Here is a 144179-nt window from a genome sequence, read left to right on the forward strand (position 1 = left end):
CAGCTGTTAACCGACCAGTCACTCACAAGTTAAAACAAAATTGATCAAAACATCTTGTAGTGGGAGTGTGTTTAAGATACTACATTTATAAAGACACAAAATCCTGTATTGGAAGATAAAAGAAGACACAAAGGGAAGCTTGACTTTTTTGTTTTAATTTATTTTTAACTGTTTCCCAGAATCACTTTTGATGAAAACAGTAACTCACAATTATATCAAAGGGACTAGAATTTCACCCATTTTCCTGCTTCACTCCTGTTTATTTGATTAGTTAGAAAAATTGCTTCCAAAGAGTGAACAAAGTAATTCATAAACAGGAAAAAGTAGTCTGAAACTCTAATAATAACCAACTTATTTTTATTAGAGCAAATACAGTTGTGAAAACTGTACATTGTACATTTTGGGTCAAGAATTATAAAGAGAGAAACTCATAGATAAAGAGTTCATTCTTTGACAGCAAGAAACTTTAAATAGACAAAATGACATTTTTAAGTACATTGGCAGGCTGCATTGTGCTGTCCAAAATGTAGTGTACAGTATAACAACCAATTATAAATAGCCTTTCATGTAAAATACAACTGTGCACGTTTTAGAAAAATACCAACAATTTGTTTGAGCTTTGTTTTAAAAAAGCTTATAAATCATACATATTTATAAATGGTACTAACATGCTTACTTAAATTTATAAACATTTTTCATAAGCTTTGTTACCCATTATTTCCAGAGCATAAAGTATTTTAAATAAACATTTAATAGGAATTAAATATGTCAGTTACAAAATTACCTCTCCTCGTAAGGAGACAGGGGGTGATTTAACAGTGGGATGGAACATTTCATCCATTAATTCAAGGCTTACACAGTAACTTTTAAAATTTTGTTCTTATTTAAAAATTATTTTCCTAAATTTAAAACACAATTTAAACTTTGCTGTTTTATTTTCTTTAAAAATAAATATACACGTTTTATTTTCATTTGCTCTCTTTCTGCTTTCTTCTTTATCCACACTGGCCAAAACACAGGATTCTCAACACACTTCTGTAAAAAACACCACGGTGTTACTGCCCTGCTCGGAGCTGCTTCGCTGCACAACATTCAGTCCATACCTACGGTACTTTACTAGGCTGCATCAAAAAATAGCTAATGCATTTTGTAAGAATGTTGCCCATTAAACCATGCAAAAACTTAGAAAGTTTACAAACAGGTTCAAAAACTATACTGTATGAAAGATTCTCTAATAGAGATAAAATAAACTGTAATACAAGCCCTTTGCTTTTTGCAGCTTTAAATTAAAATGTTTGCTTGCCAAATGATCACACCACATATCTTCAATAAATAAGCATGCATTTCATTAATATAGGGTACAATAATTACAGTATAATGGCACATAAAAAGAAACGTGATCACGTCGTTTGAACAAAGGGCTATGAAACTACTTAAGACAAATGTTCCAAATGAAAAATTTTGAGGCTTTTTTAATGCTGAGGTAAAATTATAAATGGACTTTAAAGACACTGAAGGCATCAAATTGATAAACAATCACTTAACATTTTTAAATGCTCTACCTGAATGTATTCAACACAAATCTAGCACTTTTAAAGTTATTATTTATTATGAGCATTAGCTGTCATTGGCATTAATGTGCACCCAGACAAGACTTTATTTTAACTGCTGTCAAAATACCTCAGTGTTGCAACATAATAATTTAAATCACCAATTACCACAGCACCAAAATTAAGAAAAAAAGAAAGAAAAAGTCAACATGCAAACCCCATATCTCACTGTTCTTGGGTTATTTTGATATCCTATACCCTGTTTAGAATGTACTTCTACCAATGTAAGATTTCTTTTTTTATTATGAAAACTTTTGCTTGGTATTTGCATAAGTATTCAAGCATTTTAAGGAAGATAATAGTATCTTTAAATTTTGCAGTAATGGTGTATTATTTACTGAACCTTCATGCAAAACGACTCTTCAGGTTTAAGAGAATTAATTTAAGAATTTTTTTCCCTGGACTAGGAAAATATATTTGATTTTCAGCTTCGGCTGCTAGGCAGAACTGGTAGCTTTCTCCAGGTTGGACTAAACACTACTTATGGCTATACATCAAATTTCATAAACAACAAATGAACAGAATCATGCACAGGCAAATGAAATTCGATCTCCCAGAGCACTGCAGGAGATGTTAAAAGCAGCAGGTAATGGAATAAGACTGGTGACTGATGTTGCTAACTATTTCTTCTAATGAGATAGGAGTGAACGCTGGAATCACTTCCACAGCAACAGAATCCTCTGACCACATTCCTCTGGCAGTCGTTTTCCCATCTCCCCACTAAAAACATCAGACGGTAAAATAGTAAGGCAGCTGTTAACTTCCATCAACAAAAAGTGCAGCTCCGTACATTTCCACTTTAGTCACACTCTGCTGGAACAGATGGACAAGCCAACGCGCTTCACTGGCGGGGCTGCTTCAGCAGATTATTTTGTTTGTTTTCCAACATGGCTGCTTGCTTCAGCTTTCAGAGGACCCCAAAGCCACGAGCCACCAGCAGAGAAACTGATCTGGGCCCCTGGCTGAATTTTCCAAGTTTCATCTCTCTTGCGTCCCATCCTAATTCCAAGCCTCCTTCCCTGTGTCTGAGTATGACAGGTGCCATTTAAAAGGCTGATGACACAACTGCAGAGAACTGTGGGCTAACACCACTAGTTGTCATGACTTCACTGAAGGGTCAAAACAGTTACAATATTAAATAACTATGTTGAATCACATTCAGGCATAGCTAAAATTAAAGTGGGGAACGTTAAAAGTATGTGAAGAAATTAAATCTTTAGTTTTTAAGGTGGGGTGGATATGGTGATTTTATGTGAAAGTGAGACCTTCCTTACCTTTTCTAATTCCAATCAAGTTAGAAAATGGACAAAAAGAATGGCTAAACCAATATTCAACAGCATTACCAGGGCGATCATGACTGAGTTAGGGCCCTGAAAATAAAATGAAGATATTAGAATTAATGCAACCTCTCACACAGACACAGCAATGAACAAGACCCAACTTCACAATTTCTATAGGTTTTGATCTTGGTCTGAAGAAAACAACCCCTGCTGCTGAAACACAGCCACCACCCTTGATATTCGGTAAGATAAACATCACCTGTGTGAAAAAGAGCTGGATAAATACAGGTGAGAGCACATTACTGCTCTGTTCCTAATCACACTGAGATTAAACCACCTGACAAAACCTCATCAACAAATGAAAACAAACCCATAAACATAAAAAAATGTCAGCTTAAAATAGAGCAAAACAAAGATTGTGAACTATAGGAAAGCCAGAATGCTGCTCTTCATCCTTACAGAGGGTCCTTTTTTCAGTTCCCAACCCATTTCAAAACAGACATAACAAAGATGCTTTATAAAAAGAATACATTTCTTTGATAACCCAAGTAGAAAAGAAAATTTACTTACCATTTCACTAACAAACCTGTTTCCATTACAGATTAAAATGCATTTTGCAGCTGCAAAATTAAGCTTGTTTTGATTTACTCAGACACTTATCTTAAAGACTTATGGACTGAACAACTGAAAAGTCAAAGAATTCCTTCCATTCCTAGCTAGAGCTAAAATTAGTTAGAAAGTTTAAATCATTACACCATTTTAGTATTTCTGTATTTATTTAATTCTATAATTAAAAACCACAGAATGGTTTTTAATGATTTTTAGCAATTTTGAATATTTTTTATTTTTTAAATGGATACTTTCTAATCATCAACTTGAAAATATGTCCCAACAGATGAAAATACTCAATCCTCTTCTGCCCTTAACATATTTGGTGTATTACATCATGATTTTACAAAGATTTTAAAACTCTTTTATTTTACAGTTGCACTGTAAGCAGAAACTTTTTATTTTGACAATACTTTCCTAAATCACAAATCACAAAGCCCACTAGAAAATCTGTGCAGAAAACTATCTTGTGAGCTACACAAGAATCACTGGCTTGCAGAAGAAGGTATATATTGAATGAGAAATAATACAATGTTTTCACTTTTCATTTGAGGCATGCCTTGGAGAAGTTCATTATGCTTCATGACGACATAATGCTAACATCAACTATGTAATTTCTGGAATGCTAAGGTGTAAGAACTTACTATTAGTAATTTGCTGCAGCAGTGTAAGTGGGAAGCTAAAGAATAGTACTTGTGTCATTATTATATCATATGGTCTCCTGAAACAGTCTCATTGAACACCTTTAGTCAAAACACAGCTTTACACAGGGGTTTAGATGGCAGGCCAGATGTTGAGTAAGTCACAAAACATGTTGTGTCGGATACTGCTTAAATCCCCGGTGAGCCTAAACCTCATCAGCACCTCTATCCATAACAGCCATCAAGTTCCCTTTGCATCAACTCAGAGGTGTCTGTTCACATGCTGAGAAGCACATGTTCAAGTGCAAACAGTGATTGAGATTATCAGAATGCCAATTAAATTATGCCATAGGGGTAATGGGATTGGCAGTAGCACCCACATTTTGCTTAATGGCAGAATGTTTAAAATATTCACTAGGAAATTGAAGACCAGGTTTAATGACACCTTAGTCCAAGTGATTTTGAATAACAAGCTCCCACTTACCAGTGGTGTGTTTCAACCATCAGGTCACAGAACAGAAGTGGAACCATGTTCCTTCCTCCTTAGTGGAAGTGACTCACCATGTGCCAAAGCATACGAGACGCTCGGGGGCACAGAACAGGCGTAAAATAAAGCACAGCTCCAGACACCGTTACCACAGCACTGTGAGCAGCCTTGCTCTCTACAGAACTGTCATTTCATTACACTATTCATTTCCACTAAGATGTGGGTTCAACATCTTTCTGGTGTTAGGCACTGGAACAGGTTGCCCAGAGAAGCTGTGGTTGCCCCATGACTGGAAGTGCTGGACGGGGCTTTGAGCAACCTGGTCTAGTGGAAGGTGTCTCTGCCCATGGCACGGGGGTTGGAACCAGACAGTCTTTACGTGTCCCTTCCAAGCCAAACTCTATGGTTCCATAATCCTATGATTCTAATAGGGATTGTCCATGTGATTCAAATCAGGTCAATGGCTCCTTTGTAGCCTGGAATCCCACCTGAAGATTTTACAGTTATACTGCTCCAGGAACTGCAAGGAACTGTGAAGATCGTTGCCAAGTACCATTAAAATTTTTCAGGATTTGGCCATCTAGTAATTTGCATATTTGAAAATAATATCTATGAAAATCATATTGATTTTTTGCAACTGAAAAAAAAAATTGGAACCTATGGTGTCTTCAGAGGAGCCAAGCACTTGCTAATTACCTGAAATACATCATAGAACAGCATCCTGGTAGGTGCAAGACACATTTTTGCTGATTGCCAAATTGGCACTGCAGCTCTAATGGCAGCTCAGTATCATTAGTGCACAGTCTCAGGTAATTAAGCTTGTTGGAGGGGAAAGTGACTTTTCTTTTGATGCATCTGTCAGTTAGGTTAGGTGTAACAATCTCACCACAATAAAAGTAGAAAATTAGGCTGAAAACCTCAGGGGCTATGCTCTGAATCAAGAATCATCTACAAAACAGAAGCAAGTGACACCCTAAGAACAGGGCTGTTGAGTTCACATGAAAAATATGTTATCTCTTTATGATAATGAAATATCATAAAGATTATCTCTTCATACAAAGAAGTAAAGCTCATATTCTTTGGCCTGCTATGTGCATTATGTTTCACCTTCTGATAACCATACCTTTCAGCCCAAAACAGGATTCCCTGATACACTGAAACATGATCAAACAACATTTATGAAGCACACAGTTATTATGCAATGAACTACCACCTGTTTTGGAGACACCTTTGAAATAAGCATTTAATGCTTTAAGACAAATACTACAAGTAAGACTTTAGTGTCCCACAAGGGCTAAAAATAGCAAAAGCCAAAATTAGTTTGAACAGTCCTGGAGTGACTAGAACAGGTGCACTAAAGAAGCTGTAGTAGAAAACCTTCAGTCCTGCTTGAATATACCCTTTCAGCTTCTTGTAAGTTAGACATTTATATAGTTCAAAATACAACCATATGATTAGTTTTCATCTGGGGAAGAAAAAAAGTTTTTTTCCTAAAATGTAGTGCCAGAAAATAAAAGACTAGGCTTGTAATTCCACTGCATTAGAAATGTTCATTAAATTTAGCCTAAAGTTCTTGCTCAGAGTTTTTTTGTTTTTTTTTTTAGGATCAGGCAAATACTGATCTATTTTTCAAACGTCATGGTATTTACAGCCCTTAATAAATGAAGGTTAGGTGAACAAAAAGATGAGAATCGAACAAAAAGATGGGAGTAGAATCACTGGGTAACATTCAGGTAAAAACCAGGCTAAACACTGTGTGTTTAAAAATCTTTACTACCTGCCAAATGAAAAAAAAAATTACAGTTTAGTAAAACACTTGAGCCCAGGCTTGTTATTTGTCCTAGGCCAGCACATGGACATGTATCAGACACGATAAAAAGTGTATTCATGAATGTACACTACAATAGTGTTTTGTGAAATTCAATCGTATTTTTCAGTTAAATCCAAGAGAATCTCCAATCAGCTCATATTCACGGTGGGACAGCAGTGTATAAGCTGAAACTGGGGCTAGAGGCTGCTAATGACCAGTCAGAAACAACAGCACTGGTTTGTGGTCAAGGATGTCTGTGAACACTGTGCTAAATTTAAGGTAATGTGAAGGAGCCTCATTCTCAGTGAAAGAGGGGTGATTTATCTCTCAGAAATAATATACATCTCTCAGGTGACTTTGTCATAGTGCTTTTTGCAGGATTTCACCTCAATAAAACTGTGACTCTTATGAGTTCTGTAATAATTTAAAACTTTGATTTTTGAATATCAGGGAATAAGTAAACAGAGAAATACACTTAAATGTGTGGCATAAGAAGTATGTGCTGATATTTTTCAAGTATAATGCCAGAAATGGGGATATCTAGGGAATCAAGACTGTTCCTATAACTAACTTATTGCACAGATGATACTCAAAGGCATTCTTGAGGATGTAACATTCACAAAAAATATGAAACACGAATTTGGAAACTAAAACAAGCTGCTACAAGTTTTGCTGCAAATAAAGTAATTTAAAGTTCTTAATCCAAATGAAAGCTGATGTTTCATTCAGGTATGAGAAATGGCTTTGATTTAGACACAGAGAAGGAAGAACTGAAAATCTTCCCTTCTGTATCTGTGCTCTTAATGCATTATCACTGGAAACCTGGAAAAAGCACAGCACAATTTTATACAGCACTTTCAGATAATCTAACAAAAGTGCTCGATAAATGTTAATAGATTCATTTTTTTGCATTCCAAAACCACGTTTTATCATTCTCTTTTCATGAGAGTGAGACATCTTTTCTCTTTATATTCCTTAACAAATATATTTTAGAACTTTTATGAAGGATCTAAGGCAGACTTACTTTCAAAGCATAACAAAATCATGTGTCAGAATTACTAAAAAGCAATTGCAGTTTCTTACTGAAATAAAATAATTTCCCAATGCAACTCTAGAATTCTGAAGTCTCTCAACATTCAGAAGCATCTGGGATAAGGAGAAGTACATTAATTAGGAAGAGGGAAAAGGGATTTAAACTAGAAAAGATTAAGTTTAGATTAAATATTATGAAGAAACTCTTTACTTTGATGCTGGTGAAGCATTGGCGCAGGTTGCCCAGAGGAGCTCTGGATGCCTCATCCCCGAAAATATTCAAGACCAGGCTGGATGGGGCTCTGAACAACCTGGTGTAGTAGATGTGTCCCTGCCCATGGCAGAAGAGTTGTGAAGCTAGATGATCTTTCAAGGCCCCTTCCAACCCAAGCTATTCTATGAGTGCATGAGTCTGGCTTCTCCTCAGTAACTATGCTCTCTTAACTTAGTCACTGCTTTAGAGCTCAGCCCAGGAGCACTGCAGAACAGGCTACTGTTTTTCTGAAGCTGAAAGGTGATGCTGAAAATGAAAAGTCTCCAGCAAAGTTAAGAGTCATTCTGTACTGTTTCTCCCTCAGACTGCTGGGCCAGTAGGCCACTCTTTTTTGCTTTAATCAGTTTAGCATTTTTACTCTCGGCATTTTGAAGAAATAAGCATGTAGGAAATTTAGTCTGTAAGGGCAAATTTACAAACACATATAGAAGACTAGAATCTTTGAAAAACACCCACATACATCTACATACATCTTAAGATACTGTTACAGTAAAAATCAATTCCTAAAATCTACTTTCCTTCCATACTGGAATGCTAGCAATGAGAATAATGCAATTAGGATGCTACAAATGAAGTAGAATCACCTAGAGTGGAGTTCACAGATACAACTGCAGTATCAGTGAACAAACAGCAGCTAATGCACAATATCTCATCATTTTTACACCTTTTGTGATAACAGGCTGCAGGGTCATGGTCCTTATCCTGATTCTTCTAGAAGGTAAATAAACTGCTGTTCAGATAGCTTACTTGTTAAGATGAAGCCACCCTCAGCTCCAAAATATTATTTGGAATGAAGGAAAAATAAGGACTATTTCTAGTGACTTATTTTCACCAGAGCTAAAAAACAATTCCAATTCAGCTTAAAAATTGTACATGCTCACGCAACATTTACAAGCCTGTCAGCTTTGTGTTACCCTACATAGGAATAATATCTGTGAGATTTGAAAGGTTAAAGGGCTGATATCAGCTGTAATACAGATTTGCAGATTACAAAACCTCTGTGAACATTTACTTTGATCCGCACAACACAGAATAAAAGCTTCCAGCAGAACTAGAGAATATCATCTTGGCAAAATGCTCATTATCAAACTACTCAGTTCCAAAACCCTGGCATCTGACAACTGATGGCACATTTAATCAAGATCCTTAAAATCAACTTAAAACAAGACTTTTTTCTGAATCTTTAGCTGTTGGATCTTCTGACACATTTGCTTGTTAGCCTGGGAACCTGTTTTATAAAACACACAGAAAGTGATTTAGTACATTGGGGGTTTTTGTGCCTTGAATTTTTCGTTGTAAGATATGTTTTAATCATTCTTGCAGCTCTTTGTGTGACTTCCCCTCAAGGTTTTTTTTCATTTTAAATCCCTGATTTAAAGACACTATTTTATCCCAGAAGTGGTTGCACCTGTGCCAAAAGCAGATAGAACAGGCTCCCATGTACTCTTGCTTAATCTTTTCTGTTGATAAATCTAAGGATTATATTAGCATCTCTGAACATCAGCAGCAGACTGGGAGCTCATGTTCAGTTGCCTCTCTTGCTCCTGATCCACCAACCTTTTCTAGTTCTGATCCTGCAGTGCTCTAGAAATTGTCTTTCATATACAATATTATATTTTGCTGTGCTGCCATGGATAATTATACTTTCAGCCTTCTCAGCAGTTGACTTGCATGAGCTTGTATTTGCCTTCATTACAGACCACTCTCCTGGTCTCTGTGTCTTCTACAAACTTCATGGACAATATTCTCATGCCCTCTTGTATGTCACTTACAAGAATGTGATCAGACCAACAGAATTGATGTAAGAATGACCTCACCAGAATAATATCAAATAACTGATGGTTTTCTAATTACTTTTTGAGACCCATCAGTCAGTTTAAAAAAATTCTTTTAATGTGACATTTAGCCTTTGCATTAGTCTGTTTTCCTTGTCAGAATACATGACCATGTAAAAGCAAATCAAGTGACCTTCTTGATTGAGATGACGATTCTTCTGCCACACCTGAAGATGCCAAACTTGTTTGACAAGATCACTTCCAATTCATGTTGGTGGGAAATTACTCTCCCTCTTTATTATCTAGATTTACTATTAATGAAGTCTGATGTCAATTATTCAAGTGTTTTGCATGCAATGGGTACTAGGCTATCTGGATCTCTTTAAATGGGTCATTCTGTTTATCCCATCAATAATGACACACTGTTTGTTCTGTAGAGTACCACCAAAAATGACTCAAAGAAACAATGCTTATAAAAGAGAAACATTATAACTATTATCTAGAACTCTTCATTCACTAAAGGCTAACTTTAGTATGCAAAACTAATGATTTCCTGAGTTTCTCTTGGCCCAAAAATCACAGAAACATAATCAGAGATTCTGAATTTCATAGCCTGGCTTTTTCTTCTAACATGAAATAGAAATGCTATTAGTCATCACCCCTTTTCTGCCCAGCTATTGATAATTTTATTATTTTTGAATAATAATGAAATTAAGAGTCACACTGATCTGAAAGGGTATTTTAAAAACTGCTTATTCCAGACTGGAATATTTCTTCCTCACTCCAGGTGAAGTGTGTGTTAGCTAGCAGACTGTATCCAGATGAAGATTTGACAGTGCTTACTTAGATTGCAAAGCTCAGCACTTGGAGGCACAAGGGCAGTGAAAGTGAAAATGTTTCTTGTAGTACTTACCGAGCTGTTTCCTACTTCTTTCTCCATTGCTGAATGGGACTCATTATTAGCTGGGTTCTTTGGTGCAGCAAATTCTGGTTTCTTAATTTTTATGTCAGGCTTGTTTTCTTTGGCATCTGGCTTACCCCCAGATCTAGCAGGACTTGGCTTCTGAGAGGGTGGTATCCGTGCAAGGGTTGATGGTGAAGGGTTGGCATATTCATCTTCTTCCCTGAGCTCCTGTGGAAGCGCTGTTGGATTTGTTTTTACGTAATAGCCATGGTAGTGACCATGCAGCTCCCCATTCTCTGTGCTGCTGGCATTGTGCTGGGCTGAGAACTTTGGCTGGTGTTTCCCAGCTGCCTCCTCCTTCACTGGTGCTTTTGAATATAAAGGCTTGTTAGTCGTGGGTGTTATATTCTCAGTTGCTAAAAGCTTTTTTTCTTGACTGAGTCTTGCCCCAGAAGTGGAGCTTTGCCTTTTCGGTTGTTTTGAAGGAGAAGTCTCAGAAGAGAGAGGAGGACTATTTCTTGGGCTTGCTTCTGGGGTTCGAGGGGGTGTAGTACCTTTTCGATAAAAGTGAGGTGACTCTTTTGGGGAGGGTGGTTTCTCCTGACCTTTTTCTTCGGATTTTTCTTTTCCATCCATTCCTTCTTGAAATTTTTGTTTGATATAATCAGGGCCTGAAAAACAGTGTAACAGAAATACTAAGATCAAAACAAAGTTCACAGTGAAACTATTGCACTGGGATGTCAGACTGTACTGCCTTGCTAAAATGCAGGCAGGGGTATATGTTGCCAACAGTTCATTGACATCCACAGTGATTTACTCCAAATTGCTCAGGCACAGGAGCTATTGTAGTTTTTTGGTAATTGTTGGAACAACTTACTAACTTGGCTCAGTCACTCTACATCTTCAGCTTTTCAAAGGGCCATGGTATGTAAACTGCTCCTGAGTAAAGTCTGAGTGACTGTAGATTGTCTAACCTTACATCACCTACCATTCCTTTTCTGAGAGGCAAGTTTTGAGGTATGTTTTGCTTGATTACCCTCACTGATTTAACTTCTCATGATCAGAGCACCTGCTTGATATGTAGCTAACCATGAGAATGAAATGTCTCTTTTTTTTCTTGTAAGCTACAGGAAAAAGGGCTTCAATAGCTTTTTTCCCCCTTTGGATGAATGTCAGCTTGCCTTACGTACACATATAAGTGCCTTAAACTCTCACATGCTGGCTTTGTCTTCCAGAACCAGTCACTCCCACATGAAGACCCAGGTTAACCACTCTAGTCACTAACACAATTCCTGCTTAGAAGGCAGGAATACAAATTCTTTCACATTCACCAGGAAAATACAGAGCAGCAAGTGTGAAGAACATCCTCTCCCCAAATTCTAGCTAAACACCCACATGCACACTCACTACTAGGACTCACTTATCGAAGTGCATGTCTGTACAGCTGCTAACATAAACACAAACTGGCTGACATGCTCTGCTCCAAGTTTTGGTTCTCAGATTTAATTGTTTAATTGTAAGACCTCAGCAAACACTGCTGAAAAAACAAAATTGCTGTAAATCTGTATGCATTGTAGGCAATGTTTTCTGCTTTACTTCCTAGAGGTCACATTTCAGATTTCAGGATCAGTTTCCCTAAAAAGTCAGAAGTTGGGGAGCTCTGTGATCCAAGAACTGCTGACAATCTTCCTGCATTTTCAAAAATGGCTTCTGAAAAATACATTGCAACTTGTTTCTTCACTTCTATCTTTGCTAGCACCACAATTTTCCTTTGATTTCTTTACCCTTCTCTAAGTGAGCCTTATCTGTGCTTTAAATCATAGAGAAATTCTGTGCCCAGAGAAGAATGTCTGCACATTTTTCTGCTTCTGAGTTTAGAGGAGGCTCTAACTGTGCTAGGCAGATACAGTGTTTTTACAGATGCCAGAAGCATATGCATATCTACGCAGTGCGAGGATGAGAGGAAGGAAGAGCAGCATGAAGCTTTTGGAAGTTACTGAGTCATCTGGTAAGTAAGCATTGCTGAGATGAAGAATTACTCGGCATGCAAGGTCTTTTGAGCAGGAAACATTTTTGGCATATCTGAAAACCAGGGGTGGAAACAGGGAGCTGTTAAGAAAGAAGGCTAGACACAGACAAGCCGGGATTTGTTCTCAAATGACATTTGAGGAGGAAGTTTTGAGGAGTTAAGCCTGCACAGAGGGAGAGAACTAGAGGCTTGATTCACAGCTTTTTATAATCTTCCTGGTAAAAGGGAAAGCCAGCACAACACAAATTAAGAGTTTCCATATATGAAGTTACAGGTATGATCGCCATTCAGAAACTTCTCCATCGTGTCGGGGATTTCCTTCCATCTTTGCTGATATACATAAGGTAATGCTGAGGGGTTTAACATGCATAAACTTTATTTTTCATATCTTTTCACATTAGATATAATTAGGGGTGTAAAGAGAAAAGGATACCTAAAAGAGCTCTGACTAATCTTTAAGCCCAAGCCACGGAGCTGTCAAATTGCTATGATTATTCATTATGGACAGACCTATATTCACATTAGCTTGCTCTTTATGACTGCTGTGGCTAAAGCATCCAACTGGAACACTATCTCTTAAGTCCTACAATGCTACCTAAATTCTGAAAATTCACATACTGTGACAGCTCTGCACTGCCTCCTTTATGTAAAGATTTGACTTTTACTAATATGTCACAGCACTTGACAAACTGAAGACACTTTCATAAGGAAAACATCAGAAAATGACATCAGAAATTACTTCAGAAATGTCATTCCTCTCCACCCTTTCCTGCAACCAACTAAAAGCCTCCCAAAGTTGGCCAAAGAAAATCCCTCTCATCAAGAGACCTACAAACTATTGGAATTTTTGAAAACAGAAGGGAACCCATGGTCTCAGTTGCCCAAGTCTCACCAAGAGACCAGTGGAGTGAAGAGTAAAAAAGTTAAAAGCAAAACAAAAATATAATCTGGAGCTTCCCAAAGAAGTTAAGTTTTAACAGGCTAACAATGCCACACTTTCACTGGGTATTTGGAAATATTTGATGCTATGTGACACTGAGCTCCATCAGACAGTGCTGTATCCAAGTAACATCTGAGGGTGTCTTACCAGATGTTCAGCCATTGCCTTAGCACAGCACAGCAGCCCTCCCTCCCACCCCCATAACATCACACATGGATATTAGAGATACATCCCTTCCCTCCAGTCTTGTCAGGCAAGTCTTTCCAACACTGAAATTCTTGGCCCTTTGCTGAAGCTCCCTTTGGAGACTGTCCAAATTCTTTTTAAACATCTGTTCACTGTATCCAATACAACTGGATTGTGCACCTGTCCCAAGCACTGACTCCAAGCAGCAAGAACTCAGCTCCCACTCCTTCCAAGAACTAAGAGCTGCCAGGATTTAACTTGTCCCCTTTGTTAAAGACATGACTCTACAGACATGGGTAAGGGAGTCCTTCATCATAAGAGCAATCTACAGCACAAGTTTAAAGACCAAGGGCCACGAGTCACTTACATCCTTTCGGGTAACATTTCTTAGCTGGCTGATCTTAATGAGGTAGAGAATAGAATTTGAGGGTAAGGTGGCATTATCTGACCAGGAAATAAACATGGCACTCTGGTTCTTCAGTTTGCAGTTCAAGCAAGCAGTAGAACTAGATATGATACATCTGAATGCCTAAGGAGAACCTGGTCTGGAATGTAGAACCAAGAAGTGCTATCTAACCAAGGTAAGATGAACTTGTGTGTTTTCTCATGGTGACAGGCTGGCTGTGCTACCATTGGATCAAAATTGATGCACCTTTACTCCATCAAGGTCAGCCACAGGGTGGTTTTGGCTCACACACCTGTTGTGATGCCAGCAAGTGGATGGCACCACTGAAGTGTGAGTCAGGCAGTATTTGGGGAGAATAGCCTCTGAAGGCCAAAGGACTGTGTGGATGTGTGCACAGAGTCTCACACAGCCTGATGGTCAGCTTGAACAGCATTTCAGTGATGGCTTTGGGGTGAGGGAAGCTTTGCTTTGGTTGAAGATGCACTCATGGTTGCTCTAAATCCAGGATTTCTTGTGAATTTCTTATGTAATATGTCCTTCCTCCTGGAAGGGCTCCAGTAAGTGATGTGACAGCATGGCCAGCCCTGTAAATGAGAAGAGAAGGATGCCCTGGTTCTGCCACAGCATTTTTAAGGAGGTGACAGCCACATGCTTTCCCCCATGGCCTAGTGAGGCACACGCACTGGCAGCATAGGGCTGTGGCAGGATTGTGGCTCAAGGAGCATCTGAAAATGTCATCTTGCAGGACACTGTGAATGCAGCCACTGCTTCCCAAGAAGGCTGAGAAGAGACCTTGAGCCTCATCAGATCAGAATGAAATCTGAAGCTTGAGAGGGACGGTAGAACACATCTAGGATAGTGAGGGAAAAGGCATACATGAAATTGCATCAGTGATTTTTTAAATATCTTACCACTCTGACCAATTTAGGCAAAATAAGCATTTCATATTGCAATTTTTTTATCTACTAAAAGCAAAAGAAGACTGTAATGCCACTAATGCAGGCTCCAGAACATAATCTTTTAAGAATATAATACTTAAAGTACTACTGATGCTGAGTGATGTGATTCAATTTCAAGGTATGTTAGAAGTACTTATTAGATAAACATATGCTTATTTCTGGTACATGTTATGAGATGTAACCTATCTTTAGTGCCACATACAGAGTTAACAAATAGACAGGGTTTTAAAGAGTAATCCAAATAAGAAACAAAGCTGTAATTTCATCATTACGAGAAAATTCATGTTGTGCTTACAGATAAATTCCAAATGTGAAACATAGCTCACCTCCTAATTTTGTTCACATGTATGAACTGTTAATGGAAAGATGCTCAATTTTCACTATAATGTTTAACAACTGTCTGTGGGGTAATGGTGACACAATCAAAGTTACCTGCTCAACCAGAACACTGCAGTCTATATGCAAACTTTCCAAGATTGGAGGCCTCTTTTTACTGAACTACTCAACATTTGTACAAAAAAAGGAGAGAATTCCTGATCTGAAAAGTTCACAGCCTAGAAGTAAAAACTAAAGCTTATACCAATAGCCCATGTTAGTGAAGGGGAAGCTAACCCAAAAGGAAATAGTGACCCAGAGCATATGTTTCATCTGAATAACCTTTCTGAATTTAGTGCTCAGCTGTGAATAAAGTACCAACATGCTTAAAGTTTTTCTAAATCTTTGACAAAGTTAAAGGTGCTGAGAAAGCCTTTGTCAAAACTAGGAAAGGAGTGTAAGCCTCCTGAGTAATGAAAACTCCACAGAGCACTTTGGCCATAAGTTTGTGGCCTACCACAAATGTCTTCTTGCTGAAAAAGCTGAGAGCTGATCTACCAAATCAACATTCAAAGAGAGAAGGAAATAAAAAATGAAAAATAAGTTTCTTACTGCAGATTATACCCTAATGCAAATCCAGAGCATGAGATGGTTGAAGCAAAAGCTTAAGACTTTTGTATTTAAAGGAACTGTACCAAAAAAGGAAAGTGTATACTTTATGTTGGTACTGCAGGTTGATATATACTGTTCATGAAATAAGGCAGTGAAAACAATTTGGTTTATCTTCTGATGTTTTTGATGGTTTTCTCATATGTCACTGTCAGCAACAATAGGTACGCTCTCACAGTAAGACTGCTTTGCTATTCTGATGAACTTAATAAAATTGTGAAAAGCCAAGTGAAAAATCAGAGGATCGATTAATATAGGATCTTTCTTCCTTATGTTAGGCTTTCTAAGGATAGGACATCCAGTATAAAAGAATTCCTCAGGATGGTAAATGTAGGTGAAGAAATATAAATAATCAATTATCAATCTCTTAAAATAAATGATTCAGTGAGTCATTAAGGAAGTGCAAATAACTATATTCAGTAAATTTTAGAAAGATAGGGTTTATTATTATTTCTTTATTAGGGAGATATGAAAGGAGGGAGAAGAACTATAATTAATATCATTAGTACTTCCCCTGTTTTGTTCTTAATTTTCTGGTGGTTATACTGGTAACAGGGAACAAAAAAACACCCTCTTAAGCACTAGGCTGCTGGCTTGAATTCAGCCCCACTGAATAGAGGGCTGGACAATACCATATGCAAAATGTGTTGATGAACTCACTGCAGCAGAGATATGGTTATGTTTTTAGTAATGTTTGATAGACTGAACTGGGACTGAATAGGTCTGGAAATTAAAAATTATTGCCAGAGAAATAAAAGGATATAAGGCAAGGTGCTTAAAGAGCAATAGGGCTCTGAGAGAACAGTTCTGCTTGACTTAGGTATGAGAAGAACAGAACAGGACATTTCAGTCGAAAGGGACTTAGAACAATCATCTTGTCCATGTCACTGACTAATTCAGAGCTGAGCAAAAGTTAAAGCCTGTTACTAAGGGCATTGTCCAAATATCTCTAGAACACTGACAATCCTGAGCCATCAAACACCTCTCTAGAGCAGCCTGTTCCAGTCTTTGACCCCTCTCCTGGTAGAGAAAGTCTTCCTAATGGTATTTTAAGAGGTTCTCACTCAGGTTGTGTGCAGTGATGCAGTGATCCAGCAGTAGGGCATAGAATAGTGCAGCTCTACCATGGCTGGGTCAATGGGCAGCAACATGAGAACTGTCATACTCCTAGTGATGCATGGATAAGTTTTTTAAGAATTCCTTAATTAAAAAACACATAGGCAGGCCTGGCTGCCCTGTTTCAGCTGCATCTGAAGTTGATTTTGCCACCTGGAATAATGACTTTCTTTAACTGTACTTGAGAACGCTTTAGAGAATAAAAAACCACATTAGCTAAGGCTTAAAAATAAAGCATGTCACAAAAGAGAAAACAAATTGAAATGGAAGGGATTGTTGACACTGTCTTGAGAAATGCAGAAGAAACCCAAGTCTGGATGGCTGATTTAACTTTTGGCCTCTGATGGCAATGCATTTTGGTGAGGTATGACCAGCATTTCAAATGCTATTAAGCAGCTTCCCTAGCTAAGGGCAAATAAAAAAATCTTTCCTGGATCAATTTTAAAATTCCATTTGGCTGCCTTAAAAATATACCAGCACGGAAGTACCATGGTGGCCTAGGAAAGCAAACTACAATGCAAACAAGAGGGAGAGGAGTCCATTTTCTTTTCCCACAATCCAAAAAATACTCCAAAATATAATGTTTATTACTTAGAATCTTTCTTAATTCACTCTTAATTGAAAATCTTCATTTCCTACTCCTCCTTCTTTGAAGATATCTTCCCTTTGCTGAAGTTTTCTCTGGCTTACACTTTCAGGGTTTCTCATTCTGTTGGTAGCATTGCTGCTTCCTTAAGCAGTATTCCTGGTGGTCTTCCTCCTCATGCTGGACTGGAGGCAAGACTGCAGCTAGCACGTGCCAACACCTACTCACTAAATCCATGAGTACCATGGAGATTGATGCCTACATGCGTTTAGTTTATGGAACTGTTCTGATTTGATCTGGCAGCCTGCTGTCTTTGAAACCATGTACTACCAACATGACCAAAACATATGACAAACAGATCGAATATAAGATAGGATATAAGGTGATATTTTATTATTGCCGCAACCTGACAAAGCCACATCATCATCCAGCAATGTAAAAGTCAGAATATCTTCCCAAGGAGTCCTAGTCCACCTAGGGCTAACTTTAAATGCTAGCATCACTGAATACAAGCAGGCTTCAAAGCAAATGGAAATGCAACCTTCCCTTCTTGGTAAGTAAAGATAAGGACTTACAGAAAGTATTCACTGGTAGAAATTGCTTATTAAGTATCTTGTTCAGAAGAACCCAAACCACAAAATTCTTGCACATCAAGGTTGCTACTTTATACCTGCTCAGGGAACAGTTTTGTGCAGTACCCCAAACAATTTCTGCATAGTTTTGCTAGAATATGTATCTACCATATTTTAAATATCTGCCAATGTTTTATTTTCCTGACTGTGACATCAAGAAAATGACACAGCCTTTTCAAAACCCCCATCAAATGCTTCCTGACATGGACTAGACTGAGATCAAAAGCCTTGAGTTACTTATTTACTGGCCCCACGTACAGAGACACACACAGACTTTGGCCAAACTCAAGTTTTTCTGCCTCTGTGTTTACTCTGCTGTGATATTTACACAGCACAATACAGTTCTTGGTGTGACCTGACTACTTTACTGCCTGTGTCTCTGCATTTTGCACAGGTATTTGTTGAAAAGCATATGACACGATGTTATCTCACAATGCTTTTGGAAAGTATCACAGCCTCTACTCAAGCACACTTGAGCTGCCAGCAACAGCAATGGCAACAGAAAAGGAAAAGGGCTTCAGCCAGGCAATTCACATCATAGGTAACATCACAACCTTGTGAGTCTAGCAGTAGGATGATGAAACAGATATTAATGTAATTTCTACCAGTAGAAAAACCAGACTGCCTCTTCTCTCCATGTCAGTTCCTCCAAATCTGAAATTATTTTGAGTTACCCTACCATTAATACACCTGCATACAGAACCTAAATAGTGTTTTTGCAATTTGGACTTTTGTATTATCCGTTAACTAAAGAATCATTAAGGATAAAAGAATCCCTAAAAACAAGATTTTCTTCCTCTCAAGGTTTATAAATGCATCATTGAAGTGTAGACACATACACACTAATGAATTTCAAAAGCTGTCTCGAGTCAGCACCAAGAACAATTAATTTATTCTTATGTACCCAATCTCTGCTCCATTCCGCTAACTGCTTTAGCAGGTGATTGAAGTAGCTGTGGTATTTCCAAAACAGGGCAACATTTCCTAACTGTATCTGCATAGCAGTCTGTAAGCCTTTATACTTCTGGATTCAATACCATCAGGAAAATGGAACAAATTTATCTTACCTGGTAGAGGGCACTATGAGTGCTGCACAACTATCTCTCACCTCACTGGCACATCATCTTATGGACACAGAAACTGCCTGTGACCAGCAATCTTAATTATGGCTTGCTTTACTTACCCTGCATTTCTGTTGATGAATACTGACAGAACTTCAAAAAATATCTGTCAAGATTACATGGTGATGCATATGACTTCTGTATCTAGGACAGGCTTCATTTTTCCAGGGTAGATAATATGCAGACATTGTATTTAATGTGAATGATCCCAGCCAAATAACACATGCACTATAATCTACTTGAATGCTTCTAAGCCTGCAGGCTGCCTAACAGGCAATAACTGAGAAGGTAAATTTTTAGCTTTTTCACAGAAAACCTAGAGACTACTTTACTTCATCTGAACTTCACTGGGGCAGCTGTTAACTGCAAAAGTAGGTTTTTTTAAGCTCTTAAAGGATGGGCAGAAGTGAAAGGCTGTAATCCTATTCTCATTGCAAGTGCACATTCTCTGAGAAGATGAATTTTAAATATAGAGAGAGACTGTTAATGTGGCATAATAACTGTCTTTACTCAGTAGAATTCACACTTCTTTACATTTCTCCCAGCATGTCCAGATCTTTCTGACATGATGATCCCCAAAGTTCTGCACAGTATTTCAGACTCAGTGTCACTGGGATCATGCAGAGAAGGGACCATTCTCCATGACATGCTTCTGTATATACAGCCTGGAAGGGCATTAGCTACTTCTCTTATCACATTTCAAGTGCATGGCTATCATCCTGCTCCATGGGACTTTGGCAAGTGACCTTAACAGGAGCAGGTTCATGTCTGCTCTCCAACTGGCCAAGTCTGTATGCCGGCCTTAAGAACTGTTTTTCAGTAAATTCAAAAAACAAGTGAATTTTTTGCCAAAGCTCTTCTAATCTTTACCTCTTTTAAAATCCTTATTTCATAAAGACACAGTGCCTGTTTTTCTGCTGTTCTTCCACTATAGAAAAAAAGCAGAGCCTAGGATACGCACTCAGGGCTTGGGTTGCAGATGTCAACATTTCTTATGCCTGTGGAATATCTTCCAAAAAGGCTCAAAACCGGAAAGACAGTAAATACAGGTGTGTCAGCAAACAACCAACATTAATTTTGAATATACAGGCATAGATACAGATAGGTGAAATAACATGGAAAAACTAGACAGCTTCAGACTCCACTGATTCTACAGATCTAGAGATGCATTGCTATCTTAAAATAAAACTCCAGATATTTCTAAGGGATTCATGATTATATTATATGATGTCAGACTTAATTTTTTTAGAACTCTCCTTTATCACCTTGTATTTATAGAAAATACACTGGAAATTATGAACAGGAGTAAAATAAAGAGACTTGAAATTTACTGCTTTTGAAATATATGGCTTTATTAATTTTCTTGGAGGCTTGAGGGCTAATTCAGTATTTTTCAAAACCCGTACTCATTAAGCTGTACCACACTTCCAGCAAAATTAATTTCTTTTATCTAGCATTGAAATTAATTATAAAGTATAAGAGCCTGGAGTGACTGCTGCATTGCAAATGCCAGAACTGGAGAAATATAACAACCAATTTAATTCTGCTAAAACTAGGGTATGTGAGCTGCTTAGTCTTGCATCCAAATCTGGCTTCTTTCCAGTATGTTCTTATTCTTTTGTATTTTAGGAGAAACCCCACTCACCATGCCACTTACCATTCTGACCTCACACAGTGTCATTTCTTTCCTTTCCCATTAGTGCTCTAAGTTTTCAATTCTAAACTCTAAGTTTGCAGTTTCCATTTACTGCTCCTCTCCTCCAAATCTATCTCATACTCTTCAGTTTGGCAACTGCCTTTGGCAAAATACTTTCTGCTCTTTATCTGATACTTTTTGAGGAACCTCTGCGATTTTCTTAGCCACATTTCAGTATCAGTACTCTACTCTTACCCTCCTTTTACACAGGCAACCATTCTCCTCTTCTGGAACAAGTCTCGTCTGTTAACATCTGTGATTTATCCTTTTAATTCAGCCGTATTTTTCTTTCCTTTTCAAACCATACTTTCAAGGCAAAACCCTCCAATTATTCTGTTCTTGAACTCTCTACCTTTCCTTTACAATTTTCATTCTATTTAATTTCACCATACAAAAAATACCAATTCCATGCTGGCTGTGTTTCAGTTCCAGGTTTTACTCCTGCCCAGACAATAATCAGAATGAATCACTATTATTGAACTAATAGGCAGAAATCTTCATCTCCTCCAAATTCTCAACACGGTCTTCCACATCATACTGAACATTACTCTACATTATTCAGGTCTATATTATGAATTAGATTTTTCATTTTTGGGTATCTCCCTACAGTCCTCCAGGTACTCCTTACAGTAATTTTAAGGGAAAATTACTTGGAATAAAAAGGCATTTACATTACCCATCTATTTCTGTGGCCTTGACAAACACAGAATACAGCTGCAAAGATTATTTTTCTCTAATGGTCCGAATCACATGTTAAAAGTGTAACAGGAGAAACCTAACCTTTTAAACATAATTTAAATCTCCACTAGTATAATAAAATCCTTTCAAAATAGATCACCATACTCGACTGAAAATTAGCACTGTAAGTAAAGTTCTCAGTTCTTTGTTCACTGAATTTCAACATGGAACAAATATTTATGACATGGTTATAAATAGGATTTATAATGGAAATTTTGACACTGTGATAATACTCCCATGTGATAGACCCTACTTCATCTTGTCCTTGGCTGGACACCATGACAGACCAATATAGAAATTCACTGGAGCAGGCCAACAGTGTCCTGGAAGGAATGGTTCTTTTTCAGAGCAAATGAACAATTTTTAACAGGAGAAAGGAAGCACTGACCTCTTTCTCTCAGACTACACCTGTAATTAACACTCCCATAGTGCCAGATTAGATACTTACACCTAGACTAGAATTCAAAAAGTTAATTTGAGATAGTAACACAGCACTGAAGTTAGTCCAGGCTTCAACAAGTTTCACAGTCAGATCCTGCAGCCTTTACTAAGCAACCATGAATTTCATCTGGATACAAATTACCTAGCTCACTACTTATGCAAGTCTGTGAAAATGACAGTGATTGTAACAGCTTTATCTTTCTACAGGAAACCGGTTCTCTGTCATTAGTTTTAAAAGTTAATTTGCTCAAAACTAATAAGGCATATTTTTTCCTAAGCAAATAATTTGATTGTGTGACCCAAAAGTATCTTGGAGAGACTGAGAAAGCATCCTGAAGAATTAAGGCTATGCCTCTGCAAACTGTCTTTGCTTTGCCTTCTCCCAAGCAGGCTCTCCTGTCCAGATGCATTGCAGGAACACTGAGGAGTGGGTTGAGCCAGCAGGTGTGTCAGGCAGTGCAGCAGGATGGAGGCAGACTCCCAGCAAGCTGGATGGCCCTCACCCTGGGCAAGAGGAAAAATGTGGAAGGAAGGGTGGGGGCATCTGTACCCAGGGCTTGCTGAGACAGGTGATAAATCTGGAAGTCATGATGTGAAGACTGGTATGACATGACTTATAAAAGAAAGGGGAGAACAAGAACAAAGCTTGAAATTGGCACTTTTTCCTTTAATGCACCTTCTTTCTTTGATTTCTGGATACAACAGAAGTGTATTAGGATACATCTATAGGCTCTGCCTTCTCCAGAGTTCTGTGGAAAGAGGATAGAAGCAATAGATTGTAGAGAAAAAATGGCACAGCAAGAAACCCAGTAACAGATCTGTGAGGATGATGAAGTCATATGTAGAATAAATTCAGAAAATGAACAGACTATTGTATGACTAAGAATAATGAGAGAGCTTCCGTATGCTTTAAGGCACAAACTGATGGCATGGCTGGTAACTTTAATCAGGCAAAATGCTCATTGTAATTGGCTTTTAAAATAAAACTCTCTGGTCTGGCACACATGCATTTAGCCAGGACATTCCAGTTAATTAGCATCAGCCAGAAATCTCTCTTTCCTGTCCATATGGAGTTTGCGTTTTGAGAACTCGAGGAGGTGGTGATGGCAGAGAAGAGGAAGATGGGAAGGATGGTTTTTTTCCTTACACTACAGATATCTACCACTGGTCAAAAGAGAATGTAAACCACAGCTCCTCTTTAAGGCATTAGTGGTCATTACAAATTGCCTTGTAATAAACTTAAAATGCTTCTTTCTGAAACTAGTAATGTTCAGCATGTTAATACTGAAGCTTTAACAGTAGCCAAATCTTATAGTAAAATATACTAGTAAACCTTACCAAATTCTTACTCTTATAATTGGGAAATCTTTGTTCATATATTTCACCTAAAGAAATTCTGTCCATCTCTAAACTTGGACAGCTTTAATTTATAAACTGCTCCTTGATTTCTCTCATGCCTTGTTTAGGAGGTCAAAAGCTGGAAGAATTGTTTTGGTGATCCATGCATGTTCATCTGGCAGCTGGCTGGCCTGACAAATAATCTGCCAGAAAACAACTCAGACCTGAATTTTCAGACCTTAACTGCTCTGTGGTAAAGTGCCCAGACTGCTCTTACCCTGCAGCAAAGTAGTTGTACCCTTCTTTCATTTAATCAAATGTTATTCATTCAAACTGAATGAAAGAGCAGTATCCATTTGCTGCAGGGTATACATGCACACAGACAATTATGGCTTAGCTGTCTAATCTGTGCAAGTCCATACTTCAGTTTACCTCCTGATAGTGTGTTTACAAGACCACATCCTAAAGACAGTCTGGGAATTTAGAATCAATGTGTCAGTCAAAGCATCCACTAACCTTGTGCAAGACTAGAACAATACTCCCCCTTTTCACTGAGTATCAAAAACCTTTCTTTTCTGTTACACCTTTGATACAGTATTCCCATCAGTCATTTGTTCTTCTCTAGGTTCTACAAGAGACACAAAAAAGCATTTATTTTTTCTCTAAGTGAAGACAAATCTCAAACTGTCCCTGGATGACTCCCCTGAATGAGGCTATGACTCAGGTTTCATTTGTTTCCTGTCCTGGTGTGCTCTTTTTTGACACATCCACAAGTTTAGTGATGCCTGGAGGAAATAAACAGGGCAGAGCTGGGATTTCTCAGAATTTATTTCTTGATAAAAAGGCCAGTAAAGTATGGTCTCTAAAAAGAGTACAACATTTGTTAAATCTACACATCCTCCTAATTATTAATCACTAGCCAAATATCTGCTACAGCAAAAGTAGAAGCAGGGTCTTGCCTGAGAACAGCATGAACAAACTCAGGGAAAACAGTTCTCTGCAACCTTGTGAGTCCTTACACTATGGCTCTGGCCTTTTCAATCATACTTGGCTTTCCTTACATGCAAATACTCAGGCAATCAATCACTGGGAGAGCTGAATCTCAAGATTTCTGCCGTACCTCATTATTATTCTTACCTGCTGGATGCTACTTTACTTCCTACTGCTTTGTTCTCCTCTTAGTCTCCTTTTAAACTACACTACAAAGGTAGAGCCTCTTGGCAGCTTCTGAAGAATGCCTTAATGAACATAAAGGTGAAACATGAGAGAAAGGATTTGGGAAGTAAGAACTGCCATGGTACAATGGATGATGAATATTCACTGTAATTATAATTTGTGCTTAATACTAGGCTATATGCCCCAGAAAGATGCTTTTTAAGAACTTGAAATTTAAGAGCTTTATCAAAGGTTTTCAAATATTGAAATGGTTTTAGGCTACAAGTAATTAAGAGATCACTCATTAAGACAAAAAAGAATGGTTCTGTTATTTAGAGAAGTATTTGTATTTCACTTCTTTTTGTCTCTGTTTCAAGAGGCTTGTTGATATGCTACATACATTTACTGCTGACAGCATGCTTGCCTGCCATACTAAGCAGTTAAAGAAATAAGAGAAAAATTACACTTTCTCATCATAACCTATTTACAAGACTATTTGGTACAATGGAAAGGTTCACTTAACTATAGTTTCAGAGAATGAGACAGAACACTTACTGATACCTTTTAGCAGCACTTACAGATATTGTAAAAATAAAAAGCTCAAGCAGCAAAAGAAAACCAAGAAGTTGCTATTAGGAAACAATAAGTTACCTTCTTTTCATTCAAATACATGAAAAATGCTATTTGAAAAGCAGATATTTACTTCTGTTTGTGTGAGTGAATGTAAATACTTGGAAATATTTATCTATTTTATTACCATAAATGACAAAAGCTAATAGTAACACTGTCCAGTTACTCTTGGCATGACTCTTGGGAAATGCTTAAACAAACAAATATGTGTACAAGTGAGTGGGTTAACTGGTAATACACAGAAAAAGTGCATCTGAGAAAGGTATCCCATACACCAAGCCTGGAAAACATCTCAGGCACGGCAGTACTTGAAATCATCACAATGATTTTGTGAACCTGCAGGAGTTTATTTGGAATAACTGAGATTTAGTTAACACCTTGGTATTTAAAAGTTGTTTGCATAATGGGAGGAGATTTTTTTTTCAAATGTATAGAAATATGCAGTATTTAAATATCTTGGGAACAATTAGAGAATTCAAAATTTGGAGTCCAGAAAACATATTTATCTTTTGCTAGGAGCTAGCTAACCAAGAGAGATTTCCACACAGAGAACAGAGTAAGTAAACTTTGAGAAAGGCTTGGCTGTGTCATTGCACACATATCCAGCTTCACTTGAGGAAGAGATACAAACTCTCCTCTTTTGTAAATAGAATAAAAGTTTCAAATGAGAGGAAAATAAGATCCCACACCTTCTCTCCCATATCTCAGCTGATCTGTCAGCAATGCTACTTCAATTCCTGCGGCAGGGAGTAAAAAGACATTCTTGATCTGGGTGATTTCTTGGTGTCAAATTTCACGCTGTCAGATGCTGGCATTTTCACTTAAGTACTCTAGTAATTGCTTTATTTGAAGGGTTTGGCAGCTTTTTAGTAGTTTCTTTCCAAATGCTTCAATTATTTGTGTGGCTAAGGTTATAACTTAACTTACGAATGGCAAGATGGTCTGCTGCTGTAAACTGGGATTTCTTCAGCTGGTGGAGAATGAAATAATGAAATAATGAAAAATGAAAAAGACTTGACTATGATAGCAGTAAATATGGGCCAATAATATAAATGCACAAGAGAGGTAGTACTGAGGTCATTCCCAACAGTGAAAAGTACATATTTATACTGTTTTAAAGCCAGTAAAGCCTTACTACTGGAAATAGTTCTGCTGAGTTTTGCCAACAGTTCTGGACTGCCATGTTCAGAAAAGATGAATTTATATCAGGATGTGTACAAAGAAAGTCTGCAAGACTGGTAAAAGAAATGAAAATTCCAATCAGGTGAATAATCCTTGACTTAGGCACTAAATTAATACAAGAAGAGGTCCTCAATCCCCCAACCCCAAAACACATTCTCTCTCTACAACCAAATACTTAGGAATAAAGAAGAAATCAAGTATTCTCTAAGGTAACTGACAGTGAGGATTTAGTAACAAGCTATACATAGTGACCACTTGAACTAAAAATTGAAGTAAATAGGTGTGTTATCAGAAAATGTTGCAGAATGTTGTTCTTTGCATTTTTGGGTCATTACAGCCTGCATTCACTATATGGGTGCATTTAAGTAAGTTTGTGTCTGAAACAAGGATGAGCAGAAAATGACAGTAAGTGAAAATGAATCTCAGAGCTATAATCTCTATTAGCATGCGAGTACAGGCAGATCCTTGAGAAGTAATAACAAGATATGACTCAACTCAATTTGACAGGTGAAAGAAAGGGCAGACATGAAAAGACATTAAACTGGCAAATGGAGTTCCATTTTATCTATCCAATTTTAAGCTAAAGAGCAGTACACAGAAATATGAACCTCATGGAAAGACAGCAGAAAAACAATGCAAAATCAACTTTGCTTCTTCCTGCAGCAACTTTTCAAACCCTGTGAGAGATGGAAACAGGCTGCAATGTTGATGTAGGTGGGACAGACCTAATTCTATGCCATTGTGAATATAGAATTTATGTTCTACAGAGCACCCCAGGCATAACAGAGGAAGATTCTCTTGCAGGTTATGTATGTCTAATGGTAAAACGTTCTCCAAAATTTAGCCCTTAGCTAACCAAGACTGTCAGGAATTCTACTGGACAGTAAAAAACCTATAGATCTTCCCACTAATAAACATATTATAGAATTAATCCAAATTTCTGTTGATTTATGATTGCTGAAGTCTTTGATACTGTCCTGAATAAACTATTAATCTGAGGCAAAGTTATGTGCTTGATACTGACTTTTCAACACTCAACTGTTTTCATACAAAGAAAAAGTCACCAAATTATTACCAACTGAGAACAAAATCTCCTTGAACAATGTGCATTCCTCATGACATACACATGACTTAGTTCTGTATAAAAGACAACATTCAAGATGGAATCAACACTTTAACTTAACAGAATCTTTTCACTGTAATAAAACAAACAGCCCCGTAAAACCCCAATCCACAATTACCTGGTTGGTAGAAATTTGGTGAAAGTTCTCTGGCAACCGCTCTTGCAATATCACATTCCTGGCGAGCAGCCTGAGCAGCCTGATCCGCAGCATCCGCTTTAGCTCTTGCGTGTGCGGTTCTGTACAAAGCAGAAAAGAGTTTATGTGCAGAGGAACTTGCATCAGGTGCATCAAGCATGAGCGAGCAAAGGACCCCAGCCATCATACACTATCCTGTACAGGGCACTCTTAGACAAACTGTTGTGAGGAACTGCAAATCAGTGAAGTATTTCAGGATCAAATCACTATTCCTCTCAGCTCTTCAGTCCTGTTCAACCTTGGATCACATTTATTTGCAGGAACACAATTTACAGCCCAAGCTTGTAATTAAAATTCCTAAAGTGAGGGAAAGAATAGTGTCTGACAAAAACACAGGATTAGGGTTTATTTACATGCTACCAGAACGTGTACAGAAGTGCACAGAAGGTCAGACTGGCCACCAGACTGACTCCTAAATAGGATTCTGGGAGTTCAGGACACATGGTGCTCAAAGGAACTGAGGAAGGCTACTACTTCTACCACATTTCAAAGTTAATGTTGGGTCAGTGCTGGGTGCCATGTGGAAATTTCTGAAGGGAAAAATTCAAGTATATTAGCCCAAAATATAGGAAATGTCTTCCACAATCAGATCATGTTGGTAAGGAACAGCCTGGAAAATGTGTTTAACACTTCAATAGGCTTTTGTAGAAATGGGAACTTAACTGTCCTAATTTCTTGTAACTCTGAATTTCAAGTTCAAAAACAATCTGAAAAGGCAACTTTTCTGAAGTCAAGACAACAGTGTGGAATACTTTGGTAAAGTAATCTGCACTCTGCTGCCACTTTTTTCTTCTTGCTATTTCTCAAAAACCCTCATGAACAGCTTCTGCAAAGGCCTCTGGTTCCAGATTGCAAACTGATAGTTCTGTTACTGCAGGTTTGCATCACTGCATGTCCCATCTTCCCTCTCCACTTTATTTTCCAGTCATCTGTTTAAAAATTCCTGATGGTAGTGATCTCTCTGTGCCTCTACAGCATTAGCACATAGCCTAGAGCTATGAAATGGCTGGTTAGAACAGAGGGGAAGCTAAACATGGCAAACCAGCAGAATATTTTGAGACTCTAAAGATATTAATAACATTTTTAGACCAAATACATTAAATTTTGTGATCTCATGACTTTTCTCATAACATTCTAATAGAAAACTGACATAGAAGTAAGAAAAGAATTAGTTAACAGGACAACAATAGCATCAAATTTTATCCCATGTGCCTGGTAATAACAATGAGTAGCAATTAAATAAATGAAAATTTCTAACAACTTCACTGTAAAAATTCAGTTTTATTTTCAAGACATAAAGAAAGGTTCTATGTGTTTTAGATAAAAGAAGAATTAAACGTTAGCATTAACCAGAATGAGCATTGAGAGATTAAGAGTATGGCAGACTTTGCATTTCTAAAAGGATGTTAAATCCCATAGGGCACTAGTATAAACACAGACATAAAAAAACCACATAGACAGTTTCATCTGTGGTGCCCAGAGAAGATTTATTTAAGTTACATCCTCCCTAAAATGTGTGTGGGGATAAATGCTGAATGTTCTTTCAAAGCTTAGCTTGTAATAATTTACTGGATAAATATTAGCTTATGCTGCCTTCTTGAGGGTCCCCCTAGGTCTGTGAGAAAAAAAGATAATGAGCAAATGAATTGTAACACCTTTGCTTTGTACTCAGGATGGGGGAAAGAAACTGTTAATAAAAATAAACACACTGTGTAATACCATATGTGCTCTGTGCAGTTCATGAATGGGTGCATGGTATGTGCCTGCTTAGTAACAGTAATCAAACACGTTCTTTCTCTAGAATCATTATTTTCAATTAGATGAGCTATTCTTAGCTCCTGCATAATTATGTCTATGTAGCATAAACCTAATGAAGCAGTCCTAGCACTGGGACATTGTTTTGTGAGACAATAATGTAGTCTGCTCATAGATAAACTAGACACTGGTCATCTTTTTGTGATGAAAGAACAACCAGACTACTCCCATGAAAAAATAGCCTAATACTATTGGTACTGCTAAGACAGACATTTTAAAAGCTAATACACTAACCAACCAGCACCAATAAAACATACTGAAAGGATAATACATTTATTTATTGATGCCTATGAATTTTCTATATTATTATATACAAGAAGCAAAACAGACATTCTATTGAAAAGTACAGTATCAATTAGTTAAGGAATTGAGTGGTGACATGAGTACGAAGCCAGTGTAACTTTGTCACATGAAGCTGGGCAGAGCAGGTCACAACAGGAGGAAGCCAAAGGAACAGAAGGTAAATGAGCACAGCTTTCCTTGGCTGCCTGATCTCACACCTCTTTTTTCAGCTCACACCTCCTGCTGTTCTGCCCCTTTTGCGCTCGCAGTGAGGAGCTCCAGCAGAGCCGAAGGGAGCGAGCAGTGCCAAGGCGCGTCCCAGCAGCGACGCACGGAGCAGGCCTCAGGGCCGGGACCCGCACCGCAGGGCCAGGCACAAGGACACGGCTATGCTCCTGAGCAGGCCTTCGACAGCCACACCGGAGAGTGTGCACATGTCTGCGCTGAGACACTTCCCTGACAGCCTCCTCACCGCTGATGAGCGGCGACAAAAGTGACAAGCAAGGGGAAAGCGGCAGAGCTGATCCTCCTGCACAGAGGAGCAGCTCTGTGCCTGCCCTGAGCACAGGCTCTTCACTCCTGCAATTGTTTGCTATTTATCACCTTGGCATTTGGCTGCTTCTGTGGCTAAGTCTCCATTTGCAACTGCATACTTAGATAAAATTTAACTTCTTGCACACTTAATTCTAAGTGTCAGACTCAAATAATTTTTCTGCTGCTACTTATTTCCCAGTTTTTTTTTTTAATTTTTTTAAATTCTGTCTTCCACATTTGATCTGCCTGTATGTTTTCCAGATGACTTGCTTACAGTTACTACCGCTTGATACTACATTTTGTCTGTACTTGTTTTATTCTGCCTTGAACTGACCCACACACTGTCAGACTAGTATTATCAGAAACTATGGAGAAATATTTTAGTTTTGAATGACAACATTTGTAAAGGAGAACTATCCAAGCAGAAATAGAATCCATTTGCTCAATTTAGGCTTCCTACAGTTTTGGAAAAGTTCCTTTACCTTTCATTTTGGGGGTAAATAAGTTTTGTTTGCTATCAGCAATTTTTCATAGAAATTTAAGTCTATGATATATCACATCAAAATGACCCATAACTGAATGACCACCATCTACTTGAGAGCTGGTTTTTTTTTCCTCCAGGGAATTCTATGCCCTTTGCTATGACAAGAGATCTTTATGAGAACTCTTGAAAGCAAAACTCAAGAAAAAAAAAAAGGTCTCCTTTCCTATCCCCAGCCAAGAAAAAGACTGTGGTAGGTTTTTTCCAGGAAGGATTGATCTCATGTTTCAGCAGCAAAATAGAAATTATGCAGGAAAGAAGGCAGCAATTCACAGATTGCAAAACACTACAGAAAGACAAGTAACCTGCTTTGCAATGCTGCATTCTAATTTATAGCAAAGGACCTTTAACAATTTTTTTATTTCAAGTGAATGGGCGGCTCTTTGTAAAAAATTATTTCTCAGCACTCTAATACCTAATACACACTAGTAATACCTAATACACACTAGTAACTTTTGAATTACTGTGTGGGTATATTTGTATTTCTCCTGGAAAGAATCAGGACTATCATTAATATTCAACATGATGTGACAAACGCATGCTTGAAAGCTTTCAAATGAATACAAAATTAAAGTATTTACCAAAAAAAATTCATATTTAGAGGGACAATCTACCACTTCACTAATGAATGCACAGAGATGGTAAATTTAACAGAGACAGGGGCATCAAATTAAGTTGTATCTGTGGCAGGAATCAAACTGTACTTACATTAAAAAGGAATTTGTAGCTATAGCTCATGGGGAGTCCTGGTACCTCATGGTAGCATGTGGAGTCCCTGTAGATACCCGGTAGATACCAATATATCTGATACCTGGTAGGTACCTGATAGTCCCTGTGATCAGTGAGTGAGGGCTGGGGCACCAAAAACCTGAGACACTGCATACCAGGGTCTGATTTTAGAGCAGTCTAAGTTTTCTAGACTGTGGGACAACTGGTATCACCACTGATGTCTTTTTTTTCTGTGTTTCACTGTGTAGGTAAATAGGAATACATCATATTAACTACACTCAAAAATTATAAACACAGAGTCAGAGGCTTCTTACAAGCAGCTCCCTCTTTCAGCAATACTATGGTCAGATTTCTATCTATTCATGTATGAAAAGTAACTTGAACGAGGAGTGCTGAGGTTTGAAGAGCTTAAACAATATTATCTCCCCTTCTGCAGCAACAGTGCTTATATATAATGCCATGTGCCTGGAATGCATTATGTAATGTTTATCTAAATTTAAAACCCATTTAGAACTGTCCATTACCCTCCAGATTATTTTGTATTTCCATGGTATCCTTCAACGAACTTGTAATGCTGCCTCATTCACAGTCAACTAAAAATGTAAGCAGCATATGTTTACTTTGTTTCATTCTTCAGATTTTATTAAACACAGTGAATCCAGCATAAAGCTTTCCAGGAGCTTGCTTTCTATTTCTTAAAATTGTAAAAATAATTCTGCTTTCCATTTGCCAAGTATATGACACACAATTATGCTCCTATCACATTATCATAAACTAATAATATTTACAATGTTAAATTAACAGATTTCTGCATTGTAAGAATAAAAATATCAGTAATGGCCAAACCTACATAAAGTTCCCAAGAGATATTTTTTATTAATGACAGGTATCAGGTTTATCTGTGTAACATTACATATTGTGTATGTAATGCTACCAATTACCATCCTTCTTGAAACTGGAATTCTCTAAAAACAATCCTACCTTCCTAAATTCTAACATGCAGTGATTGTTCTAGGAAACAGAGAGTATTGTCTTGGGGCTTTTTCCCAAGTATGAAACTTTCCAACATTTTCACATTTTTTTCTATCTGTCAGAGAAAAACTTTGCAATTTGCAAAATCAAGTGTTGGTAAAATTGGTACAGAGATCCATAGCATTTCCAGGTAAAATGAACCGGAGAGAAAGACTTCAAGGGAAGTTCTTTGCTAGATGAATTTTTTCCTTGCCCCCATTTTATTTCTATATTCTCCTCATATTATGTATCAGGAATGAATGCTTAATATATACAGAACATCTATGCATTTTTTAACATCGCAAGTGAGAGACTGGCATTTATCAAGTGCTGTAGTCATTCTTAGCTTCTTTCAGTGATAATACTGGGTGAAAAACAATATTCTGCTATGGTAGAATTAAAAATACATACTTGCATGACTGTGTAGAGCTACCTAAGAGCTCGTGGCTTCCTGACACTCAGCAGCTCACTGCTGTGATAGCTTAGAAGTGAGGGTAGGTCCCTTGCTGAATACCAGCAAGAAATGGGGGTGTCTGGGAGAAACTGAAAGAGGAAAAAGATTGACTAATAGATAATGCAATAAAAGAGCTTCACGTCAGTAAGTAATTTAAAGCGATCCTAAACTCCAGACTGAATTAACAAAATGAGACATATGCCCTCATCGAACTTTACTTTATCAATCTCCTTTGAGCTTTACTGATTTTTAATCTCAACCAGCCACTGCTTCTTTATGAAGTGACTTCAGACACTAACTGGACTAGCTTGGTGCTACCAGTGATGTCTGATGTAGTAAAGCACGAGCAGGTCTATAATGCAAACACTCTTGGCGCATCAATCTGTATCACCTTACCTAATGGATTTTGCTTCTGAAAACTCCTCCTTCCCAGCCTAAATTAATTTCTCATATTTTTCAGTCCTTACTCAGAGGAACTTCAAAAATACTAACCTTTAGTTAGCAATGCCTGAAAAACTGAGGAAATTCCTTACACTTGGCAAACAGCCGGCCTGTTTTCAGTACTTGAAAACATAACCAGGGGCTAATGACTGGTAAACCAGATGTCAGTTTTAGGCATAAATAACAGCATAAATAAATTGGGTCTATGTCCACAGAGATTTACAGCCTAACAGTGTATTGTGCCAGACATCATACTTTCACAAAGTATTTTGCCAAACACTTCATATACATGTAAAGATTATGGGTCCTATACCTTATCTTGTTTGCCTTGATTTAACATACTTGGACTATTTTTTTAAGGTACCTGATTTTTTACCCTATGGCAATGTATTCAAACAATAGCATAAATTACATGCAATTAGTGAAGTACATCAGAATAGATTAAAAGCTAACTGTGACACATTACAAAGCTTAATGCAGAAAACATCAAAGAAAATGGCTGACCACGTGCTTTCTACCTTAAGAGTTAGTTTCTTGTTTCAGAATTATTTAATATTTCACTTTTGGAATGTCTCAATACAAGCTGAAACATACTGTGGTAGAGCTGGCAAGTTACACAACTTCTGAATTCTGAAAAACCCTCAAGACAATTTACTGTAACCTAAAGTTACTGTAATCTACAGCTTACTGCAACATGAAGTTCACTCATAGCAACTCCAAACCTCACTGTGTTTAAGTGTACCAAAACAAAACTCTGGGAAACAAAAAATCTAGCTAGTATTAGAGAAGGTCGTGGAAAGCAGCACAAAAGCAGATGACACCCTGCTGGCTGGTCCCACACACTACTGCAAAAGAAAGTGTTAATGTGCACTTGATACATTTAGAGACAAAAATCTAGTATAAACCAAGGAATTTGTTTTTGCTGTACAGCATAATCCAGCATCCATAAAACCACTAAGGGAACAATGCCCAGCTCATCCACATCCCAAGAAGGAAAAAGTAATGTCAGGACCACATAATAACTGTGGATCTAAAAAGACAAGCTTTTTGTCTTCTACTTCTTGAGCCTTCTATCTATTCATCACTGGAAAAAAAAACACTGAGAAGACACTTGCCAAGGTGTACACCCAGGTATCTGACAGTGGAATATGGGGAAGACAGAATGGGGAAGAAAAGTGCTTCAGATAAGGACATAACTGCTCCCAGGGTTAGAAGATAAATTTTGGCACAGTCAACCTTGAAACCTTATGGGTGTATTTTAGAGAGAAAACGATGGATATTTCCAAGCCTTTGCAATGATATTAGACACTGTAATCAAAGTGCTCTTTAATCCATTTTCTGAGAAAAGAATTACATAGCCTTTTGTTTACAGGAAGTGAGATTAGTTGATTTGGGACTGTTTACATTAGGTATTTCATAGAGCTGACATAAGGGCTCTAATAGGCTCATTGGAGACACCCATCTTATTCCATTAAACTAAGAAACTTTTTCAGTTTGGACCTCTGAACTGTACAAATGTGAGACTCCTGCAGTGGTCAGCATGTTTTTATGCATATTTATACATGTCCTGCTGTGCCTACAAATATGGCAAACATCAATCCATGTGCCTGTTGAGGAATCAGTTATCTTCTTATGCCAATATTTAGAACATGTTTGTATTCTCCTTCAGACCTCTAGGGTCCATATCAATAAACCCAGAAGAGCTCAGCACTCAGGAGTGCCAAGGTACTCATTTCTGTAACATCACTCACATATAAACAGTAGTTCAGAAAGATTTTTTAGGTGAATGAAGGACAGCATCCTCAAAAGAATGTATTTCTGAAAATCCACTTTCAATAATTGACATAAATTAGTTCAATCACCCTAGTCTGTCTTTCAGGCCCTCACTCTTGGTCACCTGTTTGGAAAAAGACTCACATGCAGATGGGAGTCTTTGAATTAACAAAGTTTTTTAGAATTGCTGTACACATCACTAGAGAGGCTGCTTTACGTGGCACTCTAACTTCAGGTGTCCCAGCAGCCTAGCATTATTTATATGCACACCAGATACTCTGCTGCTGTAAAAAGGAGCTGGCTCTTCATGTGATGGGACTCAAACTACTCTGTCAGTAGTTTGAATGAATGAGTTTTGCTTTCATATTGATTTACTTGACTATGGCACTGGCATAGGAATCATAGAATCATTTAGGGTAGAAAAGACATTTAAGACCAACTCCAACCATTAACCAAGGACTTCAAAACCTGGCACTAAACCACATCTCCGAGTGCCCCACATCCAGAAGTCTTTTAAATACCAGGGATGGTGACTCAAACACATCCCTGAGCAGCCTGTTCTAATGGTTGGCAACCTTTAGGTGAAGGAATTTTTCCTAATATCCAATCTATATCTCCCTGTCATAGCCTGAGGTTGTTTCCTCTTGTCTTACTGCTTGTTACCTGTGAGAAAAGATGGACGCCCACCTCGCTATATGTTAAAGATGGGACAGTCCTCAATTTCATCAAGATCAGCACCATCCATTCAAGCAGAATGCAAGTTTTCCTGTAGGAAAATTTACACTTTGGACAAAATACACTTTCGTGTACTATGCTCATTGGAGGTTTTCCCCCATTTTTGGCAATGGTGAGTCAATGACAGTATTTTTTTTTTTTTGTCACATAGATCTTGATGTGTACTTCTATATCTTACTTTATAGGACAGATTGTATTTTATTCTATTTTACTACCAAGCCTTCTTTAGTGAGCAGTATTTTCTTCCAGTTCCCTGACCCCATAATATTAATTCCTGCAGACAGGAAGGAACTATTTTTTGAAAGGGATAAGAGAATAGCTGCACATAATTTGCTGTTTCCAATCACTAAAGCAAATTATATTGTTTGGCTGAAGAGAGCTTCTGAGTCTAGCTGGAAGCATGAAAAAAGATAACCACTTAAGCTTCAGCTGCTCCTGATGACATGGTTAAGTGAAGAAAAACAAAAAGGAGATAAATATGTTTCTCCTCCCTTCATCACAGCATACAAGCTTCATGAAAAGAAGAACTTAATGTAATAATGATTCTGCACAGTAAAGGCAATTCTACTCAAGGAAATAGGAATGCATGGACCACTGTGATCATTTGCTTAGATAATTTTTAAGGTATGTTTAGTGCATTGCACTTCCCCCCACCACAGATTGATTTTTTTTTTTAACTGTTCTCCATCTGGGACAGATAAAATAAAATGTTAAGTGTGATGACTGCTATCATCAGTACCAATATCTCGAAGCTGTTCTACACTCTAAAGTATAAGAAAGCAGTAACATTGTTCCAGGGATACAAGTAGATGAAAAATAAGAAAAGCTTGCAAGAAGAGATTGGGAATTTTTTCTGTATACAAACGGACTGTTTTTTCCTTTAAAAACATTATGGTTTTCAGTGTTCTACTGATTGTTGTCACTATAAATTACTTTAAAAAAATCAGAAAATATGATATCAAATTTCACTATTTAGAATTTTTTTTGTTAGAATAGCTCTAGTTAGAAAACTTTGGAAGCTCTATTAATCAGTAAACTTAGAAAAACTATGTCAGATGTCATCCATTGCAATGTTTGTATTCCTTAATCTCTCCTTTACACAGAGTTGATGTGTTTTTTAAACATTTTTTAAAATTTCAAGGAAAAAGAAGTCCACAGTGTTAGAGATATTTTAGCAGAGAATAGCAAAGCTTTTGGAGAGTAGCGTGTATAATATAAGACAATATAAGACATCTGATCTCTCTGAACATCAAAATATATGTAACTTGCAACACACTTGTTGCATGAAAACTAAATTCCCAGAAATGAGAGGGAAAATGTGAAAAATTAGTTAAAATTCTGTGGGGTTTACTGGCTTCAAAAAGTGCACGATAAACTCCCCAGTCATGAGTACTTCTAGGAGCGTGCTTCATGCTTTTTCTAAGTGACTTTGGCAGTCTGTACTTATTATATTGCAGTTTTAGTACATGTTAGTGTCTTGGTGCTTATTTAGTTTTCTCCATTACCAAAGCTTCAGCACACACATTTGCTTACATTTTCTCAAAATAAAGTAATATTATGAAATTAAAATCTTCATAACAAATGAGAACAGAAAGGATAGACTGACCACAGAATAAACATGGAAGAGCTTCATGCATTGCGCAAAATTGTCTAGAAAATAATAAAAAATTAAAATACTGCCTAGAACACAGTTATGAACAAAATAAATTTTTATGAGATATAACAGTGGCATTTATGCACTTGTAACTAAAAAAAAAATGTGGTGTAATGAAACTATTTAAATGACAAACATATTGCCATGAATTCAAATAATCTGTGGCAATGTTACAGTTTTGGTTTTTTTTTTAACAGCTTTTAAAAATCTTTGGGCATTAAAATCTAGTGCAAAACTCTCAGCCTTTTAAAGGCATTAACTGTGTTTAAATTTACTTTCTTGTGTCCTTAGCAATCTAAGAGCCAAAACTAAATTGGGCTTATCTTTCTTTGCATGGTTCATTTCTATTCCCTGATTAGGCGCCAGATGTCCAGAAGAAAAGCATTGATAGAAAAATGTCTAGCAAACCACTCTGGAGTAAGTTCTTCCTTTTTCAGTTATTTAAAGATAACTGTTACAAAATTCACAGGAATATGTGAATAACAGAAAACACATATATATTACAATTGAGCAGCTTAATTAAAAAGGGCCTAAGTTCTCCATGAAAGACAAGTACTCAAGTGTAGGGATGGTTGTAAGTAATTTGCCTTTTCTCCAGGCTGACAGATATGAATCAGGCTGTTCATATTATATATTAAACATCATGGAACCAAACAGGTTAAACAAGCAGAGGAAAGACTTTGATGATCCTTCCATCTGTAAACTTGTAATTCCTCTTGACTAAAGAGCACTGCAGATTGAAAATAACATCAGATCATTTCAGACATAGGGCAGCTGACAGCTATTTCACAGGTTTTGCTATCTCCAGCATGAAGGAAATGCAAAACCTGAGTTTGTGACAAATGCAGTTAACAGCTTTAAAATAATCTTCTCTCATATACATATCCCCCTCCAACAAACACCTATGCATATGTTTACTCTCTGTAGTTATCCATAATGCTGCCAATATAGCTTTGAATAAACAGCCACCATGTCCTATCAGCTACCAGAAAAATTAAAAACCCAGGAATGTTGCTCTGTTCTGGTTCACACAGGGCTGATGATCTTGCCTACAGGCCCAGAAGGCTTTGAGGCATCCAGAGACTGCTGAGAGTTCACAGCAGCTTATTTGTTCCTGCTTAGAGCAGTCCTTGACTTCTTTGTTCAGCTGAAGTCATGCAGATCTGCACAGTAAAGTTGAGGATTTGTTGTTGTATTACATATTTAGCAGTAACCATTCATGAGAGCAACAACTTACTGCAGACTTATGAAAGTCTACTGTTTTAGACCCTCTGAACAGAGCTGGTCATGGTCTATTTGCTCCTTTGCTCCCTTTTTTTTTTTTTTTCCTTCTTACCACAGGCCTTGTCTGGAGCCCTGACATTTTATTCCAGTCTCCTCTGTAAAGCAAGCTCTTTCTTCTCTGAGTCACTAATAGCAGAATTTTAGTGTAAACACTACTGCATGCCATGAAATAGAAAGCAAATACCAAAATAATCAGTCCTAATGTCTCTTTGACCTCTCTTCACACAAACACAGATTTATCAGACTTTCCAAGACTATCTAAAGGTCGATGGGTTTCACTGACACAACTGTGACACTGGAGCAGCTGGTAAGACAAGAACCTTCTATCAGGCAATCCCATGTGCTCACTGTCCCACCAAAAAGCTGCTCCTACTGAGGCCCAGTCTTGAGATCTGGTGCTTGAGATCAGGATTGGCAAGCGATTCCTGAGCCTCAAAAACAAGTCTCCTAGTAAAGTTACATTTCTAAACTGCAGGTATTTGAGCTTTTAAGAGCATCAGAGAAGGGCCACACGTTGCTCCCTTTTGCACAGCAGGGCCACCAAGGCTTGCCAGAAGCACCAGACCTGCTCTAGCTGCACTGAATGGTAGTGGTGCACATACATGACAGTGTTTCCCAAAATTTCTGGCCATGGCTAAGCACACACATATCCAAGTCCTGCACTTGTTGTGTCTTCAATAAATAACACTACAGCAGTAAGTGCTGCTACTACAGCAATTCATGCTGCTGACAGCCAGTGGTAACTGCAAGGGTCTGAACACCAGGGAGTGACAGGAAAATATTTGCACCTGCTACTTTTCTTGAGGACATTAAAGGAGCCTCACCATGTCAAGGGCATGTATCTTGGCAGGGAAAGGGCTGATAAATCCTAGGTTATTCCGTGTCCTGGAATAACCCTGTGGGCTGGATGAATTATCCTGGGATCACAGAATCATAGAGTGCTTTGGGTTGGAAGAGACCTTAAAAATCATCCAGCTTCAACCCCCTGCCATGGCCAGGGTCACCTTCCACCAGACCAGGTTGCTTGAAGCCCCATCCAGCCTTGCCTTGGACACTTCCAGGGATGGGGCATCCATAACTTCCCTTAGCCACCCGTTCCATCATCTGACCACCCTTATAGTAAAGAATTTCTTTTTAATACATAATCTAAATCTACCCCAAAAATACCCTACATAAACCTTCCATTTGAAACCCTATGTCTTATCACTATACTCACTGATAAAAGAGTTCCTCCCCACCTTTCCTGTAGGCTTCTTTTGGGTACTGGAAAGCTGCTTTAAGATTTTCCTGGATCGTTGTTTTCCCTGGGTTAAATCAGTGAAACAACAACTTATTTTGTCAGCTTGTATACCAAGATGGTCCTTCCTAGGGCCTGAAATGATCCACCTTCACCTGAATATATATCTTATTTTATGAATCCCATGGGGAAATATAAAGGTCATCAGCTGGGAAGGCTTCAGTCATGCCTCAGCTCTTCTGCTGAAGCCTGCATTGCTGGAGGCTTAAAGGAGGAATGGAGGACATACTTTAAGAGCCACTGGAAGGGCAGGGAAAATGAACACATGCCTTCTTGGAGAATTTGATAATTCAGTATGATCAGTGCAAGGTAATTCAAAGATTAACTCATTTTATGTAATTAGAAAAATAATAGCAGTAATAAAAATCTCTCCCTCCACAAATGTCAGAATTCCAGCTAGATCTACTGATGCAGAGCATGTCTGCTGAACATGGAATATGACCTCATGTTATGCTTAGCTGACACTATTGAACAAAATGTGAGGGCGTGTTCCACGTAGCAGTCTCGCTGCTCTGGCACGAGCGTGCTCCAGCAGCAAGTGGATGCACGTGGAATATGATTTCTCAATGGAAAGCTGAAATAATTTTTTAACAAAGAGAGACTTACTCTGCAATCTTATTAAATAAATAAATAAATAAATAAATAACATTTTCTCTCTCTGTGAGATAGATGTGTAGTGGAAGTCCTCCTGAAATGAACCACACTTTAGTTACAAACTCCAGTGCTTAGAACACTTGCTGAACTACTGCACTGGGTTAGTTTGCCAGCAGTTATGGAGAGATCCTTCAGCAGAGGCTGAAATTTGTTCTTGGCAGTTTCTTTTTCTACCTCTTATTCAAGTATGCAGCTACAAAATATTGCAAACTACTTTTTCTTTAATGATAGACATTTCTAGTAGCAGAGCTCTGGTTTCAGTATTCAAATACTGAGAAAATATGATAAAAATGGCCTCTTTTTGAAGGGTCAGTATGGGAGCTAGATTTCTACCTGAAAATCAAGCCTGGCTTTCCACAGAATGGGCAGACATATAAAGAAAACTTTTAGGAGTTCTTAGGCATAGGACCTTCATGTACTTTGATCAGAGTTTATACATGCAGAAACTCAACCTTTCTCTAAGTTTGTTAGGAAAGCCCTCACTGCCAAGAAAAACAGTATCTTCTATTCACTTTTAAAAGATCTGAATAACAATTCAAATGGCAGTGCCATTCAACTCTATAATATCTGGACAGAAAACATACAGGTTACACTGTATCATTTATCACTGCACTGTATTTCTCTCTTATCACCTAGCTGACTGGGCAAAACCAGAAGCGAGTTTCTTATTTGAAACACATCATATGTTTTATAGAGAGTTTGAGCATCATGGGAAAGATCTAGATGCAGCATCCTTTATTGATAATTTCAGATATATCCTGCACTACCTCTGTAAAAATGCCAGAAAAAAAGCATTAATCTTACACTTTCAACATGGTATGATAAAATTAGGCATTACCAGCCTACAAGTGAGACAGCATAGGGAGAACTTTGGATTTTTTTTTTGGAGAGGAAAGAAATGATCTTTCTTGCCTACCTTGAAAAAATACAGATTCCAGTGCCAAGAAAGCAGGACCCTCATCTAAAGATCTTACATGAAACAAAAGGGTCAATTTTGTTTGAGAAAGACTTCACAGAGGAAAAGAAAACTGGTTTTAGCATGGAAAATTAAAACTGAATAGACTAGTCAGGAAAAATGGCATTTAAAGACCCAGTCATTTGAGATCCTAATAATTAGTCTTGAGGGAACAGGGCAAGATGGGGTCTGAGAGCTTGTATTTTCTAGTGTTGGTTAAAAAGAGTTACATGCTTTTTTGTTCAATCTATCAGGTTACCCCAGAAACAAGAACAGTGCCAAAGAACAAGGAAGGCTGACTCCCACAGCAGTAATGCAGAAACATTTGTAATAATGTTTGCAGTGCCGGGACAATTGCTTTGCTAACTATACAGTCCAGGTTAAGGAACGTGTGTTGCTGCCCCACTGCCCAGGGTGAGAGATCCCAGTTCTTCCAGTGAGTCTATGGTACCAAATCTCCATGCTCTAAAAAGGTCCCACTTCCCCCAGAGCACCTGAAGCTACACAGTTTTATGAAAAATGGTCAGGATATCCAATGTGTCCATTTCTTCCTGCAAAGGTACTTTGCTAATGCTGGACCTTCTGTTTCACCAAAACTGAGCTCTTTTCTGTCATGTGAACAAGGAGTCTTCCCACCCTACATGAAATGGTGATTTCTTGCCTGCCAGACTAAGCAGTCAGCCAAAGAGCTGTAGCAAAGCTGAAGTACAGGTTCCACACAGAAAGGTCAAGTTATTTGGGGTCCTTGTTCTTAGAGGCCTCTGCTTGTCAGAATGCCTCTAACACCACTTAGGAGGCTCAACTGGAGTCACTCTAAAAATATTCAAGCTCTTTTTTATTGCCTTGCTCTACAAATTTAATCTCTTGGGCTCATGCTTACTACACTGTTTTCACTGAATCTAGCAGTCACCCATTAGTATGGAAGATAACCCTGCATGAATAAGAAGTTGACATGACTTCCCTGATGCTAACTATCCATGTATGCCTCAGTCTTCTGAATCTCCACACTCATTAATGATGTGTCACGAGACCCAATTCCTCTACACACACATTCCTCAAAGGTAAAAAGCCCTCAGAGGATGACAGGGTAAGATTGTTGTCTCTCATTGGTGCAGACCAATTATTAAAAGACAGTGGAAAAAGTGAAACAGCAGTTGACAGCTAAATTGCCCACTTTCAATCAATCCTGAGAAACACTCACAAGACACTTTTACAAGGTGCCAAATAAGCTGGGATTGGGTAGAAAACTCAGCACAGGGGAAGAATTCCCTGTTCAGTGGGGAGGGCAAAGCCCAGAGAACCAAACCTCTTGTATATATATAAAGTGCACTTGGTACTACAATTTTTATTTGAGCTAGCTGCTGTCTCCAATTCAGTGATGGACCAGATTAAGTGGATCTGTCTCCTGTAACTGGAATCAATGATGAGTTACCCATGCTGCAGTAACTATGGCTACTGATGTCCGTGTTGGAAGCACCAGTGGTACTGTCATTCTGAAATTTTTGTACCTCAGCAGGGTGTAAGGGCATCAGTATGTTGCTAAATCTTTATTATTCTGTGACATTTTGCTCTGGCAGTTGGGTATTAGTCCTCTCAGTGGTGTACTTAATGGACAGTAATTGCTTGCAATCGAAATGCTGGAGCTTGCTTAGGGTTTGATGGGGCCATGAGCTGCTGCAGAAGACAGTTTCAGCCATCAACCTCACATTCTGTGAATTACAGCAGATAAGGGCAGACATACAGAACATCTGAACATGCAGTTTCCCTAGCAGAAGAATTGTTGACTTTTTATTGAGCAGGAAGTGTGTGTTAATTGAAAGGCAGACTAAATTTAAAGTTTATGGTTATCTAACTGGGGGCATTTGAATCAGGGAATAATAGATCAGGGCAGAGTCATGATTCTGTATGTTCTGGAAGCTTTTGGGAACTTTTGGGTTGATAACAAGCATTTTCAATATCCATCACATTCTCTCACAGTGAGAGGGATATAAGGACCCTTCTATGTTATCCTTCTACTTGGAAGCTTTACACATCTTGTACTTAGCTATTCTACATGGATCTATAACAGGGCTAGGATGGATGTAGGTTCAGAAATTCAGCTGCTACTCAAAGCCAGCTGACCAGCTCCCATTGCTTGACCTGGCTGAGGTGTGTATGTACCTACAGTGACACACACCTGAAGAAGAAATGCCATCTGGTGAGACTGGAGCAGGATGTGCTGCAGTGTTTCTACTGTGTGAATGAGATTTTTGCCAGAGTATGTCAGAGCTGAATTTAGCCCTGCTGGAGATGGGATAATTAAGCAAAGAAGAGTCCACCTCCAGCTAATTACTTTTCCTCCTACAGTATATCTGAATTAAAGAGTATGAATTACATCTAACACAAGCTTTAGAAACTTTGAAAAAGCAAACTTTGGAATCCAGAAATTTAAATACTCTTACTTTTAAATTTTTTTAAAGAGATATTTGGTATCCACCTATCCTTGAACTAAACTGAATTTAAAAAAAGTATGTCATTTGGATCAATTAATATGGCATAATGCCTAATAATCAGTACTAATGCTACCCTTCTATTCCCTTCAGTGGTCTTCTTTCCTACATCTGAAAATTATTTCAGAATAAGGTTTGTTTTCATTGTAAAATGCAATTAGTTTCAGTAAATAATGAAGCCAACTGCCTTCTCTGCATCAAGCATTTTCAAAACACACTAGGAAAAGGCACTCTTATTATGAAAGCACATGAATGAACTATACATATTTATTCCAGAGTATTTTATATATAGGAAATTTTACACAGTTAAAAAATAATTTAGTAAGGAAAACAATATCTGCATTGGTGTTGTCTGTTGATTTACTGACTCCAAATCACATTTCTTTTTTTTTAATAAAACACTTTTTTCTTTCCCTTATTATAATGCTTTTTGTATGGAAAAAATAATGTTTCTCTCTCGTAATTTGCTGTGATGAAAGGCTGTGGAACACAGAAGCAGTACCAGTCATTTCAGATAAAAATATTTATGAAAGATCTGACAATTTTTCTCTCTGTTATTCTTCAGACGACATTTTTTCAGAGCGCTTAGAAGGAACAAAGCATATGTTGTTTAAGCAAGTTCCCTGAACAATGGTATTTGCCTCTTAACAGTGTGAGGCTTGTGTCAGAGATCAGAAATGCTAAAAGGCAAGAAGACAAACAGGTTAGTAAGGAGACAAAACATGCTCAGCAACAATTAGACTGTGAAAGCAGCTAACTGCGATACAAGGGGACAAACAGCAGAAATGGAAGTATCTGAGAGAGAAACTAGGTGAATATGAAGCAAATAAAAAGTGCAAATCAGAAAAAATGTAGCCTTTTGATTAATTTTACCAATAAATCTAAAAAATAAATGATAGACCTTAGAAAATTCCTTAGTACCCATATGATCTTTGATATGGCCCATTTTTGTCTTTATCCTTGTGAATTATGGAGGCAAGAAAAGCATTAAGGACAGTCTCTGAATTCTGGAGTTGTGCTACATCCACTCAAACAGAGCACTGCATCCTGGACACTCAGGGTAGAGGAAAAAATTCAATTCTTGACAAGGGTCCAGAGGGAAAGAGGTTTTTGTGTATGTTTGGGGATTTTTTAGGTGGCAATGGTGGTGGTTTTTTGTGTTGGATTTTTTTTTTAAACACCAAAATTTCTAGCTTAAGCTGTTTGAAGCTATACATTTCAACCTACAGAAGCAGACTTCTCTGCCAAGCACCAACAGCTTCTCTATCTTTACTTACACGGTGGCAATGAAAGAACAATCTCCTTGTGAGCACATTTATCCTTAAAATGATCGAATTAGATCAAATTAGTAATTTAAAAATTTTTAATTTTTCAACACAGATACTAAATTAACATATGGATGATATATAATGATATGGATAATAAATTAATTATGGAACTTTGTAGCTGTATTTTCTGATCTACTTCAATGCTGCCAAGAAATAAGTTAGAAATAATCTTTACATTTCATAGCCCCAAAGTCTATTTATCACTATATCCATGAGAATTTGAATTTGAATTAATGAATGGCAAAATAAAGAGCATATTGCCTGCGGAAAACAAATAGAATTTACCAAGAATAAAGAGGGCAACCTGTGCTCACTTTCACAATTTGAGTGGAATAAGGTTCAGTTATCTTATGGCTTTTGATGTGGCAAATATGAGTTTGTTTTGATTTTAAATTATATTTGTGTTTTAGTGAACTAATGTTATACTATAAAAACATGTGCGTGGTTTTTGAAACAATAGCAACTGAAGCATTAAAACACTCCCTGCTATTGCTTTAAAGGGAAATAATATAGAAAGAAATACTAGGTCCCATGTGCACAGTCCTACTGTTCAGAGGATTCTCTTCTCTGGCTGGCATTTTGCCTGAATACATTTTTTCCAGGTCATCAAATTCCAGATTACACTCATACAACAAAGGAAAACACTAGATCCCTTTAAGGGACTGTGTAGGGGAAAAAAAATCAGGTAAAACAAGGCTATAGTTCCATGTATGCTTAAATCTAAGGAAAAGCACAGCTGAAAGGAACCATCTTTTCTTCCCCCAGTCTCAGACAGCCATTCCTGAACTCGGATCAGCCTGTGTCTCATGTTTGCTGCTGATTCCTGGTACTGGTTCCTGGTACTGCAGGCTAAAACATACTTGAAACCACAGGCTTCAAGAAAGAAATAAGGAAGTGAGAAGCTTAAGCAAATAAAAGGGCTTAGTATAAAGAATACTCAGCTATTTTTTTGGCTCTGGGGGCTACTGAGTCTTGGATCATTCAGCTCCTGTTCAGAGAAGAATTATTTCTGGCTTAGTAGGAAACACTACCCCAGAAAATGCAACAACAAAACATGAAGCAGCTGCATCTCTTTTCCCCAGTTTTTGCTCCAAATGCTGGGTTTGTTTGCATCTCTCTCTCAAAAAAAAAAAAAAAAAGGATCGGTACATGATGACAAAGCCTTTCTCTGATCTGTCTGTGTGATTGTGAAATATGTGAAAGGACTTTGTACCTCACAGGGTATATTCTTTTACAGGTGCTTAGTTTGCACTATTATAGTGGTGAGGGAATGTGGCAGCTCATGAAATGAAGGTGAGCAGATTCACAAACTAAAATATGACACTACTTAATAAAATCAGGCAAAGCAAAACAATAACTGCAAGTAATGGCTGTTTTGGCTCAGGCAACTGTACAATATACTTTCTCAGTAACTTACTTCTCATCCTCTGCAGCTGGAAGGAAATACGGCATTCCTCACTTCCATGGCACACTTTCTCTCAGGCTACTTAGTGAACAGTGTTTTGGCCAAAGGATTAATACTTTAGGAGTCATGCAGTAAATACTTCCAAAAGATCTAAGCAATTCAGTAATTCAAGACACTGTCCTCTAGACTTAAGAGTGGGCACAGATACCCTGCTTACCTGAAATATCAATCCAGTTCCTAGTTTGCCTCCATAGGTAGAGCATTTATGTTTATACTATAACTCTCACCATATCCTTTAAGAGACAGCTCTACTGGAAGATGATCTTTGACATTCTTTAGCAAAACATCCCTTACTGCAAATATAGGTCAGGAACATCTCATAGAAATTTGCCTATGGCAGCACAGTATTTTGAGACATGAAAAACACTCTTTCCTATAGAGAAGCCAAAAAGATCACTAGGAAAGAAACCAAGATTCTGCTTGCATTTTTATACAAGATAATTAAGATTCATTTTACAGGATATTACATACTCAAATACTTCTCTGTTTTTCAGGTCCTCTTGCGGACCTTAAACCCAGTAATTAATGTAAAATTTGATTTGAGATATGATCTTGCTGCTTTACTGACACGCAACTTAAAACAGGCACAAGCGATGCGGATGAGAAGTAGAGGAAAAAGTCTGCACCAAAAACCCCCTAAAATCAAAAAAACTCCACTAAAATCTAGAACATGAGTAAAATCAGAAACACAAGAGTTGTTCATATGCTGTCCAGCAATGAAGGACACAATATGGTTATATTTTTAAGAGCCTGACATCTTAGAAGAAAAGGGAAGACTGTAATGAACAATACCTAAGTAAGTTTAGAGAAACAGTATTTTAAAAGCACTAACTTAAGTTCACAGAAGTTATTCTAAGATCCATGTTTATCATTCTATACACCAGTGTCCTACTTATGGCTCCAGAGCTTGCCATAACATAAAGCTTGCCCATTTCTTGAAAAACATGGTGCCGGTGATACGGGAAGGCACATCTGGCTTCAAGGCAATACTGTGATGGGCCACATGCTCATTCTGCCCTTTCTCTTGACACAAATCTGTTGTGTATATGCATAAGACCCCATACTGACCATATTAATCCATTTTTACCTCTGATGACTGCAACAGATAACCTGGCTTACTCTCACTACAATGCAGGCATCTCTCTGCACTTAAACCATATGTACCAATTCTCACTGAAAGAAAACAAAACTGCTATGTGAAATTTTACTACAACTATTCTGTTTCCATCACCTTAGGTAAAAAACAACATATTGCTTAACTGAAACATTATACAGAGATTTACCAGATTTTCCACATATTTACTACAGAAGCCTATAGACTCTGAAATAATGAAAGGAAAATAATCAGCTGTACACACCAAAAATAAGCTTCCTTTCATAAATCTACTTAAAAGTTCTTGGCAGCTACATGAAGATTCTTTTAATGAGTACACAGATTTATGCACAACAAAATTAGAACTATCTTGCTTACATTCACTGCATCTTGCTGACATTAAGTCCCAAGACAACAACTATGTAGCAAAACAATATTAACTGATATATATAAAAAAATAAAGATCATGCATTGCTTGAAGCTATTCAGTTGATGTGGAAAACCAGGTTATAGCTGATGAGATGGAAAGAATGATCACCATAGCAACAATTTACCACTTAACAATGAAGGGGGAAGGGTGCATCATTTCTTCCTACTTGCACATGTAAACAGGATTGGTTCAAAATTCTCAAGTTCAGTGACTTATTCTGTTCTTTCAGTAAAAAATACAGTGAAAATTGTATTATATAGTACTACAGCATTATATTCAGCATCATGTGTCAGTCCTATTGGCAAAGGCAAGAAAATCAGTACCAGAGAAAATATAATGATGGTTTTAATTAAAAATTCTCCTTAGTAACATATGCTGTCATGGAAAAGCTTGTCTCAATGAGGAATAAAACATTCCAGTGAAGTAGCAAATCAAACATATAAATTGCTTGATTTTAGCAATGTTCACATATTAGAAGAAAACCTGAATTATATTATCAACTTATTTTAAAATAAATCTTTTCGTGAGAAGAAATACAGACAGCATATGTATATATAACATTATCTATTATTGCTCTGGATAATTTAAAAAATATGATTTAAATGTGCTTTCCTACCCTTCTTTGGAGTTATTTGTCATGTGATATAGAAAGAATGTGTATAAATGAAATACACTTTAACTGTTTTTCCTGTGTCTGCTCCACCACTCCTCTCCATGCACACAAGAACCCCTCAACACCTGTAACTTGCCTCACCTTGAAGTTTACCTCAGTCATCTTCAATAATGTCCACGCTGTTCAGATATATTAAGATGAAAACTGTTTTTCCTTGCTCATTCATTCAGCGAGCAATGAATTGTTCAGCAGCCGCTGAAGACAAACTGAATGACACCGGAGTCTTCATTAGCTGTGTTGGGTACTCAGCTTTTGAGGCAGGCACAAAGTTCATTCACCCACCCATTATTTCACTTCCTACTTATACCCCATCTCTGCAGCATGCACACTTTATCCTCAAAGTGCCATGGTAAAATGGATATTTAAACTGCTCTCATTTTACACTGCACAGGATCAGAAGCAAAGCATTATGAAGCTCAACACTGCTGTGTTTAGATATGAGGAGTAAAAATCCTAATACTTAGAAATGATACTTACATACTCTCACAATGAATGGAGGAGAATCTAATGTACAGATTAGGTACGGGGCAGCACTTGAAACACTAGGAAAATTCAACTTGCCTAAAGGAAATTCTAACATCTTCAAAATACATCCTCTCATCTGTACTTCTGCAGCTCTGTGATAATGAGTTTCAGGCCATAACAATTTTCAAGAATTTAAGCCCTAAATTCATGCATTTAAATACAGATGAGTGGCTTATGGTCAGTATTCAGAAAACACTGCCAAAGGCAGAGTTTGCAGTCCCGCACATCCTTTGTGTCTCTGCTGATAATTAGGACACCAACTCAGGAAGTGTGAAACATGAATTGTGGGTGCCTGCTTCCACTTTAAATCTGTACTACCTACATACCAGAGAACAGTAACGCTTTTGACAGAAAAAGCTTTACCTAAAAATGATCCAAAAGTGGAAAAACAAGTCTTTAAACTTTACCTACAACACACAGGATGTAAAAGTCTAAATTCAGTTACAGGAGAATGCAAATCTGTGCAGAGTGTGTTAATTACTTTGAAGACAGCTCAGAAGAGTCAGAAATGGTGCAGCCAAGAACAGCAAAAATGGTTAAGATTTCTTAAAGCACTCTCCCTACAAGAAGGAGGTGCCAGACTAGTCCTGATGATCAAAGTGCCTTAAGAGAAAGCAGGAAAAAAAAAAAAGCTAGCTAGCAGTACTATGTCAGAAACATAAAGGAGATATTAAGGTACAAAGGGTTTAATCACTTCCAAAAGCTGAAGAAAACACTACAAAAACCACCACATAAAAGAGCCAACATAAAGCACTCATGAGTGTCAGTGGCAGGGCTGCATAAAAGCACCCCCAGGGAAAAGGGATCAACGGTGCTCACGCTGTCACACAAAAACCGCATGCAAATAAGTCATTATCTGCCACAGCACTCAAATATCCTGAACCCTAGATATAGATATGGCTGCAGCTAATAGCTGAGATCTTCCAGAATAAACACACCACATTACTTATGCCTGAAGCCCATTCCTGGTTTTGGGCAGATCAGCACAGGCACAGTTGAGGCACGGCATGGCACCTGGCCTAAGGACACAGCAGGGCCTCCTCTGTGTGTGCAGATGCAAGCTCCTTCCTGCTTGGCAATAACCTGCTGCGCACCACTAGATACTCAGGAAATCAGGGAATGGAAAAGCATAGAAAAATGCTTTCCCTGCTTTCCTATTGCTGCTAAATAACTGTGTCTGCCATGGAGTAATGGCGTCTAAATGCCCCACCGTGGCAGGGCAGGGACCATGCCACCAAGGCACCTGGCAGTAGTGGCTCCTACTCCACTACACTGCTAGACAGACAGAGACTGTCACTGCACAATGTGTATTTCATCCAGTCTGATGTTTCCCATCCGCATTATTTCCACCCAGTAAATCCCTACCCACTCCCAGCTGTGTTCGAGAACCCTTGGGAGCCAGGGTGGGCTGCTATCAGCAAGACAATCCCTTCAGCCTACTCCTAAGCCCTGTTGTTCAAGGACACTGAGGAGGCAGCTGCAGACAGGCTGAATGGTCACCCCCACTCTCAAGTATATTCTTAACAACTTCTGGCTTTTGCATCGCCAAGACTTCGGCACATGATCTTCCAGCGACAAAGGTAAAAACTTGAAAGTGAAATACAACACTGAAAGAGAAATTCCTTTGGCAGATCTTCTTTCCCTCACCCCTTCTCACCCTGCATTTTCAAGAAAGGACAAGATGCAAAAGAGGAGAAAGATTTAGAGGAACAGGTGCACATTGCTGTACCCATCTTACCAAGGTCTACAAATAAGCCAACAGAAATAGTGACAGAAACATAGAATGACAATGCAATGAATCCCTGAAAATTAAAAATTCCAGGAAAACACAAGCAAGCATCTCCTCAGTTACCGTGGTTATTTAAAATCTCAACAACTGAGACACCCTGTAAAAGAGCTAGCCTCCACACACCAAAACTGAAAGGGACCACAAAAGACAGGTAAGGCAGTAAGGCTCCACAAAGGAAAGATCATTCTCAAACATGCTATATTATAAATAAAACACTGGATTAAACCATAGTAAATAAATAATTATAAATAAAATGTTGCATTTGTGTGAAATACCAGGGCAGAGAAGTAAAAAAACCCTACAATAATTTGTTACACAATTAGCCAAAACCCAGCAGCAGGTAACACAGCCACAAGTCCCTAGGTCTGTTCAGCCTGGCAAAGAGGAGACTGAGGGGAGACCTCACTGCAGTCTACAGCTTCCTTGTGAGGGAAGAGGAGGAACAGACACTGATCTCCTCTGCGGTGATCAGTGACAGGACCCAAGGGAATGGCCTGCAGTTGTGTAAGGGGAGGTTTATGCTGGATGTTAGGAAAAGGCTGGGCACTGGAACAGGCTCCCCAGGGAAGCAGGCAAACACCAAGCTCAATAAGAGCTCAAGAAGTGTTTGGACAATGCTGTCAGAACTCCTGGGGCTGTCCTGTGCAGGGCCAGGAGTTGGACTCGATCTTTCTGGTCCCTTCCAACCCAGGGTGTTCTGTGCTTCTGTGAAGCCTAACTACGAGATGGTGCCGTGGTTGTAAAAGTGCTAAAAAAATTCCCAGAGACACAGGGAAGGAATTAGAGACAGGGAGCAGCATAATCTATAATTATGGTTTATTTGCTGGGAGTGTAGCAAAGAGCTAATGTATGGTGTTGGGATACAATGAGGCAACTAAGGTGGTGTTTGTGAGAGAGGCGGGAAGCAACTGAGCTTCCTAGTTACCCAGGATGTGTCGAGTGCAGTTGCTGACATTGCACAGCCTCCTAAAGGTCTGTTAATAAATATTTGCTTAGCATACTGTAACTTGAGCATAGGAGAGAAAATGTACCCCTTCATATTAGCACACTACAGACAACCCTTACAAACCTCACATACTTTTCATAGCAAAGGAGAAGACTGCTCTTTCTCTTAGGAGGAATAGGTTCTTCACTGAGATTACCTCTCCCACACACATTTCAAAGAACTACTCAAGTTTCTTAATGATCTTCCTTTCAAGTCCTTACAGAAAATACTGGAATGTTCACCCCTCAGTATCAACTATACCAAGGAAGACAAATAATTATAGACGTTTGATATTTTTATCACAAAAACAATGGGATTTCTTCTGGTAATTTCAGCTTTAGCAGAAACAGACAAAATATTTCAAATTATGGCAGTTTGTAGGAGAAAATAATAACAAGTCACCACAGATTTGGAGCAATTTCATGTTCAGAAAAGTACACATTTACATACAGAAAACAGATCTCAGCCTCTTTATTACACAGACTATACACTCAGGACTTGTCCCTCTCCTTTACTATCGCTTTCAATACATGCAGCAGGACATGTCAGGTCCTGGGTCTAGTTAGACAAAGTAGCACTTGGTCACCTAGGAAAAATCCTTTGGTGCCCCAAGCCAGAGTTTGAACTTACAACCTGAAAACTGCATCCATCAAAAGTTTCATTAGAGACAATAATGGATCACAAAAACCATCAGAGGGTTGGAGCACCTTTCCTACAAAGACAGGCTGAGAGAGCTGCTGTGGCTCTTCAACCTGGAAAAGAGAAGGTTTTGAGGAAACCCCATTGTGGCCTCCCAGTACCTTTAAGGAGGCTTATAAAAAGGAGGAAGAGGGACTCTGTAAACTGGCAGAGAGTGATAGGATAAGGGGGAATGGCTTTAAACTGAAAGAGGGCAGATTCAGATTAACTATCAGGAAGAAATTCTCTACTCAAAGGAGGGTGAAGCAGTGGAACAGGGAAGGTCTGTGGATGTCCTGTCCCTCAAAGTGTTCAAGGCCAGGCTGAAGGGAGCTCTGAGCAACCTGGTCTAGTGAAAGATCTCCCTGCAGGCGGATTGGAACTACATGATCTTTAAGGTCCATTCCAACCCAAACCCTATGATTCTAATATTGTCCATGAGCAGCTGGTAAAATGTATTGAAAGAGATTTATTTCACATTAAAGTTCTTTATTTGTCCTAACCAAAACTGTAAAGGAACATGAACTAATGTTTCAAAGATATAAATCAATTTTTAAAAATCATTTTCAGAATGAAAGCCTTCAAAATACTCATTTTAAGAAGAAGTCACATCTGTATATCACAGACTCTGCTTCTGGAGTTGCAGGATGAGCAGTAAACACTGCAGTTTGATGGAAGGAAATTCTGAATGGATCATCTATTACACATGTGGGACTTCACTTCGTTAATGTACAGTGTGATCCAAAAGCTAAATCATAGTTAATGAACAATAAAGTTAGAATCTCCCAAGAAAAGCTGAAACTTAAAGCTTACTGGAAGTTACACAGTTATACAGTAGCCATATAAAAGTACAGAATAAACTTTAATAAGATGTTAAAAATATAGTCTCATCATAGCAAAATTAAGTGTTTCACCTCAACATAAAAATGTCGTTCCACAGTTAAAAACTGTACTTTTATAGGCATCCTTCTCTGCTGCTAACTTTCAAACTCTAAGCTTCCCAGCAGAAGGCCTGAAAGTTGTTTTTTTTAAAAAGATTAAATAATTCATGGATATTTTGCAATATATGCATTTGGGTTTTTAGTGTAAATATTTAAGTTTAAACCTAAAGTAATTATTACAAAGAAAATATGATAGCGTGAGTGGGGTCTGGTTGACCATCTCTCATGACTAAACTCTCTCCTCAGGGGCACTTGTTTCTTGAGTTACTGCTCAGCAAGCATAAAACTAGAGAGAATACATGTCTAAAATACACTAAATTTAAACTCCATGAGCTCTTGATGCATGCCAAACACACCTACCATGAAACGCACTGGAAGTTGACAGGCACTGGTGAAAAATTTGTAATGAGCCCATAGCCCAAGCTGATGCATTTCTTAACTAGTGCAGACATTAACTAAACTTCCACAAAGGCTGATCATGTTGCCTTATTCAGCAGTTTAAAAGACTGCTATTGAATGAGTTATTCCCTAGAAGTCCAAGTTCATTATTTATCAACATTTAGTTTCCACGATAATGCATAATTAATAATACATAATATAGTAGTACAGCTTGCCAAACACTTGCTGTGATATAGAAGTATGTTCAGGTGCTATGAGGCCTGTTTTGTAGAGCCCTGGACTGCTTCAAGCTTTTTTAAACTGATTTGTGTGCTAGGAAAACATAATAAAATATTTATAAAGAGTTGAGTATGTTTAAAAGAACCAGAAAACGTGAAAATGTAAGTCTGCACAATTAGTATGACTACAACAATTAAAGTATTTTCAAAATGCATTTTCTAAAATTAAAAAGATGAAAATAATTAATAAAATTCCTCAAAATAAAGTAGCCCTGAATGACTACAAAATTTTAATGGCTTTATTATGCTTGTCTGCATAATATGCAATATAAGCTTTATTATGCTTGCCACAGCACTTAGATTCAGGGCTATACAGCTTCTCTATTTCTCTGGACACATCATATTTCCTTCCATACAGATCACACAGGTGTATGACAGACACATTCCAGAAAACGAATGGAGTATTTTGGGCACAGCAGGAAAGTGCCAAAAAGGCAGCCTGAAAGTGTCCTTACTTGCACTGCAGAAGTCTCTTATTTTGGAGGGGAGCTATTACACACATGGCAAACAGTCCATTACACTGTGCATCTCCTGTGAACCCTCCCAACGTGCTCTACTGGCAAACATCCCAATGAACTGCTTATTCTCCCAGGACCATTATCAGAGATGGACTCAGAGCACAGAATGACATCTCTGTTACACATACTGCATGCAGCAACGCTACTGATGTGTGAACTCACATTAGGGCATTTAAGCCAGCTTACTGAACTGAAGAAGATGGATGTCAGCTAAAATTGCAGGGTTTGGGTTTTTAAAACATTGCATTGGGCAAGAAGAAAAGACATTTTGAAAACAACTGACTTTGGAAGAGTGCTTGCTGGGCCAATAGGATTTACAAGGTCCTGATTAGGAAATGGCACATTGTATTTTTGTGACACTAAGTGGTGTGCAAGAAACTAATACTTCAAGCACATATCCCGCTAGAGCGTACAAGAGGTAAGCATTCTCCACATGGCAGAATTGCAAGTCCCTTCTTTGTTCTGACTGGAAAGCAAATCTTGAAGGAAAGAAACCTGATTCTTCATTCCAAGCTTAGGGAAGAGACAGCAGGAAGAACAAATCAGAACAAAAAGCCTCATTGTCTTTCTTTTCAGATTTATCTGTTATGCTTTCCCAGGCCTGTTACCAGAAAACTCTTTCCTAAACTGTTATGGGAATTTTAGCCTTTCTCTGATCATTTTGCATACAGTATGTCAAACACTTAAACAGAATGTGAAGTTCCCACAAAACAAACCTGGAACCTTCAGAATGCTCTCAAGGTCATGCCAAGCACTCTCCATTCCTCAGCAAGCTTCCTGTACAGAGGAGGACAAGGGGGGGAGGGTGAATGCTGATTATGCTGTTCTCAAAACAGGAAAACAGTAATGGAGGAATATGGAAGAACAAATAAGCAAAATACTGAGCTGCCAAAGTAGAGTACTGGGTGGCAGAGAGTACATACAAATATATGGTTAGAAGGTACAAGTTCACTGGATCTGATTTTATATGCAGAAGTTTATAAATCCTGTATTCCATTTACAGTAACATCAGAGTAACTAATTGATCGAGACTACTTTTACCTGAATGTGCAAAAAGCAATTTGGGCACACATTTGATAGGCAAATGTAAAGGGATTAATGAGAAAAGACTCAAATCAGTGACACAAATAAAGATGACAGCCGGTCCATCCATCCATCCATCCATCCATCCATCCATCCATCCATCCATCCATCCATCCATCCATCCATCCATCCATCCATCCCTTTCTGCCTTTTTGCTTGACTTGAGAAGACAGTCAGTAGGAGCATGAAAAAGTGTACCACAGAGAAATGAAGAGGGTTTTTCACTATTGTCTTCAATTCACGCTTGATAAAAAAGGTATCGATGACTTTTTTAACAGAAACTTTTGCCAGAAATTCAACCGCCTTGGCTTTGCAGTTTAATTACTTGAATTTGCAAGAAAAGGAGGAATTCTCAAATCACCAACCTGTCTTTATAGTACAGAATAAGATATTAATGTCTGATATTTTTCATAAATCCCTTAGAAAAAGGCCACACAGGCAGAAAAATTTACACTCCCACCCAGTACCAAAGCACATTTGCAGGTCACTAATTTGATTGTTTTGGGACACTCTGTAGCAGGCAAGGTGCTAACAAATCTTAAGATACATATATGGGCTAGTAATTTTATGGATAAAATTGTCAGATCCCAAACTCTTGCATGACACAGAGAAAAAGTCTGACAACCAAGCTCAGTATAACAGGACAAATGATACTGAAACAGTGTTAAAGGTTACTCTGGATGTTTTTTAAAAGCACCTACGAACATTCAAGGTGCAATACTATTCCCAGAAAGATCTGGGAGCTTAGACACTCATTTGAGCAGCATCAGACCCTCTGAGTGAAGAAGGCACCATCAGTCAGGACTTGCTTTCATGAAGTTATGGACAATTTATACAAGCATTGCTTAGTGCACAGTAGTACAATAGGGGCACAAAAATGCATGAAGTTTCCTGAAGTTTTTATTTATATTATCAAACAATTTTCACAATACTCTACAGTACCTGGTGGGAGAAGAAGCAGAAGGCACAGTGTACTTCTCTAAAGTTTGAAAGCTGACAACTTCACATACGCTTTTATATAAATAAAATAATTTTGGCTTCCTAAGGATTTCAGCTCACTTGTATTACTTTGAGCATACACTAACTAAAAAGAAAAGGTGGAGGGCTGTTTTGAGCACTATCAGCAGCCAAGCAGAAGATAAATGTACATCTGTGTGCCACTGTAGAGAGACGATGATAGCACAGAAAAGATGGGCTACTGTATCAGCTGTTAGTGGACTGTATTCCTGTCAAACACTGATAAGCTCTACTCATGCATTGCCTTATTTAGTCAGACTTCTCTGCTGACACACCAATGCACAGTAACAAGTGCATATGATGATTCCAACACAGACTTCAGCTCCTTCATTCACTCAGAGCATAACAAATATTAAATGGCTTTGTGTCCTTTTATAAGGCCAACTGAAATAGCCTTATTTTCTCATTTCAGAATATACTGTCAGTAACAAAACTGCATTTTTTGTAGTACTTAATGGGGAACACAATGTAGACTGAAATAAAATGGCCAGAAAAAATTGCAGACTTTCTCATAATGGAGATATTTACTCTGTATTTTGAAGACTAAGAAATTTACTGGAACATATGTGATATTTCATGAGCCCATCATTTGGGAATTACTATTTTAAGAATGAGCATAGGCTAAAATAGGCTTAGGGCTCTAGAAGTAATTCAACCTGAAAATAAAAAAAATTATGAACATTTTATTTACATATATACCTGCATACTATTACTGTGATAGGATAACTCTTTTCCCAAGTAACTTCAGTTACTTTTATTCTAAATGACATGACACATATGAGGAGAAAACATTTTTATTAATATTAAAAGCCAACATCTGTTACTTTCAGAACCATTTCAGTGGCCTCACACTCACAGAACTATTAGATTAGTCCTGTTTTACTGAAACAATTTAGTAATAGGCTGCTGTACTACAGTGTCATTTCAGGAAATCATCACTGCTCCAATTAATAGTACTACTGTCCATTAACTCATCTATTACAAATATATTTACAACATAACTGCTACTATAGAGCTAAATCAGCAGAGCACATACTGCTAAAGTGTGCATCCCTGAAGTTTTGTCATCATGTTTCACTTACTTGCTAAGTTGTAAAATCAAGTAATCTGTGATAGGTCTTTTAAGTCATTAGCGTGAATTAACAAGATTCTGCTGTATATTATCTCACTGCTACTGCCAAAAGGTCAGCTCTTGAATACAGAAGGCCCCCTCAATGTCACATATATTCCTTTAGAACAATCACAATATATTCTATTAAAACTCACTCTGCATTGTATAGTGCCATTAATTATGTTAGCTAAAACACTCAGTTAATATCCTGCTTTTCTTTAGAGAAGGCAGTATGGCTTTCAATGCTGCAGATGAACACCAGTTCATCAGATTTTATCTTTAGAGCAGGTCATCTATGCTGGCTGCACTTTTCTTGGTACACACATAGAGCTGGTGCACAACCTTGACATACAACAAAAACCTGTGCTTATACACTCACCACATCCTTCTGGCTCTCTTTCAGACAAACTAAAAGAGCACTTGCTCCCAGGTCAGGTATTTCTAACACGGCACCCCACTGTAACTAACTCTTGCTGAAAGGTCACACTAAAGTTTATGTCATGCTTGGAAAGCAAACCCACATCACCAAGTTCTGTGGTTCAGAGCCATTGGATGAATGCCCTGCCTGTGGCCTGGGAGCACATGCACCTCACTAGGCCAATTCACCACACCCAGGGCTGGCTTTTGACAGGACAAACACCCGGGGAGGAGCAGCACAGGTGGATCGCCAACTAAATTATTCTGGAAGTAATAGCAGCCCACTCCTGATCCTTATCCTTCCCAGAGCTGCTGCCTCTACCACAGGGCTGTCTGGCTGACTCTACCAGAATTTCACAGCACATTCCACACCCGCTTCTAAAGATCCTTTGGGGAAAAGCACAGCCGGGAGCCAGCTGTCTGAATGGCTTCAACACCCTCTTCTCCTTGGAAGCCTCTGATGCACTGCACATGCAATAACCCACCCAGCTCTCCCTGCCATGAGGTAAATGGCACATGCATCTAGCCAGGGAAGTTTGGCACCAGTGACTGCATAGGTGACCTTCCAGAACGGGAGCTGAGCGAGTAAAGCTGAGGAAAACAAATCATGATTAAAACTCACTCACATAAGGAATGCCTTTACCTGGTTAGCTAGTACACTGAGGATATTTGCAACACAGAAGAAGCTATACTACAAAAAGAATAAAGAAGCAGTAACCTCTGTGGTCAGCTACTGCAAACCATGTAATCTGTTAGCAGTATTTCTTACATGTATGTAAATGCAGAAATCAGATTCACTAGTAGAGCAATAAAGCACAAACCAGTTACTTTTCAGAGCCAACCCTCACCTGATTTCCAGAAATATGGATTTCCTCAGCAAGTGAGCTGACATGTCTTTCTAGAATAAATTCTGTCACCCCTATTCACATTGAGCCGTACCATACTCAAATCTCAGGTTTTGATGACAGTATGCAGAAAAGTGCAGCATTCAGCATGAGTAACAGCATATAGAACTTTAGTGACATATGGATTCATTACAGAAGCTTCATTATTTGCAAAGGGTAAAGATTAAATCTCAGAAGGTACCATTAGTTCCTCTGGAATTCATAAAAGAATTGAATTTTAGTTTTTCTGGAAATTAGGAGAAGTGGACAGCATACTGAGAATCTAAAAGTTTCCTTCAGTGGTCACTGAACTGTCTCTGTATTTGATTATTCCTTCCTGATCCATCTGGGAGCTTCCACTATCTTGACTTTGGCCTTGCAACTGCCTGTGACTCCCACAAAACATGCAGCTCACAAAGAGCACTGTTCCATCAGTGATACCCTGCTATCACTGGAACCAGTGGGAGTTCTGCTGTTGATGTCAGCAGGGTCAACATTTTCTATTTCACCAGCAGCCTATGTAAAGGATAAATTAAAAGCCACGATCAGCTTGCACTTTTTTCCTCCAAAGCAACAGGAGTAAGTAAAGTCCAAAGCAAATGGACTACAAGCCATTTTTCTGCTCTTTGATTAGAAAGGGATGTTTTCTCTGCTCCTAAAGAAAGTAACACCACAGGAATTATTTCAGTAGTAAGGTGAATGTTTTCAAGTCTTGACCAATTTTCTCCCTTTATCTACTGAGCAGCAAGCCACATGCTCCTTTGCAGCCTCTCTTCATTTCAGAATTTGCCAAGTAACAGCTATGAGGGGTTGCTGATCAGAGCGTGAAATGTCACCTCATTCCTTCAGAGTGACAGGTGCAATAAAAACCAAACACCTTGCATTGCTACTATAGTCTCACTAAAACTTTATTTCATAACTACCCTCTAGGATTAATAAAGCGCACTTTAAAGTATCCCTCAGGGTTATGGAAGGGTAGGGTTTTTCTAATTATAATATGAAAGCATTTGCCTATTTTCCTATTAAAATCCCACAATATTATTGTCCTTCTGGTTGTCTACTTCAAATCAATTTAATAACAAAATTATTTTCTCATATTAATGTTATGAATACACTCCTATGTATTCAAGGATCTCCCCTGCTAAAACTCTCCTGCTTTCACTCTGAAATACCATAATCTGAATAATGCCAATCTTTCCTTGTTCTTGCTACTGAAGAATGTAAGGCTTCCACTGTAATATGCTCACACTTGAAGTCCCTGCTTTATTCACTATATTCAACATAATGCTTTTATCTGTGTTTGGGGGCTTTTGTTATAAAATCTGTGCCTATTTTTTTGACATAAATATTAAGCTATATTTTAGCAGCAGAAAGACAGAAGAGACCAAAAAAATGCTTCCATACCATTCTCTCTAGTGGCTAGAAGCAACTGCATACATCACAACATCCACAGGCTGTGGCTAATTACTTCCTTTTGAGAACAAACTACACACTTGAAGACTAGAAATCTGTAATTAATTTCCTGGTAAGTCATGGGTAAAAGTGGGAGAAAAAAATCCCAAACAAACATGTTTATTGTTGCCAGCAGAATGCTTATAAAGACAGTATTACTGAAGTGAAAAAGAACAACAGCATTCCAAAGAACCTCTACAGGAATTCATCTTTTCATTGCTCCTCTTATTATTAGTGAATACAGTTTCCTAATAATTGCATGATCACAAGTAGACTAAGTTCACCATTTCAGTGATTTAAAACATAGATGATAAAAAGGCCCAGAGTCTATGAAACTTAAAAGATGAGATGGAACATGTGGAGACAAATATTCCAGCCTGAATGGAGTAAAAATATATTGAAGTGCAATATTAAGTTGTTCCATCAGAAACAACTGGTACCATCTTCAGATCTCTATTCACACTCTACAAGAAAAACTTCTGCAGGTATGAAGTCATTCAGAGAAGGATCTGAAAAAGCCATACATTTCTCCCACTCACTTGTAAAGAACATCATGGGTGAGAGCACAAAAAACCAGGTCATGAGAAGTCTGAGCCCATTGTGTAGGTACCCTCCCAGAAGCAGCACATGAACAGCACCAGCTTTAAGATGATGCTGTACACTGCAATAACTGCAGCTTTTGGCCCTGAACAAAGGCCCAGTAATGTGCCTCTGTCTATAGAAATTGTTTCTGAGCAACACTGAACAAGTTAATGGGATATATCAGAGTACTTCAAAAAGAGGTGCCCAATTACCTTTCAGGATGTTCTCATGCCCTTTAGCCAGCTGATTATACGTGGAGTCTTTTCCCTTAGATGCAAAGTGATTGCTCTGATGGCATCATTTCCTTTTTTCAAGCATTCAAGTTTTTTTTCTTTTCAATTAAAGCTACACAATAGAAAAACAAACAGCAGGAAAGGATGTAACAGCAGACTAAGGTGACACTTGGTTGACCTTAGGATACAAGAGGACTTGTCTTGTCACATCCACAAGGAACAAAACCTTTCAGCCCTTTTGCAGGGAACCTGACCACAGGCAACAGCTCCACTGCAATACAACACGATCTTCTGGACACAGAGAAATAAAACACTGCCGTCAAACAAAGCAATCTCATCAGAAACATTGATGATGAGCATTTCAATCAGTTATCTACATGTTTAAATTGAGCCTCTTTTTTCTTCACTCACTGCTGCAAACTGAGTTACAGCACCAACTTACTACTAGTCCTACTTGTACAGGCAAATACTGTAATAGCAAACTAAAGGATAAATCACTTTAGATCTTCACAGTAAATTTAGAGAAAAATACTGGAAATATTGCAAACATTTAATCCATATAAGGAAGATTAATAATTTCAGACTTGTTCTCTCCTTACAGAGGTCTCTGAGATAGATTAGCCCTGGAAAACCCTTTATTACACATGATACAGCAAGTGCAGAAAAATGTGACATTCAGTTTTAAACCAGGTCATGGTGATCAAATCTTCTCTCGCATATATAAAGAACTTTCTAGAAAAGCTATTCATCCTATTTCAGAGTACCACGGCCCTAAGCAGGGCATCTGATCTAAATTACTATCCATTTAAAAATACCCCTCTGCCAAAACAAGCAACACAACAGACCCAAAGCAAATATCAGACACACCACCCTAGAGTGATCAAAAAATAGAAGAAATATATGGTATAAAAGTAGCATCATTGTCAAATTTTGAAGTGAGCAGAGTTATCAAAAGCTTTCGGTAAACCCTACTTTTTGAATAAAGAATGATGTATTAAAAAAAGATATATTTGATATTCTGAAAGAAGATCTGATGTTAATCAAAAACTTTTTTCACTTGATGTAGATTGTAAAATGTAGATTTCTAAACTGTACCACAGCGTGAGACCAGCAGACAACAGAAATTGGATGGTTATATAATTTGGTGGTTAAGCAAAGATATTTTTAGTGCTTTGCTAATCCATCTAATGCATTTCTTTCCAAGAGAAGAAAATGCATTACACTGATAGCAATAACAGGGTCAAAACATGAGGATATTGACAAGTAATTTACATCTTTGAGAAAATGAAAAATTATCTCAAATTATTTTTAACAGCATCCATTCCTAAGGAAGGATTGGGAATGGGTGACACTTGCACATAAGTAATTAAAGAGAAAACAAAAACAAAGAAGGGCAACTTTCATAGAAAAACTTCAAATAGGAATCTCATAATGGAAAACCAGCTGGTGATACCTCAAGAGAATAAAATAAATAGAAAATTAAGTGTGAAGGCAATTTCTGGGTGGCACATAGTTTATGCTGTCTGGGAAACCTGAAGAAACTTCTATTTTTTCTGGAAGAGAATTTTTTCAAAAACAAAAGAAAAGAAAACATTTCCCCTTACATTCTATTACATATTAATCTTGAGAGGAACAAAGCATATTTAATCTAAAAATATGGGAATAGGACCATCAAAGGACAACAAAAGTATTTTTATAAACAGCAAATATTCTTGAAAAAAGATGAGTTAAACCACTCCTTAGTGTAACAAACTACAGCAGACTTAACGTTAAAAGGTCCCAATCTATTTTAAAGTTTCATTTATTAAGAGATGGACGCCTTGAAGTTGTGCACAAAATGTATCCCCAGCTGACTGGCACCTCAGCAGGCTCAATTTCTGCCTCCCTTGAAACTGCTACTTGCAAAATGAGACAACTCAGCATCAAAGAACAGAGAAAAAGACGTAAAGGTGTGAATTAGTTTCACTAATGAAAAGACAATACATGGTTTCAGAGTCAGAGAGATAGGAAATGGTTTTAAGTTTAACAGTGAGCATATAAAAGCAGAAAATCCAAGAGGAAACTGTCACCCTAATTCTGCAAAGTGAATTTCTTCTGCAAAACCAGAACTATTTTCTTGAATGGATTAAGCAGTGCTAGGTTATACATCTGCCCAAAACCACATTTTCATGCACCAGCAAATTCCAAGGAAATCAGTCATATTTTTCAAAAAAAGTATCTTTTAAAGTATCACATTAGATACACTAAAAGAACAACAGTGTTTCTTAAATTTTCAGGGGCCTTGAACAAGCAGGCAGGGCTTCTGAAGATAGTTTAAGCTGAGTTTTCTCAGACAGACCTATGAAGACCCAGTCAGTATGTTCTTTGAACCATCAACCAAAAATGCCTTCACTGTTACAAAGAGCTGATTAAATATGTTGTGAAATAGCAAATAAATGGAAGAACTTTCGTTAAGAGGAAATGAGCTCATGCATTTCACAGACCCAAGTCTTGCGCAACCCCTACTCAAATACCAGGGCACAATTCAACATTTCTGAGGACTTTTAATGTCCAAAACGTAATAGTATTCTATACTGAAAGGATTCCAGTCTGGCTTCATCCTTGTTAGAAACAGCAAAAATCTGGGTGTGCAGGCAAGCGTGTGAGACCTCTGATGGTCTCTCTGTACTGTATGCAGACCTTCCTGGAAGAGACAGCAGCTCCTTCACATTGCTCACTCACCATGGAGGTCTGCAGCCAGAGTTCCTCGTGTCATGCAGTCACCTCTCAGCAGGTAACTCACAACTTAACTGCTATTCAGACTTCACGATCACTTTCATACTGATCTAACCACACGTGTAAGGAGCAAGTGAATTCAAATCAAGCATCTGAAACATTACAAAGATGGAACTAATGAGTGGACTGTTAAAAGCCATTCAAAGCATATCCCGATCAACTAAAATATGAAGAAAACATCAAATAAGATTTCGCCCAAGCTCCTTGGTAAATTTATTCAGAACTACAATTTTGACTAATTGATCTCTAAATTTATTGTTCATGAACCCAGCAAAGCTAAAAGCTAAATGCTATGTACTTTAATCCTTCTGCTAAAAAAGGTTCACCCTCAAAGGTCCATGACGAATTTTTTCATCAGAAATGCACCATATTTGTGCATGTCACAGTCAAAGACATTGAGGTGAAAATGTTTAGTGCCTTTTCCTGATAACAAGTGGTTATATAAAGCTCAATTATGAGCAAATTCTATAACTACATCTCTTGCAGGTGGTCTAAATTTTAAGCATACAAAATATACACTAATTTTTATCTGCCCCATTTCTGTCTTAAAATCAATTTCTGGAACAGGTATAAACTCTGAATTAGGAAATAAAACGGCACTCTTCACCCATATGGCCTATCCTATCAAACAGTGCTCAGGATTGTAATATATCATTACGATTTTTTTCTCATATTTCATTATCCAGTGAGAATATAAAACAATATTTATACCCATACATTGCACCTTTAGGAAATTGTGAATGCTGGGCAACATTAGACCTCTTAAGATGAGTTAAATTTTGCACAAGGAATCTAGTCACCACCGGAATAAAGAGAAAGCCTCTTCATTAGAAACCACTAATACTTCAACAGATCTGCAGAAATCAAACATTTCTGAATATCACAGTAAGTCACCAACTTAGGTATTCTGTGATTTTAATGGAAGTGATGCCATTCCAACCTTTACTGCTAATCTGATTTCCAAAACTGAACTCTTCTCTGAAGCACAAAATGATGTTGTGAATGGTAATAAATTTAGAAACATTTAAAACATGAAAAACCAAAGATCATCAACTCCAAAGGTTAATCCACCACTGCCAAGTCCACCACTAAACCAAGTCCCTAAGTACGACATCCACACATCTTTTAGGCACCTTTAGGGATGATTAATTTATTTTTCCTGAAATACATTTTTTATCTTAGCACTTGGCACTATATTCTTTGTTTTAAGGATATTCCTAAGATGCTTATACAACTGACATCACAAATTCCTGCAAGCGAAGGAGCTTAAAAAGTGAACTTGGTCAGAACACACGCACACATGCGTGCACACACACACAGCCAGATCCTAGGAAGTCACTTCAGTTTAGTGGTCATCCAGATTTCTTGGTCTCCTTTCTTTTCCCTTTGGAAATCAAATTTTTAACCAGCAACAGGTATGAAATCCTGGCTCCAGACAAGAACACACTAGGGCTGTGATGCACGCTCATATCTGCCCACAGGCCACCTCAACAGTGACAATCTTTTGGGTCTTGCCTGTTTCCACCTTTGGATTTTGAGTTCTTTTGCCGAACTAAGAGTGTCATGATCCAATTCCTTATTTATAAAGTAGTCTGAAAGTTCAGAGAAAAAATATCTTTGAAATTATTCACCCCAAAGCCAGAAAGGAAAGCTAAAGCAGCAGCAAAATGACCTCTGCCTCTTTTTATATATGCCAGGAACACCTGAGGCAAGCATGAAGTGGAGGTGCTGCATTATAGCAATAAGGCAACTAAACAAGACTTACCCACCTGATTCAGTGTGGTAAGAGAAAAGAATGCAGATACCTGTCTTCTTAACCTCCTAGAACAAAAGAGCTGAAAATTCACATTTAACTGATTTCATTTTAGTCAGATACTAGAAGGAAATTTCTGACTTTTAAATGCAAAACAGTAATTTCTCATCAACCCCTACTTTTAACGTAGTAAACCTAAAGTGTAGCATTTCTCACCAGAAAGTCTGGAAATAAAGATTAAAAAAAAACAAGAGAAAGAAGAAGTGCTTAAGTGAACAAAAAATTAATTCAGAAACAGAACATACTGGGACAGACTAAATGACTGATTCTCCCAACTGCGGTTTAGTGCTGGACATCCACAGGGCTCAGGGCTGAGAACTCATGTTATCCTTAAATGCCAAGGAAAAGCTTGAACAGCCAAGTGACTGAATTTGTGAATGGCAGCATCAGAGAAGTCTGAGGCAAAACTGCAACAAAGGGATGCACAAAACTCACTGATGTCTCTTAATGGTGAATGAAGTTCAATTTAAGTGTAAGAGTGATGTGCAAAGCAGAACCACCCTAACTTTATTTATGAGTGGCTTTAAGGTGACCTTGGGAATGAGTTCTTGGGAGACTGCTACTGCTATTCAGCAGATCTGGGAATAGTAAATCTTGAGAGGACAACAGGAATAATCAATAGGTTGTTTCAGATGTTAAACGCTGACATGGGTTTGAGGGAGGCAAACTTTAGTGGAGAAATTTATTCCTGGACCCTAGCCACAAAGAGATCGTGCCTCTACCTCCACAGACAATGAGAGCAAAAAACTGCAGAAGAACAAACAAAGCAGAAAAACAAAGTGCAAATTTAGGAGTAGTGAAAGAAGAAGATCATAGTGAGATAGGCAAAAGAATGCAGGTCAGTGTACACAAGCATGTACTGAAATCTGTTACATACATAAAGCAGAAAAATGTATTAATCACCAAAAACATGAAGAAAAGTCATAATATGTATCACTGATCCATTAGTATTCAAACAAACAGTACCACTCATTGAACTACACCAATTTTGAGAAAATGAATCAATTGTTATTAGGAAAATATAGAATTAGATCAATGAATGAATCCTTTAAATGAGTATTTTTCTGCCGTAGTTGTTCAGTGAGAAACATGCTGCTCTACAGAATACTGTTCAACAATGTTACAGTTAGATGATAGCAAGTTTTCTTATCTCTTTGAAGAAATAAGCTGGGAATGTTCTATATGAGTTGATTTAATCTTTGAGCAAAACATCAAGGAAATAACTCAAGCTCCAACTAGTACTACTAAATGTATGTATGCAGTTGTACTAGATATAGTGGAAATAAAAAATATCTTTTTGGTTCTGAGAGTATTTTTATAGCAATAAATAACATAAATCTAATGACTTAACTCTACAGTTCACACATGACTAACCAGTACAAACGATCCAGATTTTGTTATTTGAATTCATATTTATTTCCATCACAGAAACTCTCCTACAAGTCAGTAAAGAGAGATGCTATTTGCAGTTTAGCTTTTGAGCAATTGTTGTAATACAGATCAAAACTGATATGCTATATAAAAAATAAGGGGAGAATCTGCCTAACAACTCATCTTCTGTGACTACAAAAAATACTAGTCTCTTTGTCTATCCCAGTACCATTAAAAAAAAGCCTTAATGTTGTCATGTACATCTGCTGGGCTACTACTGCAAAAATCATCTCTGCTTCTCAATTAAGTGTTCTGGAAATTGGGGAAAAACCCCCTTACCATGTGAAAAAGAATATATTTTAAGAATGTTTGTATAGCAGAAAAAGGCTTTCTTAGAAGGTTATTTTGAAAGCAGTGGTGCAGCATTGTTTTGTTTCATTTATGTTCTGAAAGCACTGAATATTTCCAATCTTATACTAGCAATCTCCTGATTTTAAACAATTTAGAAAAGCAACTCTCAAGTAACAATTCTGTGTCTAATACAAACACAAGGTAAGACTGGATACGCACCAGAACTTCTTTAAAAAAACTTAAATCCCTATTAAGCTTATGGCTGTAGGTAGATATATTTGGATATAGGTAATGTGATAAAAAACTAAATACTAGATAAAATTAAATACTAAATACTTCTAAAATTTCAAGCTGAGATATGGTACAGGACTAATTTCGCATATTTTCAGCCACATAATCTTGGTGCATTAAATACTAAGAAAGTAAAAAGAAATCTGTGTAATGATGTTTATACGATTTGTGTATTTCAAACAGCTGTATTATTCATTCCCCAGCAAATAACTGAGGAACAGTCCAAGATTATATTCTTTTACCAATGAGTTGTTTGTGAAATCTGAGGGAATATGCGCCCCAATGAAGTTAGTGGTGTAACTCCCACAGGATTCAAAGAACATATGGTTTTCTATAAAGAATGCAGATTTAACTTTAAAATTACTATCTATAGTAGTTCAAGACCTATTTTAAGTTTTACCACAGCATTTCACTTGTTATCTTCAAACAAACTATGTAGCAAAATGATTAAAAGTGATTTCATTTTGAACCTCAGGCAGCTTTTTGTACTGAAGCAAGCAGTCTTATATAAATACCTTTGGTATTCGCTGGATCCTATTGCTAAACACAATGTTCATATTTCAGCTATAATAAGTAAAGCATCTCCAAGGCGTGTGAGGCACCAGGCTTGCAAGTGTCCAGTTTAGTTTCTTGAGTAAAGTGAGAGTGGTAGAGTCAGCTAAATCCATCATGGAAAGCTGTGTGTGGCACAAATAATTCAATGCTGTTTGGAACGATGGGCAGCTGCCTTCTAGTGTGGACACAAACTGTGCTATCACATGCGTGTCATTTCAGCTCTCCCGAGAAATCACAGTTTGTTCAGGTCAAGATGAGCACACTGGTCACACAAGGCAACGAACACAACAAAGGAGCTGCCTAATAAACCACCTAGTACTGCTCCCTGAGACATCCATACGCTCCATATCACCCCACCACGTAACACAGCACGGTGAAGCTTACTCTGAATCGAGGTTATGAAAAATGTGAGCAGTGGGTTCTTGAGTAACTGCTGTGCTGTGGACGTGGGTGTTCTGGGGTGGACAGCTGAGCCAGAGGCGCTGCCCAGCAACTTGAAGGCAATGCTAAGTGTCCAAGCCCTGGCTGGGGCAGCAGCAGGCCAGGACTCAGGGTAAAACTGGAGTTCTCTGACTCATCCTAGCACTGGACATCACACAAGTCACTACTGGCACCAGGCCACGATGAGAGCAAGGGACAGCAGGGTCCCAAAAGAAGTCCATGTTGAGAAGGTGTGTTCACTCCCAAACAAAATAGTTATTCTGGGTCTCCACTACCAAGTCAATCCTGCTGCACCTTCCTCCTGCATCCACTTCTAACAACTCAAGATTCCTTGGAAGCCACGTACAACAAAGCAGCCTGCTTGTGAGACAGGATCACAACCAGAGTTTCAGCAGCTTCTATTAAAAAAATAAAAGCTGAAATTTAGCTCTAGCATCTGTGGACTTGGACACAAACATGTTAAAAATAAAATTGAGCTGTCTAAAAAAGCTGCTCTGAAAAAGAAATCACTGCAGAAGATGCCAGTTAATCCCCCTTCAGTGCTCCACTTAAAAAGAGCACTAGAGTGACTAGAAGCTTGCTAGTCACTGCTGTCTGAGCACAGACAGCTAATTAACAAGGAGGAACTGCTCCATATTATTAGTAGCAAGATATTGATTTTACTGTTATCTTGTTCTCTGGCCCAGTCTTTTGCCAGCTTCTTTTCATCTGTTGGGCACAGCCATTTTCCCAGACTGCAAGGTCTCCAGACAGCATAATTTGTTTGTGCAGTGCCTAACACAAAGGAACCATTATGCTTCACCAAATCTCAGGTGCTCCTGTAATGAGAGCCCATTACAATATTGCTTTTAAGGTGGACACAAGTTCTCATGGCACACTATGACAATACATATGCTTCACTTAAAACTCACTCAAAATTTAAAGTAATTAGAAGCATTTCGCTTTTGTGAAAAGGAGAAAAAACAACAAGTTTTAATTCTTGAATCTGTTTTATGACCTGAAAGATCAATGAAATGTAAGGAAAGTATCAACAAGGAAATATTTTTCTCTTTTGATTTCTTTCTCTCTTTTCCTTCATACACGATCTTCTAGTTCATATTTCTTACCCTTACAGTATTTTTATCATGTCCCTCTGTGTGCTTGCAAAGTTTGTTCTTCCTCAGAGAGTCGACACTTAGAGGAAAATATCTTTTAAGGGGAGAATTAGCTAGAAAATATTTAAAAGGAAAAAGAAAAAGAAAAGGCCTGGCTCAGAACACTCAATTCTGAATGCAGAAAATCGACTTTTCTGAAATAATGTGAAATATGAAGGGTTGTTAGTAAACAAACATCATTCCTTCTGTTTCCACTGCCTCACATTTACTTACAGGACTGATGTATTTTAAAAACACCCAGTGATACTCAGTATTATAAGTTTATGTTCAAACTCTGAAAATGAATTCCAGAAACAATACAGTTTTTTATTTTGTACATAAATATTGATGAAGGCAAAGTTAATATAATACAGAATAATGAAAACTTAAGTAATTTTCTTACTAGGAAAGAAGTGCTCTAATGTTATTCCAGTTTATATTGAACTGCAGAGGGATATCTCCTTTGAGTGAGACACATGACAGTGATGAAAAGGAAGTTCAAAATCCCTACATTGAGAATTACATGATATCCTCAAAATGAGTTTCCACTTGACTCTTGTTGAGTCAACACATGAGGCTTTTTAATATCTTCCAAAAGGCTCTTCCAAACATACATCTTTCAGCATTTAAAGCACTTCACATGTATAGAGAAGAATCAAACATTTCTGGAAAGCAGCTTCTCCTCTTAGACAGGAGGACCCCAAATAAAGCACATAAACCTGACTGCCTTTAGTACAATGCATTAAAGACGAATTTGAATTAATTACTCCCCATAATAATGGTATTTTTAAAAGGCACCTTAAAAGTTTTGAAAAGGGAAAGTAATGAGCATAATTTTGAAGTTTCTCAAATTCTGGGATTTTTATATTTATGCCAAAACATTTTTTCCTTAAATACAGCTGGTAAAACTAATACACAATCAAATCTATTAAGTTGCACTGTAATTTTAAAAGAATTTTTATTCATTGCTAATTTCTAATCTGTTTTGAATACACATCTGTGTAGCAGAAGCTAGTAATTATTTTCCTGATACAGCAGCTTTTTATAAATCACATAATGTTGCAATTTGCTATCTTTTGAGAAATGCTGTTGTAATTTTCAAAACACCTCAGTACAAATACCTCAAAAACCCAAAGGCTAAGTCAGGAGAGCCAATGTAAATTCAGGCTCAGACAAGCACTACTTATCCCAACTTTTATATTTTTCTTTGTGTACAAAACTGCCACTTTAGACAAAGGAAGATTACACAGATTACTAGAGATGACTTTTAGACATAAAAAGACATTGAGAATATAAAGCAAAACAGTGGTTGGTCTCGTTGAAGACTGTGTGGACATCTGTCACAGGTCAAACTACCAGCCAAGCCTGTCAGGACCAGCAGGGAGCTATGAAGAGGAGTATGGTCTGTTTCCATTTGGCTGAACAAACATTTTGGGAATATTCTTCCTGTATGCAGGAAGAATAGCAACTCCAAGCTGCACTGAAAAGGAAGGTATCTGGATGAGAGTAAGGATTTCTACCTCTTTGGCTCGATGGTTTTGGGGGTGAGAAAAGGTCTATCTAGCGAGTTCTTCAACTAATGGAATGGAAATCTACAGCAAGCACACAGTGCTGGTGACATCTGTCCAGTCTGAAACACAGAAGGCCACTGTGCAGTGAGGTGATGCCATATGGGCAGAACCACCTTTGTATTTATTACACACTAGAGAAATTACAGAAGGCAGACTAGAATTTTTTGTGCAGTAGTAATTGTCAGGAAACAGACAGGACCACCATTCATCTAGAAAGACATTGCAAGACTGCTATCGTCCAAAGAATTATTATATTATTAATATATCAGTTTGGTAAAAAATTGGTCAAGACAGTTTGCTAAGACAGTTTTTTAGTTCACCAGTGTCCATGGCCTTGCTCCTACTGGTAGATACTCAAAAGAACTCTGAAAATTTGCAAGATAGGAAAGGTCTTGCCATTCTTACTAGGGGAGCCCAACATGCCCTCAGAAGTGAAGTTAATATTATCTTAATGCCTGATGTTGCCCAGTTCGGTGTCAGGTCTCTTGGCCTTTGAATCAGTGCCAGTACAGTTGGTCAGTGGCTACTAAAAAGAGAGAACACCTGAATCTGCCATCTTGCTGTCTATCCTGGTAGTCATGGGAATGTTTCAGAGAAATTTTTAGTTGAGAAACCAAAGGGAGACTGCCCCAGGTCACAGCTGCACTACAAAATGTACAAAACTTCTGCTGCACTTTCAAAAATGTATTTTCAAGAAATCAACATTGTTTTGGTGAATTGTTCCAAAAGAAGCAATTTGATCTCTGTCCTCCACCTAAAAATCAAAGGAAAGGAAAAGCAAACAAAATACTTCAGAGACACTTCTTGAAGAGGAAGTGCATTCACTGTGCCTTGCAATGTAATGGTCTCAGACGACAGCTTTTTAATAGCTTTATACAGACTCAAAGGGGTGAGTCCCCCTTTCCATATATCCCACCTATTTTTTTTTAAAACTAGGGCTTATTATGTACTGACAGAACATAAATGGGATCCAGTACTTTCTCAAAGTTAGGTATTACTGATCTGACTTACTAATACGGTATGCTGTCATATAATGCCTTACATATATTTATAGAAGTAACCAAATATATGCTACCCTTTAGTTACTTGACCAGTTCTCAGAAAAATCCTTTAATGGTATGCTACATTCTTCATCTTAGTGTCTCAACTACTTCTTGCTATGAGCATTTTATATATTCAAGCTCTCCTACTGAAGCAGTTTTTTGTACTTCTTATGACTGTCAGGAAAAGGGTAGTCACTGGGGACACACTAGTGACCACACTAAATTAGGAATCAGTTGTTCAGCTCAAAGAGTAATGTGACATCCTCTTTCTAAAATAGCATGAAGATTTTCTTTCATGCATATTCTGGACTCTTTTTTTTAATTCAAAGCATATTTCAAGAAAAGCCTGCCTGAGGAAACAAACTAAAGCCATCAATAGAGAAATCACCACAGAAACTTATTGGAAGGCAATAAAAATGAAATAGCTTTTTAAAGAGCTCTCAAACTTAACAATATGACCAATTAAAATTGTCCGCACTGATTTAATTTGTAACTACTTCATTTCAAGAAACTTTGCTTGGTTGTTGGTTAGAAGTTGAAAGTGAAAATGACGCTTTTCTCCACTACCAATTCCCAAACACTTCTCCCATCTCAAACATTTGGCAGAGGCACGGGGAGAAGCTGACTACCCCTATTTCAGGTGGTGGTTGTATGATCAGATGAGTGGAGGAGAAGCATGCTCCAAAATGGAAGAGTCCTCATAAAGAACTCTTTTGGCAGACATTGTCCTGGCAACCAAACCAACAGCCTCTAAGCACAACATCCTCGACCATTATTCTTAGGCTGTTCCTACCAAGAGCACCTCAGACAAAGAGATGCATCTTAAGATGCCTATTCTCAAATGGGCAACTTCAGTCAGTTTCAGATGCTACCAAAAAAATTTGCAATATAGTAAGTAAGTATAACTGGAGCATGGCTATGGGAAAATATTAAAACTTTACCTCATTTCCCCCAAATAATTCATTACATTCCTCACCAATTTTATTTTCCAAACGGGTTTAAAGGCATAATGCAGCAGCTCTTGAGAGAAAGCAGAAATATATCAAGAATGGAAATTTACTTTTACAGTATGCTACAGAACAAACACCAACTCTATACTCAAACCAGTTGAAGCTCTAAGCTCCAAATGCATAATGCCACGAAAATCAACAGAGCTACACACATGAAACTGAGAGGCAAGCAAGTGCTCACTACCACAAAGGTCTACAACCTTCCAGTTGATAACTTACCTTGAGGTTGCAATTTCCACTTTGGTTCTTGCCATGGCAGCTGCTCGCTGTGCACCCTCTATTGCTCTATCCACCTTTTCTCTAGTTTTTGTGTTTCGTATTGGTATAAGTTGCTTTCTTATTCCACGGACCAAAATGTTATTTTTGTACTTTCCCTCTTCTTTGGTGCCATCTGGAAACATGGTACATCCATATCCATGCCTCCTGTTATTCAGCCACTCTCCTTCATATTTCATACCATTTGATCGCTCACTGATACCAAAACCGCTGCGCTTGTCGTTCTTCCATTCACCCATGTAGGCTTCTGTAGTGGTAGCATCAACGTGGTCTTCCAGAGGGCTATAATCACAGTCACCATCTCCAAAACTAATTGTAGAGTTGGCGTCACTAGAACTAATCCTGCTCATAGCAGCATCGCTCCTTACAGAGCTCCGTTTGCTAGATATCGATGACCTAGACTCCGATTTTCTAAGTTTTATACTACCCAGAAGGGATCCTCTTCTGAATAAGCCTCCTTTTTTCTTAATGCCCATGGCTTCTGGATCACTGTGAAAATTGAGCACAAATCCTCCTCTTGTTCCAGCCGGACTGTCTGAAGTGACGTCGTGCAGAACAGTGCCATTGCTCTGCTCACTTCGAAGCGACGCCAGAGATGTTCGGAGAGGTGAACGGATCACAGTGGCCATGCCATAGGGTACACTCTGACGTACACCGTATCCATGTCTCATCCCTCCTGTCCACTGCCCCTGGTAGGTACCTTTTAAAATAATAAGAAGTTAAATTTAGGAAGCTGTAGAAGACCTAGCTCTCTGCATCCAGTATGCTACAGGCAACACTACACTGTCAGCTCTGATTTTGGTAAGAAGAGATGCACACAACACAGACAGATAAACTACTTTTGTTACTTGTTTTTCTTATAAATTATTTTGAAGAAAATCCTTCACTTTCACAGCTGGTTTATTTTAGTAACTAAGACACAGTAACTATAATCATAACCATTTTTTTAATGGATCTATTCAGGGGAAAAAATTGAGAGAAATTTCTAAAGCAGGACTCCCTCAACATTTTTTTAAGGTGGACTGATAGGAAGGTGGCTAGCAGAAACAGAGATATGTAGTCAGCTGAGAAGGGAGAGAGCAGGACACTTACAGTTCTTGTGCCCAGCTGCCCACAGAAAGAGCAAGTAGGAGAAGTAACCATTCTGTTATTGTGGGTTTAAGGTGACTATAGACCTCTCCTTGTCAGGAGCTATTTGACAGATTGTCTGCAGATGGGCTTTTGGATCCGCTGTCATAAACCTCCACTGTAAAATTAAATATTTTAAAATTTTTCTGTGGATTTGAATGAAAGAGCAAAACCTTAGGACCCCTTTCTCTTTATGAACTCTTCATACCAACACTTTCTAGTATCCCCAGCACATAAATATGCGCTGCATTCTGCCAAATGTTCTGACAGAGGGATCAAAAGCATGAATTCTGTAGCCCTTTTTTTGCCTTTCTTTTGTTCTGCAGTATGTAAGAAAGGCAAGGCAGTAACACAGTACTGCACAACGTTCTAGCAAACATTTAATCATAACTACTCTTCTAAAAAGTTTTAAACAGCAATGTAAGGAGGACAGATGGTACACGATATGAAAAGTCATGGATGGCCATGCAAAGCTGCACTGGAGCCAAATCCCACCTTTATCAGATTACTACAGCAATTTTTCTTCTTTTATTCTTGAAAGTCATTTTCATTTTGACACTTTCCATTGTCTGCTCTCTGAAGGCCATTTCTACCAGAGGCTCCAAAGGAAGGTTGCATGGATACCGTAACTAGCAAGTAGAAGATAACTTTTTTTGTGATGTAATTTCACTCTAATTCCCATTAAACTACTTTAAGCTCCTCAAAATGATGTTGCTCACCCACCTAGTGCTGGGTTTTTTGTTTTTTTTTTAAGCTACTTTGAATATTTTTTCAGAGAATAAGTGATCTTTAATTATTTTTTAAAATTTTGATCTACTTCAATTGGAGCATCTACTGACTATTCAGAGAACTAAATATCACAAGACAAATTTAGTGATTGATAAAATTTTTGTGAAAATATTTATGCAGTAATCGCAGTTAAATATGCAGATCCAAGATTCATTTGCTTTGAGATTAAACCTCTTCCATATACACATACTGGTTTGGTTGTGTACGTGTCCACCATTTACCAAGTACTGCCTTACTCATTACCTCTTCTGCTAACGTGTATTTCAGTGTTAACACACAATTAAATTTGCTAAGTCTGTTTTCACTATTATATAATACTAGATAGGTTCTAAAAGGTAACTATTCCGTGTTGGTAGAAAATTCTACCAAGTGGAAGGTTTTTAACAGATGGCTGCTGACACAAACAAATAACTTTCTTAGTTTCTTTCTCATTCTCTGTATCCTGGATACCTACTACTGCATTGGTTGTAAGGGTGCTGAATCTAGGAACATGATTATTTTAAAAAACTCAGCATATGGAGAAGAATAAATAGAAACATGAGCACAATGCACTGGTATGGCATATTCTGTAAATACTGCAAATATACAGCCACAATATTTTTTGTTGTTGTTTTATTAAACAGAAAATTCCTGGAAATACATTAATATTTTACGTGCACAAATTACTTCATTTTGTCCCTAATTATTCTGGGATCTGTAATGATATGCTGGAACTAAGAAACTGGCTACATATACTTATTACTACATATTATAACCCCTTTATTGTTCTGCACTAGTTAATTTAATTTTGAAATAATAAATCTAAGTCTAATTTTGATTATACCACAATATTACATTAGAGTAGCATCTCATAATTATGGCTCTCCATGCTGCTTACAACATCAGACTTCAAGCATAATCTACTATTTCAGTACAGAATTTTAGAGAAGAGTAAAAGGTCAGTCTCTTTTTCTTACTCATATTGTAATTAATAAACATGTGTTTAATGGAAAGCTTAAAAATACTTAATTAAGGACGTGTATTTTTTGCTACTCTAGAAGGAAGGGAAGTGTTTGCAGCTGCCCTTAAAGGCATTAAAACAAGAACAATTAATGTGCTGCTATCCACTAGTCCAATTTTCCTTTCTACTGGGGAAATAAAATCAATGCATGTTCTTCTAAAGAGAAAATAGTAAAAAAGAAAATGGAAGATTCGTACTCATTTCATCCTTAAAAAGTATGAGATATTTAGGCTGAATTTTATGCAGTGTAGCAAGTAACTCATCATTTCTGTCATTACAGATGTCTCAATGGAAACGCTTCTGATACTAATGCTAAAAAGCTAACTCATTTTCCTTGGTTTTTCAACTCACACTTTAAAGGAAAAGTATTTTAATGAAATATGGAGAGCAGTGTCCAGAATGTAGATACAAGAACCTTGTACAGTAATATGACTTACTATATCAGACTTTAATTGCATCACCTTATTCAATAAATTTTAGAGATCTTTAAACAAGCAAGATATGTCAATACTGAAATATAACTAAATACAACAATTTATGATATAACACATGATGAAAAAGCTTTTCCCATATATGAAGATGAAAACATATCCAGTATTTACCTATCTCTCTAGATAGAGATAAACAGAAACAATATATCAACACACACACCACATTCTGTTTCACCTTATATGACAGCTGACTATTCAAAGCAGCTCCTCTAAAAATTATGAAATTTTTATTAACACTGTAATTACCAACATAATTTAAACTGTATTTGACCATAAAATAGTAACATTGTTTAACACTAATTTTTTCAAAAGCTGGGCTTGCTATCCTTTGTAACTGAAGAAACATTCAGCCACAACTGCTGACCATCGATCTGGTGTTTAATTGGTTCTCTTGGAAAGGTGTTCATATTTTAAGCCTGAGAGCTATTAGAAAGTGTATTTTTTTCCTTTTCTTTTTGTTGGCAAGTTGTTCTAAGATATAATTTCATAATCTGTTTCCTTAGTTACAGTGTGTCATCCCTTCTAAAACACCCTTGGTGCATCTTACAGCTGTAAATGCCATTGCCCACTTGCAGCTAAAATTTAAAACTACACTGTAAAAAACCCTGAGAGTTTAACTACTCTACTTGCTCTTATCCTTTACTCAGATATTCTCTGGTTTCAAAAAGTTGTTGTTACATTAAGATTTTTGCATGCTTTTCTCCCTCAAATGTTAAATAAGCGTAGACCTAGAAAGAAGACCTCTCAGAAATCAATGAGCATATGTGACCTTTGCTTCAGGGTGCTTTTTCCCCTGATCTCCCTTTGTGGAATGACAACATGCAATTGGTTTTTGCTGTTGTTGGAACGACCATAAATAACCAATTTAGACATACTGAAGTTTCAAATAAGGCCACAGTCACTCCTCCGGTAGGTTTGGCATCTTCACACAGATTAACAAAACCTAGGGAGTTTAAAGGAGGCACAAAAATCCAGATTGCTGCAGGGAACAGAGAGATGGGCCACTTGAAAGCCCAATGTAATCACATGCAATGAATGAAGTATCATGATTTATAATTCAGTGTTTTCCTCAGAGATTTGACTGAGTGACAATTGTAAGCATCTAAACACAGCATGACATGTATTACTCATGTCATGAAAGTGTTGTGTGCAAAAACTGAGGAACACTGTCAATGCTTATTTTCTGTTTCCCTCCTTCAATGACATCTCATAATACCAACAATACACTTTAAAGCAATGTACTGGGGATATACTAAAAAAAAAATAAAAACAACCAAAAAGCCAGCAGCAAAGAGATCTACATTATAGTGAGTTTGAAAATAAACTGGCAGTTGGCACATTCTAATGAGTTATTTCTCTACACTGGTATTCATGAAGAGAGAGCTTTCCTGCAACTGTTTTAAATTATGTTAAAGATACATGTGTAAATCTGGTTTCCTTATAAACCCATTTCAGATGTTGTTCTGGTGTGCAAATACATCTACTGTTCCCAGAGCATGAAAACAAAAGCACATCTGCAAACATCTATGACGTACTGCTCTGCTTCATTCATGAGTACTTTCATTAAAATCAATGGGACTTCACACCCTCTGTTCGTATGAGCTGCAACATGCAAAAGACTGGAGTCATGACAACAGATTTCAGCTAACAGTGTGAACTGGATCCTTCCTATGTTATTCCAAGTCTAAACACTGAGAGAATTTATCTCCAATAACCAATACTATATTAAGATTTTTTTAAAAAGCCACAAGAAGCCTAAAGAAAAAAGGGTAGAAACAACTTTGTTTTCTAGAAGATTTAATGGAATGGCAATTCACTTTTCCAGAAGGCAAGGGAGGAAAAAAAAGGAAAGCCACTGCTTGTATTTAGCCAATACAAATATAATAAAAATTGAAAAGTGCATTGTGCGATGAAAGAGAAATTGAAATTCTGATCTCTTCCATACTTTGATTTTGGTGAGTTCTTTCCTTTTTGTTGTTGGTTTTGTTTTTTTTTGTTTTTTTTTTTTAATTAATCCAAAAACATTGCTGTCTTTGATTATCACAAATTTCCACACCAGGAAACAATTTCTGGACAGCTACAAATATCTCTAAACAAGGGGAGAGAAAGGTACAAAACCCACTGCACACTTTTCTTGTCTGAAGGAACTGAATCTCACCAACTTGCTACATTTTCTATTTTGGAAAAGAAAAAATAGAAGCCCACCTGCAAATATCTAATTTTCTGCTTAATACAAAAATACCCATTCTCCTGAAAGTTTCACCAGAGATGATGTGACAAAATTCCTTGAAGAAATCAGCAAAAGCATCTGTTGAGAGCTGATATATGGGTTAGTCCTTTAGTCACATCATGTGAACAGTACCTCTGATTTTGGTAAATTCTATTACCTGCCTGTTAACTGAACACGTTTCTGAACGCTGAAGCAACCAGCATTTCTGTCAAAAAATCCCAGCGACTGTCTAGTCCTAAAACTGAGACCCGTTTTCCTCCTGTTAGAACAGACCAAACCCGCTCCCTTGTTCCTAGCTGAAGAGCAACTCTGCAGAAGTTGCAGGTGGCACTTTCAGCGAGGCCAGTGACATTACACCAGCAAAGGCTGAATTAAAGAGTATCAGGCTTATTTATTGTACAGAGGTACAAGAACTCCAGTGATCTCCAGCCCTCGTTAACCTCGCTGAACCCTGACTTGACCGCTCCCGACTCCAGCGGAGGGCGGATCGCCGCGGCTCCGCACGCCCACCGCGGTGAGGCTCAGCCCTGAGACACTGCCTTTGTCGTGGGGAAAGGTGTGAGAGGCAGGTCTGTGTGAGTGCACTGTACACCTCCTGCTTTGAGCAGGATGCTTGAAACCACCCCGTATTTTTGTAATATCGGGAGTTATTATATGAGGGTGGACCCAAGTTTCATTGATTTTACGCGAGCTGCGTGCCCACTCCATTAGCTCCAGCCTCCTGTTTACAAGCCGAGCGCATCGAGCGCACAACACCCGCACATGAGCGGACACCAGGGCTCTATTAGAACAGGTTCCTGCCGTTCCCGCACCAACGCGGCGCTCAGGGGGCGAGGTGCCGGGGTTCTCCCGCCTCGCTCGCTCCCCGAGCCAGGCGCGGCCACCCGGCCATCGCCACCTCGGGCACGGAGCCCGTGAGCCGCCTCGGCGGGGAGAAAGGAAAGCCGTCTGCAGGCGGCCGTAATGCGGATTTCTACCAGCTGGCCGGGAGAAAGCGCTGAGCCCGGACAGCTCAGCGCGCTCGGAGCGCAGCCGGGGCCAGGCGGCTCCTCACAGAGTGGGGCGGGGCGGCTGCCAGGCACCTGTGGCGCTCCCCGGCCGCCAGCGGGGCCTCGGGGGCGCCGAGCGAAGGGCGCCGGGAAAGGCGCACGGCCGCGGGCAGGGGCAGGAGAAGCGCCCCGGCGTGAGGGCGGCGGTGAGAGCGCGGGGCTGGAAGGAGGGGCCCTTCCCGCGGCGCGCCCACGCAGGCGCGCACCCCCCACCCACCCCCATTGCCGCCCGCCCCCCGGCGCCGCCGCGCGCGGGGCGCCCCCCGCCGGCGCCCACCTCCGTCCCCGTAGGTCTCCACGCCGTATCCGTCCTGCAGCCCGTTGCTCCAGGTGCCCTCGTAGCGGGCCGGCGTGCTGAGGCTCTGCCGCACCCCGTAGCGCCCCTTGAAACCGTGAGACCACTCGCCGCGGTACATCCACCTGCCCTTCGTCTCCACGCCCAGCCCGTGGCGCTTGCCCTGCGCCCAGTAGCCCAGGTAGGTGTTGCCGCTGGGCCAGGTGTAGCCGCCCGCCACCTCGAAGCCGTGGGACCAGGAGCCGGCATACTCGCCCTGCCCCTTGGGCCCGGTGCAAATGCCGTGCCCGTGGGCTTTCCCGTCCTCCCAGCCGCCGCAGTAGGTGCCGCCATCGTCGAAGTCGAACCGGCCGCCCGTCATCCAGGGCAGCGGGGCGAGCGCGGCGCCGCCGCCGCCTCCCGCTCCCTTCCCTGCTCCGCCTGCCTTGCCTTGCCTTCCCTTCCCGCCCGCCGCCCGACCGACCGACAGCCCCGGCGTTCCCCGCGACTGCGAGCGCTCCGCCGGCCGGCCGCCCGCGCCCAGCCCAGCCGCAGCCCCGCGGCGGCGAGCGGCGCCCGCCCCCCGCTCCTCCCCGCCCGCCCCTCCGCTCCCGCCCGGGCCCGCCCCCGGTGTGGCCGCGCCGCTGCCGCGGGGCAGGTGCGCGCCCCTGGGGCGGGCTGGGGCTGGGGCTGGGGCTGTGTGCCGCGGGAGCAGCCGCCTTCGCCCGCTCGCTCCCGCGGGGTCTCCGTGTGCCTTCTGCTCCCGGGAAAAGCTGCCCCCGCTGGTCGGGGGCGCGCGCGGGCCGGGGCGGGGCGAGCCGGGAGCGCGCAGGCCGGGTCGGGCCGGAGAGCCCGCCGTGCCCGGGGGGCGGGGGCGGCTCCGTGCCCTGCCCCGCCTCGGCGCCGCCCGCCCCTCGGGCTCCCGGGCGGGTTGCTGCTGCACCTGCTAGCCCCTGCAACAAGTAGGCAAAACCAGAGAGCTTCCGAGTGATACTTGTGATTCTGTGTTTCGGTTTTGGTTTTTTTCTTTTTTATTTACTTGCCCTGAGCTTGAGGACTAGGTTTAAGCCGAAATTGCGCGTGAAGAGCATAACTGAGTTGTGTTTTGTCCCTTTTCCAAATCATGTGTGGAGACCACCAAGTTCCGCGGGTGGAGAAATAGGGGGCAAAAAGAATGTGGGTGGTATCGGGGCTTTTCAGGGACAGCACGGCTGGGAACTTCATTAGGAGCCTCTCATTATGCCATCAGCTCCGCGGTCATCAGGCGACTGAAGAGCTCTAAATCCTGCCAAGTACTTCTTTGCCAGATATTTGATAATCAGATAAAAAATTGTAAGGGCAAACGACAGGAGAAACACATAAGCGTAGAAAGTGCAGAGAGAATAGCAGGGAAGAGATTGAAAGCTGCTGTCACGGTGTCCTAGCTTTTTGTTCTTTCACAGTTACAGACCAGGACTGAAATATGAAAGAAAACGTTCCTCTTCAATGGGGATTTTGTTAGAAGCATGAATCATATTTGTTAATCATGGGTCATGGTACTATCTGGACACGGATTATTTGGAAAAGCAGAGAAATAACAATGGCTATGTTAGTAGAGATGAATGAAAGCAGAAATATAATTGCAAGTGGAAGATTTGAATTCAAGACATTAGAAATTGAAGCAGTTAAGCTTCAGAAATCTACAAAATTCAGCTGAAAATGTAAGAGGTTTGATTTAAACCTAAGTGAAATCAAAGTATTGCACATACTAAACATACTTGAATAAATTTTCAAACTTTGTGCTTCATAACACACTTTTCTGTGTACTTTTTAATGCCACATTTACACAGTTTAGTGCCAAAGTATTTTTCCTCTTTCTAGGGGAGAGTTGGGCACCATAACTGATACTGATGTCTCCTGTCATCATAAGTGTGAGCTTCAAAGCCTTCTTTCTGTGCTAAGAGGATTTCTAGTTCTGCTTGAACATGTGGAGGTGGAAGAGAGCGCACATATTTGGACACATACATTCAAAGAGAAAAAGGCACAGTCAAAGACTTCTGCCTTTTCACAAGAAGATGGAGAAGATTTCAATGCCCCTTTGAGCCCAGAAAATTTTGTTCCGTAGTTTTGGAGTGTAGAAAACCAGATAAAAATGTTGTTTCTCTAACACAGACCTGCAGTCTTCCATGTATCATTGGACAAAGCTAGGAAGTGTGCTGGAGTTAAGGACTGAGAGCTTCACTGCAACATGGTCTTTTTGGAAAGCTGTTGCTGAGAATGGAGGGGAAGTCTGAAGATGTTGCAATGGGATTGCTGAAGAAGATAGAGTGCAGTATTCTCTGAGTATTGCTTGAGCTTACTGAGTTTTATGCCCCACATGTCTTGCATTTCTTCCTCAAGAAAAAGATTCGAAACAACAATGGTGACAACACGTGCTTTGAGAAGTTTACTGTTTTCATTGTAATAATTTATTTCCTGTTTTCCTTCTTCCAACAGAAGATAAAGCCCTGTAATGTTTGAACAGAATTACAGAAGATTGAAACTCTTTATATGGTTTGGGGAACCACCTGTTGGAGGTCAGCATGCCTAATAGGGGATACTGGTGTAAAATTTTCTAGGCATTGATGATGCCTGTTCATTAGTGCATGTTATATGAGCAGACTTTTTTGAAGTTGTCATGGTTGAACTGGAGCTGCTGGGCATTGGGTATATCTGTTATGGGGCTGCTGTTGCTTTGTATGGTGTTTCTGGGTGCAGTGTGCAGAAATGAGGTGTAAAGCCAGAATTGGCTTGGACAACAATTCTGTGCCCTGTGCACAGCTGGAACACAGCCAGCGCAGAGTGGAGCAGAGGTGGGGTGTGAAAATGGATTAGCAAATCCAGACAGTGCTGCTGCGCCTCAGCAGTGGAAGAGGTGGGTCTGGTGAGGACATGGGACATTCTCACCCAGCTGCTCTGTGGGTCTGAGCTGTCTCTTTGAAGGACCAGCTGTGTCCCTTTGCCTGGTGGCCTAGGCAATAATCACAGTTGTGCAAGTCCTTTGCTAAGCTGGGTATCACTTTTGGCTCAATATTGGTGAATAACTGGATTTGCTGTTGTAAAGACTTGGATAATTGCACCCCTGATGTGTTACTGTACTGTTACTTAGTGAGGAATTGTTTATCCCTAAAGCTGTTGATGTTCTGTCTCTTAGGGCATCCCAAACCTATAGCTAATTGGGGCTGCTTTAAGTTCTTACATGTGTACAGTGGAAGATGTTGTACCATTGCAAAAATTAAATAGGTGTCTGCCTATTAGTCCTTTGTTTAACCCCCTTGATTTAAATTTTCCAGGTTTTAAACCTAGATGAGCTGAACCAACAAGATCAGGTGGGCCAGAGATGAACAGTGAAAATTTCAGGAAGGAATCATATTAATTTTCTTTTGTTATCACATGTGTGTCAGTGGGTCCTTTTTCAGTGACCTGGAAATGATGCTAAAATCAGTGGTAATTTTGCATGTGGTTGATATTTCCAGGTGTGCTTATTTGAATGAGGTGATCAGTTTAAATGAACTTGATGCTTGATGACAAGATGAATTCATCACTGCCAGCCTTCTCTTATACTTTCAGCAGGGGATACATTTTTATAGATGTGAGAATAGAAGTGCTTTGCAGAGAACTCCCAGCATCACTTAGCCAGGTCTGACGATGTAAGAAGCCACAGGTGTCTCATTGCTGATGAGGCTGTAGATTTATTATTTGTTTTTTTGGTTGGGATTTATTTTTTTGCTGACAGATTTTGCATTGACAAACCTCAACTTTAGTTCAGGCCACATCATATTTGCTTCTGGCAACGGTGTAAGCAATGCTCATATTCAACCTTTAGCATGTATATGTTAAATACCTTAGATCCACAGATTTTGTTTCCTTTCCTTCTTCTCAGAATTAAACTAAAATTATTCTACAACTCCATAGATGCAGGAAGTAAGCAGTTACAGGTGTATGAATGAGTTTCTCTTTTGTCCAAACTAAATGGAATTAATTCCACTACTTTTTTAATCTACATTACAGGAGTTCTTTTCTGAAACCTTTCATGCATGTAACACTCAAAAAATACAAGGGCCAGGTGCAGTTAATTTATTACTTACAAAAAGTCATCACAGCACTAGGTCTGATGACACTATATGTATGCAAAACATGAGTGCCTGATGACACGGTATGTATGCAAAAACTGTGCTCCAGTGTTGTATTTAAAAAGGCCCTTCCCTACCATACCTGTAGGGATGGTAGGTGCAGCAGGTGAAGACACACTAACTCCAGACATCTAATACTAATTGGATACAAAACTGCTGAGTTTAAACTATTAGTCTATAGATATCTGATGCACGAATAAAAATTAGGCACATTTATTCTTACTCTTAAAAGCCTGATTCAGCAGGGAATTACTTTAAGTACTTTAGTAATCCCATTTACTTCAGTGGGACTACACATGAGCTTTAAATTAAACATCTGCAAGATATCTGTGCTCAAATAAAGCAAAGCTCTGAAGTCTGTTCTCAAGTGTTTTGCTGAATGGAGGCAGGATGTTTCACTGATGAGCTCCACGCCTCACATGTTGTATTGGAGGAGTTCACACACGTAACCTGTGTGTGGGAGGCAGAAATACAGAAGTAAAGGTAGTACAAAACTCACAGTGTAGAAATTTCAAAGGCAAACAGGTCTTTTCTGGCTCCGTAGGAGCAGACACAATTTTTTCCCAAGTTTTGTGTTTGGAGTCTGTGTTAAAGTTTTTAAACATAGTTCCGTATAACTTTAACAAAAATAATTTTGTCTGACTTCTAGAACAGGAAAATAACACTTTTTCCTTATACACTGTAAATCCATGTAAGTTAGTGTAGATACTGAAGCAGTAATTCTAGAGGAATTTTTTTCAAGAACCCTGCCATAATGTTTGAGCAACGCTGTGTTATGAATCTGCTCTCCTAGGTGTATCAGTGTCAGTTCTACCTCTCAGTTGAAGCTGGCACCTAGCCAGTAAGACAGTATATTTAATTCCAGAGATATTGTGCTTACTCAGTGAATACAGTTATTATTTTCATTGCAAGAGTGCTGATAAAGCTTATAAAATACAAAAATACAGATCCTCTTCTAACTCGAAAACAGGATGAGTATGTTCTGTACCCAGACTTCTATTTTCAGCATTGTTCCAAGCAACTGAATTAGATTTGAAATAAAAAAGAATTTTTTTTTAAGGAAATGCAGCATTTACGTTGAACACCTTTGTCTCTGAAGTGATTTTAACAGTAAAAGAACTGTCTATGCAAATAAGGTACAATGTGTTGAATTTTTTTAAGTATAAAGATAATACAATATTTTATTATAGTGGGAAAATATGATACAGTGTTCCGGGATCTTATCAGCATTTGGATACCCAAATGTTTGGGGTCATTTGGATACCCATTTGGTTTGGGGTCTTTATATATATATATATATATATATCTACAGAACAAAAATGAGTGGATCACTATACCTCAATCCATTTATAAATAAAAAAAAAAAAAACAAGTCCAAAAGTGTTTTACTTTATAAGACTTTGTATCAGTGATAACCTTAAATTAGCATTCACATTATATAGGTTATTATTATAGGAAGATATCTAGAAAATCAGATTTATCCCAAGTACATTTTTCCTAAATGGTGATAGGAATTGTGCAGCTTCCTTGAGGAAGATGAGAAAGTTTATGGATTTCCCCTTTGGAACAAATTCCCAGTTCTGAAGATGGCTTGTCTAGTCTTGTTTGAGTATTCTTCTTTAGCCTAAGGAGGCTCTGTGATGCTTTATTTTCTTCTAGACCTCATGATTGTCACAGTTGCTGTTGTCTGGACTTTATCTAATTATGTTATGTTATTAGTTGCTGAAGTCTAATTTCAAATACAAACCACAGTATTTGCCTAATATTGTGTCGTATTAAAATAGCATAATTCTGTGTGACACCCCAAAGACATTATTCTTTTTATGCTGGTGCCAGGAATCAGCAGGATGGTGGTTCTGTTCTCCTCCATACAACAAGCTGATGTGTAAAAATGCATCTACAGTTTGTGATTTGCTGTTGTCCTAACAGTTTCCCATAGAATACTGTTTAACTAGTTGCTTCCCACTTTCTATTAGTGAAGTTGAGTTTCACTTAGCAGGCTTTCACCACCACACTCTTTTTTTCCCCTTTGAAATTATATTCCTAAGTTAAGTTAATTTTCACTTTTGATTCTACATTGCAGTTCCTCACAGGTTTTTAACAGTTTGCACATTTGCATGTGCAACAACTGAACTTTTCCAAGATCAAAGTTATTCATGGAGGTATTAGATATTAAAGCATTTGGTACAAATTTAGCATTTCATACATCCTTCAAGCTTGGGACTTAATAATTAATAACCATTACTTAATAACTATAAACAGTATGTAGTCTCTTACAGCTTTACTTAGATCATGTTTAACAAACAGCAGCAGCTTTGCTGAAGTCAAAATACATGATATCTTTTTTAGTGAAGGCTAAAACAGAAAGCCTTTTAGCACTTTGGTTTATTTCACTGGTGTGGCTGAAAGCTTTTTCTCCCCACCGAGCAGCGGCACAGCCCTTCCTTTCGCCATCCTCCTCCTCCTCTAGGGCTCTCTCAGTTTCCTTTTCTGTTCCTAACTAAGGCTCATTCTGTGATTTGGCCTTTCTGATTTTGCCCCTACATATTTGCACTCTTCCCTAAAATTCATTCTTTAGTAATCTGACCTACTTTTTACTCATGTACACCTCCTTCTAGTGTTTCAGGATTCTCGAAGAGCTCTCAATTTAGTCAAGTTTATCTTATTATACTCCCTTTTTTTGAAATTATTATTTTCCCTTTTCATTGACGTAGTTTCTGTTTATGTCCTTCTCAGTATTTTCACATAATATTCACATTAAACTTACAGATTTTTCTCTTTGGACTTTAAAATAAAGCCTAGTAGAGTGCAAATCTTTTTTTTTTTTTACAGGGCAGTCTTGGCAGACACTGGCTTGAGATATTCTCATGCCCCCAGCCCTCTGTGCTGCCAGCACAACTGTTTCTTCAGTGAGCTGTGATTTGGATCAGGAAACCAATCCAGCTTAAAAATAATCCAGCAAAAAGATTTATTTTTATTTTGCTCTTAAAGCTGAATCCTTTGCTCTGTTTGCAGAACATCTATGCAAACAATTGCCCTAATGCAATTGAAAGCATACAGAAAAGCTGCCTGATCACCTTGTTTATTTGTAATTCCATTCTCTTTTTCTAGGAATTACAAATACCATTTTCCCCATAATCTTTCACCCAAGTTGCCCTCAGTCTTGCACTTCCAGTCAGTTTTCCTGCTGTTGATTAAAAAAGAAGAGATATTCCAGATTTGATGTAGTCACTTATCTGCTCAATAACAAAACTTTCCCATGTACAACGGCCTTCCAGTGCCTGAGGGAAGGCTACAAGAAACATGGAGACTATCCAAAAGAGTATGTAGTGACAGGACAAAGGGAAATGGCTTCAAACTGAAAGAAAGTGGTTTTAAGTTAGATATAGGAAGAAATTCTTTGCTGTGAGGTTGGTGAGGCACTGGAACAGGTTGCCCAGAGGAGCTGTGGACTCTCCATCCTGAGAAATGTGCAAGGCCAGGCTGGAAGTGGCTCTGAGCAACCGGGTCTGGTGGAAGGTGTCCCTGCCCATGGCAGGGACATTGGAACTGAGTGGTCTTTTAAGGACCTTCCAATCCAAGCCATTCTATGATTCTGTACTGTAATGATCCTGTAGGACCTTCCCAACAGATCCCTTGGTTGTTGAAGTCCCCCATGTTCACCCTTTTCTGTGCTTTAACGATCTAGCAGCAGCACCCAAAACTCTTGAGTCCTGCATTGCCATGTCCTACATATTTTCAAGGTGCCTGAGGAGGACCAGAACCTGATTGAAGCTTTTCTAATTGTTTGGAGGATTCATATTAACTCTCACATCAGGTAAAAATTGGGGTTGTTTAATGTTTATTTGTTAGTGATGTGCAAAGTGTCTCTCTTCTGCCTGGATGTGTACTTTGTGGCTTTGCTATTTTTAAGTTGTAACAGTAACATTCTTTTGAGATTTTAATTTCTCTGGTAATTTTCATGTAAATTAGCTAGTGAATTAAATAATTTTCATACATGCTGCTTTAATACCTTAGGAAAAAAAAGTTCAGTGGCCTTCCTGCTCACCATGGTGCTATTTTTCTGAATACCTCTATTGAGAGTTATATACCACTTATATCTTCCCAGAAATCTAGGCTTTTTGCCATGTTTTAGGCCACTTATTAATTGAAAATCCTCCTTTATTAGTTAGCATTTTCATCACCAGTGATTACAGACCTTCAGAGAGTTCTGGTAAAGAGAATTCCTTCACCAGACAGACAGCTCTGCAGTGTTTCTGTCTCATGTGACTCCGGTGAAGGAGACCAGAGCTCTGCAGGTCACACCAGGAGACCTTTGCAATGGTGAGTGCACCTCAAAGAAGGCACCCATCTTCCCAGCTTCCACAGGGACACAGTTCTTCAGCTGTTCCCTGGAGCCTGCAGTTCCTTATGATCTGCCTTGATTTTATCAGGCAGATTTTATCAGACATAGGGATGAGTCTGTATGTCTGTCTGCACTCATACCTAATTTTGTCTTAACACAGGATGTCCTATGAATTTCTTTGGGTTTTTTTCTTATAAAAATTGATTTTTTTTGTAATTGAGTGGTGATAAACTAATGTTAAAATAGCAATTAGATATGATATTTCTAATTTTAAAAGACCTTTTGAACGTTTTGGCTGATATCACACTCCTGTTTTGCTGTACTGGATCAGAACAAACAACTGTTGCATTTCAACAATGAATAAGTGTTGTTGCTTCTTATACTTCAGATAATGGGTTCTTCTGAGTGAATCCATTTGTGAAATTAATTGAAAATCATTGTCATTGCCATTCTAAATATGACAGTATTTTGGGTCTGTTTGTGGTTGTTTTGGTTTGTTTGTTTTTTTTTTGTTTTTTTTTTTTTGTTTTGTTTTTTTTTTCTTGTTTGTTTTTTTTTTCAATTTAGATGGAGAAAACAAGTCAAATGCTACCAGAGGTGCAAAAGCTGAGGTTTTTGCTGTTTGATACTGAATGTAAAATGGATATTTTGGGCACAGTGTAGTCACTTTTGAGATATGTTTCCATTAACAAAATCTGCAATAGAGGAATTGAGCTTTAGAGGACATTACCACAGGGCTAAGCAGGCCGTGCTGCAAAGACCATTAATAGAAAGCCACTCCCTCAATCTGCTTAAACTTTGGTGAGGATAATGCGGCTTACTCTAACTGATTTTTGATAAAACAGTAAAAGACAAACAGATGCTTGTTATGCCACAGTTGAGAATTGCACCCTATTGATAAGTTTCTTCTGCTTCTTCAGGAATATTTGTCCCAGGGAAGAAAATTTTTCTCATCACAGCTAACATTCAAGCCAAATACCTTAATGTATTTTGATATTTAAGTTTATATAAAAGAATATAGCAAGGGTGAGTGTGTCATAATCAGCCTCACCAATGAATTAAACCTCCCAGCTGGTATGAGATTTCATTTATTCTTCATTTTCTTCTCTTCTGTTGGCCATTTTAGTGTTTGAAACATACTGTCATGATGTTTTTATATGATGAAGAAACCCTTTCCCTGTTGGATTACAGTATCAGCCCCCTCTGCATATTGAAAACTGGTTTTCTTAGCAAGTGCACTTACTGTAATACCACATTGCTGCAAAATGGTTTTCTATTTGTCCACTGAAATTTCACTTAAAGATTAGGTTCTGCACTTTGGAGGACACAACCAACAATGCAGAATTTTGAATGTCTGTGTCTGTGTTGTGCAGGTGCAGAACAGTTTTTATGCTCTTGGTGAATTCACATGAATTTGTGTTTGCAGCTCTGCATGCGAATAAGTTATGTATATCTGTGTTGTGTGTTTCTGGAAAGTACAAGATAGACATTGGATAAATTAGTGTTTGCAGTATTTTTTTCCTAAAAACAAACTGTGTGATTTGGAGAATTTTAAGCCTCAAGTTTTGTTTAAAAGTAATATTTTCTTCTTTTTTTTTTCTCTAGGTGGAGTCTAAACCAGATTTTTATCTTTGTATGTTCTTAGATTTTTTTGTATGTACTTTTGTATGTACTTCGATTTTTATCAAAATAGTATCCTTTAGAAACTGCAGTTGTCATAGTAAGTAAAATCCTTCTGTGTAGAAGCTTATGATCTTGTACAAAAGGTCCTTTATGAAAAATTATCCATTATTTGAGTTTTGTAAATCACCTATACTTTCTATTAAGTATGTAATGGTGGAATTTAGTCTAAGATTTCTGCAGAATATAAAAATATCTCAGACAGTGTCTGCTCTAATCAGGGAATGTATGTCTTCCTAATAACACAATGTATTTGAAGAACAATTATATGATGCTCTCTTATGTCTGAATGTATAATAAATGTAATTGACTTACAGAATAATAATTTGTGTTTAGTTGGGCATGTATTCATCACTAAATCGTTCACTTGTAGGTATGCCTAAAATCAGCATTGTGGAGATCACCTTAGTTTCTGTTTTAGGTTGTTAATTTAAAAATTTGTCATTAACCTGCATGGTATTTCATTATGTTAGGTACAAAGTTTTTTTTCAGCTGATTTGAGAAGTAAAATTGATTTTGAAATGCCCTTATTTCATGTGATAATATTGCAAAAATTATGTTAATTCACCCACAGTTATCTGTCTGCTATTTTTGCTTATAAGAAGTTCTGCCCTAAAAACAAAAATTTAATAGAGTTGGAGGACTATTTCTGCGATACAACATGCTGAAATTAGAAGCTAAAGGTTGCAGTTTTGTCTTCACTTGTAAAGGGATATAGTTTTGGTATTATGTAAGTTTGAGACTGCACTTTCTATCTAACGAAACTTTAAACCAGATTTTATTTTTACCAGCTGGTTGCATATTTGCAAAATTGAGCCAAATGAAATATTTTAAAAAATTAAGCCTAATTTGAAAATTTATGATGTCAGGATGTTCTTACCTTAAATTTTAGCAACCCGAAAGGGAATGAGTCTGGCATCATACAGCTTTGTGATTCTCCAGTTCTACTGCTGAAAATTATCTGTATAGGTTTAATAGACAAAAACAAAAAAAAAAAAAAAAAAGAAAATGTGATATTTTCTGTGCCATTTGGTGTCAGTGTCATGTTTCTAGATTAAAAAAATCTTGGCAAAATGATAACCCTTTAAGTGTGAAAAATGTGCATGTTATTTTAATGAGAAATTTTGTTTTTAAATTTTTCTTCCTTTCTCTTACAAAGCCTAGCACAGATAGGTCAAGTTTAATCAATGACTGGAAGTGCCTGGCTCTTTCTGCTGGCTATTAAGTGAGTTTCAGTTTGTGAACTATTTGCCTGATTTTGGAAGAGGTGCACAATTGCTTTAACAAATACAGTATTTTCCCCCCTACTTTCACAGTTTTTGGGAGACACAGCTGCTGTCCACATTTGGAAGTGTTGTGCAGAGCTGGAGCTACTGTGTTGCCATGTCCTGAGTTAGGAGTTCATTTATGGGGACAAATAAGCTTGTGCCCCCATAATAATTTGAATTATTTTATGAGGCAATACTTTTCTTTATCTTCATATGGTTTTGTTTTTTTAAATGGAACCTAAAATCGTATCTACCTAAAGTGCAAAATGATTAACATGATTATTTCAATAAGACTACATGTGTGTGCATGAAGTTGTTAGAATGGAAGTCTTCAATATGCAATACCCTTGCCACCAGTAAATTTTGTTTTATTTCATCCTGTCATGCTGGGAGTGAGTGTTGAAAGACGAACGGGCAAGTGTTGCTCAGGCAGAGGGGAGACGCGCGTCATCCAGCCCCCAGAATAGCATCGGCAGTAAATACGGTCATGCTGTTCCTCCCCGAGATAGACCCAGATCACATTCGTAGCACCCACTGGCTCTGCTGCTTACCAGACCTCCAGGCCTTTGATGAAACATTTACAAATGCAGCTGCAGTTCAGAGGGATCTTCTGCCAGCACTCAAGTAGCTGACATCAAGAAAACGGGAGGAAACGGGATCACAAGGCATGGAGTTCAAACAAAACGCAGTTTAGGGGGAATACAAATTTAATCACAGTATGAAAACACTGCTCCAAGATATGAACCCTGTACTTGTTAAAACTCCTGTTTCATGTTAGCTTGTTTCCCAGTGACTTAGAACTGCTAAAGCATAAAGCTTTTGTAGTGGAGGAAAGGTGAACTGAAAAATAGCTCTTTGTACCAACTGTCTTGGGTCACGCACAATGTCAAAACTGGAATTAAAATATATTGTAAAGTGAAATCAGAGAGAAGCTGAGATTAAAAATTTTTTCCAGTTTCAGTTATTTCTCACTTTGTGCAATATATTGAAATGAAGTTAGATAGCCCTGAAGGTTTGTGGCAGTGGCCTATCTAACACGTTAGAGGCAAAATTTTAATTATTCAAGGCCAAGAATTAAACCCTATCAATTTCTTCATCTTGAAAAGATAGATTATCCCATTGGGCCAAAAGAATATTCTTACTGCCTAGTCCCAAAGCTCTGTTCATATTGACTCAGGTTAATGTAACTGCTGTGCTTTTATAATGTTTGTATTTTTCTCCGAGGAGTGTAACATGCAGGTCAACTTCTTGCCTTTGTGTTCTGCCCCTTGGACTTGAGAGCCCACTACAGGAATTAAGCCAAGGCACCTTGTCTTCCTCCACCCCCCACCAGTTTGCACGTCTCTGTAAAATTTGGAAAGCTTGTTTCAGCTTCTGCAGCTTCTCTCCTCTGGCTTTGCCCCCGCACCGGTGCATTAGCCGGGGTGTTAGTGGAGAGGGTTTGTTATTTCAGACACATACCATCGCCTGCTGCCCTCACTTCTCCCCTGAGCTTGCACAGGGCACAGGGACAACTTCATACTTTCATTTGTATCAGTTACACACACAGGATCTAAATTCATCCCTCTCTGTATAGTACTTTTTTTTTTTTTTCTCTCTCCAGATAACTCAATAAATGCTAAATTGCAAGTATTCCTGCCCTTCAGCTGGCACTAATATCCTAAGAATAGTTTTTCTTAAGAAAATCTATTTGGGATATCTTTAAATGTGATAGGGGAAGTGTGTTTTCAGAGCAGTAGCTCTGGTATTTGTTCTCTATTTGTGAGTGACGTTATGCAGTTGAGAAAAAATCATGCCAGCATGTTTCAGTCAGTGCCAAAAGAACATAGACAGTGATTCAGTGCCCAGATCTATTGCTGCCCAAAACTGTATCTTGTCCTATTTTTACTTTCACAAATGAGGGTCTTGCTTATTGAGAGGAGTTAGGTGAATGTTATGTTTGCATGCTATTTGACAGTGAATTTAATCAGCTGTTTTATAGTCTGCTGTTCTTTTATTCCAAGACATAAGAATTAATTGATTTTCAAAATTTAGTAAATGTACCATAAATTGATGTATCATAATTGACCACGATTTCCTTGTTGTTTCTGCTGTACAGAAAACACTTTGAAAACACAATGCAATAGTGATGCATAAATTATGTGATTTAGATGGAGGGGAAAAAAGTCTTACCAAGAGAAAATATTCTGCACACACTTATGGCTCCCACTCCACCGTGAGCACTTGTGACCATAATTTTCCTGTGGTGGTGTGGAGCCCATGGTGGCCCAGGACAGAACAGCCTCCATCCCTGCTGCTGTGCTGGTACAGGCTGCTCAGGGACAGATGACGATCTAAGCTTTTCAAAACACCTTTTTTTTTTACTTCTGTTTAACACAGATGTCTGACATGAAGTGAGATTTCAAGGAGTCTAATTGAAATATTTAGTGTGTTACTGTTTAAGTTTTAGTCCAGCTTGCACAAACATAATGAGCAAAGAGTAAGAACTAAGGCTGAAGAAACAAGTATTTCCTTATTTGAATAAGAGTTATATTTCTATGTTGTCACCCTGATTAATGTTGTTAAAAGAAATGGATCTTCCTTAGTGGCCTTTATTTTTTTACTTGTCAATCACAAGGTGTGGAAGTATGTGATTATGCTTTAATGCATCCTAAAGCTATTTTTCTAAGCAGTTTGCTGGAAAAATATTAAATGTTTAAACTTACTTGCTAATTAGTTTATCAAAGTGTTCACATTTCTAATAGAAAGTGTAATAAGTTTTTAGAAATTTTTGAAAATTATTAAAGTTTTAGTTTGTTTCGGACATGGAAAGAAACTGATTTCTCTAATTTTTCAGGAAAGATTTTTAAAAATGTTTTCCAGTCAAAAAAGGGAAAATACCACAAGACTTCAGAAGATATTTTACAAAATTGTATTTTACTCCTTAGCTTTTCTTAAGGCTTTTTGTGTTTAGATGTCATCCAGTTACAGGATATTTATATTTTATAGTGTGATTGTAATAGAATTGGAACTGTTCTAAGAGCTGGTACAGGACCCACTGAAGCAAGTAGAAATCACCTCTCTAACTTTGGTGGACTTTGCTTCAGCATCTGTCCAATCTATTTTACAAGGTCGAAGTTGTGCACTCTGGTTTTGGCCACAGGCGATAATAGCTGGAAGCTGGAATATTTCTTTTATTCATTGTTTGTGTTGTGGTAATATCTGAATTTTAATGGGCAACCAAGAGCCATTGTGCCAGACAGTGCGGTGCAAACAAAATGTCATCACTGTTAGATTAAAACCAGAATAAAAATCAACACCTGGATGGTATGCACAGGGGTACAAAGTTTTCACTGCTTTGGGTTACTCGTCTAAATTAGTGTGAGGGAAGAAGAAACATGTGAAGTGATGACACAGAATTGTTCCTAAAAGCTTGGTAATGATCCAAGTTTGTGAGCCAGCATATTACACATGCTCACAGAGACAACAAACATGGGCATGTATAAAAAAAAGTTTTAAATTGTTTGAATTTGGCTGATATGTTAGATTTTATAGCAAAGATGCTGTTTACATAAAAGCTCAAGAAGGGATAGACTCAATGCAGCTTTATGTTAATACCTAGATTTTAAGGTTTATGGCTAAGAATCTGCATTTTTTTCAACTTATGAAAATATATTAAATCTCTTTCTATGTGTGCATTAAAAGTCTAATACTTCAGGAAAATTCATTCCAATCATCAAAACTGTTGAGATTTATATATCATTAGAGCAATTAATATATTTGTTATATCAAAATCCCTAATAACTATTTTGAAATAGGCTTACTATAAAAATTCTAAAAATGTTATATGAAAATTAGTTATTATACAGTATTTCTGAAGCATTTACATATGAAACTCCTGCATGGAACAAGAATACTATATATTTAGGGAAAATTTGGCAGAATTTTGTGGTGAAATCCCTTAAAAAACCCCTAGTATGATATGTTAAGTAACTTTGAAAGTGACTAAATAAGTTCTATTATAAGTTGATTTTGTTGGATGTAAAACGGTAACTGACAAATTATATTTCGTGAGAACATGAATCAGCTATCTGCAATTGCCATCGCTCCGTGGTTTTATATGCAGTTAAATTAGGGCACAGATAGTCTCAGCTGTGACTATCAAGACATAATGCTGCTCTCACTTTCTGTATAGTTGAATATCTAATTTTTCAGTCATGTTAAAGAAAGTTCCTGTGCATTCTTGTGTCAGTATTAAGTCTCAGCTGTGTACCTGAGTTCAGTGCTATGTTGTTTTGACTCATATCATCAGCAGTAAAGCAGCATCTGCCAGTGGAATTTAGTCAATAACCACTGATGACAGAAGGTCCAGAACAGAACCTGCCTTACTTTCCCAACGAGTATTAACTCCTGCAACACTGTCAATTAGGCTGGTTCTGCGCTTGGAACAGAACCAATGCATCTGCTAATGATTCATAAACAGAATCCAGCTCATTTTCAGCTATAATGGCTCTGGCTGCATAGAAAAGGAAAAAAAAAAATTCCCCCCTGTAGTCTAACACATTTGGGTTTCAATATGCACTATGAATTGATCTGATAAAAAAAAAAAAAAAAAAAGTTGTTTTTAACTTGCATCAATATTACTTTAATGACACATCTGACCTATGTGTTTCTTGTTAATAACATGGAGTGAAAGGTAAAGTAAAGAAGAAAACTGATTACCAGAATACTGATTTCCAGATCTTTCACCCACTTTATGTAACTGTTTATCAAAATGTTTTTTATTTTTAGCATTAGCTGTAAATGTTAGTTTATTTCCATGATGTAAAAATATGCGCATTAAAAAAACTTGTAGAAGGGCGTGCATATATACATATATTTTGTAAACATATATAGGATGCTAAAAAAGGCCCAAGAGAGGCCATGCAGAGAAACAGGGCAAGAACATCAGTGTGGTAGGAAAAATTATTTATCACACAGAGCTAGGGGTCTGCTTGAAGTCACAAGCTGCCAAGATGCCAGTCAGACTTGCATTTGTGCTGCTTGTGTATTTAGGGCACAAATTAAACATGCCTTTAAGGAGACTTTTATTTCAGTTGTGTAAAGCCTTGTGTAAATGCTTGTGGAATAAGGTGTTCCAGGTTGTGGTGAGCTTTTTCGTGATCTGACCCTTTTGCTTGCTTTTCTGTGGGTATGAGAAGGTGGAGGGACAAACATAGGTGGACGGATAGGTGCTGGTTCTGAAGAGAAAGGAATAATTCGTCCCTTATTCTTCATCTCTGGAAGAAAGAAGGTTCTATGCCCCGTGTTTTGGAAAAGGGAGGCCTCGTGTGGTCAGCTGTGGGAACAGCCCTGTCGGGCTGGAGGGATCCCAGCGGCAGGCACCCCCTCCTTCAGCGGAACCAGGGCTGTAAACATGGACATCGGGTGGGATTTACCAGGGGATCATAGAATGGCTTAGGGACCTTAAAGGTTATCCACTTCCAAGACCCCTGCCATGGGCAGGGACACCTTCACTGGACCAGGTTGTTCAGAGCCGCTTCCAATCTGGCCTTAACATTTCTTGGGATGGAGAGTTCACAGCTTCTCTGGGCAGCCTGTTCCAGTGCCTCACCACCCTCACAGTAAAGAATCTCATCCTAATATCTAATCTAATCCTATGCTCTTTTCAGTTTGAAGCCATTCCCCCTTGTCCTGTCACTACATGCTCTTGCAAAAAGTCCCTCTTAGTCTTTCCTGTAGGCTCCCTTCAGGTACTGAAGGCCACAATTTTCAAGCTGTAAGCCTTCTTTGTTCCAGGGTGAACGATCCTAATCCTCCTAGCTTTCCTCACAGGAGAGATGCTCCATCCCCCTAATCGTCTGGTCCTCTGGACCTGCTCCAGCTGGTCAGTATCCTTCCTGTATTTCATAGCAACATGGGTGACTAGGTTAGGAAGAAGGATCACCTGTATATGATTGCAGCTGCTCTGTCCTTCTTTCTTTATTGTGTTATAAGATAGATACATTTCCTTGCCTTTCTAGACATTTAAACCAGGTAAGAAAATATAACTCAAACACAGTAGTCCATGTGTGATATTAAATTAATTGGCTGTACTAAGAGAAGCAGGGTAGTGGTCGATATGGTAATTGACGAAATGACAAGGCAACATTTTGATTTAAAGGCAAAATGAAGGAGAAAAAAAAGCAAAGCCTAGTTCATGTAAATTAAAACAAAACAAAACAGTTCCCAGTTCTTTCCCTTGAGTTACTGTAAAATCTGCAGAGAGGAACAGCTGTACAGTAGCCTAGGCAGGGATCTGTGAGAATATCCATATATTGGTGAGTCACAGGTTAAAGCCCTTGTGCATAAGAGGGTATTCCATCACTCTTACCTTAGATATGTATCTTAAAGAGAAGTTAATCCAGCCATAATGCCATTGACTACATTCTTGGTGTTAGTTCTAAGCACATTCTCCAACTTTTTGAAGAATAACAAATTAAATTCCCCTAAATGTGGGATTTACCACTAATTGCTATCAGCTGGGATTTGTGACAAGCCTCTCACCATGCATGACCTTCTGAAGAGATTATTTTGGCTTGTGAGCAGGGAGTAGGGAGTGGTCTCTGAGGAAGGCATGGGCCTGCCCTTGTGCCCACTCCCATGATCAGTACAGGGCTGGAAGCTGGCTTTTTGTTTCTTTTCTTTTTTTTGATAAGATTTGTCCATTACCTTGTCTCAGTGACTTAAATCCATTCCCTTGCTTAACATTAGTAAAAAATTCCCTTGATGTTCTTGCTATTGGGTTACAACTCTCAATACACTAGGTTAGGTCTCTAAGATACTGATCATGAGGTTCATCTGTTATATAGAAATGGCACGTGGGACTGAGTTATCAGACTTACCTTATAGTCATCTTTCCTGGAACTGAGCAGTCATAATTAGGAGAACAATACTCTGCACTCTGTAATCTCACTGTGCTTTTTTACTTTGCTAAATTCTGCCTGCTTTTGCTGATAGTGTCTAATGGTACTATCAGCAATTGCATTTCTAAACTATCTCAAATCTAAACCTATGTAAGATACAGAGGAGGCATTTCCTGATGATGTAAGCCATTGTTCGTTATCAAATGCTTTTCAGAAAGGACCTTGTTTCACACAGGGAAAATTTAAAAAGCCCTGCAAAACGGTTGGATTTTCTAATTTTGTCTAGAAAAAAAAATAATTAAGAAACTTTCTCTCTTGAGATTGAAAGAACACATCTGGAGGCAAAAGAAGTTTTTCAAAAGCTTTGTTCCTTCTTGCTATGACTCATTTTGCAAGAGACTGATTTTGCCTGCAGGGTCCACTTCAGGATGATTTACAGTAATTTTTTTTTTTTTTAATTTTTTTTTCCTCTGGCGTGTGTTGCCGATGTTGAAACGCTGAAATTCATACTGGAAGCACTGGTTAAAAAAAAAACCAAAACCAAAAGAAAAACAAAACAAACCAAACCCAAATAAATATAAAAGGCTAAATCCTGCCATGTGACCTTCCCTACTTGCGCATCCATCTTCCTGCGCTTCCTTAGGGGATGCTGCAGACGGCCTTGCAGGCGGTTTCCCCCTCGGAAGGGCTGTCCTCCGAGCAGTGAGGGCTGTCCCCCGCATCCCCCGGGCATCCCCTTCGGGTAATTTCCGAGAGCGGATCGGCGCGGGGCGGGCACGGCCTCCGCTCCGCGCTGCCTCCTGCCCCGCCCGGCGCCGCGGGCCGAGCCGGGCCCAGCCAGGCCGAGCCGAGCCGGGCCGAGCCGAGCCGGACCCAGCCAGGCCGAGCCGAGCCGGGCCGAGCCGAGCCGGACCCAGCCAGGCCGAGCCGAGCCGGGCATGGCGCCGCTGGTGCTGTACCACTGGACGCAGTCCTTCTCCTCGCAGAAGGTGAGGGCTGGGCGGGGGAGCGGGGCCCTGGATCGCCGCCTCCCGCCGCGCCCGCAACCCCTGCGCGCCCGCGGTGGCACCGGGCAGGGAGGGGCGGAGGATGGAGGGATGGGGGATGGAGAGATGGAGGATGGAGGATGGAGGATGGAGGGGGGGCAGCCGTGGGTGCGCCGAGGCGGGGCTGGGAGAGCGGCCGGGCGGGGATGCTGCTCGGGCGGGGACGCTGACCGGGCAGGGATGCTGTCCGGGCGGGGACGCTGACCGGGCAGGGATGCGGGCCGGGCGGGGATGCGGGCCGGGCAGGGATGCTGTCCGGGCAGGGATGCTGTCCGGGCAGGGATGCGGGCCGGGCAGGGATGCGGGCCAGGCAGGGATGGTGCCCGGGCAGGGATGCTGTCCGGGCGGGGATGTGGTTCGGACAGGGATGCCGCCCGGGTGGGGATGCTGTCCGGGCGGGGATGCCGCCCGGGTGGGGATGCTGTCCGGGCGGGGATGCTGCCCGGGTGACCCTGGCGGTGCCGTTCCAGGTGCGGCTGGCAATAGCCGAGAAGGCGCTGAAATGCGAGGAGCGCGATGTGAACCTGCCCCTGAGCGAGCACAACGAGCCGTGGTTCATGCGCTTGAGCTCCTCTGGAGAAGTACCCGTCCTCATCCATGGGGAAAACGTCATTTGTGAGGCGACGCAGATTATTGATTACCTTGAAGCAACGTTTGTAGATGGTAATCCCACAGACATTTCAGTATGTGGTTCTTCCCCTCACTCAGTAGGCTGCAGCAATGCTAGGGCAGCTCTGTGTCACTGCAGGACTCTCGTTCAGGGCAGAATATGTTTATAGTGTCACAAGTAAACAGGCTCTCTTAATAGCTAGCAGTTTGGGTTGAAAACATGTTCCTCTAAAATGAGCTGAAAGCTTTCCAGCACCTTCATGAGTAAAACCTACCACTGTCCTCCTTAGCCCTTCAGGAAGGATGGAAAGGCCAGAAATGGCAGCAGCACCAATGGTGTGACACTGCCGCGAAAAGTAACATACTGAACAGAGCTGCCTGACTGCCTTTGTCAAGCAGGTCCAGATTCTCTGTGAGACAAGAGGAAACATGCTTAATTCCAGAATAATCTTCTGTAGAACAAAGGAAGTAGAATGAGCAAATTTTTTTGGAGACAAAATGGAATGAAGAGGTAAAAGAGCAGGAAGAGAATTCTTGGAAGTGGGCATGTGCAGGGTTTTGAAGTTCTTTGTGCCTGTACTGTTAAAAAAAACCCCAAAAGACCAAACACCAACAAAAAAACCTACCTCAATTTTTAAAGGAAATGCAGAGCTGTATTTTGTATAGGTGTGAAGATGGCAGCATTTTGTATTTCAGGGATTTAGCACTGCAGTTTTTGAGGCATGAAGAAAACTTCATTGTTGAGTGAACATAATTTGTGCTTTGAACAAACATAATTTTGTCTTTTAGTCAAAAAAGGAGTTGGGGCCCAGGTAGATCAAGGATAGGGTAAAACTCATTGATGTGTAGGAATACTTCCCGCCACACTTTGTGTAGGATTCCTGTACTGTAATTTTTACACCATTGCAGGAACAGTAACATTTCAGCCATAACAATTTCCTGGAATCTCAGCTGTGCCCAGCTGTGAGAGCATTATAGGGTTGAATGTCATGGTCATGCATTCCTAGATGTACATAACAGAGCTGAGTGTGGTTTTCTGATTTGAAAGCCTCTTAAATACGTGTTTGTGTGGGTTGCTGTATTTGCATCCATTTATAATTGGAATTATAAAACATTTTAAAATGAGCTACAGATATACATTTTTCTGAGCTGCAATCACACCACTGAGTTATGCTGGGGTACAAGTAAATCTTTCTTCCCTGTGGCTTTGTTGCCTGTCCCAGCTGGACATGACTGGATGAACTTTGGTCAATTAGATGATTCTTCTTTTCTTAACTTTATTTTTAACTTTGTTTTCAGAGGAAGTACCAAGATTAATGCCAGAAGAGGGGAGCATGTATTATCCAAGGGTGCAGCACTACAGAGAGCTTTTAGACTCCTTGCCTATGGATGCCTACACACATGGCTGCATCCTGCACCCCGAGTTAACAGTGGACTCCATGATTCCAGCCTATGCTACCAGCAGAATCCGTAGTATGTACTGGTGTAGCTCTGAATGTCTCTGACTTAGTAGGTTGCTGCATTACATTTTTCTTCTTTCTTAAGTCCACCTTAAATACAAAATACTGAGCACAATTTATGAATTTTAGTTGCAGTCCTTGATGATTTGTGCATATACTTTTTATTGATTGTGTATTCTGTTGGGATTTGGAAATGGGAAAGAGGAAATGTTGTTTTTGAGGTGTCTGTGGAGATAATTTTTTTGTACCACGGCTACCTTTTAATGGATGCCTTTATGTTTCCTTCAATGTACTACAAAAGAACTAAGTAGTTCTAGGACAAATATCAACTCCTGACAGCATGGCTGGATGATGATTCCCTGTTTACTATTACATTCTGAGATCTCTGATTATTTTTTTTTTTTTTGTCAACATTTTGGTATATATGGTGTTGATTTTTTTTTTGTATGATGTTTTAGAATGCTCTGTAGAACAAAGTCAAATACTGCAGAGTCTTTGAAATGTAATACATCTATACTATTAGTAAGTCCATGATATCATAAGCAGTGATATTGTGTTAGCTTTCATATTTCCAACAAAATGTCATCCTCCTCCTTAAAATTTCTGGTAACACTCTTATGTTGTCACAAGTGAAGGCAGGCAGTTACTTTTCCATATTGTTGCATGGTTAATGTAACATAGTACATAGTAACATAGAATCATAGGATCACGAAATCATAGAATCATAGAATGGCCTAGGTTGGAAGGGACCTTAAAGATCGTCCAGTTTCAACATCTTCCAGTAGATCAGGCTGTTCCAAGCCCCATGCAGTCTGGCCTTGGACACTTCCAGGGATAGGGAGTCCACAGCTTCTCTGGGCAATCTGTTCCAGTGCCTCACCACCCTCACAGGAAAGAATTTCATCTTCATATCTAATCTAAATCTACTTCCTTCAGTTTAAAGCCACTTCCCCTTGTCCAAGAACCTGAATTATTCCCTTAATCAGTGCATTGTCTGGTTTGGTGGTTTTGATTTTTTTTTTTTTCCCCAAATGTGGATGCTAACTGTTTATTGAACAATTGTGCTTTACTCATAGGCATTATGGGTAGTTTTTCTGTTTTCGCATGGTAATAATCAGTGCTTTTATTACAGCTCACTTTACAACATTGTCCTCTGCTTTTCTTGCTGTATGTATTCTTCCACTCAAGCTTCTAGTTGATATGAATTGTTCTCAGTTTGCACATGTTCGTACTGGCAGAGCTAACATTATTGCTTATCTAACTTGGGTCGTTTTCTTATCTTTTTATGCTTAAAGCATAGCCTACATTTTTTGATTTGAAGCATTTTTTTGAAAAGCCTGTGGATGTTTCTTAACAATTCCTTTGCATGTTCAAACTTCTCCTGGTCGGAGATGGTTTCATTTCAGCTTGAAACACCTTTATTTTCAGACTACTGGATATAATAAGGCATGAGCCAGTTGTGTATTATGTTCATGCATGTCAAATCCAAGTAAGTAATTAATTGCATATGTAAAATTTTGGTTGTATGAGTACATCCTTCCATTTCTTCATACACTGTATTGAAGTATGACTTTCATAGTCATGTTGAAATGAATATATAAAAAAGTGAGTTTGTTATTCTCTAGAAAGAGTTTTTATCAGTTTAATTTATCAGACTTAATTGTAACTAAACTTTATTATCAAGTGCAAGTGAGAGGTGATTCATTCTCTATAATTATTCTTTTGTTCTCAGTTTGTGATTAGAAATACTTATTTTTAGAAGATTTATAAATCACTGTCTTTTGGTATTTTAGGTTTATGAGTATGGCATTTTCAAGCAAAGCCCCATTTTAAGGAAAAGGCTATACATGCATAGTAGAAATCAGTAAAATTAACTTTTCACATAATTCCTTCTTTAAATCATGTAATAATGTTTTTCTAGGACATACACACAGTTCTTGAAGAACATTTCCAAAAGGATCACAGACTCTGGCATCAGATTTTAGCAAAATGAAAACACCTTGGCTCCATATTCAGTGGCATTTAGGCTTTTGCTGTGAAATTATGCTTATGGCCTACAGTGACCAGAAATCTCAGTGTGGGCCTAACAGCTCTGTCACAACTGATGAGCTGAAGGTGTGGTGGGTCAGTTTAAAAAGCATTCAAGTTTTCCAAAATGTGATGTATTTAAATCCTAACCTAGTGTGGTTGCTGTATTGAAGCAGCAATTCCAATTTCCTTGGTATGGTATTTGTACACAGGATATTGGTCAGTTCCTGTGGATTGCATTATGAGTATGTTTGGATATCTAATATTTGTCATTCCTTTTTTTGTCTGCCTTTGTGGTTTTTTTTTTCTTCTTTTTTTAAATATTTTTAAATTAGGCCAAATAAGTAACACAGAATCAGAATTGAAGAAACTTGCAGAAGAAAATCCAGACCTTCAAGATGCCTATATAGCAAAACAGAAGCGCCTTAAGGTAAGAAACCCCTTTGTATGGGCCCCTTTATTATGAGCTTGTTAGTGCTAGATGTTTTGGTCACAATATGAACATTTGTTTCACTTGTCATTACCAGTAATGTCATGCAGTGGTTTAACCCTTCAAGGCATGAAAGTCTGTCCTCAGATCAGCTACACACTTCAAGTGTGTGCTGAAGTACTGGACTGGTCCCAGTGACTTCAAAGGTAAGTACACATCAGTGCTGCTGTTGGGCTGTTGAGCAGCCTGCAAGGGTAGGCAAACCTTAATATCTGGTATCTCTAAAGTTTTCTTCTGTTTTCTGAATTGTCACCAGTATCCATGTAGTATCCATCTGACTATGTGGAGAAAATAATCATATTTTATGAACAAACACTGTATTATTCTAAGCTTCTGTGATAAAAATATAAATTCTGTACAATGATTAAACACTAACCTGTATGTTTATTTAGTCTAAACTGCTGGATCATGATAATATAAAATATCTAAAGAAAATACTGGATGAACTGGAAAAAGTTTTGGATCAGGTTGAGACTGAATTGCAGCGGCGAAATGAGGAAACACCAGGTTAGGAATTTTTCTTGCTAAATCCTATAAATATTTCTGTTTGAGGATACTGAGTAAACTTGTTGACAGCACCATTATAAAGCAATTTTTAATGTGTCAGATATGATACTTTTAATATATATTGATCTATATATCACAGAAGGGATCAATACTGTTTTAAATACTACCTTACTTTACTGTTTCACTCAGTGAGTTCTCACTGTCTCATGAGAATTCTTGATCACATTTTCAGGAAAAGAAGTATAATTATCTGCATAATTTTTTAGTATTTTTATCAACAAAATCAGAAAAAAAATTACCTACAGAATGTTGATGTTATAGGTATAGTCTTCAGTTCACTATAATGATCACAACCTTAATGTCTAACACAGGTTTATTATAATCTTGTGCAGATACTCTGCTGATATTTTGGTATATGCAGAATAAGCAATCTGAATAATTGCTCTAGTCATTAGTCAACCTTCTTCTCTCACCCTCTTGGAAAGCAGCCCTGTTTACTTGCTTCCACCAAAATGAAAGCCAAATTATTCACACAATCACAGAATCATCAATGTTGCAAGAGACTTTCAAGATGATCTAGTCTGACTGTCCACCCAGCACCATCATAACCACACCTAACCATATCCTGCTGTCGGCTGCCCTGGGCAACATATTCCAATGCCTGACCACTCTCAGTGAAAAACATTTCTAATATCTAATCTGAACCTCTTCTGGCTCAACTTAGGGCCATTTCCTCTCATCCTGTTAGAAAGTCCTGGCCCAAATACAGAGTCCTGGGGAACCCCACTAGTGACCAGCCACCAACTGGATGTAACTGCATTTACCAGCACTCCCTGGGCCTGGACATCCAGCCAGTTTTTCAGTCAATAAAGAATGAAGAAGAATGAAAGAATGAAGCCCACCCAAGCCAGTTTGCCCAGGAGAATGGTCTGGGAGACAGGTCAAAATCTTTACAGGTATTTAGAAAATATGCACAGCCTTTCCCTCATGCAGTAAACATGTCACTGGTCATGGAAGGAGGTCAGGTTGGCCAAACAGGACTTACCTTTGTAAACTTCTGCTGGCTGGGCCTGTTCCCCTGGTTGTCCTGCACATGCCATGTAGTGACACTCAGGACAATCTGCTCCATGACGTTTCCCAGTACCAAGATCAGGATGATAGGTCTGTAATTTTCTGGGTCCTCCTTCTGACCCTTTTTGTAGATGGGTATTACATTTGCTAATTTCTGGGCAACAGAGACTTCTGTGGTTAACCAGAATTGCTGGTAAATGATTGAAATAATTGGCAAGTTTTTGGCATCTCCCTTCTTACTCTTGGGCATATCCCATCTTGACCGATAGACTTCTGAGTGTCTAACTGGCATGACAGGTCACTAACCATTTTCTCCTGGGTTGTAGGTGCTTCACTCAGGTCACAATCGACAACTTCTAGCTCTGGGAGCTGGAAAGCCTGAGGACCATGGGTTTTAATGTTAAAGACTGTGGCAAAGAAGGCATTAAGAACTTCAGCCTTTTCCTCATCCCCACTATGTTTTCCCTTTCATCCAGCAAAGGGTTGAGAATTCTTAGCCCTCCTTTTGCTGCCAGTGTATTTACTGAAACTGTTTTTGTTGTCTTTAACTGCAGTGCCAAATTAAGTTCATTTGGCTTTCTTTCTGACTTTCTCCTTCATAACCTCAGACATCCTTGTAGTTACACTTCTCCTTCCAGAGGTGAGACACAGTCCTTTTTACCCTGAGTTCCAGCCCAAGTTCCCTGTTTACCCAGGCTGGTCTTTGTCCCTGATAGTATATGGGAACAATCTGTTGCTGTGCCTTTAAGAATTCCTCCTTAAATCTTGCCTGTCCTTCCTGTACTACTTTGCCTTTCAGGACTGACTCCCAAGGAACTCTGTCAATCAAACTCCTAAGCAGTCCAAAGTCTGCCTGGCAGAGATCCAAGGTGGCAGTTCTGCTGGTGCCTTTCCTTACTTCACCCAGAACTGAAAACGCCATCATTTCATGGTTGCTGTGCCCAAGGTGGCCACTGACCACCACATCACCCATGAGTTCTTCTCCAGTTGAGACCAAGTTTTCTACCACACACTCCAGGAATCTCCTAGGCTGCCCCCTCTCCACTGTGTTGTATTTTCAGCAGGCATCTGGCAGGCTGAAGTCCCCCACAAGTACAAGGGCTGGAAATTGAGAGACTTCTGCCAGCCTCCTGTAGAGTGCGTCATCTGCCTCTTCATGGTGGCTAGCAGGTCTGTAACACACTCCTGCAAGGACATCTGCAATGCTGACCTTCCCCCTGATCTATACCCACAGGCACTTAACCATGTCAGCATCCTAAATTCTGTTTAAATGGGATTAGCCTTCAGCTTTTTCACAGTGTGGTTCAGCTCCTAGTGGTGCTAATAGGAGTCCTTTCCCTGACTTCACTGGAAACTGCATGAAGCATCAGTCAATATTAACTGCATCTGCTCAAATCAATAACTTTTTGCATTTAGCTCTATAAATAGCTGTTGTAATAACTAAAGATTACTATCACAACTGTGGGTTTGAACCAGCAGTTGAAAATCCAGATTAAATTTTCTACTGACTCAACAGTGAAAGTCATAGAAAATATTTTAACTCATAAAAGATGGAAGGATTTTGTTCAGCAAACTATGTCTGTCACCATTTCCAGCAACCCTTTTCCTCTCTCTCTCAAAGGGTACTTGGAAAGTAGCCTTTCCAAGGAGTCAACTGGTGCAGGATTGATGAACCTATGAAAGCTTCTGGGGTCGCTGGATTTTGTGAAACATGGGACTATTGCCTCTTGGAATTTTGTCTGAGGTAGTCCCACTTTGGAGGTTTGTGATCTGTATTTCTCCAGGTTCTAGTAAAACTCAGAGTTCCTGCTTCTCTTGCAGTTGCTTGAATCCCTCAACTGCTACTGCTGCCACTGCAGGCATCTTTCTTTAACACAGGATACGTTCTTTGGTCTTTTCCATCATCTTGTTTAATGCACTGGATGAATTCCCAGGTATCCTTTCAGCAACCTAGGATACGCTCCTTTTCTACAGAGACCTTTCTTCCAGACCTGTGTAACCGTCAAAATGGACTGGTACCAACTTTGTGCCAAGCTGTTGCTTTTCTCCAGTGGAAAATGTGTTGGAAAGGAGATTGCAAAATTTCTCTGTTTCCAGAGAGGTGCTGCTGAGTGTTCGTGCCAGCATTTTTCCATGTCTGCTGTGTGGGATGAACTGCAAAATTACAAATGAGACGGGAACAGCATAGTCCTCTCTATCTGAGATCTAGGCTAGAGCAGAGTACTTTGCTGGCAGCTAAGATAGCTGTGCTGGCTATCAAGTTTCATATCCTGGGTTTCAAAAGCTCTTGGTATAGTCAGTACATGTCAGCCCTTTCAGGTGGTGGTGGTTCAGATCACTGACAGTGAAGTGTGATGCTGCCTGGCAGTGCCTGCTCTGAGCCATCCCAAGAAGATTCACCTCCTTCCTTTGACTGGAGAGGGTACCTGGGGTCTCCATCTGTGTTCCGGACTAGTGATGAGCAGTGTGAATATTAGTAATTTCTCAAACATCTCAGTGTAAAACCCCCATGATTTGGGGTTAAAGAGACACAAAAGAGGGACAGATAGACAGATTCTGTCATCTCAATGGGCTGATGTGTTTGGTGCAAGTCAGTCATCTGATCCATTTCTTTTTGACTTGAAAGACTCCAACAATCTGGCTGGAGTTAGTTCTTGAGTGAATGCCATTGAGCTGAGTGACACAGGCAAGATAAATTCTTCAGACAAGTGGTAGCTTTTCAGTAAAAGCTAAACTGCCTTCCTCCTTTCCAATCCTGTTTAATTTAATCCAGATTTGAGAAATCTAGTTGAGGAAAATAAGTGTTTACTGTTTTAATTTATGAACCTGGAATGTGGATCTTTTTTTTTTTTTCCTTAACAAATGTAGGTCAGGCTGCTGAGCCTAAGACTTTACAAGATTGTGCAAAGAGTGGACAGGAATTAGTAAAATATTTATTAATTAAAGTAATGTTTTAGCTGAAGTGTTGTTGCTCTTTATTAGATGCTACTTTCAAGCATCACTAAACTAAATGTGCTTATATTCCATTAGTTCCTAATGCTTTATGTTTTATCTCTGCTTAGAAGATGGGAATCAGCCTTGGCTCTGTGGTGATTTCTTCAGTCTGGCAGATGTGTCACTTGCTGTCACATTACATCGCCTGAAGTTTCTGGGATTAGCAAGAAGAAACTGGGGAAATGGAAAGCGGCCCAACTTGGAAGCTTATTATGAGCGTGTTGTGAAGAGAAAAGCATTTTACAAAGTTTTGGGACACGTCAACAATATATTAATCTCTGCTGTCCTGCCAACAGCGTTCCGTGTGGCCAAGAAAAGGGCTCCCAGGGTTCTGGGCACCACCCTGCTGGTCAGCATGCTGGCAGGGGTGGGTTACCTTGCTTTCCTCTGTCTTCGGAAGAGATTTGCCAACATGGTGCTATCGATTAGAACCAGGCAAAATTATTTTTAGACATTGTCTGTCCCTGGTGGTGAGTGGAGGGCATCTCTGCCCTCAGGAAAATATCTTCAATAAAATATAAACGTAGAAGAACGATTATGTCTGCGAATTAGAACTTTGCCACAGAGTAATCATCTCCTGCTGCTGTTTAATTGGGTTGGCAATGCTGAGATATTTTTCAAAAATATTTGTTGGGAGTACGACAAAGGAAAGAAGAGATGTACTTTTCATCCAAGGGACTATAACTCTGACAGTGCTTTATTAAAGTGGTTATTGTCTCCTATACCCAGTAGCTGACCTAATTAATATGCTTTTATTTAATAGATATGCAGCAATGTGACAGCTTTTCACTGTAGATGAAATGCATTATTGTGAAGAAACCAGCATTGTTAAAATACTGAAAATAGCTCTTACTTTAAATGCTCAGAGTAAGATTTAATTGGAACATTGTGCCTGTTGTGTACAGGACCAAGTTTCTCTGTACTGATTATTGTCTACTAATTTGCAGTTAGATCTCTAGGAATGTGTTAAAAATAATCTTGTAAAGCCACTTTTGTCAGTGTATGTTCAAGCAGCAGTTCAGGAAAAGACCTGAAGCAGGTAAGAGCATCAGTGATTTGTCTACCACGCAAGAGAAATTCTCCAGAGTCATCACTGGACAACAGATACTACAATTTTGCTGAAAATACAAATGGAAGCGAACCACCTGACACTTGTATTTTGAAAGCCTTTTGGGCTCAGCCTCAAACTCTGGCAGAATCAAATCAAACTGTCTCGGTGCACATTTGCTGCTTTCTTTGGAGTGGCTTAATACGGTTGCCTCCATATGAGTGTCCCTTGTACTGTTTCACTCTGAGCACTGGCTATTTTTTGCACACTTCTTGGCAACATTAGCAATTGTATGTGTCTGTATAAAATGCTTGCCCACAACGTGCCACAACCAACTATAAAACATAAGCAGAGCAACACCTTTTTGTATAAGTAATTAAAAATAGTTCACTATCTATCAGTCTGGTTAGGTAGCCTAGATTGAAGGTAAAGGTGTAATTTAGCAATCTGTTTAAATATGGATAGGGTAATGTTGATGCTAAGTGAAAAATACAGAAAGTTTGGAGACGATTTGTACTGCTAATTTTTTGCAAAACTGCCCTCTTGTTGCATGGAGGAAAGGTGTAGAAAAACTGTTTGATTACTTCCTATTACTCAATAGATGCTGTGAGTTTTATTAGTTTTGAACTGAGCTCCCATTTCAACAAGAGAGGTACATTTACCTGAAAGTGGACTTGGAATCCTTTTGCATCAAAAAAGCATTTGGGAAGGGCTGAAAAATTCTCATGACAGTTTAGTAAGACTTTTGTATGCTTGATGAATGTTTGAAAGCCTCAGAGTTTTGTTTACAAGTTGTACATGGATGCAACAAACAAAGCATAGCTTTAAGTGTTTGCCTATCAACAATCAGTGCTAACAGGCCTAAGTACATTTTAGGTCCAGTGCTGGTGGGTGTGGTCTCTCTGCACAATTGCATTTAGGTGTCAAGAAGATCATCTCAAGTTTGCTGGAGAGAACTGAGGCAGTTTCTGTCTGGGCAAGCTCACCATCTAGTAGGTATCAATACAGATAAAATTATTGGATACTCCTGCTTATTATTTAATATTGTGCTAGTTGTCTAGCAAAAGTAGACCTAAATCTCATTACTCCTTTTCAGTAATAAGAAACATCTTACCTAGGAAACAATGTGCTTTTTCATTTGTAAAAAAGACAGTTTTATATAATTCTATTTCATGATCCAGTGGTCCTCAAGAACTTGTTGAATTAAATGTGCTCTATTTGGAAAAGATTTATTATCTCTAGAGTGGGTTTAATCCAACAATACTATTAATGTACTGGCAGCTTTAACTGAGTTTGCTGTTTGTGTGTTGCAGTTCATCTGCATTTACTTGTAGCTATCAAATTCCACTAAGTTAATAAACACAGAGTAAGACCTGTAACTTAATGCTTCCCTGGCATGTATTTTTGTCAGACCACCTGTAAAATGTAATTTGATCAAGTCACAGTAAAATTAAATATATATGACTTAGTCTTCTTTAGAGTGAAGTGGCCACCAGATGTCAGTGGTCCTCCAGGACTCTGCTCTGGCATGCCTCTGAGGCAGGAAAACTACTTTTCACAGACAAAAAAATTTGTGATCTCAGCATAAGAGGGTTGTAAGCACCCTCAGTGCACTAGCAGTCTCTCCAGACCTCTGGAAATAACTGTGTGGTTCTACCACAGGTTTGTTCCTGACACCTGCCACTTACGCTTGTGTAGTTTCTATACTGGGTAAATGAGAGGCCAAAGTTGAAATAATATTTCACTGGAAAATGAATGTTACTAAACAGCAATTAAACTTGCCATCTGCAAGAATGAGCTTGAATGAAAGTTTTATTGTGGAAAAGTTTGGATCCCTGGTTTGATTCATTTCTGTGAGTTCAACTGTTTGGTATCCTACTTATTTTCACTGCCCTGAAGTACTCTGTGCATTGATTTCTGTACAGGTGGCAGCAAAAGGCTTATCCATGATTAAATTCCTCAAAATAGGATGAGATTTAGAAGCACCATGCTGCATTCGGCTCTTTGTGCAAGATAGCTTTTGTGCTTGCAAAATTTCTTTTCAACTTGGCTTTTTTTCTTTCTGGTAGCTCTGGATACTATTTTGATTGGGTACTGAAGCAATCTTCTAGTTTTCATTTACTATTTGCTCTCATATCATGCATCAGATATATTTCATATTTTTATGTAGGACCCACACAATAAACATAGATTCTAAGGCCACATACTAGTCTGGTTTTTATCTTCTGTGGCTATAAAACAAAGCGCATTTGAGAATTACACAGTATTGCTGTAAGGACTCTGATGCCATTCAAGGAGAGAAGCCCTTGAACACTTTTTAAACCAGTTTAAAGATTGACTTGGATATATATGGAAACAGCATGAACAATGACATTTTCTTTGGTTGTCTGTCTGAACTGTATATATCTATGAGGTCCAACAGAAGCTATTTGATAAAGTAAAAAAAAAAAAAAAAGTAAAAATATAAGGAGGGCAAGCAGGTTTTTTACTTTTTATTAATCCATTAAAAAAAAAAATCCAACCTCACCTGACTTCTGGGTGTGTTCCTGATTCATTGTTGAGCTACAGCAGCTGGGACTCCTTTCTGTAAGGTACATGGCAAGCACATAAGCTGTGTTCACACTGACATTGTCCTTGGTGAGACTAAATGTGTATTAGTCTGGCCATGAACTAAGGACCCCCCCTTTCTTTCTTGCACTGTAGGAGTCTGTATTGGGCCTCCTTCCTTGTTAAGCAGAGGAATAAATACCAGTATGTGAGGCTTGTGTGCATTGCCTCTCAGTATCCTTAAAGTCAGGGAAGCTACTAAGATAAGTAGACAGCTGGTAGGGTTTGAGTGTCAGGAGATTATGACACTGTAGTCTGTGCACCAACTTTGAAGTGGCCTTATGCTTTAGCATTAATCAGAAGAGCACAGAGCTCTTGCACAGAGCTCTTGCAGTGGAAACCTTATGTCTAAACAGACAAGAGGCAAGAGTGAATACAAAGGTAAGTACAGTAAGTATAAATTCCTTGTCCAGATTCACAAAGCCATACATCCACTTTTGCATGTCACATTTTTAAAGGCATTGTTTACTCAAGTCTGAATTTTATAGGAGCAAGGTGCTGCTAAGATTTAGAGAGCAGACTGGCATGCCCTAATGCATGAGGATTAGAGAGAGCAGCAGATGGAAAGTAGGTGAAAAGTAGTGGGTCTATCTAGCTGGAGCACACTGTGCTCTGCAATATGGTGTATGGCAGATTATTGTTTGCTGAGGCCTCCTTCTTATCTCTCTGTTTAGCCAATGTTAGACAGAGGTGTAAGGTTGTGCTTAGGCAATTTATAAGATGTACTGAGGAAGTCAAAAGCATGTAGAAAAATCCCAAAGAAAATATGCTGGGTTTTGTTGCCACTTTTCTTTATAAAGAAAGTTTCAGTTTTGGTGCAGTACCAAGTCATAAAGTCAGGCACTCAAAACGCAGGAAATTCCAGAAGCCAGAGTTCTTACAATACTGTTAACTCACTCATACAATACTTCAATAGCCTTTTTTATTTCTGTTTTCCTTTCTAAGTTACAATCATGGTGCTTAATTTAATGTGAAGTTAAAAATGTTGCACCATAAAATAGTTAGGCTGTGGATAAGCTAAGTGTTGTGGGAAGAATGTGTTGGAATTTGCAGTGCTGAAGGTCTAACTCTTTCTGTGCTTTACATCAGCATTAGTATTTACTACAGTTTTAAACACTCATAAAAATTATATAAAAGTGTATTGTGTAAACTAACACAAAATAACAAAAATCAGTATGAATCTACTTGATATATACTAATAAATATTATTATTGTATATACATACACACTATATTATCCCTATTTATCCCTTTCATATTTCATTTGCTAAAAGTGGCTAATTGAGAATTATGTATTTTGCGGTATTACTTGCCTTTATAAAATGAATTTGCATTTATAAAGGTAAAATTATGAAAAAGTCATGTAATTGTAGAATCATGCAAAATTTTGGGTTGCAAGGAACTTTAAAGAGCATCTAGTTCCAACTCCCTTGCCATGAGGAGATGTGTTCCCTTTTCCTTATTTACTCTGATAGCATTACGAGGGTATTTGAAAACATTGGTTACATGATGACTGTAGAGACTTGAGAATACACACAAACATATTTGTTACTTCATGTTAGGTGATCATCCAGATCAGAATATGAATGCCACTGCATTTGGACTGAATAGAAAGCTTTAGCTGTTGAGAAACAATTGCCATCCTGAAAATTGCTTATTTAAGGCCTGTTTCAGAAAGGTTGCCTAACTTGTTTAAGCAGATGATGCCTGTGTTTCTGTAAGCAGCAGCAAACAGAGCATTCATAGGGCCAGACCAGATGTGGGGGACCACTGCTTCTGTCACCTGCTGGCTGAGGCATTCACCTTACAGAAAGTAAGGAGTCCTTTTCCCTCACTCGGTATTGGAAACAGGTAAAACTTGGTGGTAGAGACAAAAATTCCTCCCTCATAGATACAGGCCCTGTGCAGCAGGTTGCAGAGTCAGGCTCCCTCTTTCTCAGCATAAATCACATCTGCACAGAAATCAGAGGCCATTCCTTTGACAAAGGGTAGTTTGGACATGTGGAGGCTGAGACGGTCAGATGGAGAGCAGGGCCTGCCACACAGCTTCCTCTGCCAGTTACGTTTAAAAGCCAGAAGGAATTGGCAAATATAAAGGTCTTGGAAAGGATGTCTTTAGGTACATAACACAGGTTTGGGGAAAGGAAGGAACTGTAGACTCTGGAGCCTAAACGAAGCCAAGGAAAAACTATCCAGAGAAGTTCCATCAGTGTGACTTGTGGTCTAAGCTCTGGGTGGCTTTTCTGGAGGTGGAGAGAGGCTTTTGGATTGCTGCTTCTGAGGACATATTGTTGTAACTCACTTCAACTATTTAACTGAAATCAATGAAAAGAAGAAGTATCTGTCTCTGTTGAATACATTGTGAAGCCAGCTTCCTGATACAGATATTTAAGTTGGATCACTGTTCAGACAGGTACTGTGAAAGCATAGGTTTTGAACTATGTAACTCTCCTCAAACACCTTTACACAAGCCTAGACACCAAACTAGAAAAATTCAAATTAGAGGTCTGGATTGCACCCCAGAGTCAGAGGCAGTAAAAATAGAAAGACCTATTGTTTGAATTTTTACATCTTCAAACAGAAGTACTTCCAGAGACAAAGATCTCACAGGAAGTCTGTGCCAGATATTCTTTGTCCAAATTTTGCACCTTAAGAATTTGTGCACCTTTCTATTGTTCTGAATTAAAGACAGCTCTAAAACACAGAATCTACTAAAATTTACAGAGGAAACAAAATTGGCTGATGTTGCAGTAATGGAGGTATCAAGATTTCAGTTTCTAACAGAGAGCCAAATTCAGAACTGGAATGAGTCATTGCTATGAAAAATGTGGTGGTGCATCTACTTACATGGGATCTGAATTTGATTTTAAAGTCATTATGCCATGAATCACGTTTTACAACTTTGCCTTGACAAGTTTTGTTTTAATCAACTTATTTGTTACAGAGACAGTGAAAGCTGTATGGTATCTTTCTGAAACAAAGGAAATATGCATACCTTAATATTTTAAAAGCTGTGCAAGCTTGAATATGGGTAGTATATACTGAGTCAAAATTTTTGGAATATGGAGTTATTTTTGGAATAAAGAATTCTTTTAAAACAAGCCCAAGAATGTATGTTTAGGACTGATTCCAGAACAGCATCATAAATTTTTTATTCTTTGGATTTGAAAGAGAACCAAAAATCTATAGCTGACCTAATTTTTCTGTTGTTAACTTCCAGTTGTAACTGTGATACAAGGAAGCTCCAGCAAATAAAAAGATAACATATATATATATATATATATACACACACAAAAAAAACAACTGTGCTTATTTAATTTTCTAAGGGAAAGCATATTGGATAAGAGTTCTGCCTCTTGTGTGTTATAAGAAATGAACAGCGTCTTTTTCATGCAAAGTAAGATATGGAAATACTCCCAAAGTGGCTGGCAGAACACCAACATTGGCAACATTGGCTGAGGCTGCAGTTCCACACCCACAGCACCCCACAGAAGTGGAAGTCCAGCAGAAGCTGAAAGAGGCTCATTGCAATCCAACAGCCCTCTGTGACAAGTGGGAGGAGAAGCAAGCCAAGCTTCAAACTCAGTGCAAGAAGTGGCTGTGCTTGAAGTCAGAAGTCCCTCAAGCTGGTTGCAGATAGATGCCAAATGTGTACCTAGCATCTCTGTCTAACTTAGAATGAGAGAATATCTTGGTGTTGACACATTATCAATGACTGTACCAGTTATTAGTCCAGGGATAATGTATTGGAGAAAACTTACACAGGGAATTCTGGAATCAGGAAAAAGTTTTTCTTAAATTTTTATAGAAAATGAAGATGTATTTATGAAGAAAATCATATTCATACTCTGCTCTCATCAAGAATTAATTCTGAAATGTGGTCTTTAGCCTCACACTTCACACTGACGTGCTTCAGCACCGTGATGTTATGGGAGAGAAAAGGGACAGGGAAGGTAGTAATGGAGACTCAGAAAGGACCTCTTGGTGGGAGGAGGGAATATTTATATAATTACATAAAGATATTTATATATATATTCTATATATAAATACAATTTTATATAGAAATATAAATGGGATATTATATTAAAATATACTGATATCCTAAGGTTTGTGCTTAATTTGGTTTTGTTAGTTTGGCTTTTAATTAAAAAATAAGCCCAAGCATGATAAAGTGCTAAACTGCAATGTGTACATTGGTGTCGAGAAGGAAATGCAATCACAAGATGTTGTCTCTTGATGAAGGAGTAGAGACTTTGCTTTCTGTGCATGACAGTTTATCTGAACACCTCTTCTGGGGATGAAATATGTGAGGAGACAAGCATTATTATTACATGGTTCATTGACTCATTCAATAATGATTCTGTTTAACGAGAGATTCTGCACTTCAGTTACAGCTGAAAGCACTAATTCAAGATAGCAGTAATTTCTCCGTTTGCCTCCATTAACAATTTATTAGGTATTACCAAATTTTATGTTTTTTCGTGTATTATAATTAATCTCACCACACGACCTTGCCTCAAAAGTAGTTTTGTTCTCCTACACTGCAGTCCTTCATCTCATGTTTGTTTGTACAGGACTGGTTCTAATCTGGGCTGTTTGCTGTATAACCTGCAGCTCCCCAGGTTCCTGCTGGCTGTGGGCACTTTGTGTAATGTTTCATCCTAAAATCATAGAATCGTTTAGGTTGGAAAAGACCTTTAAGATCATCGAGTCCAACTGTTAAACCAGCACTGCCAAGTCCACCACTAGGCCATGTCCCTGAGTTTAACACCTATACATATTTAAATACTCCCAGGGAGGGTGACTCAGCCTTCCCTGGGCGGTCTGCTTCAGTGCTTGACTACTCCTTCCATGAAGAAGTTTTTCCCAATAGCTCAAGAAGCTCTCCTAGAGCAACTTGAGGCCATTTTCTCTTGTTCTATCACTTATTACTTGAGAGAAGAGACTGACCCCCACCTTGCTTTGTTAACACTGCCTTTCAGGTAGTTGTAGGTCCTCCCTGAGACTCCAGGCTAAACAACTGCAGCCGCTCCTTGTAAGACTTGTCCTCCAGACCTTCCAGCAGCTTTATTTCCCTTCTCTGGACACGCTCCAGCACCTCAATGCCTTTCTTGTAGTGAGGGACCCCAGACTGCACACAGTATTTAAGGTATGGCCTCACCAGTTCCAAATACAGGGGGATGATGACTGCCATGGTCCTGCTGGCATCACTGTTTTTGATACAGGCCAGGGTGCCATTGGCCTTCTTGGCCACTTTGCTTGCTGAGCTCAAGAAAGCAAAGAATTTATCAAGCTTTATGTGCTCTGAAGCACGGTTTTGGTAATAGTAGCTGCTTGGCATCAGCTATAATTGATGCAACAGATACTTTTGGTACTGACTAGCTTTCCATGAGGAAAACATATGCATATTTTTGACCTATTTCAACACTGTGGTGTCCAATTCCACCACTTATATTTATAACTGCAAGTTTTGTGAGGTAATCTGCAAAAGAAAATGGCAATTTTTCAGACATTATATGGCACAGATATGTTTAGTATCATGAATACTTCATCTGTAATACAATGGTCTGTTTGTGACTGCCTGTTAGAATTAATGACTTTATGTCTTAAAACCTGTGAGAATGTACAGCTCTCACCTGACTCAGTAAGACTGTGGGAAGTTAGGACCTTTGAATCAGGTGCACAGTTGATGTCCACATTATGATATCTAATGTGGTCCATGTAGACAGATAAGGTTTAGAATCAGGTTATTTACAAATGTAAAATTCCTTAAACCAATTGTTTATATGGGCATATCTGAGAGAGCACAGTAAGGCAGGGATCGGTAGATGGCTGCTTTACCCAAAAGGAGGTGTTTCACTTTACACAGATTTATGGAAAATTTTATTTCTTTTATAGTTGCACTAACATTTTTTGTGGTTTATCTTTTGACTCTCATATTCAGAAAATCTTAATATTAAACCTTTGCCAGGTGATTCACTGGATAACAATTGTAAATTTTTTTATCCGTGGATCTTACTCAACTCATTTAAGTGGTCTGATTAGGAAGTATTTTAAAACACTTAGCAATAGTATTTCAATCATTCTACCATTGTCCCAGATCATCACTTGCTGGAAGATTCTACAGCAGTGCAAATGCTTACTTCTCTAGTTTGTACTTTAAAAGTTTTCACTTCTGCACTTGCAAAGAAATATTGAACACAGGATAGATTAAAAAAATCCCAAGCACCAGAAGAGATAGTTAGCTGTTTGGGAACATAAATCGACTCCTTCCTCAAGCTGGAGGAAAGGTCAGTAAGCTCCTACAGGTGCTATTTATTTTACTTTGTGTAACATGTGAGACATCTAAATTTCAGATGAGTGCAACTAGTGGAATTTTCCTTTCTAGCTCAGACATGCCAAATGTTTAGGGAGTTTACTTGCCTACACTTGAATTTCTGCTGATGAAGTGTGGTCACTGTGCTTCATTGAAAGGAGCTCAGTACAAATACATGGCTTATGGTCAACAGTGTTTAGGTAAGACATTTGCATAATTTTCTCAAGTGTCAGTGACTCCACACTGTTTGCCTGAGTATCTTTAAGAAAACACTAGATGATTTTCCAAATGGTAGTCCCTCTGTTAGAATATGAACCTTAAAAGTCATGTTTAAAACAGAGAGTTTTTACATATGATACACTATTTTTCCTTTAATCTCTGGAGTCTGAATGATTTGGTGTATACAGAGGAATAGAAGGTATGGTTCCTTAAAACTTCTCTTTGCAACTTTTAACAGAAAAAGCAGAACCAAGAAGAATGAATGAATAGCCTCTGCTTCATAATTTCAACTAAAACTATCTTCTGATAACCTGTGACATAACTAACAAGAGCAAGAGATATTTTATTCCATGAATTGGGCATAAATCCTTACACTATTAGTTAATACTTGTTGCAGTTTGGCCTAATTTGGGTGCTTCCTTGTATTTTGAAGACACTAGAGAGCTTTTATTCTGCCTGGAGTGATCTTGGTGCATTTTTTTCTTCTTCCTCAACACAATAGTTGATATCAGCACAGGCTGCTTAAGGCATTCTTAGCTCTGTTGAACTCCTCTTTTTCCTACATTCATATCCAGGGAAAACATAGCATAGACTATGAAAGTACTGAAATGTGCTTCCTTAAATTCCTATCTTTGTGTCATTGTGAAACTTATGTCTTCTGCCCTCCTTTTTACAAGCCTTTGTAAAAGTCTATGTCAAGGCCATACTCAGTTGTGGAGATTGAGGATATAAGGGTTTGAGAACATGGCCTCCCAGTTCATACTCAGAAAAGTCTTGGCTCTTTGCACAGGTTAGTTTGGAAACTGCTACCATGGAAGAAACCTATTTCATTTATCACATAAAATCATCTCCTCCTCCTCCAAGAAAACTCGTCTGTTGTCAAAATTTTCTGCTAGTCTGTGTCTTAAAATAAATTTGGCTTTTTGTCCTCTATCATTAATTGCAAAAATAAGCATAACCTTGGTTTTCTGATGGTTAAGATTTTGAAACTAAGGTTATTTCCAAATTTCATAGCTCAGTCATAGTCAGTTGCTCTTGGGTATCACTAATGTTGTTACAGTTTAAGCAAGTTTTATTTCTTCCTGGTATATATTCCCATTATGTATCTATATACAATAGTTGCCCTATAAAAATAGCAGAACAAAATAGTAGACTAGAACTATTAAAATGATATATTTTGCAGAAGGAGAAAAGAAAATTTCCACAGGATGCCCTACTCCAATAAATATTTTCTTCTAAGGTGAGATTGTAAGCAAATACCAGTACTTGGAACCCTTTTTTTCAAAGTGTGTTTACTAACTAAAAGTCTGTTACACAGGAGTACACAAGTAAGAGCAGTATTCACTGCAAAGCCAGCATTTTCAGTAACATGGTAATAAAGTTAAAATAATTATAAAAGAAAAAAAAAAAGAAACCAACAGAAAACAAAATAAAACCAACCCACAAAACCCTTAAAAACCCTTTTAGAAAAACAGTTCCACACAAATGAATTCTCTTAGCAGTGATAAATAAATAGTGACTTCATGACACTGTTTATTTACTGTCATTGAGATTTTATCTTGGATCAAAATATGTAAACAAACACACAACTCCTCTGGTTTTGGAATTAAATACAGGACTGGTATTAAAACTATAATTCCTGTTGATACAGAGTATGATCCAGCCAGAAACTTAAATTAAGGTTGAATCACAAGCCATTTGTACTGCTATAAACACCCTTGCTGTATGTAGAAACCCAGTCAGAAAAGAGTATTCCTTGTTCAATTCTGATTTTTGTTAGAAAAACACATTTACTCATCCCATTTATTTCATATTGTTCTAATTATCCCCACAATGTGATCATTCACACAAGGCGTTCTTGACTATGAAGAAAACTGTGATGAATTATTAAAATAAAAATTGTAATTTCTGAGTCTACTTTTGAAAGCTTCCCTCTGGCCCAGAAGATGATATCATGTGTCAGTGACATTGGCAGCCTCAGAGTACACCAGCCACGACAACAGAGTTTCAGTCTTAGTTTAGCAATAAAATATATTACATTGTAATTGATTCCCAGATTATCAAAACCCATTAATACTTCTTCTCATTAATCCCTCCTGAGGCCATGGGGCATCAGCTGGTACCACTGAATAAGCCTGAACTGCCCAGGAGCCTTGAAGAACAGGCTGAGGAGAGTCCCTCCATAAACACGGCAGGAGCTGGGTGACCATGGGAGATCCATGTCCCTGAGCTGGGTGACCACGGGAGATCCATGTCCCTGAGCTGGGTGACCATGGGAGATCCATGTCCCTGAGCTGGGTGACCACGGGAGATCCATGTCCCTGAGCTGGGTGACCGTGGGAGATCCATGTCCCTGAGCTGGGTGATCATGGCACAACCACGCTCCTTTGCTTGATCCCGCCATTAAGAAAGCGTCACTTTTCTTTTGCTCTTCAGTTTGGCCATTTTACAGATTTGCTGGCCATGATTGGCAGGGTGTGGGCAGTGGGAGGCTGTGGGGGCTGTGAGCTGCCCTGTGCCAGCCACAGATGGTTCTGGGACTGGCATGAACGCCCTGGTGTGTGCCACAACTTAGGGCAGCTGGAGGAGCCCATGGGCCCCTCAGCAGGTGTCTTTTGGAATCAGAATGGAGTGCTGCTGTGGGGGAGGATACGGACACGCCTGAGGGAACTGTGGCAGCAGGCCGCCAAGGCTGGGGCAGGGACACTCCTGAGTGACTGTCATCAGCACAGCAGAGCTCTGCAGGAGGAGGCTGTAGATGTGTTGCTGGCCAGGGCTTTCTGCAGCCTTGCAGACATGGTGCCTGGTGACTCGTGCGCTGAATCCCTGCAGCCAGTGGCACAACAGATGCTGTGACACACCTGCTGAGGGTCAATCCCCTTGTCCCAGTCTCCACTGCCCTGGTGTCATGCATGCTGACCTGGAACTGGCCAGAGTGCACCAGGCTGAGTTTCTCACTTCGGTGGAGAGCACTGTTTGGGCCAATGGATCAGAAATTCTGCCCTTAGAGCAAGCAAATCAAACCCCAGCATCTCAATGCTCAGGCCTGTGAGCTTTGCTCAGGAGTGAATTTAGTGCAGTGGGTCAAAAAGTGCAGGTCAGACTCACAAGAAGAGGCATGTCTGGCAAGGAGCTCGTTGTCAGAAAACAGTTATCACTGTTAAGTGGATGGAAGAATGGAAAATTAATGCTTCTCAAGTTCTTTTGCTGTGCCAAGATGTTCCCTCTTGGCTGTACAAAGGAAAATGCTTTTCCCTAAAAGGTATTTTTGTAATGAGAAATCTGCACAGCATGGCTTCATCTATAAATACTTAAGATTTAATAAAATACAGAAGAAAAGCACATTTATTATCTGTACATCATTACAGAGTGGGTATAAATATATTTTTCAATATATAACTGTTTTGGAATACCTGCCATTGAACTAGATTGCACTTCAAGGACCTATTCATATTAAGTATTTTCCACTGTGGACATTGTGAATATATTTAACAGTAGAAAGTAAGAAAATAGTCTTTAGGTTGGGATTCCTTTGGATACTATGCTTTGATAAGTGTGTAAATTTTATTTTCTTTTTGGTTTGTAGAACAAACACACATAATCCTTCTCCTCAAAAGGAAAAAATCATATTTCATTTTAGTGACATCTAAATAAATCTCATAACCTACTATTAAAACCCAACTTATGCCTCTCTTTCCATTATGCTCTATTTATTATGTAAGCGGTGCATTTTCAGTTTTTTACTCCCTGTGGATTTCTAACTCTTTCTCGTCAATTTTTCTGCTAATTGGCACATGACTTGTCCCTTTCCCAGTCCAGTCCAGTCCTGGGTGCCTGGAAGACACCAGTGACTGGGATAGGGAGCTGTGTCCCTGCTGCTGCCCACTCCAGAGCAGTTAGTTCTAGCTGGGTTATACTGGAGCACTCCCTGAGCTGAGCAAGGATGATCTCCTGCTTCATGTGAAAGTTTAAAGAGCAAGTACTGAGCAGTGTTGCAGGTGCAAATGCTGTTTCCACTTACAGTAAAATGAAAAAAAAAAAAAAAAAAGTTTTTTCATTCTGTTTCATCATATACAACTCCCCAGTGCAAGAAAAATACACTTAAAAATCTCACACATTGAATCAGCTGCGGAATTGCGGTTATATTATTGAACTTGTGAAGAGGGATTTTATTGGTAAAAATACATCTATAATTACATGTATTGCTTCTGATATTAAGTATGGTTATAGCTGCTGCTTGAAAATTCATGAACACTGCAGTGTTTGAATGAAGAACTGTAAGGCAAGTAAGTAACAAATCACTAGAAAAGATTTAAAAAAATTATTGTGGCAGGTCAAAAAGAAAAATATTTGGACTCGTGTATAAAAGGTAGACCAGACACTACTTTTTAAATGATAAATTTACTATCAGGTCAGGGATTTAACAGGAGATAAATGAAACTATGAAAGAGATAAGTAAAAACAAAATGGAAAGACTACCCTACCTTCTCTCTTATTTCATATTTGGTTTTACCAATTTATGTAATCTGATGGAAGATTTAACAAGGTTATGAATGATCCAAGTCATCAGGCTTAAAAAGGAAACACTAGAGGGATGGTTGCTACATTAGAACATGATTTTAAAATCAAAATATTTTATTTAGGTCAGAATGGATAATTTCAACGTCCCCTGTGGTAAAGCATAATGCATCAGTCATCTTACCCCCTTCATCCCTTTCCTCCAGTAACACAAGTAACATTTGTATCTCAAATGTTTGACTGAACCATTCCCATCTAACTAGCCATAAAGTTCCTAGGAAACAGACAGTCCCTTACTTCCTTTGCTAGCCCATTTTCAGTAGTTAATTGCACTTCTTAAAAATGAAGATCTGGACCTGCATATTTGAAGTGTGTTTTAGATTAGAATCTTCCACATTTAAATAAGCCCAGCTGTGCTTATCATCACTTCAAACCCACTCAGCTGAATGAGCATGAAACCACACAGATGCTTGTCCTTAAAGGCAATGACTTCCACGTCCAGGTCAAGCCCTAAGATCCACAGTGATGGATGAGGAGCTGCAGAAAGAGTTAATGAATACACTGTGTTGACACGAGCGTGTGCGTGACTGTTGGGCTCGTTGTTTAGTTAAACACTGGGCTGTAAGAAGAGCAAATGAAGAAAAAACTGCCAGAGATAAGCCATATCTTGGTAAACATTTAAAGACAGTTGCATAACCAAGAGAGAGGAGGGCTTGACCTCCCTCTAAACTCCTTCTAAGGAGTTAAGGAAGCCCAGAAACTGAGGAGTCTGGACTTAGAAGGTATCTTCTGTGCATTTAATACCCCTTGTAAAATTCTTGTGCATGTACATCAGTGTCTTTTTATCCCTATGTACACTTCTGTCTGTCACTATCCTGTGTTAAGCAGTTTTGTAACTTACACATTTAGTGTATGAACTCTCTATTTTTGTTTGTTTTGAGTCTTCCACTTGATGGCTTTAAGGCCCTTCACACTTGCTTGGGAAAAAGCAGTGGAAAAAAAACATGTGCTGACAGCAACTTCAAATACTGAAAGTTACTTCAAAGAAGTATTTCTGCCCTTTAGAGGGCCTTTGGGCTCTAAGAAGTTACTCAGCCAAAAGACATAGCTGCAAGTTTTATATCAAGTGCCTTAATTGATATATTATATAAGAATGGAAAGTTGGGCCACTAATCATAAAACTGCAAATTCCTTTTTCAGGAGCAGTAAAAACCTGATACATAAAGATACACTCCTTGATAGACCCTGAAGAGACAGAAGCTTTGAGGACCCTTCTAAGAAGCACTTGGACTGGAGAAAGCTGAAAATGGGTTCTTTAATGAACCCCTATTGTGAGATAATCACTTGTAGATAAAAAAATCCACATTAATATTGGCAATAGAGTATTTGTTATTTGTTTCTACTAACAAAGTGAAATTTTAAACTAGTTTCTGCTAGGAGTTGACGCCTATGGTTTATGATGTCAGTGACAGATAAAAAGAATGGATTGTTTTCCTCCTTATGACATGCCTCCTAAGTCATAGGTAGGCAGCCAGCAGCTTTTGGTTATGTGAGCGTAACTTTCCAAAACTCAGTGAAGTTAACCCAGATTTTCACTAGGAAAACTGAATTTATATGGCCAGTTGAATTCACTCACTTTATTTTAATCTAGTGTCAAGGCATCACCTCATCTTACTCTTTCACCAGAGAGGATTTTCTAAGAACTCTTTGCAAACTATAGTATCATTTAACAGGCTGATTAATCAGGTTTTCAGACAGTAGCTACAAGTTCTGTTCTCAGTAGAGAGCTGACATCCCTTTACACTAGTTTGAGACTAAATTCTCTCTAATCCCACCTGCAGCTGCCAGCTGAAGCAATCAGTTCCTATGTTGTTTATAAGGAAATAGTTCTTTATTTTGTGGGTGATACCTTAGGTCCTTGCAAACATCCCATACATGTTCTATTTTCCCATGACAGCTTGAACAAGTTAATGTAACCTATAATAATTTCACTGTATTGTATTTCTTCATGCCTGAATGTTAACATTATAACTAACAAATAACTAACAAAAGCCAAGATATGCTTTTTTATAAAGTGCAACTTCCTTCTTCCTTTGGAAAATACACTAGTGTGGCATGACCTTGTTTTGTCAGCATGTATTGCCTTTATCCCATTTTCTGCCAGTGTTCAAGAATGGAATGACATTTGGATTTTAAGTAGAAATTTAAGAATGCATACCCTATCACAAATTGCCAACATGCTCTCCCACTGTATTCTGGTGTAAGAAAATACAATTGTAGTGCTGTACTAATTATTTCTGCCATGATATGTGAGAATAACCTTAGTTTGTATTTCAAACTTTTCTCCCTTTTTCAAATGTTAGTTTGTATTTCAAACTTTTCTCCCTTTTTCAAATCTTCCTTTCCTTTTTTTTCCCTTCTTTTTCTCATTGACATATCTTATTTAAAGGAAAAGAAAGATATCACTCTTGTTCTTTTCCAATACTGGAGTGAATTTATTTGCACTTGATTCTCATTAGTCAACTTGATAGCAAGTAACACCAACAGCTGGAAACAAACTGAGTACTTCTATTTCCTTAGAGATAGTTAATGATAGACTTGACTGCTCATAAGGGTAAGGCTCATTAATGATCAGCTCTTGCTGTTAAATTGAAAAATTATTTCACTCCTACTTTCTGTACCTTTTGTGAGGATATGCAAATCTATAAGAAATATATCAATATATCAAAAATATAAGGTGACATGAGGAAAAGCCAGTTTGGAATTGATATGGGTGACTGCAAAGAATTCTTCAACTTTTCTTATTCCACATTTTCTTTTTTACTCTTAAGAATCCTTTGTCTTCCTCTGATTAACCAAAGATTGAGGCAAACAAGTGAGACTGCAAGTTGGTGCATTTATTTTAAGAATACTTTTTAAGAAATCCTTTTCTCAAGCTGGATGTTGACTATTTATGGGTTGAAACCAGTGTGTGATTAAAGTAAAATATGTAAGGAATTAAACAGTCTTGCTAAATGCTTCAAGGTCAATCTTACACATTTAAAAAGAGATATTTTTCCTCAAATTGTCACAATCTCACTGGTTTTCTTTTCAAGCTGCACATATCCTATGGACAGTAAATGTTTTTTGTCTTCACTTATTCATCTTTAAGATTTTTGTTCCCTCACAGAAGGGTAAAGTTTAAGTAAGCATAAATGCTTTATGGTCTAAGATCCTGAAAGATGCCACAAGAAGCTATAAAGTATTTATCTTTGTCATGCAATCTTTGACAGTTTAGATCATCTTTTTGAATTGAACTTATCGTCAATGAAACCAAGCTTTGGTTTAGAAAAACACATAATTTCAGAGCAAAGAGCAGGAACATGTGGCATTCGAACAGTAAAGTTCTCTGATACTTATCAACAGCAACACTTTCTTGGAGAGAAACATGATAAATGGAAATTGTGCTCTGCTTTCCAGGAAGGGTTCAGCTCCTCTGAAGAGGAACATAAGTTCAGAAAGAATCACTGATGAGCCAAGGGAAACATCTGTGGTTAGTTAACATAGTACGGATTAAACAGAGTAATTGCAAGATGATGATAGAGAAGCTAAATGACTTCAAACCAGAATTTTAATTAAATTCCTTACAGCAAAAGGCTTGCAATTTTATAATCTTGTAGCATCTAAGGAAACAATGGTGAAGAATAAAGAAACAACTGGATTTTCTCAGTCAATTTCTTAATTCATTGTTGACATGTTTATAGTCTGTACCTACATACATACTGACTAAGGGATTGTGTGCTGGAGTTTAGAGTTTCCTAAAATCTCTCCATAGCAGGACCAATGTGTAACTCAGCCTTTTTTACACCTAGGCCACTGTAATCCTGTCTAAGGCCTCATTGTTCGTTTCATTTAAAATATGTATCCACTGCACAGAAGGCTTACTTTACCCCTGAGAAAAGTACTTTTCTTTTTATTCTCTATTTTGCTGATGTTGCAACTAGTTCAGCATCCTTCATCTGAGATGTGAAAGTGGGAATCTCCTTGGGATGCTGCTGTACAAAAAATAAATTGTCTGAATACACTGTTTTTGTTTTTTGCTCGTAGTACTCTTGCTTCACATACATATTGAGATTTCCTCTGGTTTTGCTTTCCATTTATAATCTTCTTTTCCTATAACCTTTGAGCTCGGTAATCACTATTTGCTGGGGTTTTTGCAACCAAGTGATGATTGTGTCCTAGAGCTTCCAGGACTCAAACTGGATGAAGTTACAGTGCTTGCATATCCCATCAGCTGAATGGCAGCTCCCCATTTTGGAGAGTGTTTCCAGCCCATCGTAAATGCAAGCTAAAAAATGGCCTCAAACTGTGATGAAGATCTGCTCAGTTGGTCAGAGCATGGTGCTAATCGTGCCAAGGTTGTGGAATCGATTCCTGTATGGGCCATTCATTTAGGAGATGGTCCTTGTGGGTCCCTTCCAACTCAGAATGTTCTGTGATTCTGTAATCAAGATGTTCCAGTGAACACAATTAACTGCTGCAAGATAGAGTTTGAAAGTTGCTCCTGGCCTGTTCTGGCAGCTCATCTGAGGCACTTAATTTCACTGAAATGTGGTAACTGAACATGGTGTTGGAGTCTTATGATAAAAAAAAGTGAGAGTCAGACGGAGTAAGAACAGTCCAGCTGTTTCTCCAACAGGCTTTCTTACTTGTGAAACCAGAGTACCTAATATGATCAGGGGTGAGCTGAGGACGTTTTTGACTAGTACATTTGTCAATCCACACAGTGTTTGCATCAGAATTCCCATTAATTTATCCTTTTCAGAACACCTTGAAACTTCTGTCATTCTCCCCTCATTTAATGAAATGTTCTGCAGAACTGCATGTCCCTTTGTGTCCTGTCCTCTGATGAAACTACCATGCAGGCCATGGCAGATTTTCTCAACAGATTATCAGTAACAGATTGCAGTCTCCAAGGAGGAAAAGCAATTTGGATGTGCCATCACTGCACTTACATCAGTCTTTCTGTGGTTCATGCATGTGAATGCTAGCAAAGAAAATGGTTTAACGGGACACATACCAACATTCATTTGAACTCATAAGAGCCATAACTCACAAGAGCCATAACATGGCTTGTCCATTTTCTGATGATCATGCCAGTGGACAGTTGAATGTGGTTCCTTATTTATTTGTACATCATGTTAACTTGTGTGATAATTTATAGTAATTGGCTTATTTGAAACAGCCTTGAATTTCATTCTTTTGTATGTTGCTTGTATGTTAATTCAAGTTGTTGTCCATTCTCTGATATACCTGTTAATTTTGTATCCTAAGATCAAAGGAAACATGAATATGGATATAATTAATATGATGCACAGTTTCATTGTCTGAAAAATTAAAAAAAATGACTGCATGGAGCTGTAGAGGCTAGAATTTTAATTTGATGAAGAAGGAAGGGAAATACAAATATGCCACTCTCTTTCTATTCAGAGTTACATGAAAGCATGAGAATCCTATGTAGGACCCACATTTGTAATGTTGTGAGCAATACAACTATAAAAAATAAAACCCTTTTGTTGACCCTGTACACATCCTTTAATCCTTATCCCACATCCTTGGCTGTGGTCCTGAGCAGGCAGTTCAAGGTTAGCATGGTTCAGGTGAGATACAAATAGCCTGAAATCTGTCATTTAGCTATTTTGTTGTGAGACGTCTTGGCTTGCTTAGACAGTATGTTTAAAAAAGTTAAAAAATGATGAAAAATTTTAATCCTTTCCTCCAAATCAGTCTGCTGCAAACTGATTTGTCTAAAATTCCTCTATTAAGGTAAAATTTTAAAAAAGGCAATAATTTGTCATCAGACCTGGCTAACTGCTGAGATCCCAGGTGACAGAAAGCAAATGTAATCCTCATCTACAAGAATGAATATCCAGGGCACTGTCAGGGTGACCTTAATGCCAAGGAAGATAACAGAGCAAATTGTCTTGAGTGTCATCACCTGGCACATACAGGACAAGGGGATTGGGACTAGTCAGCCTGTGTTTATGGAGGTCAGGTCCTACCTGACCAACGTGATCTGCTTCTATGACAAGTGAGAGAAGGAAAGGCTGTGGGTGTTGTTCACCTGGACTTTAGGAAAACACCATTGTTCAGAGCATTCTCCTTGAGAAAATGGCTGCTCGTGGCTTGGAAAGGTGCAGTTTGCTAGATAAAAACTGACTGGATGTATGGGTCCAGAGGGTGGTGATGAATGGAGTTAATATCCACTTAAATTTTGGTGGGAGTAGACATCTGCTGGAGGACTAGAAGGGTCTAGATGGGCTGATCAATGGGCCAAGGCCAATTGTAAGAGGTTCAACAAGGTTAAGTGCTGTGTCCTGCACTTGGGTCACAGCAAGCCAAGGCAGTGCTACAGGCTGGGGACAGAGTGGCTGGAAAGCTGCCCAGTGGAAAAGGACCTGAGGGTGCTGGTTAACAGCAGCTGAACATGGTCCAGCTGTGCCCAGGTGGCCAAGAAGGCCAATGGTATCCTGGCCTGTGTCAGCAATGTGTGGCCAGCAGGAACAGGCAATGGCCATTCCTGTGCTCAGCACTGGTGAGGCCACACCTCAAGAAGTGTGCTCAGCTCTGGGCCCCTCACTACAAAAAAAAACTTTTAGGTGCTGGAGCATGTCCAGAGAAGGGAGACAGAACTGGTGGAGGGTCTGGAGCACAAGTCTTACAAGGGATGGTTGAGGGAGCTGTGATTATTTAGTCTGGAGAAAAGGAGGCTCGGGAGAGACCTCACTCTCTACAACTGCCTGACAGGAGGTTGTAGCCAGGTGGGAATCCCAGGTAACAAATGCGAAGATAGGAATAAATACTGCAGAGTTGTGCCAGGGGAGATTTAGATAGGGTATTAGTTATTAACCAAAATGGTTGTCAAACATTGGAACAAGTTGTCTAGGGATGTGAAGGCTGAATAAGGTTCTTAGCTTCCCTGACTCTCACTTTCTTTATCATATGGCTCCAATTTCCTGCTTAGAGTGCAAATTTAATAAATATTAAGATGCTGAAGATTTCTTTTTATGCCGATATCTAGTTGATTTATATCACTTTGGTTTGTTTTTTTTTGACGCTCATCATGTGGAAAATAATTGCAGATTGAAGTAGTCTGTAATTGGCACCAAAGAGAATAGAAAACCAAGTAATGCTGATAATCCTGGACAGGCCAGCATAGCTTTTGTCACTTGATCGCTGAGTTTAATTCAGCAAAGTCTTTATTCAGCTTTTGTCAACCCACTATGAAAAGAGATTTGCAGGGGCCATTGCCATTTTTCTATTATTTTATTAAATTGATAGGTTCTGGTGAATAAGAAGTGCCTAGTATTTTTGCTGTTGCATTTGTTGCACTACTTCTGATTTAATGCAGTTGTACCAAATGCTATCAAGAACCGTTTGACTCTGAGAGAAATGAGTTTTACTCAGTTTTCTCAAGTGACTCTTTACTTTCATATTTGCACCTGTACTTGCACACGAAGTATCTTGTGTTCTACTCCCTACAGCTGTTGAGAACTAAGATCAGACAAGAGCAGCTGGAAGTGCCCAGAGCAATCTGGAGATGATCCTGGAGGTCAGCAGGGGTTTTCTGAGCTTTGTTGTGTCTCTCCTTCTTTCTATCCTATCAACATTCCTTTCTCCTCTAATCTAAATGTCAAAGCACTCAGAGTAAAGGCTCTGAAAGCAAGTATGGCCTCATACCACAAACACAAATGTTTGTTGCCATTTGAAGTCCTGTCATGTAACAGAGCTTTAAATGTTATTCTTGGAAAGATTGGAGACCTGTTTTTCTACTTGAGACTAAGCAGGAGTTCAGGTACAGTCCTGAGAGAGCTCTCCTTTCCTGAACTGAGTCCAACTCTGACTTGCTCTGTCGGAGATTGCAATTAGCTCACAGTTGGAGTACATTAGAGTGATCTCTCACATTAGAGCCCCATCCTCGACATTCAATGTCTTCCTGATTGGTTCTTTATTTCTTTAAACAGGTAATTTCAAACCACTGTGCCCTTATCAATGTCTAGTTTTACACACATAAAATGTGTGTTTTATGGTTTTATTACATCTCTTAAAAAAAAAAAAAGAAAAAATAAAACAGAAAGTAATGTTTCATAAGCTGCTTATAACTGCATGCATACAATAGGTATGGTTTAGTTTCTCCCCAACAGCATGCTGAATTCCCAGGCAATGCTGATGGAGTAATTCTTCTTGGGTGGTTCAAGTTCAAAACTTAAGTTTTAGAGTACCACACGAGGCACGCAGTAATCATACCGGTATGCACTGTCTGGAGTGTTTTATTCCTTGATTGCTCTATTTTTGATGTGTGCCTGGGAAATCAACTGACCAGACTTGTTTCAAAGTTCTAGCTCATCCTGAAATATTTCTTTTTATTATTTTTAATTTTGTAGGTAATGAAATTCTGGGTCTTACTACTGAGAACACTTTTGTCACGCGAAATATTTAATTTATATTCTTAGTAATAGCAAGCAAGGACTAGTAATATTGCAATAGCATGCAGTAGCAGCAGCAGTCATTTGGGAGTAGGAACCTTAAAATGGCACTTGGAAAAGACCCCAAATTAAATGCAGATGATAACTTATTTTTTGAGCATTGACTTTGTCTGAAGGAACAAGGTGATGCTTTCAAACATAATTAAAGCTCTGAGATAGCCAATCTGAGAATAGAGATATTAGATTTATTGTTATTATGCTGGTATTCTAGTGCCTATGGAAATCAATGCTTTAATGAGTTTAATGTGGATTTCATGAGGAAGAGGCTGTTGGAAATCACATTATGAATTCACTGTGTTAGGAATGCCTATACAGCCCTGTAGAGGAGCAGTCATCCCCTGGCATGGAGGCAGGGCTGATAGAATCACACTGCACTGCCTACAGAGAATGCCAAATAAGATGAAGCAGTGTAGGAGAATGTTGTGGTATGCCTGCAAAGGGGTAGAGAGCAGGAAAAACAGTGAAGCCACGTGGGAGAGATTATTATAAGAATGGGAAAACTGCTTGTTTGTCTTGGAGGTCTGTCTAGATGTGAATCTCATTTTATTTTAAAGATTTGATTTCAAATGGAAATTTTGAATGTGGAGTGTTGATTTAGTGCTGAGGGCTTGGTAGAAAGTGTAATTCATGAAACTGGGAGGGTGTCATTATCCAATGGATGGCTGTTACAGAGCAACAAACTTGGACACAGAAGCTTAGGAGAAGAGGAACTTCTCAGGCAAAACTTAAAGTGAAAAGATCAGAAGGAAATTTGAAAGGGAAGTTTCTTTTCTGAGGATGGGTCTAAAAACCTGGACAAAGATAAGAGAGACATGCATTATTATAATCTTTTTCAGATATTTGTGTTTGAAGGCTGCAAGAGTAAATTTGGAACTGTTAAATTTACAGGGGGGAACTATTAGAATGGTGAACTGCTGAGTTTCTTCTCCTGTAGTCTTTTTGTTAAGATCTTTTTCCCTAATATGGTCTAACAGAATTGAAAGATGATTGGTTGAAATTTGAAAATAATGATAAATGCCTCTCTCCACTCCCCCCTGATGTTATTGATAAAATTCTATTTACATAAAAGATCTGAAAAGAACTCAGGATTTGCCGATGCCAGTTTCCATGTTTAGTGCTGAGCTAAAATTCTATAGGCTAGCTGCTATAAATTCTCATGGTGTAGGGAAGCAATTGTTAACCTGTGGAAAAAAATTCTCTAAAGGAGGTTCCATGTCATGAATACTTTTTGGGAGCCTTTACATTGCAGTGGGTAGCACTGACCACCAACAGAAATAACCTGGAGTAAAGTAGTTCCTTCTGTGAGCTATGTCAATCTCACCCCAAGGTTTTCAAGACTACTTGTGGTAGTTCTCTTTGCCTAAAAAGTTTGCCAGTTGCTACTTTCCTGCAAAATCATATCCCTTGATGCAGTAGTCTCTAAGGATACATTTCTGCAGATATTACATCTGCAGATGAATTATTTCCTTCACTTTGCTGTAGAGCATCTCCCCGGGGGCTTTAACTGCTGTTACATTTTTATTTGCACAAAATAATCTTTAGTCATTCAATTTTCTGAACTCCCAACCAGGAAGCCCTATCCTGATTCTACAGCAGCTTTTAGCACTCTTCTGATAAAGTCCTGGAGAGGCAGCACAACGCAGTTGTATCATCACCAGGAAATCTCCTGGCTATTGCAAATTGCAGTGTTATCAACATCAGAAGATGACACCAGTGATAACAATGAAAGCGCTGAAGGCATATACAACCCTCGCAACTCACAGTCATGTCCCACCCGAGCGTCTCCTTTTTGGGGAGCACTGGCTTTGAGCCTGTCTTGGAGCTCCCTCTGGTGCTTCACTGCTCCAGTGCAACGAAGAATTAAAGCCATGACAGCTGTCTACAAGAAAGAGCTGTTTCAGAGTGAGTCTCATTAAACAGAGTAACTACAACAAAAAAGTCTTTGTATCCTCTGATTTAAATTATTTTACCTGAAGGAGGGTGGATTTAGATTAGATACACAAAAGTAGTTTTTACATTGAATCTGGTGTAATACTGAAACCCAGAGAGGTTGCCCAGGGAGATGGTGGATGCCCCACCCTGGAAATCTTCAGGTTAAAACTGGATGATGCTCTTGAGCAACATGATCGAGTTGAAGATGCCCCTGCTCATTGCAAGGCTAAATGACATTTTAAGGTTCCTTCAAACACAAACTATTCTAAGATTCTGTGATTCTATGACTTCTTACATTAAAAAGCATTAAAAATTAAAAAAAAAATCTTTTTTAAAATTTCCTTAACAACCATCTGTTATTTTCAGGTAAAAGAATTGAAACATTTTCATCTCAAAATTTAGTGTTCATAACTGAAGTTGCAATAAACTAATACCTCACAATTAACTGAAGATACATGTTCATCTTTTCATCTATGTTTAATTTTGGGCCCCTCAAGACAAGAAAGACTTTGAAGTGCTGGAGCATATCCAGAGAAGGTCAATGAAAGTGGTGAAGAGTCTGGAGCACAACTCTTTTGAGGAGCTGCTGATGGATCCTGAGTTGTTTAGCCTGGAGAAAAGGACGCTTAGGGAGGACCTTATTGCTCTCTACAACTGCCTGAATGGAGGCTGTAGTGAGATGGGACTGGTCTCTTTTACCAAGTACCAAGTGATAGGACAAGAGGAAAGGTCTCAGGTTCTGCCAGGGGTGTTTTAAATTGGATATTAGGAAATACTTCTCTGTGGAAATATTGGTCAAGTATTGGAACAGGCTGTCCAGTGAGGGGATTGAGTCACTGCCCTGAAAGGCATTTAAAAGAACCGTAGATGTGGCACTTAGGGACAGGCTTTAGTGGGGATTCAACAGTACCAGATGTACAGTTGGACCTGATGATCTCAGAGGTTTTTCCAACCTAAACAATTCTATGATTAATATAAGAAATATTTAAAATAAATTACTGGAGTTGCTTTACTCTAATTTCATGGTTTCTTCTCTTTGTATTCTTTTTGCACTTCACTGATTTCACAAAGCTGCTGAACATGAAAAGGCCCTTTTTTGATGTTAATGGCTATGGAGTGAGTGCAAAACTGTCTTCTGTAAGTAGAACACATTTTAGGCAGTCCAAGTAGACTAACAAAGATATTTTTTACTGCACTAATCTGGGCTCTATCGATCTTCAGCTAGCAATTAAGATGTCTTTGATTTCTCTTCATGAAGCATATTTTTCATTAATTTAATCAATGTTGCAAATCATTTGGCTTTGTTGACAGACAAGACAGGCTTCTATGAAGACTGCAGCAGCTTGCTTACTCTTTGCTTTTTGTCTTTTTGAAACTGTCTGGTTTCTCCTGTGGGATGTTAAATTAAGAGAAATAATTTGCAATAATTACAGTCAAATATGCTTCCATTTGATGGATGAAAAGAGAATTTTGCTTCTTCTTATGGGAAACATGCTGGTATCTGTTGATGAAAATCAATGGGATCATGAACTGACACTTGTGGCAAAATTAATTTGCACATTTTTGGGTTCGTTTTCATTTTTTTTTGGCACCATTAAAACATGAAGTATTTGTTGGTTTAGATGCTGGCTACACGTGTTAGTGATAGTTGGAAAATTGAAAACTTCTTGCCAAGGTAAATAGTTTTCATCGAAGTGAATTTCTGTCCAAGAATCTGAACAGCAAATTCTTTCTGCTAACATTCCAGAATTCTTGGGGAAGAACAGTGAAACCTGCATGCAGAAGGGAAAAAAAAATAGAAAGAAAGAGTGAGAATGATGCTTTTGGCAATTCAGCTTGTATTTCATTTTTCTCTTGTCAGCTTGAACCTGTAGATATTTCTGTCAGTGTGCCCATCTGGGCACCCCATTCAGCCTGTCAAGTCCTCTGGACTTCAACAACAGCTTTCAGAGTGCCAACCATATGTTTGGATCCCACCTGCAAAATTTCAGTTAAATAAGCAATGGTCTCTTGAGAGATAACTGTCTGCAACATGATTTATTATTAATACTAAGCCAAATGCAGTGTAACTCTATTGTATTTGCAAGTCAATCTTGTCCTATTGATGCCTTAGGTATTAACTTTTATATTTTTCAGATTCTGTATTGCTTTAGTGTATAGTTCTGAGCTTCATATTAAAGGATGGTAAGCTCTCTTCACAGAGTAGCTAGACAAAACAATTCTTTCTCTAGCTGGGGACCAGGGACAGTCACCCAAATTTCAGGCCCAAGACCATAAACAATGTGGACTCAAGAGAGAAAAACAGGAAGAATGGGACATCATAAGCCAAAGCTATAATTGGACAATTAACTCAATATGCTAATGGACCAAAACTTATAAAAGTATGAGACCCTGTGACCAGTCGACCATTTTGTGACCATTTTGGGTTCATCTTGGGTATAGCCCTGGCTGGGCTCTTGTACTGCCCAAGGTGGATCCATTGAGGCCTTCTAATAAATATCTTCTTTATTCTTTAGCTCTGTCTAGACTTTGTTCTAGATCACCCTTTACAAGTCATCACTGTAATATTAAGTACACAGGAGAAAGTCTTGCTGTAAGTCACATTATTAATGAGAAACTAATACGTTTTTGATAACTCTGAATTGTAACAAAGTACACATATAAAATTTTTCCTACTATATATTGGCATGAGCCAAGCCACTATACTGAATTTCTCACAACAGACAGGGTAACTTTTGTGTTATGCCTCCCATGCTGGTTCTATTCTATCAGAATGGCTGTGAGAAGGACAAAACCCTTTGCTTTTGCAGTCATTTTGTCTGGTCTGCATTGCTGAGACATAAATCTGCTTACCCCCTCAGAGAGGCTTGTAACTCACTGAGAAGACAATTTACAATCTTTTATCAGAGCCACAACAGGACCTTTACTTGTAGGCTTCAGTTTCTGGCTGGAAGAGGACTTCTGTTTTCCTCTCTTTCCAGCTGAACAGGAAAGTCACAGAATAACCCAGGTGTTAGAAAGCACACAAACAAAATTAGATCCCCAAACCCCTAAACCTTCACCTGAAACAATTCCTACCACAGAGGAAAAACTGTTCCTACCAGAGAGGATAAAAAGCAGTATGCCTTGGAATGAAAACTGGCAGAATCTTGAGCCCTGGAGGGGGTATAAATCTGCTGCTGGAGGGGGTATAAATCTGCTCTGGGAGGGAGGCTTGGAAGTTGGAGTTGAGGCTGAAGTTGGATGTTTCTGAGGAGTCTGAGCTTGGACTTGAGAAATAAATGTTTTGCTCCTGGCAGAATAGCAGTGTAATCCTGTAAAGTGCAGAACACAGATGCAGTATTTGAGAATTATCAGACTGCAAACGCATCCATGAACTGGCCAGTCATTTTCCTTATATGCAGGATTTTTTACTTGTGACATCCTCAACAGATTTCTGTTTCACAGTTAGGTTGCAAAGTTGCTGCAATACAAATTGCTAATTCAGGCAAGTCTGGCTTAGTAACTTTTCAAGCTGACATTTGAATTACATTCAGTAAAGTCATATTCATGAAACACTTTTCTCATATTTTAGATTTTGGCGTGTTTTTTAGGTTTTTTCTCATATTTTAGGTTTTATGCTGACCACACACAAGCAAAAATTGTCTTTTTTTTTTTTTTGTCCTGAACTGTGTTTTAGATTTTCTGTATCTGTAAAGCAAAAGCTGAGACGTGATAAAGTTCATTGTGAGAAATTTTAAGAAAATAATTGAATAGTTCTTTCATTTGAGGCCTACTGCATTCTTTCTTGGCTGTTAAATGTTTTTGTTTCAAGCTCTTTTGAAAAGAAAGTCCTCTGACTTAAGCAGATGTTGGTGAAAAGTTAGCATTAGAATTGAATTTGGACTGGCTTTATTGGATGTGGTGGCAAGAAAGTGGTTATGTTTCAAGAAATTAATGGCATTATCTGCCACAGAATATGCTACCTTGTCCTGCAACTTTTCAAACTTGTTCTGCTAAAGTTTGTTCTCCTCCCTGTTATCTGTAAGATTTCCCATTTGCTTTTCACACCATGGGGAGAAGTCATTGTTTTTGGTCTATGAGTCCACTGACCTAGTTCAGATCTTTCTTTTAGGGTAAGATGAGCATGCTGGCGCTTCCAAATGCTTAGAGCCTTTGCACTTTGCTGAAATTTACATTAAATAATATAAACTTTTGTATAATGTTCAAATTAGCAATAAAAATGCATGCTGAAACTTTTTAGGGCTTGCTAAATTCAACTTTGGCTGAGGTTTTTATCTGAAAAAATATTTTATTTTAGGCTCTACATCACTATTTTAGTTGTATGTCTTCATCTCATCCCCATTTCTCTAAAGGTAGTTTGCATTTTTAAATAGTGGAATGCAGATTGTATAGTGACATTTGTTTAAGGAAAACTTTTCATTGTTGTGCACTGTATATTTTCTGTCCTAGTACTCAGAATTTAAAGAAGATACTTAAATTTTGCTTCCTTGGAATAGTTTTGCTTCCCATTCATGCTCCTAACCTTGCTTACAAATTTTATATTGAGCAGGACCTGGAACATGAGAATCCATTGATTTCTTAAACTTAAGCATGTAAAACTGGACTTCCTGCTTTTTTTGCTTCTTTTTCTGACCTTGTCAGTCTTGATGCTTACATAGTTTAAAATGTTGTGGAAGAATGGGAAAAACTTCTTGTAAAACATATGTATACAGTTTGTTTTTCATCAAGATGTTATTGTATGTCAATGACAATTGAGTAATAACTGATGTTGGTTTTTGTTTTGTTTTGTTTTGTTTTGATGCATTTTTTCCCCAGAGTATTGATGGTGGTAATGGGAATTCCCAAGATAATGATGTGTACAGAACACCTTGGGATGATATTCCAGGCACTACAGTTGATGTCTCTAGTGCTCAGTCAGCAAGGACTGGAGAAAAGATGCTGGAAGTTATTATTTTCTTTGGCAGGGAAGGAAAGTAGTGGCACAAGGGACATTTGCACCTCATACTGCAAATGTCTCTGCAGCAAAGAAAACCAACAACCCTGCCAACCTCAATGATTCTGTGATTCATCCAGACCATCTTGAACAGATAACTTTATATACTTCATACACCTTTTAGCACAGATGAAAACAATGGCAAACTTACACATCTATATGTATGTGACAAAAAATTAATCAAACAGATGCATACAAGCTGGTCAGATTTACTTCAGGAAATTATTTGTGAACAGGAGAAAAACTATTATATCATGAAACATCCCCTGCTTCCAACCAACAACAAAAAGAAAGTATAATACTGACTCTTTCCAGAGTGACTTAGATGTCAGATTTAAAAAGAAGTTATCCAAAAAAGAAAACTTGTAAATGAAAAAAAAGCTAAGGAAGACATTTAGGTGGGGATAAAAGAGACAGTCAGTGGGGGGGGGGGTGGTTTGGTGTCTCAGACTAACAAACAATCAGCCACTTCTCTGTGTGTGTAAGATGCAAGAAGTGATAGTTTTAATGCCTCAGTCTGTATATTGACAAAGATGTTTATTGTTACTTATCCTAAAGTATTACTTTTGGGATTTCCTGAGTCTCTGTTTTAAGATATAATCCAAAATTAAACATTTGTACCTCATTTTCCCAGAGAACACCTCAGGAAATGGATCACATGCCTACAATCGCAACACGGGTGGATGGGGCTGTGTGAACGCTCACCAAGCAGTCCCTGCAGCTGCGCATTTCATTTCCTGCAGCTGGCACTGTGATCGATTTTTATTCCCATAATGGATTTATGTTGTGATAGATTTTTAATCCCATAATAGATTTATGTGTGGTGAAGTGCCAGCTAATCATTAAGCACAGTGTGTGTTTCCTTTTTGATTGCCAAGTAGGGCATTTCCCTTGAAACACAACCTCACAATGCACGTATTATTCATGCACAGTTGTGCAGGAGGGAACAAGTCAAAAGCTGGAAGTAAGAAGGAGCCTTAACAGAGCTGAGCAAGAAGCCCTTCCATATCTGAAACGGTCCCACTCTTTTTGGGCTAAGAAGCATAGAACTAGGGACTCACAGTAATGAAGAATATACCAAGGGTTCCCCTGAGCCTGTAATTGTCACTTGTTACTTACTACAGAAAACACTATCACATAAATCCTTCCTTGAGCACAAGAGGAATTTCCACAGAACTGGGAAATGAAAGAACTTTGTCAACTCTTTAAATCCAAAAAAATATTTTTGCTTCTTTCCACCCACCCTGATTTTAATGTGAGATTCTGTAGACAGAGGTGTATACAATCTATAGGAACATTTTCTCTACAGCAAATTAAGTCACTTTAACCCAGTTATCCCGTGGCTTAAATGCCAACGAACTAGAATTTCTGGAATGCAATACTTCAATAAATAAATTCAGAAAACTGGAAATAATTTGGAGTGAGATATTTGAAATGTAACCATAGCTTCTGAGCAAAAGGTCAGCAAGGTGGTGAGAATTCTTCCCAAGCCCATGCAACTGCCTGATCTTATCCATAAAGCTGATCCTTCTTGTTTAGCATATTAAATAACTTCAAACAAACCAGCCCTGTCAACCTAGATTGACCATGACCAGCAAGGATTGAACGAGGTTTTCAATTTAAGAAAAATTGCTAATGGGTGTGATAGGATATCCCCTCAGAGCACTTCCCTGCAGCCTACTGTGACTGTTACAGCATTCAAGGCCAGGCAGTTCAGCCAAGGTGTCTGTGTGATAGCCCTGCTTGAGGGAATGCTTATAGCAGATGGTTTAATGGCATTTGCTAAATGGAGGGCTAAGCACTTTCTGCTCTTTGACAAATGCCGTGAGAATGCTATAAATTAATATTTAAGTAGCAGTAGCTTTGAGCTTTTCTTCTCATCCATCCATTTCTGATCTGTGGCCAGATAACTGTTTTTCCCAGACAAAGCAGGTCTTCAAAGCCTGCTGAGACTCCTAAATACTGCCCTTGGTCTTGGCTAAAGCTGCCAGCTTTCTAATAATTCCTAATGAAAAGTCAGTTAATTACTGGATTCTTCTAAATTTCAGTTGCGTCTGGTCAAAACATTAGAAACAGCCCCATAAGGAAGATGGCAGATTGTAGGTTTGGAAACAGGGACAAAATACAACATTTGAAAGCATCATGCTGAAATATAGGTGATGTTCAGTTGAATCTCACATTAATTTTTAGGAAGACAGCTGCTTGCCAGTTTCTTCCTCCCTGGTCTTCCAGTGATTAGAATTCTTATGAAGTAAAAATACCTGTCTCCATATTAAAATACTTCCTGTGTTAGAAGGCTGCTAAGGGGACTTTAACAGAAATACCTGAAAATAAGACAGCAACTCTTAAAATGTATTGGAGCTAGGCCATCTGCTGTTGGATGCAATATGCTGCTTTATGGATGCCAAAAATAGACAGAAATTCTCAACATAAACCAGAGGTGGGTTCCAGTATTCCAAAACGAAGCAAGATGCATGAAACATTTAATTATCATTTTTTGAGGCACAGTGTGAAAGGGAGATCTCATTTCAAACAAATGAGGATAGGCAAACAAAAGAGGCTCAGTTTCATTCTGTAAAACTAAAATATTTACAAGTAAATGCTCAGCCATTGTGAAATGTGGGGCCCATAATAATTTCAATGTCTTTCTGCTTTGTAGCAAACATTTCCCTTAAGAAATTCTAGATTGGAATACTGAATGTTTATGGGAAAATGTCTGATACACTAAAGGCTTATATTACATAAAATTCATCCTGTGTGGTAGGTCATTTGCTGGAACATAAAATGGGTGGAGAAGGCATCAAGCCTGAGAAAATCACAGGAAAAAATGGATCAAGAATCACAAGAAAAAATGGACCAGTCTAACATTTAAAGTGTTGTCTTTTGCCCTTAACATGGTAGGTGATCTGGCCCAATATCAGAATGTACTGAAAGCAATGGGACTTCACTGTGATCCATTGTACTCCTGTTAGTTTTATCAGTACAGACAAAATCTCTCAGTGCTACTGAGCTTTGACTTGCAGATTTCCTGCTGTCAGCATGGAAAAAGGAAGGAAATATCTCCATGGCTACACTCGTTCTGTTGCTAATTTTTTGTTTGGACTTCAAAGTAGCAGAGACAGAGTTTGGATCAGTCCTAAACCTCTTCTCACATGACTGGGATCACATTCAGCTCCTGACATGTAACCGAGGTCAAGTGCTGCAGAGGTCCATGTCATGGATGTGCACCTGCATGTCTTGGATGTCAAACTGAACAGCTTGGCTGGACTTGGGAAAAAATATGAAGGCTGGAGACGCAAGCAAGTGCTGAATGATGGAGGACTATTTGAGGAAGGTTTAGCATCTTGAACTTTCTCCATGATCCTAAAAGCCAAACAGTAAACAGGCAATCCTTAACCTGGAGAAGGAAAGCCTCACAACAAGCAGTGTCTAAAACAGGTTTAAGCGTTTTTCTGAAACCCCACCTTTGCAATAGATGATAGAATG

At 38.7% G+C, this 144179-nt stretch overlaps 2 protein-coding genes and 1 long non-coding RNA gene across 7 annotated transcripts; 2 read left to right on the forward strand and 1 right to left on the reverse strand.

Annotated features, from left to right (window-relative positions):
• Positions 1-335: 335 nt before the first annotated feature.
• On the reverse strand, positions 336-82406 carry JPH1 (junctophilin 1). 4 transcript variants are annotated; one of them, XM_063170499.1, is made up of 6 exons: positions 82004-82406; positions 74983-75739; positions 27803-27921; positions 10432-11093; positions 2885-2980; positions 336-1035 (listed from the first exon to the last, which is right to left on the reverse strand). In XM_063170499.1, the coding sequence occupies exons 1-5, from the start codon at positions 82380-82382 to the stop codon at positions 2900-2902; spliced, it is 1998 nt and encodes a 665-aa protein (XP_063026569.1). In that variant the 5' UTR covers positions 82383-82406; the 3' UTR covers positions 336-1035; positions 2885-2899. The 4 variants fall into 4 exon arrangements, with proteins under 4 accessions (XP_063026569.1, XP_063026560.1, XP_063026555.1 ...); XM_063170490.1 differs by having other exon boundaries at positions 336-2330; XM_063170485.1 differs by having other exon boundaries at positions 336-2778.
• Positions 82407-83723: 1317 nt separating this feature from the next.
• Positions 83724-92761, forward strand: LOC134425678 (uncharacterized). Its single transcript, XR_010029746.1, has 3 exons — positions 83724-84893; positions 89840-89968; positions 92102-92761. It is a non-coding gene; the product is annotated as an uncharacterized LOC134425678 (long non-coding RNA).
• An 8435-nt stretch (positions 92762-101196) lies between these two features.
• Positions 101197-112960, forward strand: GDAP1 (ganglioside induced differentiation associated protein 1). Of its 2 annotated transcripts, none has more exons than XM_063170530.1 (6): positions 101197-101317; positions 101845-102037; positions 103283-103456; positions 105807-105901; positions 106354-106468; positions 110605-112960. In XM_063170530.1, the coding sequence occupies exons 1-6, from the start codon at positions 101267-101269 to the stop codon at positions 110982-110984; spliced, it is 1008 nt and encodes a 335-aa protein (XP_063026600.1). In that variant the 5' UTR covers positions 101197-101266; the 3' UTR covers positions 110985-112960. The 2 variants fall into 2 exon arrangements, with proteins under 2 accessions (XP_063026600.1, XP_063026592.1); XM_063170522.1 differs by having other exon boundaries at positions 101201-101317; positions 110602-112960.
• The last annotated feature ends 31219 nt before the right edge of the window (positions 112961-144179 follow it).

This window comes from Melospiza melodia, chromosome 1 (assembly GCF_035770615.1).
Source record: "Melospiza melodia melodia isolate bMelMel2 chromosome 1, bMelMel2.pri, whole genome shotgun sequence".
NCBI lineage: Eukaryota > Metazoa > Chordata > Aves > Passeriformes > Passerellidae > Melospiza > Melospiza melodia.

What these genes read in the sequence shown, in the direction of transcription:
- JPH1 (XM_063170499.1), bottom strand. Translation starts at nt 82,382, where the DNA reads ATGACGGGCGGCCGGTTCGACTTCGACGATGGCGGCACCTACTGCGGC. An exon ending in ACCAAATTTCTACCAACCAG is followed by an intron (nt 11,094 to 27,802) that starts GTAATTGTGGAT and finishes ACTGTTTTTCAG; the next exon opens with GCCCTGATTATATCAAACAA. An exon ending in AAGAAGTAGGAAACAGCTCG is followed by an intron (nt 2,981 to 10,431) that starts GTAAGTACTACA and finishes TTTTATTTTCAG; the next exon opens with GGCCCTAACTCAGTCATGAT.
- GDAP1 (XM_063170522.1), top strand. Translation starts at nt 101,267, where the DNA reads ATGGCGCCGCTGGTGCTGTACCACTGGACGCAGTCCTTCTCCTCGCAG. An exon ending in TGCTACCAGCAGAATCCGTA is followed by an intron (nt 103,457 to 105,806) that starts GTATGTACTGGT and finishes TTTTTAAATTAG; the next exon opens with GCCAAATAAGTAACACAGAA. An exon ending in GCGAAATGAGGAAACACCAG is followed by an intron (nt 106,469 to 110,601) that starts GTTAGGAATTTT and finishes ATCTCTGCTTAG; the next exon opens with AAGATGGGAATCAGCCTTGG.